Here is a 130,561-nt window from a genome sequence, read left to right on the forward strand (position 1 = left end):
CTCAGCCTGTAGTTAAACAACTCCTGACTACTGTCCAGGCTGCCTGTGTATGGCTTCATGAGCCATGGCATCAAGGGGTAGGCTGGGTCCCCCAGGATAACTACATGCATTTCAACATCCCCAACTGTTATTTTCTGGTCTGGGAAGTAATTCCCTTGCTGGAGCCGTTTAAACAGAGTAGTGTTCCTGAAGACAAGAGCGTCATGAACTCTTCCCGGCCATCCCACGTGGATGTTGGTGAAACGTCCCTTGTGATGCACCAGTGCTTGCAGCACCATTGAAAAGTACCCCTTGCGGTTTACATACTGGATGCCCTGGTGCTCCGGTGCCAAGATAGGGATATGGGTTCCATCTATCGCCCCACCACAGTTAAGGAATCCCATTGCAGCAAAGCCATCCACTATGACCTGCAAATTTCCCAGAGTCACAACCTTTCATAGCAGCAGCTGATTGATTGCTTTGGCTACTTGCATCACAGCAGCCCCCACAGTAGATTTTCCCACTCCAAATTGTTTCCTTACTGACTGGTAGCTGTCTGTCGTTGCAAGCTTCCAGAGGGCTATGGCCACTCACTTTTCAACTGTGAGGGCTGCTCTCATCTTGGTATTCTGGCGTTTCAGGGCAGGGGAAAGCAAGTCACAAAGTTCCATGAAAGTGCCCTTATGCATGCAAAAGTTTCGCAGCCACTGGGAATCGTTCCAAACCTACAAAACTATGTGGTCCCACCAGTCTGTGCTTGTTTCCTGGGTCCAAAATCAGCGTTCAATGGCTAGAACCTGCCCCATTACCATCAGGATCTCCAAAGCGCAGGGGCCCGCGGTTTGAGAGAATTCTGTGTCCATGCCCTCATCACTCTCATCGCCGTGCTGCCATAGCCGCCTGCTCCTCGCCTGGCTTTGCAGGTCCCAGTTCAGCATTGGCTGCACGAGAATGCGCGAGGTGTTTACAACGTCCACGATTGCAGTCTTGAGCTGAGCAGGGTCCATGCTTGCTGTGCTATGGCGTTTGCACAGTTACCCAGGAAAAAAGGCATGAAACTGTTGTCTGCTGCTTTCACAGAGGGAGGGGTGAGGCTGTACCCAGAACCACCCGCGACAATGTTTTTTGCCCCATCAGGCACTGGGATCTCAATCCAGAATTCCAATGGGTGGGGGAGACTGTGGGAACTATGGGATAGCTATGGGATAGCTACCCACAGTGCAACACTCAGGAAATCGACACTAGCCTCGGTACATGGACGCACACTGCCGAATTAATGTGGTTAGTGTGGCCACGTGCACTCGACTTTATACAATCTGTTTTACAAAACTGGTCTATGTAAAATCGGAATAATCCCATAGTGTAGACGTACCTTGGGTCTCGCTTGCTCCATGGATAAAATGAAGAAATGATATTTATCTATTTCCAAGGACTGTTGTAAGTCCTAGGTAAATGATATTTGTAAGTGTTCTGTCCACTAAATCATATTCTACCTTAGAGCTTTATACTGTCACCAGTCACTGTATTATCTGGGCATCTTGGAGGAATAGAGGGAAAAGATGAGGCAGAGGACAGAAACTTACTACTTTTTCTCAAACATCCAAATACTTTGGGCCCGATTTTGAGGTCCAGCTCATGAGTGCTGAGTGGTAGTCTTGTATGTGTGTGTATGAAGCAATAGTTTTAAGCAACTTCTGCAATTCCCCAGTCCTAAGGTTGCTTTGTGTCAGGTTGGGCATTTTAATTAGGAAACTGAATAGGTCCTGCATACCCTGTTGCTGAATTAGAATTCCTGGGAGGTTAGACTCATTTCTTTATTAACGCAATTATTACATACATTTGGGAGGAATTCAGAACCCGATTCCTCTACCATTCCTTTCATTGTATCATTTTGCCCAGGCTTGTTGGAGGCGTTTACGCAGTAGGCCTGTAAACTCAACTCAGTGTGCTTGCTGGGGCTGCATCATTTGATCTGAACAGCAGCGCCACTTGCTGGGTATCTGAGAAATCACAATGCAATTTCCTACACTGACATGTTTCTAAATAACAATGCTAAAAAGTGGGCTGAATTCAATGGTTTCACCAAATCAATATTTTTTTTCATTTTTCAAGGTTTTTAAACATTTTGTGGTTTTTAATACAGTTACACAGCCTGTATCTTGAGCTACATGCTTAATTACTTGCCACCACTTATCGATGAGTCTCTTTTGATTAGTTCATAAATAAAAAGTCAGATCCTCTCAAACCAGAAAGTCAATTAAGAGCTTTTTCAATGCTCAAGAGAGTATTTGAGTTCACAAATTAAGTATCGTTTTTCTTGCTATAAATAGTTAAAATTGAATTAACTTCCTTTCTGGGCCTTTAATTTGTAGATCTATTCCAACTCCCAGCAGACATACCACTGGCTCCAGAGGAATTTAAATGCCATTGTATCAGCATGCATCTGTGTAAGTACATCTGTCCACTAATAATTCCTCATTGCTAAAACATATGAGTAAGTCAAGGTCTGTCAACTGTGCATCTAATACAAACCCACTGGACTAATGTTATGTATTTTTTTATATAAAGATGAAGAAATAAACAGTCTGTATGCTAGGTAAAAGAGTTAGGGCTAGAGTCACAAAGACACTTAGGCACAGTGACGTTCAATATCCCCATGATGCCTAACTTTTGAGTGCCTGGACAATTATTGTGACTCACAGAGCCTGGGTTCAGTACCTAGGCTCCCTATACAATGAATAGGGAGAGATTGGTGCCTCACAATGGGATTCACAAAAGCCAGCACACTAGGCAGCTCCTAGGCTAAGATTGCCAATGGGATGTGTGCTAAGGCCACCTCTTCCTTGGAGGTAGGCACGTAGGTCCCTGGAGGCATCTTCCTGTGCTTGGGAGTCTCTGCAATCCTCCTCTTTTGTGGGGCAGGGAAAGAGGACCACCTCCCTTGTAACTCCTACTAGTGGTTAGGCTGCTCACATGGGGTGGGTTCAAGTGCCTGAGGGTAGAAGGACTTAAACAGGGAACTATCCTCTCTCAGGTGAGTGCTCTAATTGCTGGGCTATGGGATGTTCTGAGGGGAGGTGACCCTCAGTCTCTCCAGGTGAAGCTGTTCCATTGTGAATCAATAAGGGAAAAAAAATCATTGAACCATAGAGAAAGCAGCCATGGGAATGTCTGTGTGACTTGGTGGTTAGAGCACTCACCTGGGAGACTGAGCAGCCAGCCCCCTTGCACCAATGTCTTTTTAAAATTATATATCCACAGTGGAACAGCTTTAACAGGAGAGACTGAGGGAACACCATCGCAGAATATCCCAGCACCCAGGGATTACTGCATTCACCCAGATCCCACTTCAAATCCCTTTCCCCCTCAGGCAGAGGAGAATCTGAATGGGAGGGAGGGCCACTCCTATCCCCGGTGAGCACCATCACCACTGGGCTAAAAGTTATGAAGAAGGTCCACTGCCTCCCTTCCCCCTTGGCCGTTTTGGGTAAAATTGCCTATAGCAGCCCAATCTGACAGGTTAGCTTTGAGCACACTTACTAGGCTCGGCCCTGCAGGCAAATTAGGCAGAGGAATATGCATCTTCCCCAGGTTTGTGCATCGCTCTGGGGCTTAGGCATCTGGTGTGGGGCTGTAGTTCATATACTCAGAGGCAGAAACTCAGCTTCGTAGGGAACATTTACTGACAACTTTTTAGGGTTTGGTGGCAGCTGAGTGGGGGTTTTGTTCATCCCTGTGGGGCCTGATTTGGAATTTAAGCACCTAAAGTAGCCGGTAGGTGCCTAAGTCCATTTATGAATCTAGCCCACAATGTCTTGCTTGCTGGTAGAAAAAAATAGTTTATAAGGTAAAAGGCCTTAGCCATTGATCTGATTAATCTCTTGTTGAAAGTCCTTATTCATTGTTATGTTGCAGTTTAAGCTTCTTACATTAAGTTGTTCTAAGAAATTCATAAAGCCTAGATATTACTTTAATGTTAGAACTCTGCACTCCCCCTAGAAATCTTTCCAGCGTGTTAGGTACTGAGCCAAAGTCAGAGGAAAGACTCCCATTAACTTCAGCAGGCCTCCGGTACATAGTATGCTGCATGAATTCCAGCATTTACCAGGCATGTGTTTTATTTGTGTGTACCTAATCATTTCCCCCTACTATTTTACATCACTTCCCCCTAGACATGGGACTTCCACTGACTTCAACAGAGCCAGGATTACACCCTCTAGCTCTTTCATAAAACAAACAAATAAAAATTAAGATGCAGTTTTCAAACCTCCTCTGGATTGAATTGAAGATGGATTTTGATTCAACCTGAGAAGGAAAGACCAATATCCGCACACAATGTGGAGCTAAACAAAACGCTCTTCCTTTTGGTTAGTATCAGAGGGGTAGCTGTGTTAGTCTGTATTGGTTAGTGTTCCCCATACACAGGCCCAAATATTCCGAGCATTCTGAAGCAAAGAATGTGCTTTTGATGAGTCAAAGGCTATAGAACTTTGGGTTGTATCAAAATTACTCTATGTATTTTGCATTTAGCAAATAATTAGATTCATAGAATAGATTTTTGAGCCATCCTATAGAATTCTATAATGAGGTATAATTCACTATTACATTTTATGGGTGAAATCTTTCCAGCAAGTTAAAGACGTATGAGCTGGAAGAATGGACTATAAGGTGAATAGAAAGCTGGCTAGATCATCGGGCTCAATGGGTAGTGATCAACAGCTCCATGTCTAGTTGGCAGCCGATTTCAAGCGGAGTGCCCCCAGGGCCGGTTTTGTTCAATATCTTCATTAATGATCTGGGGTATAGTGTGGACTGCACCCTCAGGAAGTTTGCAGATGACACTAAACTGGGAGGAGTGGAGTGTAGGGATAGGATTCAGAGAGACCTAGAAAAATTAGAGGATTGAATCAAAAGAAATAAGATAAGGTTCAACAAGGACAAGTGCAGAGTCCTGCCCTTAGGATGGAAGAATCCCATGCACTGCTACAGACTAGGGACTGAGTGGCTAGGCAACAATTCTGCAGAAAAGGACCTAGGGATTACAGTGGATGAGAAGCTGGGTATGAGTCAACAGTGTGCTCTTGTTGCCAAGAAGGCTAACTGCATTTTGGGCTGTATAAATAGGAGCATTGCCATCAGATCGAGGGAGGTGATCATTCCCCTCTATTCTGCATTGGTGAGGCCTCATCTGGAGTACTGTGTCCAGTTTTGGGCCCCACACTACAAGGAGGATGTGGAAAAATTGGAAAGAGTCCAGCAGAGGGCAACAAAAATGATTAGGGGACTGGAGCACATGACTTATGAGGAGAGGCTGAGGGAACTGGGATTATTTAGTCTGCCGAAGAGAAGAATGAGGGGGGGATTTGATAGCTGCTTTCAACTACCTGAAAGGGGGTTCCAGAGAGGATGGATCTAGACTGTTCTCAGTGGTAGCAGATGACAGAACAAGGAGTAATAGTCTCAAGTTGCAGTCGGGGAGGTTTAGGTTGGATCTTAGGAAAAACTTTTTCACTAGGAGGGTGGTGAAGCACTGGAATGGGTTACCTAGAGAGGTGGTGGAATCGCCTTCCTTAGAGGTTTTAAAAGTCAGACTTGACTAAGCCCTGGCTGGGATGATTTAGTTGGGGATTGGTCCTGCTTTGAGCAGGGGGCTGAACTAGATGACCTCCTGAGGTCCCTTCCAACCCTGATATTCTGTTATTTTAAATCCTGCCTCCATTGAAGTCAGTAGCAACACTCCCATTGACTGAAGTGGAGCATGAATTTCACACTGTATGGTGGTGTAAAAAGTTATGCAAGTGTTTTAACATTCGGTTAAATTTCATGGGACTTTTTCACAAGAGACTACATGGGGAAAACCATTGATCTTTATACAGCACAAATCAGATCTCAATGAGCTCTACACAGTCCTGCACAGAGAAATGTTGGCACACCAGAGGCACGGCCAGTGGATCTGTGTTCCGCGGAGCTCCAATATTTCACACGTCCAAACTTTTCCCCATATATTCCGATGACGTTTCTGTGTATTTTCATTCTTTTCCAGAATTTGGCCCTTGTTTCTTAATCATTTTAGATCAGGAGACAGAAGTAGTTGGAGAGGCATTCATAAAACTCTGTTTGTAGTCCCATAACCCAGATTCCATATCCCAATTCAGCAAAGCACTTGAGCACATGCTTGGTTTTAAACATATGTATAATCCCACTGATTTTAATGGCACTTTGTATGAGCTTAAAGTAAATTACATAGCGAAAATGCTCTGCTTAATCAGCAAATACTAACCCCATATCAAGGGGTCAGTACTCCACCCGTAATGTGAGCTCATTGGTAACAAAATAAGAGCTAATTTATTTGACATTGGCTTTTCATAGTTCAGATTGCATTTGCAGATTGATTTGAGTTACTGGTCTGTAATTTTACAGTTTACAGATAATGTTTCACCTAGAGGTAAAATTCATGCAGTTTCATCTGCTGGTATTTTACATATATTCCTGTCTGCATGCACCTGGAAACTTGAATTTAATTCCAGATGTCAAGCAGGATTGACTCAGGATTTCTCAGAACTGGAGCAATTACTGAATTTCAATATCATGTAAGCACGATACATCATCTGCTCTGTGATCAACTCAGAGTTTTATATCTAATTACAAAAATTAATCCAATTGATATGCTTTTATTTAGGAAATTTGTCCATCCTGCGGGTTCTTGCATTCAATTGCTTGCTGTGGATCAGTGTCAGCAAGACTGCTTAATTGTCCATGTTCTTTGGTACCACAACATGTATTTGCAGGGGACCCCCTACCACAAACACTTGAACATGCTGCTGGGATTGAAAAGGAGCATTCCTTGCCCTTCATGAAGAATTTGATGTTGGGAATACAGCTATGTCAACATAGGTTTAAAGCAAGTAGGGAGGGACTGCCCGAAACTGCCCTCGGCCAGGATGCTGCAGCTGGGGAGCAGTTCTAGAGTTAAGTTCCCAACATATTGGAAGTGGAAGAACTTTTACACCAGGAGACAAAAAAGTAATTGGAGAGGTATCCATAAAACACTATTTGTAGTCCTGTAACCCAGATTCCATACTTGTGTTCTGAAGTAGAAGATAGGTGAGAGACTGGTTGGACTTCTCAGCCTCCTTGCTCTACTCCCTTCCACCACTGCCAACTCTAAGTCCAGCTCAGCCCTCAATCCTCCTCCCACGCTACTCCCTGCAACCCCAGTGCCAGCACGCAGATAGACTTTCATTCTAACTCCCCTGCAGCTTCAGCACCCTTTGTTTGTTCTCCTTTTCCACCTCCTGCACCAGCACTAAAACCCGGATGCATTCTCAGTTCTCCTTTGTCATGTCCATTAACCTCCCTTTCCCTTCTCTCTCCATTTTCTTCTGCCATCACCAATGTGTGGCCACATTTTGACTCTCCTTTCCTCCCAGCTTCTCCCTACCTTCCCTCCACTGCCCCAACCTTCAGAATGCTCCTGTTGCCCTCCTCCTCCCAGCACCAGAGGATGGGAGCAGGATCCAGAAGGGTTGTCACCTTCTGTACACAGGTTAGTCTTGTAACTAGCATGCCCATGGAGATGCATGCCAAGAAAGCTCCACGTCCTCAGTAATGTTCAGAGTTGCGCTCTGTGACGAACTGGGAATGTTCTTAATGTTTTCTCTGAATACTGTGTTGGTGCCTCAGTGTCCCCATGGCAGTTCTTAAGTATCTGGCAGAGCAAGGGCCAGTGCACCTAAATGCCTGACACTCTGTCTCCTAGCAACTGATGGCCTGGGCCCCTCCTCTGCAAAGGTGCCAGCTGAAGGTGTTGGAGACAAAGAGATCAGGTGACCTCCTGGCCCGGGAAAGGGGCTGAGCAGAGAGGAGGGGCTGGAAGGGGTTGTTAGTCTGGAGCTGGCTGAGGGCAGATGTGGGGGTCTGGCTCACTGACCCCCAGAATGGACCCGGCTGAGGGGTCCGGTTCGTGGTACCTACAAGCTCTGTTTTAGACCCTGTTCCTGTCACTGAATAAATCTCTGTTTTACTGGCTGGCTGAGAGTCACGTCTGACTGCAAAGTGGGGGTGCAGGACCCGGTGGCTTCCCCAGGACCCCGCCTGGGTGGGCTTGCTGTGGGAAGTGCACGGAGGGGCAGAGGATGGTGAATGCTCCAAGGAGACCCAGGAGATGAAGACGTGTGAGCTTCTTGCCCTGACCATGTCTGCTCCAAGGGAGAGGAGGCTCCCCAAAGTCCTGACTGACTTGGTGGGGAGCAGTTCCAGAGCATCGCCCGGTGACTCCGTGACAACTGTTGGCAGCGGCGGGATGTACTGCACCCCGTGAATGGCGCTTCCTGCAGTAAGTGACTGGGGAGCAGTAAAACAAAGGAGGGATAATGAGGACCAGGCGTGCTGAAGGCTCAGAGATGGACGGTTTCAGGGGGCAGTTAACCTCTGGGAGTGTGTGACCAGCGAGAAGGACTGTTGGAGTAACGGGGTCCCCCTGAGGACTGCAGCGAGCAGTCTCAGGGGCGGAGGAGCTTGCCGCTCAACCCTGGGAGAGAGAAGGATTTTTGCAGTAGCAGGGTTCCCCTGGGGATTGCAGGAGCAGTCCCGGGGCGGAGGAGTCTGCAGCTCGACCCTGGCAAAGAGGTGGTGATCACGAGAAGGGCTGGCACACCAGGGGTTCTTCCTGGAAACCATGGGGGAGCCAAGAGCACACAGGCCTGTGAGTCCAGAGCCACTTGGAAATGGTGAAGTGATGGCCTATCACCATCTCCTTAAGAAGGACATTGTAATCCTGTGGACAAAGAGAGGGTTATGCATGGGGACGTTCACCAAGGCACAGTTAATCGTGCAGTTGGAGGAGAAGGACTGCTTTGAGGAGCAGATTCCTGACCCAGATGGGGCTACAAGAGGATCTGGGAGCAGCTGGAGCATCAGCCAGGCATCCCCAGGAGTCTGGTCCCCAGTCAGACTAGGGTCTTCACGACTGGGTTCCCCATCAGGGGATCGGAGATGGATGGGATTGGAGCAGAGCCTGAGAGGACCGTGAGAGAGAGCAAGAGCCCGAGGAAAAGCTGCAGGAGAAGCAGCAGCAGCATGGACTGGCGATGGTGGAGCGGAGAGACATAGGGGTCTGCCCAGGGGTCAGTGGGGAAACACACCTGCGGGGGCGAGACCCTGGGACAGAGAGAACTGTGGTGGTGCAGCCCCAGATGCTGAGGGACTGTGGAACCTGGGTGAAGTTCCCTGGGGTGAAGCCCCTCGCCCTGCCTATGGCCCAGATCCCTGTGCAGACCCAGGAGGGGTCGGGCTGGCTGGTAGTTGGGGTTCTCCAGGATATCGGCTCGGAGGCCCTGTTGGGGGGTGACTGTCTCCCCATGGGATAGGATCCAGGCCCCGCTCCTGTAACGGCCGAGGGTTTGAATTCAAATCCATGGAACCAATTGGCTAGGATGGAAATGGTCAGTGAAAATGCAAATGACCTGGCTGGCAGGGGGGAGGTGCTGCTGGGCTCAGGATACCTGCCAACCTGTAACCAGCTCCCTGGGGCTGAGTGGGAGGGAGAGATGCTCCCTGCCCCCCTGCACACCGGAGAGGGGGCTCACGCTGGCTCTGATGCTGTGACCAGAGCAGAGAGCTCGCTGCCTGTCCCCACTGGGACAGCAAGGGCAGCACTGAGCACGGGGGGAGCTGAGACCCCAGCTGAGTGCAGGGACACCCAGGCGGGCAGGTCAGCTGCCATCCAGGTTTGCCTGGTCCAGACGTGCTGCTGGGAAGTGATTACACCGCAGGGAGGGAGCTACCAGGGACAAGGCTCAGGGGGGCTATGACCCCAGGCCCAGCCAGTGAGAGGGAGCAGGTTCCACTCCCTGCTCCAGCAGCTGAATCCCAGACCGAGCTGCAGAGGGATCCCTCCTTGGAGAAGCTGAGGGAACTTGCTGGCCACAGCGCTGCAAACCCCCTTGGGGAAGGCTGCAGGGACAGAGTCCTGCAGGAGAAGGGATTCCTGTACCGGGAATGGGCTCCCCAAGAGGAAGTAGAACTGGGGGGAACCAGGAGGCAGCTGGTGGTGCCCCAGGAATCCACAGGGTTCTTCCCATTTGAGCTGCTGGATGGGAGGAGAGTGAGGGCATCCCTGGACCTGAAGGGGGAGAATTAGTTGGAGAAGGGGGAAGACCCCCGAGGGGATCTCTTCCCTGAGGTGGGAGCCAATCTCCCCATCAGGTGTTCCCTGTTCAGAGTCACTGGGAAAGCAACCCAGATCCTGGAGAGAGGTCAGGAACATGCTGGCTTTAGATGGGATCCAGCCATTTTACAGCCCATGGGCCTCACCCATGGGGCTGATCCCCAAGGGAGACAGGATGATCTGGTTTTATGGGGGCTACCAGAAGCTTAAAGCCATCACAGTGTCCGATGCCAACCCCATGCCTAGGCCTGGGGAGATTCTAGACAAGCAGAGGGTAATGGAGAACTTGGCCCTGGCAGAAACTGATAACATGTGCATCTTTAGCCAGACCTGGGAGGAACAGGTGTCCCAGGTGAAGAGGGGGCTGGGCTGCCTCAAGGAGGTGAGACTGACGGTAAAAGCTGGAAAGTGTAAGGTGGGGACGGCAGAGGTGTTGTGTCTGGGCCACAAAGTGGGAAGCGGCTGCCCAAGCCCAGAGCTGGCAAAGGCCAAGATGGGGGCTCTTAACCAAGAGAGCCCAAATCACAGACCAGAGGGCTGGGAAAAGACCCAATCCCAGCTTGAACCCCAGGGGTATTGGGGTGGCAAAGGGTGTGGGCTGCATAAACCTTACCACATGTGGCCTGCAAGTGCCATCAAGCACACCCGACCTAAGGGAGGGCGTGAGACTCGACTGTCCTGGTGTAACTCACACCAAGGAATGGGAGAGATGCTGGGGAATCCATGGGAAAGTTGGTGGGTTCGTACTTCCCCAGGTCACTGGCTGGAGTGACCTCGCTCAGTTCGGTCTCGAAGGGGGGATAGATGTGACAAACTGGGAATGTTCTTAATGTTTTCTCTGAATACTGTGTTGGTGCCTCAGTGTCCCTATGGCAGTTCTTAAGTATCTGGCAGAGCAAGGGCCAGTGCACCTAAATGCCTGACACTCTGTCTCCTAGCAACTGATGGCCTGGGCCCCTCCTCTGCAAAGGTGCCAGCTGAAGGTGTTGGAGACAAAGAGATCAGGTGACCTCCTGGCCCGGGAAAGGGGCTGAGCAGATAGGAGGGGCTGGAAGGGGTTGTTAGTCTGGAGCTGGCTGAGGGCAGACATGGGGGTCTGGCTCACTGACCCCCAGAATGGACCCGGCTGAGGGGTCCGGTTCGTGGTACCTACAAGCTCTGTTTTAGACCCTGTTCCTGTCACTGAATAAACCTCTGTTTTACTGGCTGGCTGAGAGTCTCGTCTGACTGCAAAGTGGGAGTGCAGGACCCTGTGGCTTCCCCAGGACCCCGCCTGGGTGGGCTCGTTGTGGGAAGCGCACGGAGGGGCAGAGGATGGTGAATGCTCGAAGGAGAGACCCAGGAGGTGAAGACGTGTGAGCTTCTTGCCCTGAACAAGTCTGCTCCAAGGGAGAGGAGGCTCCCCAAAGTCCTGACTGGCTTGGTGGGGAGCAGTTCCAGAGCATTGCCCGGTGACTCCGTGACACGCTCCCCGGGTCTTTTTATCTTCCAGTACTGGCAATAGGAGATTGCAGCCCTATGTGATTGCTAAGCTTTTAAATGCTAATGATTGAATTCTAAACAGGGGTGGGTCAGTCAGGGTCAATGGTATGTATATGTGTGTGCACCTCTGAATACAGGACTGTCCTTGGTTTGGTTTAGCATAGAGACGTCTGTACTCCCCATGCATTTAGTGGACATGCTGGACATCTGAGAATGGTAATAGAGCATTAGAGAAAGATGATTAGCTTATGTTGCAATAATATTCCACCTAGGATCTCTTTTTGAAAGTGGCATTTTGAAGAGGGATGCTTCAAAATGCTGGCCTCCTGCTGCAAAATCAGCACAAGTACAGGGTATGAATCTGATCTCATTGGTGTGACAGCAAGTCAGAAATGACTCCACTGACTTACACTGGTATAAAAACATTGTGAGATCAGAATCAAGTGCTTCTTTTTCTTAAGTGGTTCGTCTATCTGAGTCAGCCATGCTGCATATATTAAAACTCTTTGTTTAGAAAACCCTTTGTTTCTGCTCACAGCAGTTAGAATCCAAATAATGTTTCATTTAATATAACTAATAGTAAATACTCAAGCCATGTGACTATTTAGTCTGTTGTTTTTAATATTAATTAGGGAAGTCAAATAGGATTATTTTTAACATAGAAATAAGTAATGCCATCTATGCAAAAGAATACAACACATTTTCTGTACATTTATTACAAAATATTACATACGTCCCATTCTGAAGTGATATTTCATACACTGTACCTGCAGTGACTAGCTGCTTTCCTTGTTATGTGCAGTAGTGGCAATTAATTTAAAGGTCATTTGGACTGTAGTCAAATTAATTTATAGAATTTGTAGATGCAAATATTTGTGTAATAAATTTAAGCATCCATTCTCTCCTTAATGCTCAAACATCACTCCAACAATGCTAATGGACATAATGCAATGAATTATAGAAGAACATAGACCCACCACTGTGCTAGCTTTATCTTCACCGAAAAATACAAGATTTGATTTTATTTCCAAACACTTCTAACAAATATTTAGCTTCTCTCTTTTTGTACTAATTCAGTTCTAGGATCATAAATCAGCTTCTCACTTAGATTTATCCTTTTCATATTTAAGCATCATTTTTTCATTTCATTTCACATTGGGTGAACACCAGCTGAAATAGTGAAATCCTACAATATTGTCATACCCTTATTGTTCACAGAATATTTCTCAGTAGGAACAGCTGACCTTCATACTGTCTATAGCAGGGGTGGCCAACCTGTGGTTCCAGAGCCACATGCGGCTCTTCAGAAGTTAATATGCGGCTCATTATATAGGCACCGACTCTGGGGCTGGAGCTACAGGCGCCAAATTTCCAATGTGCTGGGGAGGTGCTCACTGCTCAACTCCTGGCTCTGCCACAGGCCCTACCCCCCTCCACCCCTTCTCACCCTCTCCCCGAGCCTGCCGTGCTCTCACTTCTCCTCCCTCCCTCCCAGAGCCTTCTGCATGCCACAAAACAGCTGATCGGGAGGGGGGGGGTGCTGATCAGCGGGACTATTGGTAGGTGGGAGGAGCCAGGAGCGGGGCAGGGGGAGTTTATGGGGGGGCTGCTGATATATTACTGTGGCCCTTTGGCAATGTACTTTGGTAAATTCTGGCTCCTCCTCAGGCTCAGGTTGGTCACCCCTGGTCTATATGGTAAATAAATTAAAAGATTTTCCCTCCCCTCCCCTCCACAAGTCATATATAGTTGGATTTTAATGTATATTTTAATACCCATCCTGGCAGTCATTGTCATCATAATCACCAATGGGTTTGTTGTGATAAACATCAAGCACTAGCTTTCTGCTTTCAATTTCCAAGCTCCTTGATATACTGTCATCTTCCTGGCTGGCTGATTGGCTTGCACTGCGCTCTCTGGATTCACTGTCTCTTTCTCTGGATTCACTATCTTCCTCTTCTTTAGATTCACTATCATTAGTTTCTGCAGACTTGCTGTCTTGGCCTCGCAGCTCTTCAGAACCGATGTCCTCTTCATTCAAATCACTGGCATTGCCCTCTTCACTGCTACTGCTTTCTTTTGAAGCACTTCTGCTCTCAACTGATTTACTGTGAGATGGTCCGTCCTTATCTTCTTCTGATTCCAAGCTGTCCTCTGTGGATGTACTGTTCTCCTCTGATTTACTATCATCTCTTGCATCTTCTGTGGATTCACTGTCACTTACTGATGTCTTGCTGTCATCCTCAGGGGAGTCTCTGTCTTCCTGCCCTTCTTTAGATTTGCTACCGCTGTGTTCATTGGATTTGCTATCCATGTCTTTGGAGTTTTCCTCACTGTCTTCTTGGGATTCCCTACTCTCTTCACTTGATTGACTGGAGACATCTTCCCTGGAGCGGCTGGTGACATTTTCCTTTGACTGACTGGTAACATCCTCTCTGGAGCGGCTGTCGAGATGTTCTTCAGAGCGACTGTTGTCTTCTGGGGACTTGCTGTCCTCTTTGGATTTGCTGTCATTGTGCTCCGCGCTATCATCCTCTTCTGAAGTATCGTCACCACTTTGGAACATGTGGCTCTGGGAATGTTTCAGTGATTTACTGCTGCTTTTCTGCTTGCTGTAGCGGTGCTCCCTTCTGGTTTCTTGGCTGCTCTCTTTGGAATGAACAGCACCATGAACCATGTTGGAATTGCCACCCTCACTCTCAAAGATGGATGGGTCATCACCTTGCGTTCCTTCATCATCAAAATCACCTCTCTCCTCTTGGCTACTACTGGCACTGTCACTGTCACCTCGATTTCCTTTCCTGTGGACATGCCTGTAGCGACTGGCAACCTCCCCATTACCAAAGCCTCTGCTCTCGCTGCTGCTGCTGCTGCTGCTGCTGCTGCTAATGCTGCTACTATCTTTTTTCCCAATAGCGGTATCTCTATGCTCACCATCTCGATCTCCATCAACAACTGCATTATGCTCATCTGTTTCAGTGGGACGAACAGTGTATCTAGGGTCTGCCCCCCTAACTTCTTCCTCATTATTTTCACTAAAGGTATCATCTCCGCTGTCATCTTCCTCATCTGTCAGAGAATATCTTTCCTCGTCCCCTTTGCTAGAGTCAAAGCCGTTGGATTGATAAAGAAATCCATCATTTTCAAAGTCATCCTTGTCTTCTGATTCTCTGCTGCCCCTGGCATGGTGATCTCCATTGTCACTGCTGTCAATAGCAGGAATCTCATTTGCATCCTCCTAGACATGTGGCGAAGAGAAATTATTGTAAATACTTCCTTGCTGTATTTTACAAAGGTGATTTTTTTACTAAATTCTGTAGGCCAAATACTACTATCATTTATATGTGTGCCCCTGCATCAAAAGTCATAATGTTACATGGGTGTAGCTAAGAGCAGAATTTGGCCCAGTATGCCTTAATGTATATCTAACAAATTAGATTTCAAACCACCAAATAAAACAATGTTACTTCAGTTAACATTTTAGGAGTCTTAAAAATATGTCCCCCTAGAAATTGCTGCTCTACTAGGATTCAATGTAGATGCTGTAAACAAGTAATCCACTAGTTTAAAACATGTGTCATCATTGGATTTATGGCAGGAGAGAGGTGAATTTTGCTTTATGGCATTACTTGGTTTGGGATGGGATGGGTCTGTCACAGTCACTATAAATAGAACATGATGTGATATAATATGGCTCAAGCCACAAAATTCTGATCCAGCTTTTGAAATTCTGGGTGTTTGGATATAGGGATTTGGTTTGTTCCATTTCTACATGTAATTGTATATGCCTTAATGTTACTACTATAATATGACATGCATCCGACGAAGTGGGTGTTCACCCACGAAAGCTCATGCTCCAATACGTCTGTTAGTCTATAAGGTGCCACAAGACTCTTTGTTGCTTTTTATAGACCCAGACTAACATGGTTAGCCCTCTGACACTTGACACTATAATATCTACAGTGATGGTCCACAGCACTACATGCAGTGATCCAGCCCATTGCACCATTCTAAAAAAAGTCAGAACTTCTCCATGGACTCCATGGTAGCTGTTGGGTGCTGCACTCTTTGGAAAATCTTGACCAGTGTTTTCAAATTTATAGTAACTGATTTCAGGCCTATTTGTACAATAAAAAATGGGAGCTGATGAACTCGAGCTCTTTTGAAAATCTGACCCGTGGATGAATATTGAGCTTTTATGCTTTTGACAGTGAAGATATAATAAAATAAAGCTTTCTATATATCCCCAAGTCCCTTAGGTATCTGGACAACATTTTTCACGTGAAGGACTATAATCTAGTGGTGAAAAAAAATGGGATAGGGTTTCATTTCAGATATAATTTTACACAATTGTATATTTTTGGTTATGTTTTCCCATGTAGTCAAATTTTGTCCTATAAGTAATTTGCATCTGTGTGAATTTCAAATACATCCAATTTGTTTGTCTTTAATTGACAGACTGATCCCATTACAAAGCCAGAGAAGTGATACTCTTTTTTTATTTCCCATACACTTACCCAAATCCAAATTTGTTCTCCAAAATTCAGCTCATTTAGCACAATCCTCTGTCTTTTGAAAACAGAGCCTGATCTGATTAAAGTGCTGATTTATGGCAAATTATCTGGGATGTGTTATGTTTAGCCCTGTGTTTACAGCAGATTGAATTAAGACTGCTAACCACTTTTTCTGCTCAGACAACTGGCAGAAGAAGAATGTTATCTGCTAGGAAACTGAACCATATACAGGAGAGCTATGTACACTTACCAGAGAGTTTTTCTCTGTTGATTGATCACCATGGCTGTTTTCATCTACTTCTTCCACTTCATCAAAGTCACCAGAATCCTCGTGATCAGCCCAATTCTTACGCCGAGCCTGCTTAATTCGGAAACTATCCTCCTCTTCATAGTCCTGAGTGCTCCTTGCATCGATATCATCTGGATGACTTTCAGAGCTCCTGCTAGAAACCACAGCTGGGTCGTGGTTTTCTTCATCAATGCCATCGTGCTCATCAGCATTGGAGTCCTCTCCTCCAGTTTCTGCACTGCTTGTAGGACTGCTGTAAGTATCATCAGCAGAATCTGCCTCCTCATTCAGACTTTCTTCGCTTATTGTGTCCTGCACAAAAAGGCAAAATTAAGGGACTTTGATTAAGCAAATGTTGTTGCAGTCTTACTGATTACATTGTAAAGGCCACATTGTGTCCACTGGTGTAAAATAAACTGCTTATTAGTGTTTGGCTTTGGGTCAGGCGAGCAGTGTGAAGACTCTTAATTACCAGTTCCTCTGCACTGCTTTTATTTGCTTCTAATGAACTACATCTTGCCTTATGCAAGAAACCCCAAACATTTGGTTATGCTTCATCTTGCGGTTTTTAGTGGGTAAAAGAGATGGGTATATGGTGGCTCTGTTTTAGTAACAGCTCATGCACCTTGAAGTGCTCTGAGACTTTTTATTCTCAAGTCATTTCAGTTTGAGTAAAATAAAGGAGGAGTGTTTTTATTAGAGCTGCTATAGATGCAGCTGGCGTTTCAAATGAACTAATCTTTTTCTTTTAAAGGGATCATTAAAAATTATATTCAGAAATTATTTGGTGTTGTACCTTAAATTTCATTGATAGAGATTTGTGAAACCACGGGAGGCTTTTGGGCTCAGGAAAACCAAAACCACAAGAGGTTTGGAGTATACCAGTTCCATTTTTTTAGAACCAACAAAAGTATAAGCTTTCAGAGTCAAGAACAAATGATTTGTCCCCCACTGGGAAGATGGGACTTTCTTCTTTCCAGTGGTACAACGTTCCCATTTCTAGCATTGTGGGTTTGGAAGATACCAAACTTGAAAGCTGTGATATTATTACGTCTAAAAGAGTAGTTATTAGTCCATGGCTGAACCATGCCACTCCCGTGCCTCACGTTGTGGGAAGGCCAGGAAGAAATTCCATATTTGGTGGTGAATGAGGAAACATTGCTCTGGCAGCATTCCTATTTCAAATGGCAGCTCTCTGAAGCTGTTCAGATCTTTGCATTCTTACAGTAAGTCCTGTGGGGATGGATTAGTGGGCAGCACGTAGTTGAGGTGGCTGAAAGCATGTAATGCAATTTATCACCTAGTTATCTCCACATATGGAGGGTGTGGGGCAGGGAGGGTGTATGTAGAAATGGCTGAAACAATTATGTAGAAATGGCTGAAACAATTATGAATTAAAATAACTTTGAAAAAATGAATGTAACTCAAAGCCTAGAGATGAATAGCTATTTTAATCAAGTATTGTTTTGAGCACTATTAACCAGAGTCCAATTCCACTTTACAATACTGTTTCACAAGCTATTTGCTGAAATAGAGTCTTCTGAAAAGCTCTTGATAATCAACTTACCCCCCGTTCCTCGGAGCTTCCAGAATGGGCATTTTGATGGCTGGGCACCTAAACACATTGAAAAGACAACTTATGAATGAACAGAAGTGGTACAGAGTGTCTTGGGCATGCTTAAAATGCTGAGGCTAGGGGTTTTAATGATTTTCTAATAAGTACTTACAGGATGAGCACAGGATAAAGCCCAGAGAGAGATTAACAGGAGTACTGTCTTCATATTGATTATGGTGTCTGTAGCTGCAATGAAGTAGGGGTGTTAAAAAAGAGTATTTTCACATGCTCTTAATTGCAATTCAGCAGGATTGATTATAACAGTATATAAGATTTTCAAAAGCACCTAGTGATTTTGGATGCCTCAGTTTTTGGTGCCCAACCTGAGACACCTGAAAAGATTCTGATTTGGAAAGAGTGCTGAGCACATGGTCTTGTCTGGCACCCAACATCTCTAGTGGCTTTTGAAGCTGAGCCATGAAGGTTAAGTTAAATTTCATATTTTGGTGTGGAATAGGAAATACCTGGAGAAGTGCAGATTTTTCTTGATTAAACTTTAATGACAGACTGCAAAACAGTTTATGATTCGCTAGTTCCATAATGACTGTGTCACCTAGGGCTGCTAATCAGCCTGTTAAAAAGGTTAGTACCACAGATCACGGTCACAGTACCAATATTGGCCATTGCTATTGGCCCTTTGTCTTTACATCTACATTTTCATCCTAAATTAATAGTGGAGAAAATCACATGGAGCCTTGCACACAATCATCTGTGCATCCCAAACAAAATTCTGGAATAGGATAACCATGTACCGAGGGGCATCAGTCTAATGCTTCACAAAGAACAGAGTTTAAGAATGGATTTAAATAATCATTTTCTTTCTGAATTAAACCCCTCTGTGTATCATCAACCATAAACATTGCAATGGGTAAGTCAACACATTTTCACTCTTTTAGACTAACAGGAGGCCTGATTCTGCCACCCCGACTCACAGTAAGTAGCATCCAACGACACAATAATTGTGGAGCAAGGTGCGCTGCAACAAGGGTAAAAGGTGGCAGAATCTGTTCCACCGTGTCTTTGAGCAAAAGGATATATCTGAAACTGAGTCTATTGCATGAGATAATCTAACATCATAGCTGGCTGTCACAAATTACCTGGAATTTTTTTCCCTCAAGGCAAAAAAATCAGAGTTATAAGGCCTCGCATATAAACACCTTTTCTCACAGATCTATACACTGGGTAAATCAGCTAAACACGTGACATAGAAACAAACAGATAAATATGCTCTAGGAAAGAAACACTACATTATTTTACTCTCTTAAATAAGCACACACAGATCTGAAAATAAGAGATGAGCTTTTGCTTTTTCCGTAGAAAACAATCTGCCCCCTGCCCCTCTGCTCTCTCTTTTCCCCAGATGTTCTTTTGTGCTTTTCTATAAATCACAGCTCAATAACTGTTAACATGTACATGCTCTTTCATTTTTCAGAATAAACCAAAGAAATTAAAATAGTTACTTCTGTATGCACGTCACACAGGCTTTCTTCAGGACCTCTGAGCTTTTGTACTTCAGATGTCACAAAGGCATAGGACTAGTTAAATACCTGTATCGCCCTGTTGCTTTAGTAGCTGGAGCCTCCTCCACTAGTGCATGAATTTAAACTCTGCTCCAGATATGGTAGCCAATCTGCACTCTCACAGGGTGAATGATGTCATAAGGTGTCACTGGGAATCCAGCACCCCCGCACTTCCTTTAGCCCCCAGAGACATATTTTCCCTAAAAAAAGCTTTTTGCGGTTTCAGAATGACTAGCCTAGTTTTCACATAATGAAAGATCTTGCTGAGGCTTTATTTTGATTTCTAAATTTATGCCATTCACATACATACAGGGTTATGAGCACAAACAATTAGAGTCACCCACACACATGGCCAGATCCCGGTCATACTCAGGCAGAGGTTGCTTCCTGTTAATGTATATTTTCAGGTCATACACGCAGACAGTTTGTACACTTATGCTCCAGGAATTGTATGTCTTTAAACACCTTGTGAGAACACGCCGAAAAGGATCAGGATGAAATCTCCTTGTTTCACAGGTGCTATCTTCACACAGTAAAGCTGGAAACTGAGGGCCTAGTCCAACTTTTCTCAAACTCAGTGGGCATTTTCCCCATCAGCTTCTGTTGATTGGGCCCTAGATCTATTTATGTGAAGAAAAAGTGAAATAGGACTTGAGCCAAATAGATGCATGTGCTAGAGGAAGCCATACAGCAATTTGGGTGGTGGGGTTTTTCTTGCCTTCTTTTATCATCCTCGAGAGCAGAGGTGGGCGAACTACAGCCTGCGGGACTGGCCTGCCCAGCCCTCGATCTCCTGGCCCAGGAGGCTAGCCCCCATCCCATCCCCTGCTGTTCCCCCTCCCCTACAGCCTCAGCTCGCTTCCTCCGCTGCTGGTGCAATGCGCTGGTGGGCGAGGGTGCGAGCTCTTGGGGCTGCGCAGCTGCAAAGCCCGGCCTGACTCAGTGCTCTGAACTGCGTGGTGGCAGCAGTAGCAGTGCCTGGCTCCACATGTTATTAGTACTGTTATTTTATTAGTCTCTCATATATATGTAAATAATAGATATAGCTAGAAAGAATTTTAGGCAATGTTAGTAAATACCAAACGTGCATTCCCTTTGGTTTGGTTCGTTCTTTACCCAGGTTTATTCCAAGGAAGTGGATTTTAAGGTCTAATGGGAAAAGTAGTGATGCGTTGTGAAGGAGTCTCTTAAAATTCTGCCACCAAACTGCAAGGAAGGTTAGGATAGTTTCCCTGTCCTCATTTGGATATTGCTATGTCATCCCTGCTGGAGATGACTTAGTTCTTCAGCTCATAAAAATATGCCTGAAGTGCAAATATTTTGCCTTTGAAATGGACCCACTTTCACTAAATTGCAGGGTGGGGGGGTTAAAGTGATGTCCTAGTGAAGGGTAACTCCAGACTTCCCAAAAGAGTTCTTTCCCTTCTCCTCAACTTCACACTACACAATGTTGTGTTATGCTCTCACTATACTCAATAGGCTGAATTCATCTCTCAGGTTTAACATCAATAGTCCAAAGTAGCTCTGCTGACTTCAGCAGCTTCACTCTGGAGTTACACTGATGTAACGGAGAATGGAATTTGGCTAGGTTTCTTTTTCAGGAAAAAGTATAAACAATTCCAGCGAAGTGCACTTTACGAGTTTTCTTTGCCAAGTGGTGTCACTTCCCTCCCGGTTAAGAGAAGGCATTTTTGTTTAACTGGGTAAAGGAATGAGTAGATTTCCCCCATCCCTCAGTCCCTCTCTCTGTAACGCATTTACGCAGGAGATGTAGTGTTTAGTACAGGCCATGTGGAAAGAAATTGTGGGAGTCCTATGTTAAGAGACTGGCTGCATGTCACTGAAGGAAAGCACTTGAAATAACTTTTCCACTCATTTAGCTGCATGTCTCTCAGAAGCTGTATATCGTGAGGTAAGACCACAAAAAGTGTGGCAAATAAAAACAAACTGCAGTTAGCACAATATCCTGCTCCTGTGGAAGTCAGTGGGAACAGGGTCAGAACCAAAGTACATTTTGAGATCTGTTTTCCTTGGTTTTCTGTAGTGTGTGGGCACACAAAACTCCACAGTTCAGTCATCTGCAATGAGTTTTCCAGTCCTTAATGGAAATTACTCTTTACAAAATATTACTATAGGGTGGAATTGTTCTTTCCAGGGCATCTACAACCCTCTTTGAACTGCCCTTCCATTTGTGCAATAATCTGCTATTGGGAGGAACAGAGAATTGAGCCTTTAGTTTCCACATTTACAAAATTATAGTACAACAATAACACTACTGAAACAAGGAGAGTGCAGAGTTCATGCCATTTTGTTTTAAGTGTACTCCTAATGCAGTAAAAGACATACAGTTTTTGAAGCAGAAATATAGGGAAAAATCAGTAATTTGCCAAAAACGTAATGTAAGTGTAAATTGCATTGACGTTTGTGCAGCTTCCCCCCAGTGCTATGGAAACCCTGCTTTGGGTGCAGGAGTCCATCTAAGCAAGCAGCCATACCACAGCTTTGGTGGTAGGCGATTTCTTCCAGTCTTGTACTATTAGTTGACCTAGGGCTGGAAGTCAGAAATTCCTTATTTCTGGATTTTACTCCCACTTCTGGTACCAACATCCTTTGTCAAATGGATGAGTCATTAAGGGTAACATTTTCAAATTGGGCTTTCAGTGCGGCTTGAGCTCCTAAATGCATAAGGCCCAGAGCCTCAAAGACCCAGATTTCAGAGGCAATTAGGAGCCTAAATATCTTTGAGCATCTGGGCCACAGTTACTTTGAAAAATGAGACTTAGGCGATTTTGAAAATTTTACCCTAAATCATCTCTGCTTCCATTTCCCCATCGCTAAAAGGAGGATATTTAACTACATCATGAAGTTTTCATGAGGATTAATAAGTTAATGAATGTCAAATGCTTGGAGCATAAGTGCTGAATAAGTATTAATTATGTGACTAGTCATATTTATTATTCTGTTCAGTCTCTAATTATTGACATACAAACATAAATACTTGTGAATTTTTGAAACAGTGTTGTAAAACAAATCTTGTTTTCCCCTACAGCTTGGATCAAGATGCCTTCCCTCATGGTCTCGCACTGCAAAAATACTCTTCTTTCTTCTCAGTATGGATACTGGGTCTTTCAACTAAGCAAAAAGTTAAAGTGGCACAAAATGAATTAGATACCTCTCTCTACTGGGGTAAATTTACTGTTGTGGTGTTTATACTGCAGTAGCACCTAAAGTCCTCACTCAAGATTGGGACTCAGGTATGGTAGGCAGTGTACAAACACATAGCAAGAAACCGTACCTGTCCCCAAAAGCTTGCAATCTCATAAGACAAGACAGACAAAGACTAGGAGAAACAGAGTCCCAAGCTGACACAGCTGGTCCGTGGCAGCACCAGGAATAAACCCTAGGTCTCTAAGCCTGTCCCCTAGACCTGTTTCTCTGGCTTCCTTTTCTCAAGTGTTCATTTTTGCCCCCGTCACTTTTCAGTTTTTATAACTCTCTCCATTGAATCTGCCCACAGCAACCGTTGAGCTTTCTGGTCTCTTCTATTTCCTTGTGCTTCCTTTGATTCTGGTCTCTATTCTTACATTGTGCAATTAGTTTAATTCTCATTGTACATTCCTTTTATACCCTTTCATATCCACCCTCTTCCCTTCATTTCTATTTCACTGCTTCACTACCTTTTGCAGCTGTATCTCATCTTTCCTAATTGTTGTTTTTCTCTTTCCCTTTATTTCTCTCCTTTTTCAATTGAACGTTTGGCTTTCCTTTCTGTTAGCTCCATCTGGGTCTGATCCAAAGCCCAGTCAAGTCAGTGGAAAGATGGTGTTGACTTCCTGAGACACTGGGTCAAATCTTTTGTGTTTTCACTCGCTTTTTCCATAAATGGCTTTCTTCCTTTCTCGTTGACTTTTTTGTTTGTTTGTGGTTTCGTTGGCTGTCAAGCTAGGTAACCTGGGATGTGCTTTCCTCTGAACTTCAAACTAAATTACACTCTTAGGTTTCACGTCACAAACCATTTTTGGTGCCATAAACAATTATGGTGGGGGGGGGTTAGGTTGAACCTGCATTTAACTCAAGATCCAAAAACCTGACGTTGTCTTCTGTCAAAATGTTGCTGTCTGAATAAGCGATAAACATGAGCATTGCACATCCTGAACATACTCCTTGCAGCTTCCTTTTCATTCCAACAAGCCCTGGATATCTTCATATCATGCTTAGCTGTAGGCATTATGGGCTCATATCAGTTTGACCTTGTGACTCACTGAGCACTGAGATCAGCAAGATTGAGCGTGGTTAGCACCTCACAGAATGGCCTGTAACTTTCATGTGAACAGGCTGCAGAGTAAATCGTACATTGAAGATCCTCTTCTGGTCTCATTTAAATCAATGGCTACATTTTAATAGGAGCAGGAACAAACCCTAAATGCAGGGCTAGTCAGACGATGAGATGATCTTTCAAACAAATTTGGTTTGGATATTTCAATCCCTTCTAGAGCTGCATGAGGGTGAGGCAAATGCTTTTGGCGAAAGCAGCCAAAATCCTGCCCACTCTATTCTCTGAATTAGTGTGGGACATAATAGCATTGAACTTAAGGGGACTGCTTATGTTAAGGGCAGGGATTGTCTCTTTTGTGTTTGTACAGTGTCCAACAGAATGGGGCATAGGCCTTTGGACTCTATAAATACATACATCTTTACAGGATCAGCATCTTAAGCTGGGACTGTGTGTTCTTAACTGCATTCTGAGGTGCCCACTGCACTTTCAGGTGTTGTAAAATGCTTAATATTAATGAAACAACAAGAATGTTAGATTTTACCACAAACTTTCTTTGCCATTCTTTTAACCATAGCCAGTAAGACCAAGACCCCTTCCCGATAAGAAGGAAAATAGACTACATTTTAAAAAATCTTTATTTTACAGATTACTTATTTCATCTTCTAAAAATACAATGTTTGAAATGATTAGACTAAAAGAGAGGAAGTTACATACAATGGTCATTAAATGGAGAATGTGGTTTTACCAGCAGCATACAGGAATATCACATTGAAAGGGGTGTGTGTGTGTGTGTGTGTGTGTGTGTGTGTGTGTGTGTGTGTGTGTGTGTGTGTGTGTGTGTGTGTGTGTGTGTGTGAGAGAGAGAGAGAGAGAGAGAGACAGAGAGAGTGTGAGAGAGAGAGAGAGAGAGAGAGATCCATACATTAGCAATATACACATTTAAGAATAATGTTACCAGCAATGTGTGGTTTGTCCTAGATAGAGGGACAAGTTATAAATCTTCAAGTATTATAAAACTTACTGATATATTCTGATGCTGGTGCATGTCAAACACCTTACTCCATGAGGGGTCCCAGTGATTTCAGTGGGGCTACTCATGGGACTACTCGTTCACTGAAGTATCACAATCATGCCCTTAACTATTATAGCTCATACTTTGACAAATCCTCATGCAGTTTCAAACACTTATTAGTTTTCATTTGAACATGATGTACAATTTAATAAAATTACAGCAACCAAAAATATTACTTTAACATATGCATACAGTATTTATTTTCATTTATGTACTGGGATTGGATGGCATTGAGAGAATGCATTTTTCTTCTAGCCTTTTTCCCCATGTTGCTTAATATCTTTGATTACAGTTCAGATAGTCTGGGTAATAGTGGTGTTTTTGTTTAAGTCCTTTTTCCCTTCCCACCTACACAAATTCCATTTGCTGTAAATTAGTGTCAATGTCACTACGGATCTTCATTTCCCCAGTTCCAATCATCACTCGTTGAGTCATTGCTATCGCTGCCTTCACGTTGTGATTCACTTGTGCTTTTACCATCTTCGTCTTCTGACTTTGTGCTACCATCACTGTCATTCACCTCAGATTCACTGTCACTTGGGAGTTCAGTATGGTGTGAATTGCCACTGTTGTCACCGCTTCTTTCATTACTATTACGTGCACTCTCATTACTATCTGACTTGTTGTCACCTTCACTGCCATCTGATTTGCTGTCACTACTGCTGTCAGTGCAGTCTGATTTGCTGTCACTGTCACTACTGCTGTCATCTGATTTGTTGTCACTACAGTTATCACTGTCACTATCACTCATTACTGTCTGATTTGGTGTCACTGTTGCTATCGTTGTGATGAGATGAAATTTATAGATGAAATTAGGGGGACTGACTATACCAGTCGTGGGTATTTTCAATAGTTAATTGTTCATCTTTTATCTGACAGGTGGCTCAGATCCACACTCAGGGCAGAGATGCTATTGATCTACATGCGTATTTGCATTCTCCAGAAAAACTAGAAGTGACACAACCAGTGTGTTTTTGAAAAAATGGGTCTTTGGTTTGGATTAATCTCTAATTGCAATGTGCAGGCAAATGAGTAAATATATGCCACATTTCTGCTACTGCACACAGGAATACAGACTGTGATCCACAATTGGATGTGGAAAGTTTGAAGGTGCCATTTGAATATGTAGGTTTGAAAATATGATGCTTAAAAAGGAAATGGAAAAGCTGACCTGGAGGAAATTCACTTTATGAAGAGGCAGCAGCAGCTTGCTAGACTTTGACTTGTTCATAAAGCTTGTGATCCTTGACTTAGCCCTGGTCTACACTGTGGGGAGGGGATTGATCTAAGTTACGCAACTTCAGCTATGTGAATAACGTAGCTGAAGTTGATGTACTTGGATCGACTTACCATGGTGTCTTCTCAGAGGTGAGTCGATTGCTGCCGCTCCCCCATCGACTCTGCTTGTGCCTCTCACTGCACTGGAGTACAGGAATTGATGGGAGAGCTCTCGGGGGTCGATTTATCGCATCTAGACTAGATTGATCGCTGGATCAATCGCTGCCTGCCAATTCGGCGGGCAGTGAAGATTAGAAGATAGACCTAGTTTTCATTTTCTTGTTCACTGTATTTAAGCTTTTACCTTGAAGAGTGCATTTCTTTGACAGGTGTTTATAAATAATAGATTCCATGAAATTATCTATCATTTCCAATCATATAGGAGCCAGATAACGAAAGCACCAATGACAACAACAGGAATGAAGTTACCGTGAATGGTGGCAACACTGGTGATGGGATATGTAGTAAAGGTGATGACAATGGAAGTGGAAATGGCAGCACTAAAGGTGGAATTAATAATGTGACTGGCAATCCAAATGCAAATAGCCAGAAGAGTGAACCCAGAGGTACCAGTGAGAAATCTGGCACCATCAGCAGTGAAGACGGTGATGAAATGCAAGATTCTGATGAACTCATGCAAGGGGATGGCCCCACTGACAGTAATGAATCTGATGGCTCTGTCAGACTGAGAAAGGATGATGATTCAAACCCTGATAGTGAGAACAAGTGCTGTAGCCAGCAAGATGATACGCGTTAATAGTGAATTTAGCAGCGTTAAACCGAATTAACCCTGCACCCGTCCACACAATGAAGCCCTTTATATTGATATAAAGGGTTTTTAAAAGCAATTTCTGTACTCCTCCCTGATGAGGAGAGTAGTGCTGAAATCGGTATTGCCATGTTGGATTAGGGTTAGTCCCCCTAATTTCATCTATAAAACAAGCATTAGCAAATCATACTTCAGGAATTAAGGGCCAGATCATCCCCATGTAGGCTTTTTCTACAGAGTGATGCAGGAAACAATGTGGGGATCTTGTATAATTTCCTTGGTCCACATTGCTCACCTACAGTGCCACTTTTTAAAGTTGTATTTAGAGATGGGGGTGAATCAAAACATCGGATGCAGTCACCCAACCCATGGAAATTCAGAGAAGCATGGATGAGAGACCAAATACAAACCCAAAGGCTCGGCTCATGTCCTAGCTACTCTCATCACAATCTAGTTATTTTTGTGAGAGCACAAGGACTGCAAGTATGTCTGGCCCACGCACAGCCTGCAGTAGTGGTGGGGCTGGCTTTGGTACACTCCCCACTAACTGTGCACTCACGGAACAGCCAAGCAGAATCTATCTGTGATTGCAGGACTGAGTCCTGAACCATATTTGGCTGTGGTGACCTGTCTAAAATAGTACAGGGGCTTTGTTTATTTCTTTGGCTTTCATCCGGTAGATCACGTTATAAAAATGGTGGGAAGACAAAGACTTGGTGGCATTTTCAAAGCGGGGAACGAGGTAGATAGGAGAATTGAAGCTTAAGGGGAAGGCAGGGGAAATCGCATAGCTCGTTTGACGTTCTCCAGCAATGCTGTCATTCTCCTTTTCACTTCGATGTATCTTTTTAAAAAAAGACAAAAGGTTCTTAGGTGAATCAAAGGGAGTAAAAATAAAAGTGATCAATAAGAATTAAAGAGAATGTTTGTTTGATTTTCCAACTTTTGGGGCTAGATATGGAACCCTTCCCCACAATGGCGAGCAGTTACTTACTCAGATAGTCCCTTGTGGCTTCAGTAGGACTATTCATGGGAGTAATTGCTCACCAGTACGGGTAAGGGATTGATTACGTAGCGTCCACTAAAGGAAGATTTTTAAGAGACTTGCTTGGAGTAGCTCAGGCTATTGTCAGACTGCAAAGAAGTATAATGATATTCTTCATCTTCTTTGGTGTTCTCAGTCTGGAACAATACAACCGGACTTCCTTGCTTTTCTCTTGTTACTGTTTCATTTCTTCCAGACTAATAGTTTTGCATCAGCAGCCTTTTTACTAACATGATTGGAACATTACTATCGACACTGGGGGACACTTATGACATTAGCCTTGCATTATTTCAATGCTAATTTGTAAATAGTCCTGTGCTGGCTCAAAACTGGGCCCAGATTTCGCCATGGACGTACATGAAGATTAGTTATTATTTTGATTAACCTAGTCTGAGTTTCAAGTTTGAAATAAAGCCAAGTGAGTTTTTCCTGGGTTTAAGATTTCTCGTGAAGATTTCACAGCACTCTGGTTTGTAAATATCAGAAAAGTAAAGTGAGACAGAAGCAAAGTCCAACTATTTAAACTGTAAAAGGACAGTAAGAAATGGAAAAGACATGGGCAAAATTAAGTGAGATGAATGCCTATGACAGTTTAGAGTTGCTAGTAAAGATAGAAATTTGGTTGTCTAATGGAGGAGAAGGGAAGTCTATATGGGACACAAATATTCTGTCAAACAGAAATCTATATCCTTTTTGGTTTGTATATTATTATAATTAAGTTTCCATTTTGTTTGAATGTATGACTGTTCTGTGTAACTGGGCAGGAAGCAATACCACAACCTTGAAAGCTTGAATAAAAGACCCACAAGATTATAGGATCTTAGAAAAATGTTTGGTAAAAGCAGGGCTTAAATTCTCAGAGTATTTCATGGAGCCCCAGGCCTCTGCCCCGCTGGTTTGAAAATATTATCTGGAGCTCCATTCCAGACAGCTCCTGCTGAATTTAAGCCTGGGCTGCAAATTTTCATTTAGGATGAAGTCATATATTAGATGTGTAGTTCAACTTTTCTTTCAGCTGAGGAAAGCTGTAATTCTTTTCGAAAAATATTTTAAATATAAAGGGGAGGAAGGAGAAAAGCTTGGGGTTGGTTAACAAAATTACCTTTCTGACATCTCTTTCCCACCAGGGTCAAAGAGAGAGTCTAGTCTAAAGGATAATGCAAAACTGATCATTATTTGTCTGGGAAAACAGTTTTCTTGTGAGATGAGTTTACATGTGAATCTAGGGTGTATTAAACAGGAGAGAACTTTGTTCTGCAGGTCATTTGGGATTTTAGACATAACAGCTCAACCACAATGAAACCAAAAAATTTTGAGAATTTTTAATTCTTACTTTAATCCTTTTTCTTTTTAAGAATTTGCTTATATAGAATGTCTGGTGTAGTTTTTCCTCCCAGCTGCATTTGGTGATCCCAGTCCTGAAAAGAGATATGTGTATGCTTAACTTTATGCACTGTGAGTAGTCCTGTTGACTTTAATGAAACTACTCATCTTGCCTGGCACAAAGATCTTTGCAGGGTGAGGTCTATATCGTTGTAATATAGTTATTGCATCCTCTCACTATAATGTTGTATAATCCTACCACACACCTGGGAGTCTGTTATAAATTTAATCTATTCAAAAAATGGGCCAAAAAATAATTCTATTCCACTCTTTTGTTATCAAATGCTTGCCCAATTAATAAATGTGCCCAAACTCAGACTGGGTAGTTGATATTCTACCCGATGGATTTTTGTTTTATGCTACATCTTGCTTTGTCACATTGTCACCTTGCATGATAACCGCAGATTGCAATGTCATCCTGCATAAAATAATAGAGTGGAACAAATCTTGCCTGCCGTTTTAATATGAGCAGCCTATCTGTGAGTTTGAGGGATAATTGCTGTGAATAAAGTGAGCAGGATGAGATACAGAATATCAGAGAACTACTCAAAGCCTAGTTTTATATTTAATATTTTTATTTATGGTGTGATTTATAGAATTTAATACGAGTGTGTGTTTATGTATGTTTTAAACATCGCCTTAAGGTATTTCAACAATAGATAGACTCCCATTGATTTCACTGGGCTTTAGATCAGCGGAATGTGGCTATGTTTTCATTCAGAGCTAGGGGGATGATTCCCAACTCGCATAGACATACTGGCACTAGCTCTCATCAAGCTAGAGCACTAAAAATATTCGTACACAGCAGCGGCGAGCAGCAGCACAGGCTAGCTGTCCCAGGTACAAACCCTCCTGGAACATCTATGAGTGGTACACCGCTGCTTTGAGTGCATTAGTGCAAACAAAGCAAGTGTGAATAGATCTGCTCACGCTGGGAATCACACCCCTCGCTCCAAGTGTAGACGTAGCCTCAGAGGCAGTTTGTAAGTTTCCCACTTCCTAAGGACCTGTATATTTTTCTCACTTAGCCATTAACCATATCTGCCAATTATTACCCACAATATTCTAGCCAGTTGTGAAGCCTTTAACCTAAACAAAGTTGGGGAGTTTGATACTAGGAGACTTTTCTGTCGTTCCTTTACTCTTGCTCAGGAGTAGAGCTAGTTAAAGTATTAATTAAGAATAAGATGCATTATAGACCCATCCCACAAACACTTCCATTTGTTTCCACAAGGAGACCCACTGAACAAAATGGGACTCCTCACCGACATAAAGTTAAGCACCTGTATAAATGTTTGCAGAATCAGTCACAAACTGCTAACTTCGATTACACTGCTCTACAGCCAAAATGCTTCTGAAATAAATGTAGTCCAACTTTACTAATTCTGGGTCACTGAGAACGAAAATGATGCTTAAAACTGTTGATTGGCTCTAGTTTTCAAGATATGCTATTGGGTCAGTCTATACGACCCTTGACTTGGGAATGGCAGAGGATAAGTGAGTTATAAAGAGAAGGGATCTCAATTTAAACCAGAAATGACTAAAATACATCTTTGACTGGATCTATGAATAAATCTATGACTGAGTTCGGACAGTACTTGCTTTTTAGGCAAAACAATGAATGATGCAATCTGAAGCTGGTATTGCATCATACATTATATGAATTGCATCATGTTATTCCTAGAAGTCATGGATGATGCAATCATAACGAAGCTTACATCACTCTGCTGAACAAATTGCCATAGATCAGCTCTAGAAATCATACAGTGTCCTGCTCTCTTATTTGTCAGTGTTTGATTTTGCAAAGGGACATATTTCTGTTTAGCCAAAGTGAGCAGAGATGCCTCATACTTGTGTGAACAGTGCAGATAACTTCTGCTATGTTTGTGGTGAAGTGACTTTTGCATCCCAAAAGCACAGTATAACCACTATGGTTAAGAAAGCCTATCACCTTTATTTTGGCTGCAAAATTGGAGATCAGGACAAGAGGTGGGCCCCACACATATGCTGCAACACTTGTGCAACAAATCTTCGCCAGTGGTTGAACAGGAAAAGGAAATCTATGCCTTTTGCAGTGCCAATAATTTGGAGAGAGCTAACAGATCATACCAGCAATTGTTACTTCTGCATGGTGCCTCCAGTTGGGAAAGGTGTGTCAAAGAAGAAAAAGTGGACTGTGCATTATCCAAACATTCCATCAGCTATAGGCCCAGTACCCCACGGAGAAGGACTGCCGATTCCTGATGCACCAGAATCATTCTCACTTGAGTCAGACGAGGAAGAGGAAGAGGATGAAACTTCTGGTCCTGAACCATCAATGTCACAGAACCCACATTTTCTCCCATCCTCCTCCTCTGAACCACACCTCATAACACAAGGTGAACTGAATGACCTTGTCAGGGATTTGGAACTACCCAAGAGTAAGGCAGAGCTATTGGGCTCCAGACTACAGCAGTGGAATCTCCTGGCAGGCTATCAGGGCAAATGGAGCCCATCAATGCTTGCAGACTATTGCTGGACAGTGACAAGAGATGCTCCATTTAATGAATCCAAGAGACAAGCCAAGAAGCGCCGAGTAGACACTGAATAGGACTAAACTATGTACATAATAGTTTTTTGCCTTTTGTTTCATAATAAATTTTATTTATATAACCCTTTTGCTGATTTTTAAAGTGTTACATAAACAGGACAGGTGAAATATTATCATGTAAAGCAACCATAAACCCATGAAAAGACCTAGGTTTACAATTTATGATTAAAACTCTACTATTTACACAATATACATAGACATAAAATGTAAAAACTTAAATATCTTAGAAACAGTAGCCAATCAGTTGTTTTAATTGTCATATTTGAATTCAGCACATCAAAATACATAATAAATATCACATTTTATCTCTGAAGCAGACGACTTCTCAAAAATTGTAGACCAGTGTTATTTGCTAATTACTTTTCATAGGTATGATGGAACATCACCAACTATTATTCTGCATAGCTGAACAAAAGAGATAAATATTGAGTGAACAACAACTAATCTTATTAATGCACTAGTTCCCTCTTCTTACATAGGAGTAGCCATTTGCCAAGAAATTGTGCATTTGTAAATAGCATGCAACATGAAGCACCAACATGAAGAGCTATTCTGTATTCAAATGATTGTTTGTGACCACAGTTTTGCAGTTTTCCTCCAGCTCTTTTAAACTGTAATTCCCTTTTGAGGGTATCAGCCTTGTAGAAAAATCCCTTCTGCTTTTACAATAACTTGGGAACCCAAACCATTTTAGGAAACTTTTCTAAGGGTCTCCACCATATGCACCTTTCAAACATTTCTAGGCCACTCAAAATACATTTTTTGGAGCCTTCCTCCTCCACATAGCAAATACTTCGCACCTTTTCAAGCCAGGCACGTTTATACTAAAGTCTGGGAACTACTGGAGCTGTCTTTGCTGTTCCTGCTAGTAATTATACAGTATGCTTTGTGGTCATCTTTAAGGAAAATTGTGCAAACACCACTTTCTTCTGCAAGACATCACTCAAGAGACAACAACGGGAAATTCCATATAAGGACTTCCTTCTCTAGCCTGAATTTCCCTGAAAAAGACCCCCAAAAATCAGAAAGCCAAAAAACTTTGGAAGCTCTTAATAATATTTACCACTCTAAGATTTGCCTTTGCCCTAGCTACTTTGAACATGTGTCAAAGATTCCAGCACCTCTGTCAGGTTCCGTTTCTGGGAAGAAGGTGCAAGGCCTAATAGTTAGAGTATAAGGACTGTGAATTGGGACTCCTGAGATCTATACTTGGCTCTGCTCTCTCACAGTGTGATCTTCATCATTCTGTCCCTCAGTTTTCTCCCTCTGTCAGACAGGATTAATAGCAATACCTGTCTCACAAGGGTGTTTAAGGCACAGTTAACATTTGTAAAATGCTTTGAGATCCTGAGATGAAAGCTGCTACACGAAAGGTAAATTATTATTATTACACTTGTATCTGACATTGTCAATGTTGATATCAAGATAACACACAGGGATGGAGGGAAGAAACTGTGTACAGAGAATTGTCAGATACACTTTGCATAACTGAATCTCTTGGAAACCTCCACGTATAGCCTCCAGGTTTTGTTCTTTGAAAGCAAATGTGAAAAACTACGTTTCCTGGGATCCTGGAAATACATGTGGTGCTTTTAGAACTGGTTGTATAAATAGAGTCACAGGGGTCCAGGCCTGGTTGCAAAATTAGGGCTGGGAGAGGAGTGCACAGTGTATCTATGCTACTTGGCCATAAGGAGTTCTATGAGATCATACATGGTGTTATAAAGTCTATGCTATGGGTTAGACTGGAATGGACGCAGCCAGCAACTAAAACTGTGTGAAACTCGGTGGTTGGATTCACAGGAATTCATTTACTTCATTTTCATGGTTATGAACCTCCTGAGATTGGTCAGATTAGGTTTAGCCAAGGGTTTGGAAGTGGGGCTCTGAGACCAAGTCTCATCTAAAATATAAGATTAGGTTTGGGTTAACTGGTGCTGGAATCTCACAAGCTGTTTTTAACAAGTTAGAGCCAAAACACGGAATCGCATTGGGGTTCCTGAGATTCCCACATTCATGAATGTTGGAAATCTTGTGAAATGAGTTTTTCCTCAAGGAGATTTCCACCAGGTTGAATAATGGACATCTCGGGAGAGCAGCCATTCTCTCCATATTTCAGTTACATCAAACTCATTACCTGAAAATAGGCCTCTTCCAGTTTTGGACTCAACCCACAATCAAAGCTATCATATCTATATATGTGTTCCAATCCTGGGATTTAAATTCAGACCCTATCAAGCTGCCCAACCCCTCACCATATACACATAAAACTGAATAATTTGGGATTTCGGCCTGTCTGTATTTTCAGATTAGAATGAAGCCAAGAACTCAAAGTAAAACTCAGCTGAATCTGTTGAGTTTCACCTCTTAACACATTCATACCACAGAACCCTCATTGTGCATGATTTTAATCCAAATAATTAATTAGCCCAGGTGTCCTCAAAATATTTGTAAGCATTCATGGAGTTTTCAACAAACTTCATCTCTAAATTTAGATCTGTTAGCAAAACCAAACAACAAGTAGGTGAGTTTCGTATGGCTTCTTATTTGGTTTCAATTTTTTCACGGATTTACTGCTAACATGAAGGATTCAGCGAGATCCTGACTGTAAATGCATGTTTTGATGATAGGCTGGCTTTTCTAGGCACCCTAAATATCTAATTTCCAGGAAAAGGAAGGTAGCAGTCATTCATTCCGACAATGTGATGTCCTTATACTTAATTCTTTTTTGGCTCTTACTTCCTTCTAAAGTACACAGAAGCATAAAACTTTGCTTGCACAGGGAAAAGCTGTGTTTCCATCATATGGTTCTTTTTCCCACCACCACATTCCATAGTAAAACTATAATTTGACCCAAGTTCTTTCCTCTCCCTACAGCTATTTTAGGGTTTTCAGCACTGAAAGAAAATCTGAAGTTTCTACAAGTCATTTGGTACAGGACTAGTAGGTTGTTTTTTTTAAAAACAAATATTACAACTTTGATAACAACTTAGTAAAAGCCATAAGGTTTGTTTGAAGCAGATAGGCCAAAGCAGTGGACTGAATTTCAGATAGTGCAAAAGATGACAGTGTTTTGAGGCCAAGTCCAGGGTACTCAATGATCCCAGGGATTTTGCCTACCCAACAATTTCCAAATTGGTGGGCGCTTCTATGGTGGTTGGTTGTTCTTGTTAGTTTCGGATGTATCCATCCAAGATATAATTTAATTTCCAAAATTATAAGACACATGAACATTCTATGGTTAACATGTTTTAGGATGAAAATGGATTGGTGGCAGGGTGCAGGGGATGAAGGAATACAGACATCCAAATTTTTCCCTATTAAGTGGAAATGGCTCTCTTATTTTTAATTTAATAGGACTGTTTACCGATAATCTTCAAAATGTGGTGGGGTCTGTATAAAAGGAATAGGTTTCAAAACACGTTTTTCTCCATCTTTAAAATATAGTTTACATCACAAGTAGAATTCTCAGCATTAGATCTGATGATCATGGGAAACAGAAAATCTCCAGGAAAACAGTTGAAAGGCATAACAGCAATTAGTCTGCATAGATGAAATAAGGATGAAGGAAAAGAAGAATGGAATAATGGAAAATACTCCAGAATTTATCAAAATGCTCCTGTAATGAAGCTAAAATAGTGAAATGATCTGAATACAGGGGGAAAAAAAACACCTTAATGCCTGCAAATCTTGTGCCCAAAAGATATAAAACAAAACTTCAAATTTAGAGCTCTTATATATGTGCATACTAAGTACATGAGAAGGTTACTCACCTTGTGCAATAACTGAGGTTCTTTGAGACGGTTGTCCCTGAGGTTCTCTATGTTAGGTGCCTTGGTGCCCTGCTCTTCTAATTGGAGATTTGTAGTAGCAGTGCCCTCGGTTGGCCGGGCACTAACTGGGAAAGAACTGAGATAACAGAAATATCTAATGCTATGAGGGCACTGCTGGCATTCCAACCGAAGCCAAAGACAGTAGAGAAGGAACTGGGGGATGGTTGGCTGCGCATGTGGGGTAACCTTGTGGAGTGGTGCGAGATGGCTGCCGCGCATGCACAGCCAATCGGGGCACTGCTACTACAAAATCTCTGATTAGATGCTCTGGGCACCAAGACACCTGAAGTGGAGCACCCTCAGGGACACTCCTCAAAGATCAAAAAGCTACAGTCTGAAGAAGTCTTTACATTCTGCTGTCAGTAATATCCTACCTATTGTACAAAAAAAGAGCTAAGAATAATTTAATTAAAGCTTCCTCCACTAAGTCATGACTTTACTCATGTCTACACATCCACGATACTACATAATTGAAACATGATAGATGAACACACAGAGTATAGTCAATTTGTGGAACTCCTTGCCTGAGGAGGTTGTGAAGGCTAGGACTATAACAGGGTTTAAAAGAGAACTAGATAAATTCATGGAGGTTAAGTCCATTCATGGCTATTAGCCAGGATGGGTAAGGAATGGTGTCCCTAGCCTCTGTTTGTCAGAGGGTGGAGATGGATGGCAGGAGAGAGATCATTTATGTTCTTATGAGTGCAACTCCATGATAGTATTCTCAGCCATTATACATGTGTTAAAGGAGGTATTTTCATGTGTCATTTTAATACTATGTGAAATAGTTTTCTAAAATACATCTCTGTATGTTAGAGCATGACAACTCAAAAAGTGAAATTCACCCCCGTGCACTGGGGTATAATGCTCTGTGAACAACTTAAGCCTCTAACATGAAGTGTGATTCTGCTTTGAAAAGTGGCTCTGCAAAGATGGCATCATGTTGCTCCATATTCATTCTCTCCCTCATATTCAAATGTGCTCACTACATGTTTTTTAAACTGACAGCCCTTCATACTCAGCCTGCAATTTGAAAGTCACGCTGGATTCCTTCCTTCTCCTTCCCGCTCCATTAATAAAGATTCTACAAGCCAAATTAGGCCTTCAGCAAAGCCTCTAAAGTGCAGCCCTCCATGATCATGTTCTTCTGATCTGATCATTGCCTTAGTCATTTCTTTCTCCTTCCACCTTTCGTGTCTCTCTCACTCTATCTGCTGTGTTCAGTTCTTTTCTCTTTCTCTCCCCTCTGAAATCTATGTTCAGTTGCTAATCCAGACCCATCACTTTCCATCCCTTCCTGTTAACTGTGTCTGATGCGCTCATATGACCGTTCCAATAAAGCATCTTCGGCACACACTGCTGAGATACTGCCACACTCTCCATCCCCTGACCCCAGTCTCTTTACATCTTCACCATGCTCCATCCTTCCCCTAAGAACAGGTTAGCCATTAAAGTGGAGGGAGGGACGAATGGTCAGACTTGGGCTCACACTTGCTGTCAAATCTTAAATCTAATTAGGAGATCTTGACTGATTCCTAGACAAGAGAAATATTGTGACAGTCTAAAGGCAAGCGTAGGGCAGTCCGGACAGAGGAGGGCTTAGCTAGAATTGAACAAATCCAACTGTAAACAACCCAAATCTTTGCCTATATCTTAGTCTGGACCCAATCAGGCACAGTCTGAGGTTTAAAAAAATGCATCATCTCTTCTCCCACTTTGGCATGCTTCTGCATTTCTGGAGGAGTTGGAAGGCGTAAGAGGCTTGGGAGAAGGGCTCGAGCCACCCCTAACCTTTCTGTGAGCAAGATCTTGTGACAGGGAGAGTGAGAAAACCACTGAGACTGGACTTTCTGGTGAAAAAGAAAGAAAGAAAGAAACGTTTTGATATAATTCCACTTGGTAAACATGTTCACAAGGTTTGGTTTTGTTCCCTTGTGAAACAAAAACAAAATTTCAAAAACTTCAAAAGTTATTGCAAAGCGGAATCACCAGTCTCCAGCCAGCTGTAACCAGAAGCATGGGACTGGAAATCTGAGGGAAAAAAAGGCCGTACTAGTGAGTTTTCAGACTTAATTTGGTAGAACAAAGTAGTTTGGAAGATCTCTGGATAAGCAGCAATTGTTTTCTGTGCATTTCTGAATCACATTTATGAACCTTTCAAAGTCCATCCATCAGTAACCCTAACTGGCTTGCAAGGAACCAACAGAGCTGTCATGCAAGGCATCAGCGAGGATAACACAGATGAAATTCAGACCTCACTGGACATAGCATGATGTTTGTCATGTCTCAGTATGCTCCAACCACTTCCTGTTTGTGTTTACTTGATTGTGTTTTTAAATAGAAATTTCAAATTATTTTTGTTCTCTTTAGGAAACAAATACTTTGGGCATAAAATGCCTTCTAAAACTGTTCTCATTAGGTATTTCATAAGTCATATTTTTAAACCCACAGATTCACGAATGACAAGTATCATACTTCCCACACAAGTGCTCGCTTTTTGTCATGAGAGAGAAGGTCATAAAAAAAATTACATGAAATATGCTTCACAGAGGCAAAAAAATTAACAAGAGCTTGACTTTCAGGAGGCCATTTTCTGCAACAACCCAAACAAACAAGTTCCACATGCAGTATTCACTTATCTGTGAAAAAGAAACAACTATCCAAAGCTCCAAGTACATGTGGCAGAGAAAAGAATGAGATGAAGAAAGAACATTAATGCGTGTCCTGTAGAAGATATCTGCAGCCGTCTAGGCCCTGCAAACCCCAAAGAACGGTTGACTGCTGCAGAAAAGCAAAAAAGTTCCAAATGCTTCAGCCCCATTCCAGGGAGTTGTGGAGCTACTTGTGGGAGACAAGAACTCATATAAGTGCTTCTTCTGAGTCAGCATTGAAGTGATAAAGCAGCAGAAAGTTAAGGAGCACTGTATTGCTTGAACTACTTTAGGATGAGATGCATAACCCAGGCTTTGACCACTTGTGATCACTGTGCTGTATGCAGTGATGTAATTGTAATGACCGGTTCCTGTGTATGGCACCTTCCAGATTCTAAGGAGTCTGCCTACTTGTGGCTATGAGACACCCTGATCTAAAGTGTAGTTTAAGTTCAAGATGCAACATGTGATAGAAGAGACGCATTTGCACAGTGCTCTCTCTCATGGAGACATCAGTTCTCTCTTTTTCTTTTGTCTCTCAATCTCAAATAAAAATCAATGAGACTGAAAATACAGGGTTACTGCTCTCTGGGCCTGAAAAAAAACAATCATTAAAGCTTCATGAAAGGCCTTTTCATATGAATAGGGATATTATAACAAGAGGCCAGGGTAAAACTTTCAAAAGCTTGTAAATGGGACTTGTGCTCCTAAGTCCCAATGACTTTACCCCTGATAAATTCAAACACAGTTCATTACGTTCTACACCCTGAGTATCCTCTGCACTTTCAGCTGGATGTGAGGTGATGAAAGCAGAATGCCAGGGCATATTGTGAAGCCCAAAAGTATAACTAGGTTCCAAAAAGAATTAGACACATTCACAGAGGATAGGTCCATTGGTGGTTATTAGCCAAAATGGTCAGGATGCAATCCCATGCTCTGGGTGTCCCTAAACCTGTGACTGCTAGAAACTGGGCCTAGATCACAGGGGATGGATCACTTAATAATTGCCCTGTTCTGTCCATTCCCTCTGAAGCATCTGGTACTGGCCACTGTCAGAAGACAGGATACTGGGCTAGATGGACCACTGATCTAACTCAGTATGGTTGTTCTTAATTTGGGCTTTAGTTCATACATCAATTTGTTACACTTATGAAGCATTTTGGGATCATTCAGGCCAAAAGGCCCTGGATAAAATGTTTGTCATTTTTGTATTAAAATGTAAAGCGTTAGTAGAGGATTTTGCTTTCCCATAGCAGCTTCCAACTAAATCCTTTTGTTTGGAAACTTGAGCAATGCGCTTTCGTGAGCTGACACAGCCCTAGGAAGGCTGGCACAGGTGTCTGTGGAGATGGAGGCATGTTATGTCTCATGAGTCATCTTGTATCCTGTGCCTATTAAAGCTAAAGTTGTTTTGTCTAGTGGCAGACATGAGAGGTATTTAAAGCTTTATTCAGAGAGGTCTTGGTTAGTTTGTGTTTGTACGAGATTAAAAAAACCCAGCATCCTGTATGTTTGCAGCAAAAGAAGAAAAGGAATTGATCCAACTGTTGAAAGATACTATAGTTAGAGTGTACAAAGCCTCCTTTTTATGCCATCCTTGTGTATAGTCCTATAGTAATTAGTAATTACCAAATATTCCAAAGCTGTCAGTGGAACGTCTCCAAAACTGTCATACTGAGATCTGTGAAACCATGTACACATTTTAGTACTGAGCGTTTGACATGTTATGGATCAACACTGTCTCTAGTTTCTCTAGTTTCCAGGATCCAAACCGGACTGTCTCTATGCAAAAGAATAAATGGACACAAATCTGACATCAGGAATCGTAACATTTGAAAACCAGTAGGAGAACACTTCAATCTCTCTGGTCACTCAATAACAGACCTAAAAGTGGCAATTCTTAAAAAAAAAAAAACTTCAAAAACAGACTCCATTGTATAAAGACTGTTATCCATTGTATTGATCAAGTAGAGATTTACTGGGGAAGATGTTTTCCAGTTACAATCACCTGTTTGTAATGTAATTTATAAAAATACTATGCCCTATATAACATGACATACAGGGATGTCAGATCACTTTATGAACATTGAATTCAGCCTCACAATACCCTCTAAGGTATGTAAAGATTATCATCCCCAATTTACTGATGGAGAAACAAAGGTACAGAGAGAAATTAAGTGACTTGACAAAAGTTACTTGAAGGATGTCTGTTGCAGAGCTCGGAAATAAACCTATTTTAACTCCCAGTCCTGTGCTTTAATTTCCATGCCATCCACCCCCTCAAAATATACCTTTTGCATATTGGATTGCATATGATCAATCAACAATAAATAGAGCAGAGCCCTTTCTCTGTCTGGGGCTGGCCTGCTGAAACTGAAACAGAAACTGAGTAGGGGAGAGAGAGGTAAAAAGTCACTAAGGCTGCTGTGAGTGTGAGATACTTTCTCTCAGGCCCCAGGGGACTGGCCTGACTCGGCCCACAGAATTTATTAGATTTTAAGGGTTTGTCTACATGAGGAAGTTAGTAAGCAGCAAGCTAGGGTGTGAATTTACCACACATAAGCTATTCCACACCAATTCCCAGCATGGACACACTTCCTGTGCACTTCAGCTTAGTAAACTTTCAAGCATATTAAGCTAAACCACCTGAGGGCATGCTTAGTGTGCAGTAGTGTGTCCATACAGGGAGTTAGTGTGGAGTAGCTAGTGAGCTGAAAATTCACACCCTAGCTTGCTGCTCCCTAACTTCCTCATGTAGACATGCCCTTAGTTGGGGAGCTCTAAACCAGCATCAACTACTCTTTCACTGAGACTTTATTAAAGGGGATGTACTTATGTTAGTTTGGTTTTGACTTCCCTTTATGTGAATTATTTACTTTGTACTTTCTGAAAACTGCATTTGGAAGGGGCAGGTCAGAGGATGGTTTAATTCCAAAAACTAGAATCTGCTTGGAATCAGTCAGGATGACTTGAAGACTTCCTACTTCAGCAAAACTCCTCCATAAACCCCTAAAAGACAGTATGCAGACCTTAATTTTTCCTACTATGTTTGGCCCACCACTGTTACATAGAGAATAAAGTGAATAAGTCAGAGCTGATAAACAGTACAAAAACTTGTAATAAAACCTACTCTGGATCCAGCTGTTTAACACCCACTGACATCAATGGGAAATGCGCAAGCAAATCTAGGGCAGCAAATTGCTCTTACACTATGGTAGGGGTTTTCAAAAGCCCTCGGGATTGGCTTAACTCTGTTCCTGTTGAAGTATAAGGTAAAACTCCCACAGACTGCAGTGGGAGCAGAGCTAGGCCAGCACTGAGTGCCTAGCTGCCATTTGTACCTTTCAAAGTCAAAGTGGGAGTGGTCGCATTTACGACAATAGATGGGCCTAAATAAATTCAGGTAGTTCATCATTTATGTGGAACTATAGTTCTTTTCCTCAGAGGAGAGACTCATGACTGCAGAAGATGATGAAGATGGACTACAAGGATTATCTTACATACATGTTGGTAATAGAATAAATTCAGCCCTAGTATTTGACTCTGTGATCCTTACTCTATGAAAGAGCGCATAGATTTAATGGGACTACATAAGAAATAACTAGTTGGTAAAATATCATGTACTATTCAGATTATTAAGGGTGACAGAATCTGGCTCTTATTTTAGTCACTAGACAATAAAGATATTTATTCTAGGTTATTAGTATGTATTATTTGTGTCACAGTAGCAGGGCCGGTGCTAGGGCACTAGAATTTGGGAAGGCGGCAGGCTGCTCCGGGGGACCTCCTGCAGGCGTGCCTGCAGAGGGTCCGCTGGTCCCGCAGCTCTGGTGGAGCATCCACAGGGAAGCCTGTGGCAGGTCCACCAGAGCCGTGGGACCGGCGAGTGGCAGAGCGCCCCCCACGGTGTGCCGCCGTGCTTGGGGCGGCGAAATGGCTAGAGCTGGCCCTGTACCTAGGGAGCCACAAACCCTGGTGCCGCTCCTGCACAGCAGTACTTAGAGGCCCCAACTGAGACTCGGAGCCCTTTATTCTATATAGTCTATGCTCTGAAGAACTAGCAGTCTAAATACATAAGTCAAGCAAAGGGCTTGTCTACCCACAGATTTGAACTGATTTAACTAATACTGATCTTGTTAAATCAGTACAATTCCCTCCTGTTGAGTGCACTCATGTTGATTTTAAATTGTTTATATCAGTTCAGTTTAAACTGATGTGTGAGTCCAGGGTGGAAAGTTCCACCAATTTAACTGACCTGTTTTTAGAATCGGTTTAGCTAAGTCAGTGCTAAAAACTGTGTGGAGATCAGCTCAAGGCCAAGAAGGGAAACAGAGTCCCAGAGAAATGAAGTGACTTGCCTGAAGCAGGGGCGGCGCTAGACATTTCGCTGCCCCAAGCATAGTGGCATGCCGGGGGGAGCGCTCTGCCAGTCCCGCGGCTCTGGTGGACCCCCCGCAGGCTTCGGTGGAGCCATGGGAGCAGCGGACCCTCTGCAGGCATACCTGCGGGAGGTCCAACGGAGCCCTGCCTGCAGCCCTCCCGGCGACTGGCAGAGCGCCCCCCGCGGCATGCCGCCCCAAGCACGCGCTTGGCGTGCTGGGGCCTGGAGCCGCCCCTGGCCTGAGGTCACAGAGCAGGTCAGCGACAAATCCAGAAAGCAAATTCAGTTCTCTTGACTCCCAGTCCAGAGCCCTGTGCTGCCTCCACAATGAATGAAAAATGAATAGATTAAGCTAAAGTGAAATATTTTTATTTATTTATGCCTGATTTTGCAATTAGACAAGCAGTGAGACTGACTGCTTGTGCTCATTAAAGATCCCAGGACACTTTTCATAAAAGTTGAGATATTAACCACAGTGTCTTGGCCAAATTCCCATTTGAATATTGACACTCTTTTTACAGAAATCACCACTGCAGTTTCAATTAGATCTAGTATTTTTCTTTACTTCCTGTCTTATACTTTGTGAGTATCACTATTCATTGCTAACCTGGTTGCATTTCACCCTGCACGAAGCTGAATTTCAATGTTGGATGAAATGACTCTCATATGTAAATTGCCAAGTCCCCTTATGGCCCGTCAGGATGAAAAACACTGCATATATTAAGCCTTACATTCACAAATATTGAAATGGAGCATCCATATACAGTATACTTTAGACCCAATACTTTTAAACGTCTGCCACCACACGCATGGGGACTGTTGCTGGATAACTTTCTGCTATGTATCTTTTTTTCATTTGCCTGTCAGCAAATTGCTGACCTCCTCTCAGATGGGTGTGTTTGATAATTCTAAAACCAGTGGTCCAAACTGAGAGATGGTGTACATAATGTAACTCCACTAGTGTTAATGACGTTGCTCTCGCTGCTTATCTGAATTTGCCCCACTATTTGCTCCTGTTCATTAAAACAGATCAGCAGATTACTATATGCATATTTTCAAGTTTGCTAGGGGTGCATACTGGGGAATTTTTACAAAATGAACCCAAACTAAAACCTGCACAGTCCAGTACTTTGGAAAAATTTCAGATCTGGATCAGAGTTTGCAGCTGTCTACCATGTCTATAATAATGTGACAAAGCACTTTATTTTGGCACCTCTGAACCTTGGAAAGATTCAGATACAGATAAGAACTTTGCCACACTGATCTATCTCGATTCCCTCTCTTTTTGCTTTCTAAAGATCTGGTCAACAAAACAATAACTACAGTCCATTAGTTAAGTCTGTCTGTCTGAAGTGCAAAAATAGCCATTCCTGAGTCTGAACTTAAAAATAGTTTCTCCCTAACAAGAGCAAAATGTTTCCAAGCTGTAAACTATGTTTATTTCTCTCTTTCGTTTTATAATGTTTAATTTTGGCTTGAGTAGGCGGCGTGGTCAAACGCAGCCCAGCCAAGTGAAGGAGCTCAGCTCATAAAGCTGTACTTGGAAAGGTTACAAGTGCTTATGGAAGTTGTAGTTACATCCTGTATATCCATTAACTGTGCGATACCTCATTCTAATCGGCAGGAATATACAAGTAGATTAATAAGACTTTTACCACTTTGTCAGTCCTTTTTTTCTAGTGGCCTAGCAGTGCGTTGGTGCAAGTCTATCTAGTTTTATTAGAAATGAGCCAGAGTCTGAACTCCAAAACTTTATTTCTAGTCATGTCTGAAAACTGGACATGAAAAAAACCCCATGTATTCAAGTATTTAATAAAGCATGATTAGTAAACGTTTAAAAAAGGGTAACAGTTAATGCCAGTCAACATGGGATTATGGAAAATAAATCTTGTCAAACTAACAATGTCTTTTTTGATGCAGTTACAGATCTGGTGGATAAAGGTAAAGGTGTTGATGTATAGACTTCCATAAAGCATTTTAGCTGATGCTGCATGACATTCTGATTAAGTAACTAAAATAATACAAAGTCAACATGGCCCAGATTAAGTAGATGAAAAACTGGCTCACTGATAGGTCTGAAAATGTGGTTATAAAAAGGGAATCATCACCGAGTGGGTGTGTTTCTAGTGAGGTCTTGGCCCGATGCTATTTAACATTTTTATCGATTACCTGAGTTATAGGGTGGCTTGCCCAATAGGCTACAGAGTATTGGAGCTAAGCCAACCTTGGTTACAAAATAAGCCCCACCAGAGAGCAATCAGGTGATTCCAGTACAAAAGAAGCAGGAAGTTGCAGTGAAGGGGGTTAGATTAGGAAACTGCAGTTATGCCCGTAGACAGTAGTACGAAGGCTCCTGCAGGGTCGCAAGTCAACAAGGGAAAGGCAGCTGCTGAGAAAAGCATGAGGAGGGCAAACTCCAAGCAGGAATGCTGAGAAACAGGAAGATGGTCCCTCAGGGAGGAAGGACTGTGCCCAGCTCAAACTGGGATGAGGACTGTGAGAGACTGTGTTTTATATGAGAGACTTATTTTGGACTATCAGGAGAGAGACTGAAATAGGCTTGGGATCTAGAGGGCTAGTATGTACCAGAGGACTCAATAAATTGACCCCCAGGAGCGGATTGGTTGAACTACCTTTGAACTAAATGAGTGCCTGAAAAGTGACTGCTGGCCATGAGGAGATGCTCAGTAAATGGCCACCCTGTTACAACCTGGAAGAAAACAAATTCATTGCTAATAAAGACGGCAGATGACTCAAAGACTAGGGGAGTGATCAGTAATGAAGAGAATATGTCAGTGGATCTGGATTGCTTAGTAAACTGGGCACAAGCAAATAACATGCATTCTAATATGGTCCTAAATGTATACATCTAGGAACAAAGAATGCAGGCCACACGTACAGCATTGGTGACTATCGTGGGAAGCAGTGACTCTGAAAAAGATTGAGGATCATGGCAGATACTCACCTGAACATGAGCTCCCAGTGTGATGCTGTAGCCGAAAGGGTGGATGTAAAAACATGAGACTATCAAATAGGAGTAGAAAGGCAATATTACGTCGATTTGACACTGGTGCAACCACTACTGGGAAAAGTGTGTCAATTGCTGAAGTTAGAGGGGATCCAGATGAGAGCCATCAGAATGACTAAAGGATTGGAAAATGTCTTATAGTGAAGAGCTCAAGGAGCTCAGTTATTTAGTTTAATAAAGAAAAGGTTAAGGGGTGACATATCTACATGGGACACAGAAACCTGATAGAGGGCTCTTCAATCTAGGAGACAAAGGTACAACAAGATTGTCTGGATGCTGAAACTAGACAAATTTAGACTAGACATTTTTATTAGGAGAGTTAACTGTTGGAACCACCTAATAAGGGCTGCAGTGGATTCTGCATCATTGGCAGTTTTTAAATCAAGATTGGATGTTTTTCCTGAATGATGCTCTAGTACAAATAGGAATTAATCCAGGGGGTGCTATGGCCTGGGAGATACAGGAGATCAGACTACATGATTGCAATGGTCCCGTCTGGCCCTATAATCTATGTATTTATGAAAATGAATTTCAGAACCATGAAAAGGTTTAGCTCCAAGTCACAGTAAAGATGGGCCTGAACTAAACCCTCACATCTGAACACCCAAATCATACTAAAATTTGCATGTGATTAGTCTATATTTTGCTGTAATTTATCTCAGATGCCAGGTTCTAAACAGCTGAATGAATAATTTGTAGTGAACAGTTTATATGATAAGTTCTCTTTCTCGGTTTGTGAATTTTTTTTTAAGGAAATACCACATTTTTCATTATTTGAAATTATTCACAGATTAACTTCTACAAGTAACTCGACTGGTCAATTATTCACACTGAGTTCATTGTTAGTATCTTAAATTCAGATTCAAGTGCTCTTTAATTTTAATTGGACACAGATCACATTGTACATTTCCGTTCCCTAATTTGATAAGCATAATTCTTAGAAACGGGATCCTTGTGTGAATACTCATATTTATAAATTCAAATTCATTTCTATTTATTTTCCCCAACACTTACTTAAAAGTCCACTGCTTCTGTGAAAGATCACAGGATCAAACCACACGTTTTCCAGCTATAATATTTACTTCCTAATCTGCCTAAACAAAACTTAGTGTTTGGTGTGTTTTCTCTCTTTTTGATTTGTGTTCTGTTGAAATTCATTTTGAGCAAGCTGTGTGACTCACCAGCTAGAGGCAAGGAGCTTTCCAGGAGCAGTAGCTGGTGGTGTAGCTTATTCTTATGTTGCCAATAAAGGTAACCAGTTCATTTACTTGTGTGTGTGTGTACGATGTGACTCAGACATAACAATTACCAGAGTGATCTGGGAGCAGGCTGTATTAACTTCCTATACTATTTATGGGGGTTTCTCTTCCCACAGACTGTGCAGCTGCTATTTATTAAAACACAGTTCCCTCTAAATGGGTAAGTTTGTCTAAAAGAATTAAGGCACAGTTGCTGAGTGAAGCACCATGGCAATCAAATACATTCTAGCTAGGTTTCAAAGCACTTTTCCCAACAAGTTTTTCCTCTAACACAAGCCCAATTGTTTAAATACTTCTTTATTCCTTCAACATAATTAGTGCCGAGTGGTGGGAGTCAGCCGTTGTGTATAATAAACCCAAATCAATGTCAGCTAAGAGTCCAGGGGAAGGTTTCTAAATGCATAAATAGGAGTTAGGGACCTAAATTTTATTGACTTTCAGTGGGAGTTGGACTCTTAATGCTTTGACTATGAAAGTCTCCCCCTTCAGCATTTTCTCCACCATACAGTGTGTCTGTGAGTAGTATTTGTATTGGTAGTATTTTAAAAAGCTCCTAAATCACTTTGGTGCTTTTGAAAACCCAACGCATCTCTATTAGATTATCCATACATGTGCACAGTATTATGGAGGTGCCCATTCCAATCAATGGTTAAGACTGGAGTGAGTGTTTGCAATTAAAACATCTCTCTTGTACTTTAATGGTTAATGCCTATTTACCACACTAACTCTTCAGAGGACAATGGAGTTTTTCATTTGTTTATTTTTGGTAAAATCTTTACTCATGTTTCCAAGGGAAGCTTTTGGAGAACTTCCTCTTGAAAGTCTCTCATTAATTGAGGTCCAAATGGCTAAAGAACCACAAACTTCAAACTGCACACAAGACATTCTCATAACTCCTCAGGGATAAGGTACATAAAGTACACAGCCACACTTATCCCTTTCATTCCTCGTGATGTAACTGAACTTTCCAAAGAGAAACTGACGCAACTGGCCAGATGCACCAACTACTTCTGTTCTCCAGTGCTACCTCCCTGCCCACAATACATAGCCCATCACCTTATACTGCATCCTTCACTGATCCTCCCTCATCCTGGCCTACTCAAGCTAGAAAGTTGTTTCTAAATAGGGAAGAGAGGGCAGGATTCTCCATTGCTGTCAGTAGGAGCTGCTGAATGCTCAGCTTTTTTTGAAAATCATGCCCCAACTGTGGGTGCTGAGCAGTTGAAAATTTGGCCTCACACTCACCTTCCACTCCTCAAGCTCTCAGTAAGTGGGAGAGGTAATGAAGCCCATACAGCTCACATTTACCTATACCTGTATATATACACACACTTCTACAGAAGCCTGATGAGCAAAGTCTCAGATAACACCCACATACTCTTCCAGAATAACAATGACAGAGGGAATGAAAGAGCATGAACGCTGACATCGCCATTAATAAACTAAGATTCATAAAGCCCCTGTGCTGTGAGGCAGATAAGTACTATTATCCGGATAGGGAAATAAGATACAGGAAGTTTTTGGCGACACCTATGAAAAATTCCTATATAGGATTAATAGAAAATGATTAACTTTCCATAAGGTTTTGAAGCTTCATTTAGAAATATATTTTACTCTGTAGTATGAATTCAGAATTTATTTAATTCATTTATTGCAATTCAATCTGAATTAAGTTTTTTTTTTTAAATTGTAAACTAATTGTGTCAGACTATTTGAGTCATAATCAAATGTGAGTAGGAGTAGGGTTACAACAAACATTTCATGTTTCATTCATAAAATGAAGAGAATTTCTGGGGTGTGGCTGTCTGAGTGAACTGGCTCATTACCAGTTGCTTATGTGTGCATGATCTGAATGAATATAGCAGTATTATAAGTGCAAATGTACAGCTAACTCAACTGTGAAATGAAATGGTTTTCTTCAGTCTAAATTCTTCACCCCCTTCACAAACAAACATCCCCTCACACTGTTCTGCCACAGAACACAATGAAATGAAAACAATCAATTTAATCAACATTTCTGTTCTTTTTCTCATTTTTCCTCTATTTTCAGTGCCTATATACTTTTGTGAGATGTGTTTTAGCAATGCTTATGAACAGATTGGATTTTTCATTTCTCTGTTCCCTTTTCTTTCTTTCCTACATCTCCTATTTTGATTTGCTCCTATAATTCCATACTGTTTCCTTTATTTTCTCTGTCTAGTTTCTTTGCTTCCCTCCATCTGCCCCCATTTCTCTTTTCCCACTGCAGCGTAAGTGTCAGGAGTCAGCTAAGCCCGGAGTATGGTATTTATCAGCCAGCGCTGATCTCCTCCACCCATTTTCCAAGGCATGGCCAACTCTAAAGTCCAGTACCTTCAGACTTCTGTCTTGGTGGACAGTTGCTGAGACAGTATCTTCATGCAACTTCCTGCTACCACACTTAACATGATGTCATACTGCTCTGGATCACTGCCATGCCCTGGGATTAGGGGATTGTTTAATTGTTAATATATTAAAGGAAAACAATACTTTTGATTGACATAGGATTAAGGACCTTGGGTGAATTTCACCCCGTGCACAGGGTTGGCACAAGGCACATGTGCCATGTAAGTCCCATTTCAGCCCCATTTTGAAGACTCATGCAAGGCCCAAGCACCATATAAATCCTTGAAATAGAGCTGAAAAGGGATTTATTTGGTGTACGTGCTCTGTGCACAGGGATGAATTTCACCCTTTGTGATTAATGTAGAACCTCAAAGTAATTCCAAGGTAAATTCTGACACAGTTAAATTGGACACTAGTGCAAACAAAGGCACTTTCCTTGTCCTGAGTTGATTAAAGACAGTTCACTCTAAACTGTTTAAAAGGCTACTGTTTTGTCACAAATATGTGTATGTCCACTCTATCCTCACTGGTCTCCACTAACACCCTTTTCCCCAAAGAACCCAATTCATGATTTACCTCTTTGTATTCAAATCCCCGTATAACATCACCCCTCTCTTTCAACATGTGAGCTCTGTTCCTTTGACAGGCACAAATGCCAGTGCACTAATCAGTTGGGAGGAGCTGTTGTTACTCCTTTCATTCTCCACTTTTCCTCTACATATATGTCAAATGAATCATGTTCATACTGGCATATACATTATATATATGCCAACATGGTTCATTAACATAATGTTTTGTTTTAAATCTTTTTCTTTCCGCATCTGTAAAGACGGAGAACCTTCTTCTCCTTCACAACAGCCCCTGAGAATGCATCAGTCTATCTTACCATTCCTAGCACAAATCTGCTGAGTCGGACCACTCGCTGTTTCTTTTAAAATAGCTACGTGGTGTGCCCTGGAGACTGACAGCCCATAGCCAAATAACTTTTGTCCTTTTTTCAAAGGACCATTTTCGGCCAACTGTGTCAGGGTTACCTCACCATGGAAACAAACTTCCCTCCCAGCAACAAGAGATACACAGAAAGCATAACTTCCAATCCATACAAATGCATTTCAGAAGTATGGAGCAGTAAACTAAGCTGTGCTCAAACTGCTGCTGCTGCATGATTCACAGGCAAGTTGTGGATATGCCAAAGACTTTGGCCAGAGTTTGTCACACTCTGAATTGTCCTAAATGACAATAGAGAGGATCCTAGGATGGATATCAGTAAGTGCAGGAGGAGTGAGGAATTTAAGGCTGAATGAATAATACAATGATCCTGGTAAATGGGGGAGAATCTCTTTAATGAGTTACTCTTCAGAATGACTGTAGGCATTGAAAATCTTCACTGGGATAAGGGAAAAGATCTTGCCTCACCCTGCAAAGACTGCCCTAGCTGTCAGGCCAAGACGAAAGGGCTTTGTATATTAAGAGGAAAGAATGTGCATGTGAGATGAGGGAAGTTGCATTTGAAGCTTGTGAGTAGAAGGAGTTGCACATCATGTCGATTGGAGAGGACTCTGAACTTGCTATACTGAAGGCAGGGGGTGGTCTTTTCTTAGCTTGCTTTTGCTACCATGCTGAAAAGGGAATATTTTTCAACAGGGCTAGTCAAATACTTTGGTAAATATTCATTAGAATTTTTAAATGAACTTGTTTTGACCATGTTCACACCCCTTTCGTGTTTGCTTTCCCCAAATATTCTATCAGTGAGTTTACTAGCAGAACATTCACAGCAACAGTGGATTTTAAGAAAATGTCAGAAACAAGACATAACCACAGGTATTTGCACTGAAAACCTGATTCTCAGAGTTATGCAGATACAATCAAGGAACACAAATGCATCCTACGTTCTTGAATTTCAATTGATTCAGTCACCAAACCTATGGACAATATTGGAAATGAAGAACTAGTGCTTGATCCAAAACCCACTGAAGTCAGTGGAAAGACTTCTATGATATTCGATGGGCTTTGGCTCAGAATCCTAAAGACGAAAGGCTGCATACACCATTACTAATACTTTGCCCAATCCAATCAACCTAAATAAATCTGTTTAGGACACGTTCATGCAACAATGCATATAAAATCGCTAAGTCTTATTTTCCTACATTCTGATAACATATCTCTACAATTTTAAACATTCAAATGTTTATAAAATAAAGAAATAAAAGTCCTTTTTATGAAAATTTGAACCTTGGCTGCAGCACTATTACTGAATAGTGCCACTGCTACAACTGAGGGTCAAATCTGGCCTTTTGTTAGTCAAGTGTCAATCCAGGGTTACAGTTAAAATCCAAACACCTCAACAAAGTCTGACTGAAAATATGACTTTTGTTTGTTTATTTGTTTTTTACTTGTGAGGTAATTAAGCATTTGAACAATTTGCCAAGGGTTGTGGTGGATTCTCCATCACTGGCAGTTTTAAAATCAAGACTGGATGTTTTACTAAAAGATATTCTCTAGTTAAACAGACAAATGTTTCAGGGAAGTCCTATGGCCTGTGTTATGCAGCTGGTCAGGCTAGATGATCACAGTGGTCCCTTCTGGCCTTGGAATCCATGAACCTGAAAATTAGAGTTAGTTGGCCAGATTCTTAGCTGGTGTAGATTGGCATAGCTGTGTTAACTTCAGTGGAACTACACCAATTCAACTGGAGATCTGGTCCAATACTGGAAAACTTGACATGACCATACACATAGGAGTACATATGAGGGAAGTCTTGTCTTGTTCTATTGAAACTAATTGCACAGGAGGATGTCTCCCTCTTCCCCCTGAGTACTGCAAAAATTTGTAACAAAAACTATTATGGTTCATTGCTGGGAAAAAAAAAATCATGTAACACGCTGAATTCTCATCTCACACTTCAGACACTGACTGGTTGACAGAGCAGCAGAATTTCAACTCCAATAGGCTTGATTTAGTTTCCAGGCAAAGAGGCAGAGATAAAAGGGGAAGGGATTTATAGAGTTTCTCTGGGTTTTTGTCAAAGTTTTTTCTCCTGGCTGGTCCAGAGAGAAAGGGCTCAGCTGCAATTTCAGCCTTGGGTATTTTCTAACTTGTTACTGAATAAATTGTGGACTTGGCTACATACGTCAAGGTAAATTTTACTACATTTACTACTTGTATCTTCTCTGATTGCGTGTATTGATCTGTAACCTTTGGGTATACTCAGGGCAAATGCTAGTGGGATAGCTGCTTTGTCAAAAACGACGCTAAATAAATTTCTGTTCAGAGTTTGCACAGGGGAACACACTGGTAATGCAACTTATTTTTTTTTCATTTTTATCGTTCTTCCAGTTCTGTCAGCACAATGTCCAAAATGCCCTGTCTAGTAAGAAGATTATTTTGGAAGAAGGTTAAATATACCAGGCCTGATTCTGATCCCATTTACTTTGGATTTACACTGATATGATTTCACTGGAATTGCTCCTGATTTACATTGCTGCATGTGAGATCAGAATCAAGCTCAATAATTAGTTATGTTCTGAACTGAGAACTTTTGGGGGAGGCTTGAAATATATGATGTGTTTTATGGAACAGAAATAAACAGGGATTAACAAATTACAGCTGAATCATTACAGGAACCAACAGTTACAGAGGATGATCCATGTAAATCTTGTCTGTAAAGTTTTCCATGCATTAACAGCTTGTTCTGTTCTGTTCTACAATCCTATCACAGAGACAATGCAACCATGTCAATGACTTAGAAACTAGTGAACATTCTTTGCTCCTCTAGATTTATGAGACACTCCAGTTGATTTTTTCATCTTTTTTATGTAGATCCAAACTCTCTCTCTTCTTCCCTTTCCTACGTATTCGTAGACACACATACCCTATTCCCACTGTACTCACAGAACACCAAGAAAGTTAGGTAGGGAAGAGAGAGAGGTCAAGGTTTAATGTTTGTTGCACTCTATGCAACTATCAAACCTGGTTTGATGTGCTGGCATCTAGAATATTCCACATTTTATTTTTTCTAAGGACAAAGACCAACCTGCACTGAGATATCACAGTGATAATTTCTTAGGACAGGTTTTCTGCAGTCAGTTAGCAAGGGGTGTTGCAGAATACATTGCATCCTTGCTACTTCTCACAAAGAGGCTAAATATGTCAGTGCTGCATCATGGCTTTGTTCCACTGGCCCAAAGCCCACAAACTCTAAATAGTCATATTGATTCAATGCAACTCAGCAGAATTAAACTAATTCTTTCCCCCCTCCTATGGGTCTCTATTTAGAGATATTTCCTTTAGTTGTGCTTAGATAATTAGGGCTTGATTCCACTCCCATGGAAGTTAATGGCAAAACACCTAGTCATGCAGAGTTGAGCCATATCATATATTATGATAAACCACAAAAATGGAAGCATCTTTCTGTGTGTATCAGAAGTTTCCAGTTCATCAGTGGTTAACCCAGCAGGAGGATCTATTCCACTGCTGGTAGAGTTACTTTGCTTAATTTACAGATTTCTTGATATCTCTTGCATCTGATCCTTTGAACATTTCATTACATATCTTGGGAAATGCTTGGAATCTTTATGGATGGTTCAGAAGGATAGATTAAAATGTTCCAGAATCTCAGCATTTGTGGCTGATACTGATATTTATAACTGTGTTCCACTGAATAAAGAGCACTGGATCTTATACTTTGAGGTGATCCTCCAGTTTACTATTAGAGCCCTAAGATTCCCACTTATGAGCCTCTTACCTTGAGGCCCCCTGTCATTTCTACTATGTATCAAGCAAATCTCATGCCTCCTACAAATACTATGGGACTCCTGAGACACAGCATTGCAGGAGATTTCACCTCTCACATCTTCCTCTGACAGCCTACATCCAGCTGGTCTCTTCCCCAGACTCCCTTGTAGCTCAGCTCTCAAGCCAACTCATACAACAGTTCAGTCCCTTTGTGGGCTTCAGCTGTAAGCTAAAACACAGTCCTTCACCCCACCTGGGGCTTGACTCTAAACAAAATGGTCCTTCACCCCACTGAGATCAACTGCAATTCCTCTCCCTTATCAGGGTGCTGATTCCCACAAGCCTTTTCCTGTTAGTTGTCCAAGTATTACTTAAGCTGGCCTGACATACACATCTTATTTTTTTTGATCATCACAGACCCTAGCTCATGTATCCTTTCCACTCCAGGCCCCCCAGCTTTAACCTTGCTCCTATAACTCTACTTTCTGACCACAGCCAACTCCAAACTACTTTCTCTAAGTTTTTCCCAGGGAGCAGAAATTCTGCCTCTTCCTCTATTTAAGCAGTGCTCACCTTCCTCTATTTAAGCAGTGCTCCACCACCACAGCTGGGGTCAGTCTAATTAAGCTCCATTACACTCAGCTGGGGTCACTAATTAGCCTCACGATACCAGCTCACCAGCTAGGCTGAGACAGCTGCCAAGTCATGGGCAAGGCTGTACCCAGGTTGTTTCAAAAAGCCATCCAGCCAGTGACAGTGCCCTACAGCAGGGGGCAGATGGAATGAAGTTACTACGTAATTCTCCTTCCCTTGCTTCTGTAAACTATGCTGAATAGCAACAGCATTCCAGGAGCCCCACTGAAGATTCAGTTTTGACCATAGATTAGAGGACTGTGTAATGATATTTCATCCTGATCTCCCAAGCTGCACTACATCCCTCAAGGTAGGACCCATAAGCGGAGGAATAGTTTGTTTTCCTTTACTGATTTTGGAGGACACTAACCTGAAGAATCTACTATGTTTGCCAGACTCAAACTTCAGACACTTTTTCAGCTGGGGGAAAAAGGCAGGTTTTTTGGGTTCTGCCACAGCAAGGAGTTTGAGGTTTGAAACACCATCAGAAATGTCAAGTACAAACTGCATGATGCTGTACCAGAATATGATGCACCTTATTATTAATTTTTTTATTATTATTGCCATGTTTATTTGCTGGAGTGTTCTGGGCACTTTACAAAGATATTAAATGACAAGAGAATTCAGGGCTTTGGCCAATCTTGAGTATCTATCAACTTCTTGAGGACAGACTGTATCGTTTATGCCACCACCCTCAGTAGGGGATGTTCTGGCTTTATATCATCAAGGAACAAAGAAACACGTAGATTGGGCCTCAAGCAGGCAGATGGTGCCCCAAGCATATAGAAAGTATAGGGACAGATTCTGTGCTGTGTGACCACCCCCAGGGTAATGTACTCTAACCTATGGCAGTCTTGTCTGGGCTACCTAATGGCTGCTCTGCATCTCAGAATCCCATGTAATGCAAAGTGGTGCATATATGCCCCATCTTGCCCTGATCTCTCCCCTCCAACCCTGCCTAAGCACACCTTCCACACTGAAGACTGCAAGAAGAAATAACTGAGTTGCTTATTTCAGCAGTACCTAACCTGTTCCATGCCAGGGTAGTTTTCTCACAGCTCTTAGCAGCCCCTATACACTATGGGAATGATCCAAAGGAGCCAGCTCCACAGTATCTGCTATTTTGGGGAACTCTTGCACAGCTGTGCAAGAGTGGAGAGGAGTCTTCTTGTCTGCCTCTACTCTGTGAGGCCAAGAAAAGCCATTCATGATCTGGTCCCTGGATGGCAAACCAGTTAGCTAATACTCATTACAGCAGGGGTGAGCAAACTTTTTGGCTCGAGGGTCACATCATGGTGGGGAAATTGCATGCAGGGCCATGAATGTAGTAAGGGCTGGGGCAAGGGTTTGGGGTGAGGGAGGGAATTCGGGGTTTGGGACGGGGTGCAGTGTTCAGGAAGGGGCTCTGGGCAAGGGGTTGGGGGGAAGAGGGGTGCAGGATGTACAAAGGGGCTCAGGTGAGGGGAAGGGGGTGCAGAGTGCAGGAGGGATGCGGGGTGCAGGAAGGGACTCAGGGCAAGGTGTTGGGGGGAGAAGGAGTGCAGGAAGGGGTGCGATGTGCAGGAAGGGGCTCAGGGCAAGTGGTTGGGAGGAGGAGGAGTGTGGGATGTATGAGGGGGCTCAGGACAGGGGAGAGGTTGCAGGAAGGGGCTCAGGGCAAGGGGTTGGGGGGAGAAGGGGTGTGTCATGTACGAGGGGGCTCAGGGAAGGGGGTGGGCGTGTGGAGTGCAGGAGGGGGCTCAGGGTGGGGTTGGGGACTCAGGCAGAGGTTTGGGGTGCAGGAGGGGTGCGGGGTGCAGGAAGGGGTGCAGTGTGCAGGAGGGGGCTCAGGACAGGGGGCTCAGGCAGGGGTTTGGGGTGCAGGAGGGATGTGAGGTGCAGCAGGGGGCTCAGGGCTGGATGCAGGGTGCAGGAGGAGTTCAGGATGCTGGCTTCAGCCCAGCGCCGCTTACCTGGAGTGGCTCCAGGGTGGCAGTGGCATGCAGCAGGGCTAAGACAGGCTCTCTGCCCCAGCACCGCTCCCAGAAGCAGCAGGCACCACGTTCCTGCAGCCTCTGAGGGAAGAGGGGGCAGATGGCTCCATGTGCTGCCCTCACTTGCGGGCACCTCCCCGAAGCTCCCATTGGCTGTGGTTCCCAGTGGGGAGCCCTCTTCTCCCACCCCCCTACCGCGGGGCCGCAGGGACACGGTGCCGGACGCTTCTGGGAGCAGCGCTGGGCTGCAGCACCACGAGGGTGGCAATCCTGCAGGCCGGATCCAAAGCCCTGATGGGCCAGATTCGGCTCGCAGGCCATAGTTTACCCTCCCCTGCATTACAGGATAGAAAATGTTATTGCTTGCACATTGGATAACCAAAGTGGGCTGTAAACACTCAACCAATGAGTGGTTTAAAAACTATTGATCAGTCAGTGATTTCACACATTCTTTCACCCACTTTCTCCACATAAGGACGAATGGCCGATCACAAGCCAAGGCGGACACTAACTTGGGGTTCAGTATCACGTGCTCTCTCACCTTATGCGGCATCCCTCGTTCACACCGGCCATCTTTATTCATGCAAGCAGTCCCACTGACCTCACTGTGAGTATTCATGTGAGTCAGGACTACTCAGCCATGGAAGGGTTGCAGGATCCAGCTTCAGAATAGTTTCATGTTGCCCAGTGTACTTGGTTCTGACTGGATTAAGTGCACAAAAGTATCTTTGGCTTCATCTCAGCTCTTTAACTCCTCTATGTGGAGGACTTCACTGAGAAATGGCCATTATGGATTGATTAATTAATTAGCAGCACCATAATAGCAATGTCAAAAGAAGTCAAAAAGGATTTTTCCATTTTAAACGGAGCTGTATGAATACCACAAGAGCCCAGTGTTATATAATCCAGTCAAGCAGTGCCTGCTTTAGATTTAAGGAGGAAAGTCCAAAATGTCTTCTCTTTTCAGAAACAAGGAAAGGATTTTTTATTGGTGTTTCTTTCTCTACCCCACAAGCGGAGGTATTGTTACTATTTTATGTTGCTAGTCCAAAAATGTTAGCTGTTTACTCTGCTGTGCGTGGCAGGGGCTCACTGTAGTCATAGCAATGAAAGAGTAGAGAGAGAGAGTCCCATGACAGCTTAGGAAAGTAACTCATATTAAAACTTGCTTTAGCAGATAAACCCTACAGTGTTGTTCTTGCCCATTTTTCTACCATTGTGCAAGTCCCTGTGCACACAGTACCAAAAGGCATGAGACAACTAATTCTTAAGGGAGAAAAGTTGATACAAATATACTTACCTGATTATCATTTCCAGTAAAATCTCAGCAGCATTTAAAAGATCATTTATCACGTTGTTATAATTCGTGGGAACATGAACGTATGTTACACATCTCATATAAAATAAATAATTACAGCAAGCAGAAGAAAGTATAACTTGTTTCTTTATGCAGTAAAGTCAACGCAATAAATTATCTGTTGGTAAAATCCAGTCCTATTGGCCTGTTTCTATTTACTGTCTCGCCTCTTTTCATGCCCAGGTCAGATTTTCATTAACGCGTTTTTCCTTCCCACAAATAGGAATTCAGTAGTGTGCATACCATTCAGTAGAATCCCATAGGTTGGAATTCAGTAGTGTGCATACCTCTCCTACAATTTCTGTATGTTCTAAAAAGGCCTGATGTCAGTGCTGCATTACCAGGGCCGGCTCCAGGCACCTGCGCAGCAAGCAGGTGCCTGGGGCGGCCAATGGAAAGGGGCGGCATGTCTGGCTCTTCGGCAGCAATTCGGCAGCGAGACCCCAGTCCCTCTCAGAGGGAAGGGCTTGTGGCCAAATTGCCGCCAAAGAATGAAGCGGCTGTGGTAGAGATGCCGCTGAAGTGCTGCTGACTGCGGCTTTTTTTTTTTTTTGTCACTTGGGGCGGCAAAAACATTGGAGACAGCCCTGTGCACTGCAATGAAAATAGCTGTCAAAATTACAGCTGCTCCACAGAAATAATCCCAATATGCCAATGGAAAAATAGAGCCTATCACATTCTATTCAGCTACAAAGGTAACATTGTAGTTATTACTGTGGAACCCATTCTGTTAATTCCACATAAAGGCCAGTCCTTTCAGCTGGCGTAACTCAGTGTTGCTTCATTGTTGTCCACAGAGCCATACTGATTTGTACCAGGGTGCTAGAGATCCAGAAAGCCTGGGGCAAAAATTCAGAAGCACTAAGAAGCCTATTTTCCCAATTTCAAAAGTAGATCAAGGAACTTAGGCTCCTAACACCCATTGACTTTCTATGATACTTAAGATCTGGTCTACACTACAAACTTTTTCTGGTATACCTAGGTCAGTCAGGGGGGTGATGAGGCGTGAACCATCCGGCAGAGACATATTTATACCAGCAAAACTGCACTTTTGCTGGTATAGTTTATTTCACTTGTAGGAAACCGGAATAACCTATGCCAGCAAAAGCCCGGTTTTGCAGATATAAGTTGCGTCCACATTAGGAATGCTTTACTGGCTCAGCATACCCGTTTAGCTCTGGGCCGTCCAGAGTGGGGAGAAGGAGGGGCAATTTTCCCAGGCCCCAGGCCCTGCAGGGGCTCTCACAAGAGTTTTTCAGGACCCCTGGAGCGGGGTCCTTCACTCGCTTCGAGGGCCCCAGAAAACTGTTGCGGGGCCTGGGCCCCCAGAGCTTCTTCCGCTCTGGGTCTCCATCATCTGCAATTCGGCGGCGGGGGGTCCTTCCGCTCCGGGACCCACCATCGAAGTGCCTGGAAGACCTGCAGCGGGGGGTCCTTCTGGCACTTCGGCGGTGGGTCCCAGGGCAGGTCTTCAGTGGCAATTCTGCAGCAGGAGGTCCTTCCACCCCAGGACCCGCCGCCAATGTGCCAGGTCTTTGGCGGAAGACCCCAGGCCCCCTGAATCTTCTGGGTGGCCCTGGTTTAGCTATACAGCCAAAGCGCTTTTAGTGTACACCTGGCCTTATTCTCCTAAGTGCCTGAGCCACTTCTGAAAAGTTTACTGTTGATGCAGAAACTAAGAGGTAAGGCTCCCATTTATTTCAATGCACTTGGAATTGGGCGCTAAATAAGAAATGCTTCCAAAAGGTAAAGCTATAAATGATGGGACCCAAGGCATATGAGTGCCCAGTGAGCAGGGAGGTTCAAAATGCATGGGTGGGGTTCTAATTCAGCCCAGGCCATCTTTCTCTGTAACAATAGGGGAAACACAACTTGATTAACTGGAGATTTGTATTGTTAATAAATTTGCAAAGGCAAATAATAATAATTGCACTTCTACAATATCTTTATTTTGGAAGGGATATTAAACTTCATGCTTCAGGGTTTAAGCCAATCTCCAACTATTAGAGATCAGGGTGAGACCTGACATCGGGCGGGGGAGTCAGATTATCCCACATCTACCTACTGCAGGGTTCTTACATTTCTTCTGAAGCATCTGGCACTGGCCTCTGTCACAGACAGGCTTCTGGACTGGATGAATCTCAGGTCTGATTAAACTTGGCAATTCCCATGTTCTATCAAAGGCTCTCAAAATGCCTCAAATGATAAAGATTTAAGCCTCACAAAGGCCTCCGTGAAGTTGGTAAGTGATATTATCCTCATTTTACAGATAATGAGTCACAATTTCCCTGTGTCCCATTCATTCCAGTAACAACGGCTTAATTTGAGTAAAGGTGACAGAATCAAACCCCAGAAAAGTCAAAGTTGATGGTGGAGCTAGACATAATAATACATCTCTTATCTAGTGCTGTTCCTCTGTAGATCTCAGAATGCTTGACAGAAGAAGATCCATGTCATTAATTTGATTTAGAAATGGGAAAACTTAGACACAAAGCCACACTGCAGGTCAGATGGGAGTAGAACGCAAACTACTTGAAGCCCAGTCCTGTGCTCTAACTGCTAGATAACACTTCCTTCCTTGATTCTTGTACCAAGAAATACTGAAATGCAAACAAATACTAGGGCTCTGTCATGTAAAAAAAAAAAGTATGGAAATTCACATGTAAATTAGTTTCTGCTCTTGTGTTTCTGGCATGCTGCCAAAGTGACTCTCCGTACAAAAGAATTTTTACAGCACTGATCTAAATCACTTGCTTCCAGGCAGATATGTGTTAGGAATCTTTCACACTTTCCCTTGTGCTGTCTGTTGTATTCTATTTATCTCTGCTGAGTGCACCTGAAAAAGCTAAACCCTGCAAACTAGACAGACAATTGAAGCTCTTTATTACGCTGCACTACAAGTGGAGGCTAACTGTGCGGTGCAAGAAGGGAGGTTTGCATCATTAGTGGCACATATTCAGGAAGTGTTTTGTTCTGTATGAACTATGAGGAAAATGTTGATATTAAGGAACTAACAACATTAACACAAAAGCAACTTCCAACAGATATTCCTTCAGTCGGGAGTGGGGGCGGGGTGGTTAGGATGCTTTTGCAGGCTCTCCTACCAAATACAATAATCAATGCAAGCCATTGTTTCCTCGGTGTATGAACTTGCTCCCAGAACAGAGACTTGCCTGGAACTCTTCCTTATGGTCTTTGATGTTTTTTTCCAAGCACTGGCAAACAACTGCCTGGATAAATAACATTCTTATACATGTACTGAGTCTCAGAAGCTTATTGTAGTTGACATTCCCAACCTTACTGGCTGAGGGTACAGCCAGATTGTTCATGTGCCAGTGAGCTCAACCAGCAAATTGAGACGCTGTTTCGTTTAATTAAAAATAGGGCAATACATGCTCCGTTTATACAGACAATGGGAAAAGGTGTAGGGGGAATCAAAGAAGTGAGGTGTGGAGAAAGATGGATGGGGGAGAAAAACAGGGCAGAGAAATGTGAAGTGAAAGGAGAGATGTGAAGAAAAGCAGCAGAGGAAAGAAAAAAGGTGAGAAAGTGGAGAGAAAGCCTAAGAAGAGCATATAAAAAAAAAGAACCAGAATAAGAGAAGGGAAATAAATATAAGACAAAAGAAAAGAAATAGAATATACTAAGTCCCCAGGGGTTGTGGGGTTTTTTGCATCGATATAGCTACACACACAGAAACTGCCACTACCGATGCACTACACAGGTATAAGATTTAAGTTTTAGTTGTGCAGGTTACCTCAGCAAGCAAAATAAATGAGCTGTCTCTGTTTCGCTTACATGTTGACATTAGCATAAATAAAGCAAGGAAAGCTTCCCATGCTGTCAGCACTAAAGCTGGGCAGGAAATGGTTCTCCCATCCCATAGAACTTTTTGAGATTATATATATATATATATTCTGCACTGGGACAAAATCAAGATCTTTCACAGTTTTTCATGAATAATGAGAGCGAGAGAGAGACCCCCAACCCAGAACAGCAAGAGAGCGAGAGAGACCTCAATCCAGATAGCCAGTCACATGGTGTTCCAGGCACTCACTTGGGATGTGGGAGACAAATGTTCAAGTCCCAGGTCTGAAAGATCTGAATTAAGCAGAGCAGGGACTGAGCTGGGGCCTTCTAGCTTCAGAAGCTAATCTGTGGAATGGAGGAAGCAGTGGCTGTAAAAGAATCTATAGTCAGTTAGTGTGTCAGACACAGAACAGGGTCCAGGAACTGGACAGAGGGGCCACTTGGCAAATATCTGGGCACTCAGAAGAGCTGGTCTAACAATACAGCACGTGAGCCCCCCAGGACCCTATTCTGTATTCCTTCACACACCATATTGTAAAAGAACTGGGCCAAAGTGACTACCGGCATAAGCAGGCACAACTCCACTGAAATCACACACTACTGGACTCTGTGGGGGAACTTTGTGACTTTTGATTTGTGTTTCCCCGCCCCCAATTCACCCACCCAAATGTCCACTAAATGGTTTGCATCAGACAGCTTCAAATAGTTATAACCAAACCTTGACACACTTCTTCTGAAAGAAAACCTCCAAATTACACCATTCTAGAGTTTATTATTGTCCTTTTAGAGATCTGGAAAACATGAAGCCTGTGACTTTCTTCATTTGCCTCATGGGATCAGCTTTTGCTATTCCGGTAAATTCTTTTCAATCTATTACTTACCATGCGTTTGAATTTTCATGTATTGAGATCATTGTGCTCTAGTGTCTCCCAGTGATCTGTTAAAGATTTTGTTTATATGCAGGTTTTAATCCCATTTTCTATTCTAGACCTATCCCTTTATGTACAAACTTGGAATCCGTGGGCAGAAAATTTCAGAAAAGGTATTTGTTTCTTCAAGTACCAGGCCACAATATAATACTGAGTTCCAATACATGAAACACATTTCTGTATATGTATTTGTTCACAGGTTCATTTAGGTAAAGTAGTTCCCCCGTGAATTACTATGAAACTCCTCACCCTTCACATGTTAGCTAGCCAATGGCAGAGAAGCATGCTCAAAGATCCTGATAAGATCTCTTATGCATCCTAAGAGCTGTCTTCATAGCATTTGGAGAAATTCTCACAACCCGTTAATAAATTTAAACATGATATCTGTGTATTTATTGCAGGAAATAGCGGATCAAACCAAGGGTCAAATCCTGGTTGCCTTACCCACACACACCTGGTAAAGCTAGCAGGATTTGGGCCCTACTGAGAAACTATTATATGAACAATCATAGAGTGGAAACTCTCAAAGGTATCATAACAGTTACTGTACATGAAAATGTCATTTTGATCTAATGTAGCTTTTACGGCTCGTTGTTCATATTTGAAAGAAGTGAGTCTATTCGAAGATGGGCAGAATGCTGCTGTTGAGCTAGACCCTTCTCTGGTGTTAATTTACGCCAACAAAAGCTCTGTTTCATGTTTTTATATTTAGAGATGGGCCCAAACCAGACCTCTGTCTCTTACTCCCCCACCATCTGAACTTTGGTGGTTCAGATAAAATGGAGTCTGGTGCCAAACTAACTGTGATGTTTTGTAAAAACAAAACTCAACCAAATTTTTGTGGAACCAAATGCAAAATCCAGCCTCCCTCCACCTACCTTTTGTTATCATGAGTTACGTCTTGCTCCTAACATGTTTCCAGGTAAGTTACCTACCATTACACATGGTGTTCTGGATTGTCTTACAGGTTATAAGGAGGGGGGGATGACTTTTAGTATTTCATAATGTATCCATCAGAACAATTTACAGTATAATTAATTTTTTTCAGATAAATTTCAGGTTCATGCCAGACAATTCCCAGGCTGCAACTGTCTCCGAGAAACAACATACAGAGAAGACATCTGCAGCAGGACAAAATATTGCAGTACCAATACTGGGTGATTCACTAGTTGCAAGCAAATATGCAACATTTATAGCAGACCAGTTGCCCTCTAATGGTAATCAATTGCAGGTACATTTCCTAAATCAGCTATTTGTTTTCACATAACCAAAAAAGTTCCCATATGGTTCCTTTAAAAATCGCCAAGCTCGAAACATACAGAGAGTGTGTTGTAACTAATGTTGTACAAAAAAGTGAAAAGACGTTAATTACATTCATGAAACATTGCACTAATTTTGTCTTGCAAGATTTCTGTGTTGCAAAATGGTCTTTTTATTCAACTGTTGCAAGATAACCAGTTTACAGTCAAAAAATGCAAAAATGCATATGCAAATTTTTGTAGTTTACTACCAAAACATTTTGACTCAAAAATAGTATGTTTGAGGAAAGATGTACTTATTCCCCAGCTAAAAAACAGAATTGTGAATTTCATTTTGAATATTTCATACAGTCCCAACTGTATCAGAAGGTGCATTGGATTAGAGGGAAATGCTAATGAAATACTTTTGATACCAGCTTGGCTTTACAAAATAGGATGCAGCTGATTCACACACAGTCCTATAGCATTAAGTGTCCATTATAAAATGGTCCCAGTCCAGTACCCACAGAAGTCAGTGGGAGTGTTTTGCCAGTATCTTAGGCATTTGTAAATACAGTAATCCCACACACGAGTAATCCATTGAGGGCAATGAAGTCTGGGCTTTAAATAGGATCAGGGTCAAGCTCTATGATTTTGCTTAGTGATAAGCCAGACAAAGGACTGTGGCGACGGTCTAGCATCCTCCGAAATGCCGCCGAAATTTGTTGGGGACCAATGGAGACCCCTGTGATAAGCAAACCTCTGAAGGTCTGGAGACTTGGTTCACAAAAACATAAAGAGTTCTACATGTTAACGTGAATGGTCTGCAACCTCCTTTACTTGTAATTCTTTAGCAGCCACTGACTCTGCACCCTGCCAACAGAAGAGAGTTCCCTATTGTAAAGCTGTAGGGAAGATAATTGGGAGTGACCAACATCTTAAACTTCCGTCATGGCCTTCTCTCAGCTCCTTCCTTTCTCTGATTGGTAGGTAGATGAAAGGAGATGGATGGGATCCTTAAACGATATTTTTTCATCTTAAAAAGGTCCAGTGTTGGTTCATTTCAATGTAGAGTAAAAAGCTTTAGGTCAGTTCTGATATTCAATCATTCCTCCCCCCCCCCACTTCACAGCCTTGGGTCCCACACTTACATTGGGCTTGGTCCTCCAGTTTTGCCACTGTCTTCATTGGTTGTAGGATCATCCCCTCAATGCACACATTGATGCTCACAGCTGGTTTTGGGAAGGTGTTGCTGGTGCCATCAAATTAAACAGGACTCCTGCTTAACTCAGCAAGGAAGCAGAGCTGCATCACCATCATACAGGATAGATCTGGTGATCCTGAAATGATAAGGCACAGTTCACTACCCAGGAAGATACCTAGTCAAGTACTTTAATCTCGTCTCTTCCCTGCCTGCCTGTTGAGCATTTCTTCCAAAGCTATTGCTAGCACAGTATTTATCCTCTAGGATAACTGATAATTACTGCTGACAATGTTTGCAAATACAAGTACCTAATGTTAGTCAATATTTAGGCACCTAAGCTGAGATTTCCAAGGGAGCCTAAATGAGTCAGAGATCCAACTCCCATCAAGTCTCAGTAGGATTTAGGTGTCTAACTCCATTGGAAATCACAACCCCAAATAAAAATGGGTTGATTGTCAAACTTGCAGAGCACTCACAAATCCACTGATGTCACAGGGAGTCCCACTAATCTATGCACTGATACGTTTCATCCTATGTATTAACGAGTGAAAATAGCATATTAAATATTGACTTGGAAATAGAGTTATAAAATGAAGTCTTTATTATACTGTTCAATAAACATGCATTTTTCTTTGGAAGGTTAGAGATACTTCTTCTGAATCTTCAAAGAAGAAAAACACAGAGTCTGAGCAGTATATGAACAGCAATAATGATTTACTCTCAATTCAGGGCAGCAGTGACAGGGAGGAGCAGACATTGATGATGGATGATGAAGACAAGGATGAGCATAGGAACGCTAACAGACAGGAAAGAAACAGTAGTGAGCATCAAGTGAAAAGAAGTTTAGGGCTTATTAACTTCCTTGCTCAGAACATGGGTGTAAAGCTGGCTTCTGACAATCAGGAGAGTGTCTTTGAGAGAAGCAGCAGCCATCAATCTAATCGTGAGCATCAGTTCAAGAACGATGTTAAGAAAAGCAATATGGCTAGCGATGATCAGGAAAACCCAGAGCAGGGTCTCACTGTTGGTCAGGAACAGGACACATGGATGTACAATAAAAATCCTGTTGGATTATTTGAAAACAACAGTGAAGGTGATGAGGAAGAGGAGCAGGAGGAGACAGAGGAATGGGATGAAACTGGCTACAGAGACAGGAGGCAAAAAGCCCACATGAAAATTCAAGAAGATCTCTGCAGGAGTGAGCAGAATGAAGATAGCAGCCAATCTGATGAAATGCTGAGAGATGCTAGTCAGCCTCTCCAGATAACTAAAAGGCAGAATGAGGAATTTGAAGAGGCTGACCAAAAAGATGAGGAGAATAATACCCCAGCACAGTCACATAAAGGAGAAGAGGCGACAAGCTCACCAAAAAGTACTGAACAAGATCAGAATGCTGAGTGGCCAAGCCAGGAGGATGAAAATAGGTTCCAAGACAATACCCAGAGCATTAGTGACCACGAGGAAGTGGTGAAAAGACAGAATCTAAAAAAAGCTGCTGCATATATGGAGGCCAGCAATGTTGAGGACAACAGTCATGAAAACGATGATGATGATTCTAATAATGATGCTGAGAGCGATGAAGATTTCAACAAAAGCCAAAAGGAAGCAGCCTACCACGAGGGTGAACAAATTCGAAGTAATGATCACAGAAGCATTAGTTCTGAGGAGCAGGGGGAAAGAAAGGATGAAGATGAAAGTGTGGTGACTAATGAGACAGAGGATGACCAAAATGTCAACATTAAACACCTCATTCACTTTGAACAAGATTATTATAGTCATGAGCCAGCCATTTCTGACAATGAGGAACGTGAGAAAATAATCAGCCTTGTGCAAAGGAGTGTGAACACCATGGAACCTGAAGATAATGTAAGTGTCTTTAAAAAATATGGGTGCATAAAGATGCAGCCAAACTTAAGTCCAAGAGAGTTCATAAATTACATAAACAGAGTTCTTTATCCAAATCTTCCTTTTCACATCAATGGGATATATTTCATCCTAATTTATTCGTCACACAAAGCAATCTTCAATTTGACTATTTACTTCAATGATCTGATTGGACTAGTAGTACCAGAACACAATAAATGTGTGTATTTCCAGTGTTTTTTGAGAGTCAGGTCTTCATTGTGAACACAGATTGGTATCCTGGTTGAAATTCACTATCTAACACCCTCTGCTCTCTGTGTGAGGATTAAACCAATGTCCTAAAAAATAAACCACTGTTGTTTACTATATGTAAATGTGGCTCAGAGAGATAATGATTCTAAAAGGCATCCGCTGTCCTTCTCTAATTCCTCTGTGAATACTTTGCAGTTTTTGTCGTTTACAATGTATTTTAAGATTAGACTATCCTCATATTATAGGTAACAATCCTTCATTTTCCCTGATGACTGCAGTATAAAAGCATAGCTGATCCACTTCAAGTTTTTATTATTGGTAAATTCTTGATACATTTGTATTAATCTATAAAGGAAGATATAGTCTAAGCACAAGCAAATATTATACAATAGTTGCGGAGGTTTACTTTTCATTTTTAAGTATTATACTTGTATGTAAATTAGATATAGCCCCTCAGCTCCTGACAAGTTGCAGGCACCTCTGGTATAGACTCTTAGAGGTAGATTTTTCACTGACTTATAGCTAGTGGAGTACCATTGACTTTCTGTGTTTATGCCAGGTGTAAATCAGAACAGAATTTGGCTTCAGTAATGTGCATGCATAGGGACTTAGGTCCCAATTCAGCTATCCATCTCTACTAAGCAAAGCAGTTAAGTATGTATATAAGTGTTTTGTTGATAGGTTGAACTTAAGCACATGCCTAAACACTTTGCTGAACTGGAGCTTTAGTGTTTTTATAACGTATCTTTTTCTGAAAACAGTGCTACCTCATGCTATGGGGGTATTGTCCTTTCATTTATTTAGGAAAGAGGAAATATTGACTGTATTTTTTTCACCACCGGACCAGATTGTGCCCTTACATCAAGTCTATGAAGTTGCACATTTGTAACTGGGGGCAAATGTCAGTTGAATGTGTCTTCTCTACAAGAGATCTATTATAACTTCTACTTTTGCTTTTGTGACTGTAAAGGTTATGACGACAGGCAGTTCATACAATGAGGATGAAAGTTCCAGTGATAGCAGTATGAAGGTTCTTCTCTGTGAGTAATCTATCGGCAAAGCAATTAGAATACTACTAACACAGGGGTTCTCAAACTGGGGGTCAGTTATTACATGGGGGGTCGCGAGCAGCCAGCCTCCACCCCAAACCCTGCTTTGCCTCCAACATTTATAATGGTGTTAAATATATAAAAAGTGTTTTTAATTTATAAGTGGGGGGTCACACTCAGAGACTTGCTATGTGAAAGCGGTCACCAGTACAAAAAATTTGAAAACCACTGTGCTAACGCTATCAAGCTGTGGAATTTGCTGTTGTGGATTTTATTTTCTGCTTTATTCATGATGTGATTTCACATGACTGAATTTTGCTTGCACTTGATTCTGTATATTACAGAGTTGTGCACAAGGAAGAATCTGTTCTGCATGCCCTTGTATTTATTTATTTAAGTGTTGAAAGAAATGTAAAAACAGTAACAAAAAAAAGTTGCAGAAAGAACCCTTGCTTTTTGTGACATCTGTATAAAAGTTGGAGTTATTTTCCACTGAAACATATCACCTTGGGGGAGGATGTGATCTTAGTTTGATTTAAATCATGAAATGGCAAAATGATTTGGATTCAACAAGAACAGATATGAAATTTCACCATAAACAAATACTGAAACTGAATCTAAACTTTTTTTCTTTCTTTTTCACGTTTTTCCACTGCTTGACTTGGGCTGGGCTGGGAAGTAGAAATATCAAACTACTGAGAAAGAGGGTTTGGGTTTTTTTGCGGGGGGGATGACAGGAGGAGATACTTCCAGTTCAGCTGCAACCAGTAAGTACTAAAAATCTTGTTCTAATGAGATTTCTTGATTAAAGAAATTCAACTGTGTTTTGATAAACTTTCAATAAGCACTCAAGCAATTTGTTCCAATAGGCTGGTCTGATATTTTTCTAGATCCTTGTAGGAACTTCCACTGTAAAAGAGGTAAGGTCTGCCAAGCAGATGAACAAGAAAAACTTAGTTGTGTTTGCCAAGATCCGGCTGCTTGCCCTCCAACTAAAGATCATGAGCATGTAAGTATTCCATGGAGTACACAGGCACAGAAAGAACTCACTGCAGCACTTGCCTGATACCCCATTCCTCTGATATTAATTGGTGCAATTCTAGGGAGCTTGTGAATGGTTTCCAATTATTTTAATAATCATATACCCAAAGGGCAGAGTTCACACAAAATATTCTTGATTGCTGTTTGATGCGATTATAGAACTATTAGTACACTACTTGAATAAAAAATAAATTACAATTGCTCAGCAATAATTCTTTAGCTACTCCAAGAATAAAATTAAAAGTTACATTTGCCTCTGTGAGGTTTTAGCATGTGCAAACACATACACAGAGTTATGTATTTTGGACATTACTTAGTAATGTTTCCAACAGAGTTGTTATGGGGTTCCTACATCATTACTGCAAAATTATATCCAAAACGCTTAGAATTGGGTGCCTAAAGTTAATCACCCAAATCCATATTTAGATGCCTAAATAAAAGGGATGGTTTTCAGAAGTTCTGAGCACCCTTTTCCTTTGAGCACTCATACATCAATGGCCATGTGTTATATTTGCTGGTCATGAATGTTATACATTAATGTTCATATGATCTGACAGTGTTATTGACTAGATTTTTTTTTTTTTGCTATCTAGGTTTGTGGCACTGATAATAAAACCTACGATGGCACATGTCAGCTCTTTGGTACTAAGTGTAAACTTGAAGGGACAAAAATGGGACACCAGCTGCACTTGGACTATATGGGATCCTGCAAATGTAAGGCTTTATTTATTTATTTATAAATATATAATTTACCTATATATACAGGGCCCATCATCTTAGTATCTAGACACTGAACATAAGCTCTTGTTCCACACCCTTCTTTTGTATCAGTGACCAGTTAGAAATAAGCTCAGAACCCTAGACAGGTCCATTTTCTATAATAAGCTGCACAAAAGTCCTGGCTAACTTTGTGGTTCAAGCACTTTTCTACCTGCAATATGCCTTGGGCCTGCCTCCATCCCAGTTACCATCTCTGGCTCTCTTTCTGTCTATCTAGGTGCTTACATGGCCTTCATTACTATAATATCTGAGCACTTCAGAGTCATTAATGTATTTATCCTCACAACTACCCCGTGTGGTAGAGAAGAATTATCATTCTCATTTTACAGATGGGAACCTAAGAGACTAAGGGCTAGATTCACAAAGGAACGCAGGCAAGGGCAGGCTGAACATTACCCCACCAATCTTCTAAGTGCCTAGAAAAGCACGGGATTCACAAAGCCTAAATCAGGCACCTAAGCTCCCTATACAATGAATGGAGAGAGATTGGTGCCTTAGAATGGGATTCATAAAAGCCAGAACACTAGTCAACTCCATGCCTAAGCTAGCCAATGGGAGGTGCCAAGTCAAAGGAAGTTTGCTAAGCTCTGCCCCTCTCTCAGAGATAGGTGTCCAAATTTGGGCTTCAGGGAGGTGCCTCCATCTGGCTGGGATTCTCAGCTGCAAACTGTCTCTTGGTGTGAGGCATCTATGCTGCTTTAGTGAGGGGGAGGCCCTCCCTCTTAGCTGGTAGCCCTGGGTTAGGATATTCACTAAGTGGTGGGCGACCACTGATGTAGCTCCTCATCCATCAGAGAGGGAGAGGAATTTTATCTGGGATCTGCCAACACTCAGGTGAGTGCCCCAGCCACTGGGCTCTGGGATACTCTGAGGGGGGGCACCCTCCATCTTTCCTGTGGAAGCTGTTCCAGTTTGGAGCAGGGGGACTGGATCCTGGATCTCCCACGTGAGGGCTCTACCCACCAGGATATACAGTCATTCCTATTGCTATTTTTAGCCATTGATAATTTAGCTAGATTAAAGCTAGTGCCGGTATGCCTACCCAAGCTGCAATCACACCTTCAGCTGCAGTGTAGACATACCCTATGATCCCGATCATGTGAACACTATGTATATGCTCAATTTTAGACATAGGAGTAGCCCTCTGAATAGGTCCTATGAAGTCAATGGGACTTCTCATATGCTTAAAATTAAGCATATGTTTAAGCATTTGCAGAATTAGGGCCAAAGACAGTAAGGGGCAAACTGTTGCAAGCAAAACTACTCGTTGGTGCAATTCTGTGCTCATAATTATTTCTGATGGCAGTTTAATTCACACAGACAACTAAGCAACTGCCTCATACAGAATCAGAGAATTGAGCATCCAAGTAATCTAAAGTGTGATTGTAAATAGCTGCAGCAAATTGCAATGGCATTCCCAATTTTACATCGCAAAAATAGATGCCAGTTTAAGGTTGAGCTGAAAATTTGGTTCATAAGATTCAGATTTTGCTTGGAGATGCTTGAAACTGGGGACTTAATGCACCTCTTGATAATGCGACTAGAATCCTTCGTGGTTTGAAACAGACATTCCTCCTTGCACTGACTATGAAGTGGATCAGTTCCCTCTCCGGATGAGACACTGGCTCAAGAACGTCCTCATGCAGCTCTATGAGCGTGATCTGGACAGGTCTGGATTTCTATCTGACAAACAGAGGAGTAAAGTGAGTAATTAGTACCAAATAAAACACAGCTGCAGCTGTGTCACTTGAGCGGGGCAAATCATGTGACAAACAATTTACTTAATAAACATTGCCTCTTTTTAATGTTAGTGAAATGTCTGCGAACAGTTTGGGATTTTTTGTGAATAATTCTTAATCTGTGGATTGGTTGTGCGAAGTTCTTTGTGACTATTCAGTATATGAAATTTAGAATGTGAGCTGTATGTTTTCATCAGATACCCAGGTTACATGATACATTTCTCTTCCCCATCTAAATAACTGTAACTCTTCGAAGCTGATTTTTGGTGCAAATTCTCACTTTTACAAGTTCAGAATCTGCTTTCCACGAATAATCCCCAATATTTGCATCAATTTAGTCTTTCCAAAGAAATTCCTGCCATAATACTCAGAGAAAGTGAACACAAAAGAATGGGCAAACACAATCAATCCAAAAGTTAATTTAAAATTGGATTGAATAATCATGGGAAATTGTTTGCAGAACTCATCCAGATCTATACACTAATAACCTACAATTAAACAAAACCATTACTCATTAACAATATGTTTGACAGCTATGAAACTGCATGGTGGTGTTGTTGACATTCATTGTTCATTAGAAACATTGTTCATGTTTCAACTATCCTGTATAATTGCATCACTATTATTCTGGCATTGTCATATCACTGGAGGTTACAGAGGATTAGTATGGGGTAAGGATGTTGTCTCAGTGGGTCTATTCCAGTTCTATTAATAATATCATTGCACTATCTTCTGGCAGGTCAGTGATTTCTGCGACAAGAATTGGTGGCCAGAGTCTAGTTCCTCATGGATAGGGGTCATCATCATTAGAAGTGCCACCATAATTGGCAATCTTGCTGGCAGGCTCAACAGAGACGCCAAGGACTGCACTGGCGAGAACACTGAGCTACTTTCTAAGTGTTTGCTCCTGCAAGATGCTGAACATCTCTTGCCAAGGTGCTGCTGAGCACCTGCAATTCTGAGTGAAAATGGGAGTTACTCCACATCTTGTAGGATTCAGCTCTAAAACCATGGTGACTGTGGCCAAATTCTCAAACGTGCTATTGCCACTTGGAGTTGCTCAGAAGGTGCAAAGTGGACAGACTCTGGCCTCAGCTAGTCAATGGATGATTCCGGTTGCACAGGGGATACAACTTAATTGGCATACAACTGACAAGACTGGCAGAACCCTCTCCTGTGCCAGCTGCTCCTTTCCCCAGTATAGCAGATGTGTCATGAGAGGAAAGTGAATAGCCGGGGTTTAGCATTGCAGAGCTCTGCTATGCCTATTCACTACTGAGTTACAGATCTTATACAAGTGAGAGAAAAGTTAGATCAAGCCCCCAGTTGAGACAGACTAGTGCAGGATTGAGGAGGCACAACTGCGTCCTCTCTCTCCCTTCCCCCTCCACCCACCTGGCACATACAGACTGAAAAGCTGCCATAAATGAGTGGTCAAAGATGCTCTGGTACAGGGGAATCATATGCCGGAGGCTGAACCAACACCCAGCAGTCTCAGCATCAGAGTGACAGTAATGTGACATACAGCCACTTTACTTCCCACCATCCCCTGTATCTTGCACTGAGTACACATAGCTAGACCTGAAGATCAGGTCCTAGGATTTCAGGTTCAGCTCAGATAAATATCCAAAGCTTATCTGAAATACCCATACTGCTTAGGTCTGAAGAAATGTGCTGGTAAACATATAAGGACAGACCGTTTAGTGCAATTTCCAGCAGCTCAACTTCCAGCCACAAATACTGCAAAAACAACTCTCTCGTGATATTTCAATGAAGATACATGTGTGTGTGTGAATGACAACATGTGAATGTTATTCCGATTAGTCCTTCTGTCACTGAACAATCCACTCCTTTATTGGTGTAGGTCAAGAAAATCTATCAGAATGAAAAACATCTGATGGCTGGAGATAATCCAGTTGAGCTTCTGTTACATGACTTTGAGAAAAACTATCATATGTATGTGTACCCAGTGCACTGGCAGTTTAGCCAGCTTGATCGGCACCCTGCCAACAGGTAGAAACTGTTTCTATGCTCAGTTCTGATTCATTTTTTAAGATCATGATTTTTCTACTTTACAACGTCTTTCAAAAAGTGCAACTATTCTCAATGGCATACATACTGGGCCAGATCCTCTGCTAGTGTAAATTGGCCTCTCTATATTAACTTCTGTGGAGCTTGTAAATGGGATCCTTCACCTCATGGACTTCCTCTGTAAGATACTCCTCTGGTTTTACAAGGACAAGGGATTTAGTTGCAAATACCTGCTACCCACACAGATTTCATAATAAATATATATATAGCACCTTTAATTATAGGATTTCACAGAAAATATTAAGGGCCTGGGGAAAAAGCACCAAACTCACCTGGGCTGGGTGATAGTGAGACTGTGAGAACAAGGGAGTAATCCATAGTGGTTAGTCACCAGAGATGTATTATTGGCTTATTTGTAGTTTCAAAGATTATATGAACAGAATTATCACAATATTAAAGATATACAAAATCCTTAAGATAGTTAATATTGGACATGTTTCTTATTATCCCCTTGTAACCTGGACATTCTTCACTGACCCTGATTTCTTACCCCCAGAAACAGAGATCATATGCTACCTTTATTTCATTTCAGATTATTGTCGCACTCAGAGCTTGCTCCTTTGCGAGCTTCTCTAGTTCCCATGGAACACTGCATAACTCGTTTTTTCCAGGAGTGTGATGCTGACGGAAATAAGCATGTCTCTTTGAAGGAGTGGTGCCACTGTTTTGGAATTAAAGAAGGTAAAGCCATAAGGTTGAGAGGCAGGTGGGTAGGGAGAATTGCTCCCTTCCAGAGTAGGCAGAGAGTATCTCAGTTCATACACAGAAGCTAAGACACTTTGGCATGAACATCAAGTTAGCAGTGTTCTGAGGTGAATGAAATGGCGTGCAGGGATGACAGAATCTCAGAAGGTACAGCATTCTGGGTTGGTTCCAAAATCATGCTTAAGTTTTACATTAGGAGTAATTTCCAACTTATTTTGCAGTAGGTGAAATATCTAATCACATACACAGCAACCTAGCTTGGGCCATGCATACAAGATCAGAACAGGAGCCCTATAGATCTATATATAGACTATAGGTCAAAATCTTATTGATTTCCAGTTTGTACCTATATAAACAAGAGAATTTGGCCTTTAATGGTGCTGTTCAACCCCGTGCCCCACTCCTTAGATTCCAGTCCGATGGCAGAGGCCTGCGGAGGAACTCTTGCTTTGGCATCTGTATTTTGGGTATCTGCAGTTGGTCGCAGTCAGCCTAAATAGTGGATGCCCATGACCTGAGTCTCCAATCGTAATTCCTCTCCTGTTTTACAGCGGTCCATTAACCTCCGGATTCATACTGATTTAAGTGAGAGGAAAACCAGCCCTAGAATCAGAATCTGGTGCTCCATAACACACACATTTACAGCATAGCTCACTTTGCATATAATGTCTTGTTGGCATCTTCTTCATCCCCATATAACTCTCTAGGAAATCTATCAAACCCTGTTCCGTCAAAAAAACCTCCCTATTTTGGACCCTGCCTATTTCCTCCTGCAATGGTACTGTACCCCATCCTTTTGAAACCATTGACAGTATGATTACTGTTTGGTCTCACTCATCTTTTTTACAGAAGAGTTTTCCAAAACACTGTGGTGTTGTTTCTGTCTAAATAAGAATAAGGGGTTCATCTGACCTATGAATAAATGGGTTTTCCATTTAGAAGTGTTCAGAAACTGAGCCACCTGAGCTTCAGTGTTAAAATACAGACAGTAGATGAAACTAAAAAATCTTTTTGGCCAGGTTCCACATTAGACAGAGATAGGCAGCAGGATGCAAAGATAAGAAATAAAAAGAAACTGGAAACTTTGTCACCTCCTGCCTCCCCCTCAAGATATGGAGGGTCATTTTTTAAAAAAAATACTAAAAGAAGCAGCGAGATGCAGATGTAAAAAAACCCCAAACCTCTTTTCAGCAATAGAACTTGATTTTGCATAGGAGAATCATAGTAATCTTTTAAAACTTGTCACAAACAGGTCCCCAAACTCTTTGGGCCAGGTTCTTAGTTCCTGTTCAATGTACTTTGTGCTGCTCCAGAAAGCTGGAGGTTCCTCTGACATAGGGAACTCGCCATGTGAAATAAAGCCACTGTAGATGGTTCTATACGATCCCTCTTTCCATGCAAGGGACATTTCAGTCCATGCTCTGGAATGGTGAGGGGAACAACTGGGTTGCCTTGTACTCTGACAATCCTCAAGTGGTGGAATGGTCTCAGTCCTGCAGGTGTAATTTATAGTAGCCCTGAGACTGCTGTAAGTTATACAGGGGCCATTTCAGTCCCACATCAGCCCTAGGACTGAGGGAGAAGGGTGGGGATGAAGGTATTATTACTAAAAGGAGTAACAGTCAATGGTATGTGCTGTTACTAATGGTTCTGTTTGTCCTTTGTGGGTTAGGGTGTCCTTAGTGATTTTGAAAAGGCAGGAGATGATTACTGAACAACAAACACATTGGGAATTTATTGCATAATGAGAAAGCAGCTTGAACAGAGAAGATATAGGATGGGTGGCACCTCAATTTGATATGAACATCTGTGTTTGTATAGAGATGTGAATAAAATAGGCCAGCATCTGAGCCCTCTGAAACTTTAGAGAGAAAGTGCTGACTAGCTCATGACCCATTCACGGGTCTTTCATATTAAAGGTTCATTCATGATAGTAACATTTTTTTCCTTCTTCTCTATTTCACAGAAGACACGGATGAAAACCTCCTGTTCTAAACCTAGCAGGATAGAGTTCCAGCACCCTGTTCACATACCAGTCAAATCTGTAAAGCCATTGTATTTCCAAGATACTGATAGAGTAACAGGTTTGAACAGAGAGCTTACATAAAGATTTTTGTAGATTGACAGGGTTACTCCCAAAGAAAACAAAAAAATAAAAATTCTAAATCAATTAACAGTAGCAGAATCTAAGCACTTCTCGGATGACATATCTAAACGTTTGTTTCCTGCCTGGAGTTTTACAATCCATAATATCTCTCTGTACACAATAGAAAATAATTGTGCATGATAGAATTGTTCAGAATACTGTTCTTCACATCAACACATATAGTGTGGATTGTGTTTGTATACTGCAGAAAACTAGAAATAGGACAATTTTATTTTATTGTCAATGTACTGTATTGCTAGTTTCTTAACATTCTAATAAAGAAAGCATGAAACAAGTGTGTTTGGATTTATTTTTTTAAAACTTGTTTAAAAGAATAGGCATAAGCACAAATGTATAATGTACATATTATTTTAAACTAATCAGGAGGTGAGAAGACAAAATATAGCATGCATGATGTTTCAAGTGACCTCTTTAAAAGCGTCGTCACCATCACTTTAACTTCCATCCTTAGAAGTTCCGCACCCCCATAGGTCTGTACTGTACATTAATTCATGATATATATTTCTTTGACCAAGATTAATAGAGTAGCAACCCTTACTGGTTTTTTTACCCTCTCTCATAAATTTAATAACCACAAAAACCATTAAAACATGGCCTGCCTATAAAACAAAAACACAACAAAGTATGGGAGGTAAGTCCTCTGTTTTGCCTGCAACCAGCAAAAATATTTATAAAAATAAATTAAGAAATAATCTGCCACCCCAAAAGGGATAAAAAAAAAATTTCTTTTTGTCTTTCAAAACTTCAAAAAAAGCTGGTACCAGCTAAAAAGCAACCCAAAATACCATAAATCTACATCTCAACAAAAACTGTGTTTTATCTTGTGTTTGTCTTATTGCTAGCATTGTTATATATTATATTACAAAAATAACCCCTACTGCATTAAGCAAAAAAAAATTAATAAGCATTTTAACTATATTTACAAAAAACAATATTGCAAAAAGGCATCAAATGAAAAAACGCCAATCTGTTAACAAAAAAAATCCTCATGTAGCAAACACCATATTAAAAAAAATTGGTTTTCAAGCAAAAATTATAAATATTATAAACCTAAAGGTAATTAAAAATAAATTAAGTTCCTTGTCACAAATGCAAAATAGTCTCATGCACAGGCAGGCAAATACTACTATAAACTTAATACAAATAAACCTAAAAAACCTAAAAGCAACATCAAATATGTGGCAGTGGCTAAACACCACCTCCTAGCTGCTATATAAACAAAAAATAAAACTGCCTTAGCCATAAAATGTACTAAAATGCACATTCTTAATTTAGCATCACTTAAACACAAAATGTTTTGGGTAATATCTAAAAATGTTCCGGTATTAACGCATCTTTTAAAACCATTACAAGAATCCTTATTTAACACATACGAATATACATAAATACAGTATGTTTCCAGTATAATTAAGCCTAATTTATTATTAGGTAAAATTATTAAAAATTACTCACCAACATGCTATAAAAGGAAAAATATAAAAAGTAAGCCCTCTCCCAAAATTAACTATAAAATCCTTTTCGCTACCCATAGTTATAAATCAATAAACTAAAAAAAAATAATACCCAAGAATGTACAAAATAAAGCCCTCAAAAATGGGTGTGCTTGTCCCTGTCACCACAAAACCATGTAGTAAAATACCTCATTAAAAACACGTCAAACTAAAAACTGTAACACATGTTTTAAACAAACAATGTATGTGTGTTACATCCTAAACAACAGTATTTAAAAAAACATACAAATATCAGTCAACCCTCAATAAATGTAAATGTAATGTCCATGTATTATATACTTGTAATCACACGTACTATTTACCAAAAATTTTAAAAAGCGCAAAGCACTATAACCACCGCCCCAGTTAATTTCTGTTACCCTTAGCCTAAATTAGCACAAACTAATCTCGTTATCAAAAACAAAAATAACTCAATTTTTACCAAAAAAAACCAACAAAAAAATTAAAAAGCGTGTCATTCAAATAGTACATGCAAATAAAAATATGCTAAAAATTGCTAAATCTAAAATAAATAAATAAATAAAACCCTAACAGCCTATCACTGGTACGTTTTTACAGGCTGGTCCCCAACCGTTAAAAGCATATTGTCTATTTAGTTTCACCCATTAATAATTGTGTTAATATTGTCCTGTGTTTGCTTGCTAAAAATGTGTTGTATGTGCTATTAAACAAAAAAAAAAAGTTTGTTAAATTACAACCACAAGTTCAAATGTCCTCTCAATACATTGCTATAAAATAATTGTATAAAGTATGACCCACTCAAAAATTGTTATTGAGGGTCAAAAGAGGGACATATAGTAATAAAATTATGTTTGTATTTTATAGAATTTAAAATAAAAATAAAAAATAATAAAATGTAGCCTGTATTAAATGTATTGGTGTATAATTTAATCATATCCTGCCAGCCACCCTTTTTAAATAGCAAAAGGAATGGCCTAACAGGCCATTTGGTAAAAATGTATCAGCCGGAATCTGTGTCTGGGCTGATTTCAAGGCAGTAACAAACATTTTAAAGTCACTATTTTATTGTAGGTTTAGCATTTTAAAATAAATAAAAAGATGCCATAATTGTTTTCTTGTGCAATGCAACAATGTTTCTGTTTAAAATGTTGTGTAAATTAATTCTGTTTTATATATACAAAAAAAATTTATGCATAAAAAGAAGTATAAAAGCCATCACTAAGCCAAATATACAAAAAAAAATGCATGGGCGCCAGAAGGCTACAAAACGCCCCTATCAAAATGTCAAAAAAGGCAAATTAACAACTCAAAAAATAAAACAAGCACTTATCAATAAAAAATATCTGTAATAAAAAATAAAACAATTTAAGAAAAAACGAGCACACGTCAAACAACAATTAATTACAGCATAATGGTGCAAAACTCATTGGTCCCAATTAAAAAAATAAATCTCTATATATAAACAGGGTGCCTTGCTATAAAACTTTGGGTTTGTCCTGCCAAGACTTCCTCGAAGCATCGTGTTGCAACTGACAGAACCCACCTCCTCCCTACCCGTGATCAACCTAGCTGGCCACCAGAATGATCTGGACTCTAAACTGGTAACTATAACATCAACTGTCAGAACAGTGTGTGTGCAATTAAATTCATATACTAATTGTTGTATCTACAATAAATGTGGCATATTGCCTTTTCCCCTAAAATAAAATCCTGTGTGATTCTTATAAGCATATTACTTTTACACAGCACATTGACTATGTTATTCCCATGAAGGAGGACCCCTTCCATGAGACTCTTAGCTTGAAATCTCTTATAGAGGATATAATTTTCTGTCTGTATTTTTATTTTTGTCTGACCACAGTACACCATTACTTGTCTGCTCTTTCCACTGCTATGAGTCACCTAACCAGCTTCAATGAATTAGAGGCATAGTTTGTTGACACTTATGATATAATTATACATAAAGGATCTATCCTGCTCTCTATAGCAGCTAAATCCTCCTACCACCACCACTCCATCCCACACCAATCGCTATAACCCACACCTGGTGGAAGGGGGAGTTTTATAGAGGTTATGAGGAAGGAATCCTCCTGTAACCTTCCAGGTCACAGAGAGGTAGTAGAAATAGCTTCATGGCCACTCTATAGCCCCAAAGGTGCAGAACACCTGAACAGAAAGAGGGCATTGTGACATAAAATTTGGGGGAGTGGTAAATAATAAAGAGGATAGATCACTGATACAGAGTGAGCTGGATCACTTGGTAAGCTGGGCACAAGCAAACAATGTGTGTTTTAATATGACTAAATGTATACATCTAGGGACACAGAATGTAGGTGATACTTACAGGAGGGAGGAGTCTATCACAGGAAACTGAAAAAAGATTTGGGGGTTGTGGTGGATAATCAGCCGAACATGAGCTTCCAGTGTGACGCTATAGCCAAAAGGGCTAATGCAATCCTTGGATGCATAAAAAGAGGAATCTCGAGTAGGAATAGAAATGTTATTTTACTTCTGTATTTGGCACTGGTGCAACCACTGCTGGAGCACTGTGTCCAGTTCTAGTATCCACAACTCAAGAAGAAAGTTGAAAAATTGGAAAGGGTTCAGAGAAGAGCCACAAGAATGATTAAAGGGTTATAGTGATAGCCTCATGTAGCTCAATCTATTTAGCTTAACAAAAAGAAGATTAAGGGGTGACTTGATTACCATCTATAAGTAGCTACATGGGAAACAAATTAGACAATGAGCTCAGAGAAAGGTATAACGCGCACCAATGGCTGGAAGTTGAAGCTAGACAAATTCAGACTGGAAATAAGGTGTACGTTTTTAACAGTGAAGGTAATTAACTTGTAAAAACTTGCAGGACCGGAACCTGGGAGGTTCTGTGCTGCTGATGGTGCTGCTTTGCAGCTGCAGGCTTAGGTTGGGCTCCCATGGGAGGACCCTGTGAGGCTAGGCTTGGCAGGAAGTACAGCCCAGCAGGACCTGAGTGGCACCCTCTTGCAGCCCACTGATTGGCTGGTATCAGTAATTAAATCAGGAAGCCACGATAGGAAGCTGTGATTGCCTGCCTGTCTCCGCTCCACACCCTCTATTTCAGCTTCTGACCCTAGTTTGTCCTCAGCTTTGCTATTCGATTGCTATCTGTAACCTTGCGCCTGACTCTGATCTCCTGGTAACCTAACCCTACCTGATGCCTGACTCTCACTTTGCCCTCTGGCCTGACTTAGGTACCAGGAGGTCAGAGTCTGACTCCTAACTCCTGCTCCAACCACTAGGTCTGAACACACTTGCCCCGGTCATGACATAATCAACTCTGCTGGATTGCCCAAACATTTAGTACAAATCCCTTTGGGGGTTACAGAAACCGGTGTATGATAGAATAGCCTCAGGGCTGTTCTAAGTTCTCAGTGGGACCAGCCCAGCACCTGATTATGCCATCTTTGCAGTTTCCATTGACTCATCCCCTGACCAAACTCCACTGGGAGCAGATGGACCAGTCTTGAGAGGATCTGGTCCCATGACTCCAAAATGAGTGGGATGAGATTGTGCTACAACACTTGACACCCTTTTTAACCCAAAACACCCAATCAACCGATAATATTAAAAACAAAACAAACTGAAATAAATCAGCCTAAAGGGGAATTAAGTAAATTAATGAAATCTAAAAAAAAATCAAAAACAAACTCCTACCCTATGCAGAGATTTTAGCCCACAGGGAAGAGGAGCCAGAGACCCCATGAAGTCTACGAGGGACTACACTACTGCTATCTACTTTACATGGAAGACGCTCAGATATTTTGGTAATAGGCAGCAGTTTAAAACTCAAAGATAGACAGACAGACAGATTAAAGAGGCTTATCCACAGCACACTTGACTTTCAGATTGTTTATAATCATTTTAACATTAATTTTTAACAAGCAAAGTGACGTCAAAAATCCAACATTTTGATCTGTACTGAGCCTACCAAGTCATCTTTAATAAAACCTTTCTAAATTGGCTATGTATAATTACCACGTTCCCCACTCTCAGGTGTCTTCTTAATTACAAGCTTCAAAATCACTTGCATTCCATTAAGCTCTGTGTCCTTCACAGACATGTCTTGTCATTATAAATACAACTAGAAGTACATTTTTAAATAGATGGGATCTGATTCTGTTTCCACTTCACTTTTACGCCAATGCAACCCTTCTGACTTCAATATGGTAACTCCCGAGAGTTAGAATCAGGCCTCGATCTTTACATTATGCCTAATATCACAATAATAATTAATCTTCATTTTAATATATTCTACTTCCTGTCCTATCAGAGTTAGGTATAAATTCTATTCCAGTTAATCAAAAACTGGAAAGAGAGAGGGGTTTTCAGATCATTCAGTATGGGCCAAACTCTGTTCCTATTGATGTAAATCGCCTCATTCCACTCCAATTGAAGTCAACATGTGTTGGCCAGTGCTTAATTTGTGCCAGGGCTTGCCAGGGCTGAGCTCTGGAAACTCTGGGCTTGGCAGTTCATTGCCCCAGCACCTCTGGCCTTGCTGCAACAGTTATGAAAATAAAAAATTGCTTGAGCCCCAGCACCTCTCATTACAATTAAGCATTCGGGGAAGCAAAGTTACACTAATGCTGAATGCTTTTGAAAATCCCACCCCTATGAGAGTGCCCCCCCTCAGAATAGTTTTTGGTTGGTTCATTTATTAACTAGTGAATGCATCCAATACACAATTTCTCTTCATCTATCAAGAAAGGATACAAGTCCAAGCAAATGCTAAGGTTATGCGGTTTTGTTTTGTGTTAATAAATGTACATTCATATGTAACCCTTCTGCCAGATGAAGCCAGCAGCAACAAGGGCTGGGTTCAGTATCTAGGGATTCCTTTTCAACAATATAACACAAAACCGGCTCAAGCCCCCACTCAGTGACCTGGGACAATTAGAGGCTCCCCGGGGGTGGTGTATAAGAGGCAATATTTCCCCTCTCGCAAGCACAGTCTGAGTGTAGCAAAAACTTTGAATAGAAGGAGGGAATTAACTCAGCATTAATTTGGGAAAAACACCACAACTAGGGTTCATAAACACAAACCATGAGCAAAGGACCCACCGCCAAGTAAGTTGGGCAGTGTCCTTTTCCCCTCAAGGTCTTAAGTCCAGCAACCCAAAATCCATTTAACATGCCCCTCCCTTCTCTGCACCCCATTCATAGTTGCTGCCCTTGGCCAATGCAGCCAGAGTTCAGAGCTTGATCAACAGCAGGAGTAGGTAACCTATGGCACGCGTGCTGAAGGCGGCACACGAGCTGATTTTCAGTGGCACTCACATTGCCAGAGTCCTGGCCACTGGTCTGAGGGGCTCTGCATTTTAATTTAATTTTAAATGAAGCTTCGTAAACATTTTAAAAACCTTATTTGCTTTACATACAATAATAGTTTAGTTATATATTATAGACTTATAGAAAGAGACCTTCTAAAAACATTAAAATTTCTTACTGGCATGCAAAACCTTAAATTAGAGTGAATAAATGAAGACTCGGCACACCACTTCTGAAAGGTTGCTGACCCCTGATCTACAGAGACACTGTCCCAAAGTAGGTCCAATACTTAGACCTAGTATCAGTGATTTCAGGTCTGCAGTATGTAACAAGACTCTCAATTGATTCTAAATTAGCTTTTTTATTATACTATGGAGAGAGGAAGAGTCAAATGGCACCTAGGACCCTTAAACAGGGCCTACACCACCAGGTACAAGTACCTGTCCCCACCCTCTCTCAACTCATTAGGCTTTGGAACCCATCTGCCCTGCAAGAGAGTGCTGTCTAGTTGAGGGTGAGTCCCTCCATTGGGGTATGCCAGGTACAGTTCTGCTGCCCTTGGTTCACACATGGATAGCAACGCTTTATTACTCCTGCTCCAATAACAAGGAGACTGCGGATCCAACACCAGCCACAAGTGATCATTTGGACAAGCAGTCACTTCATGCTTAGCACCTAGGCAGGGTGGGTTTGTCCATGCAAATGAGATCATCTTCTGAAGTCTTTTTCCACAGGTTAGAACAGCACCAGTACTGAGAACAACATAAAACATGCTGTGTAAGTAATAACCTCTGCATTCATTCCCTTTGCCAACCCTTTAACATGCTCCAGTGCGAGTCTCTGCGATTTCTGTAATCTTAGCAGTTGACAAGAAATTAAACTAATTCTCCAACAGGTATTAACAGGTGTGTTGTAAACAAGACACGAGAAGTCATTCTTCCGCTTTACTCTGCGCTGGTTAGGCCTCAACTGGAGTATTGTGTCCAGTTCTTGGCACCGCATTTCAAGAAAGATGTGGAGAAATTGGAGAGGGTCCAGAGAAGAGCAACAAGAATGATTAAAGGTCTTGAGAACATGTCCTATGAAGGAAGGCTGAAACAATTGTGTTTGTTTAGTTTGGAAAAGAGAAGACTGAGAGGGGACATGATAGCAGTTTTCAGGTATCTAAAAGAGTGTCATCAGGAGGAGGGAGAAAACTTGTTCACCTTAGCCTCCAATGATAGAACAAAAAACAATGGGCTTAAACTGCAGCAACGGAGATTTAGGTTGGACATTAGGAAAAAGTTCCTAACTGTCAGGATAGTTAAACACTGGAATAGATTGCCTAGGGAAGTTATGGAATCTCCATCTCTGGAGATATTTAAGAGTAGGTTAGATAAATGTCTATTAGGGATGGTCTAGACAGTATTTGGTCCTACCATGAGAGCAGGGGACTGGACTCGATCTCTCGAGGTCCCTTCCAGTTCTAGAGAGTCTATCTGAGTCTATTAAGAATTTGTGATTCATGGTGAACTGTGGTTTTCTGATTAAAGCCAAGGCATTAGAAACAGCATTTAAATAATTTGGGATGAGTTTAAATAATCATTAGACATTAATGATATATATAGGATCTCAATGGGCATTAGATGGGAGGCGGGAAGGATGGTAATGTTAGAAAAAGCTTCAGAAGTAAAGAGAAGGAACAGAAATAATGAGAAACAAATTGCAGAAAATCTCAGTGAAAATTAAGCATTTTTTTCCAAAATATAGACGATGCAAAAGAGAAAGAACAACCGGCTTCTGGTGAACGAGGTGACGAGGTTCAGAACCTCTGGATGAGGCCTTAGCACGTTTACAGTACCATAAGGGAGACTGCCATCCCACAAATTAAATACGAGTATCCTGTAGTGAAGCTGACATGTCAGCAAACTTACGATCAGGAGCTTTTACCTCATTAACTCAGCCAATGTTTTCAAAAGTGACTAGCGATTTTGAGTACATTAATTTATGTGTTGAGATGCCTTAAAGGGGCTTGATTTTCAAAAAGTGCTAAGAATTCACCCTCTAAAAATCAGAACTTAAGGGGTCTCAAGCTGGGCATCCAAAATCACTAGTCACTTATGAAAACTTTGGCTCCTGTTTCTTACTAGTTTCCAAGTGTTCAGGGCAGTAATAAAACTGCCATACACATCACATCTCTGTCACGTTACATGTAGTGAAAGATCCATGTAACATTAAATCTTTGAGTATAAAGGAAGTAAGCAAGAAAATCAGCCAGTCCTCTTAGATTTGAGAGATATTCCAAAATGTTGGGATCTGGCAATTACCTATAACTCCAATATTCTGGATCAGAACCAATATCAATTAAACTCTCTGACCTATGATTCCTTAACTAGATTCAGGGCCATTTGTGGAGAAAAGTTAGAGAACACCTGCAACAACGCAGTTTGATTAACTTACACACTGGAGTTCTTTGAAGGTATTATGTCCACAATATCTGAGGGAAATTCAGGGGATGTGTATGTGTGAATTTTCAGAAAGCACTGGACCAGATCTTAAATTAGTGATGATGATGAAGAATATCTAAAAAGTCTAAATTTAGGGCGTGGTCCTGTGAGATGCTTTGTGCCAGACACAAGGGGCTCTGTGAGCTCAAGTTTCAATTGAGGCCATGTTGATAGCATTCAGTGAAGCACCACCACATTACTCACTCTTATAAACTGTGCTAAGGAATTTAACGCTGTAAGTAGTAACCTGGATAGGGTTTAAGTTCACTCTACTCACAAAAATTTAAAATAATGCTTCACCCTTATATAATAGCTCTTTGCATATTTAAATGGCAAAGCATTTGTCATCATATGTTAGCCCCACTTTACAGATGGGGAAACCAAGGGACAGAGATTAAGTGACTTGCCCAAGGTCACACAGCAAGACGCAGGCAAAATATGATAGAACTCACATTGTCTGATTCCATACTCTGGTGCCCTACTCACAGGATAGCATCCTCTTCTCCTTTCTCCAAAACTTCTGAGTCACATTTATTTCTAATCTCCATTTTCATAGGTTTCTCCGCCAGAATGAGATTTCCATTTCTCTCCTGTGTTCCGAGCAGGGCCGTTGCTGTACCAGTCCCTGTAAGGATTGAACAAGCAGCTATTGAAGCATTGGACTATTAGAAATGGAAACTATGTTGCTTCTCATTATTGGAAGAACTTCCTTAAAATATATATTTTCTAAACTGATAGATGGTAAAGAAATAGTTTCTTATGTTATTCCTATTCTACCTCAAAGCTTTACGGACAACAAGCAAATAGATCACAAGCACCTGCAAGGAATCTCCCCCGCCCCCCCCCCCCCCGCCCCCGCAAGTCATCAGCACTGCATAGTTCACCTTTCAGGAATCAGGTTTCCTGCTGTACCAGGGTGAATTCCACCGAAGTTCCAATGAGTTCCTCTTTTAAAATGTCAACTCTTTGCTGTTCGACATGTGGAACGTTAATTACAGCTAGAAGGGTGTACTTTGTAATTATTTTATAGGTAGTTGGATCAAAGGTGCTCTACGTAAATGTATGATTTAATGATATCTTCTTTTGTTTTCCAAAGCTGGATGAGAGTGATAGAAGCACCAGTGGAGAGGTAAACCTCCTGCTTATATTAACATTCTGTATTTCATTTCTTAGCTTTAAAATGGACGCAAAACTATTTATAATCTTGAATCTGAATTTACTGGTATTGACAATGCTTTGTATTTTCCACTGTGGCGTAGGAATCACCCAAGGTTTCCATCGCAGTTTCCTCCACAAGCACCTTCATTTCCTCCACAACCATTTCCCCCATTTCAACTGCCTCCTCAGGTAATGTAATCATTAGAGGTGGATGAAGGGGAAAAGACTTGCTTACTTCAGAGGAAAAAAATCTCTAATTACAGAATATCAGAGCACTCTTTGATTGACAGGTTACCATCAAGGTATTTTTTCAACATATTTATTCTTATTTTTCAAGCTTTTGGAAGTTTGTGGAGAAATCTAACTCTACAACAACTCAAGCCCAAACCTAATCTGGATCCCAGTACCTTCTCTCTGTCCCATCTCTGTCTTAAATAGCAGGCAAAAAAATTACCATTACAGTTATACGCTACTATGACATTATCTCAGGATCACCATAAAATGGAGCTCACACAGCAGTGGTGAAAATTACTTTTTGAGTTGGAACAAGGGTGCATCCTGTTTATTATCCACAGTTATTACTAAACAACAGAGGCCTTTAAAATAATTTCCACTGGCATGTCAGTTTCTTTTTGCAGTGCCCAAGATAATTCTAGGAGGTCCTTTTGTTAGTCCCATACGTGGTAACAGAAAACAACCTCACATTGTTATACTGAAATTTTAAATCACATATTTACATTTTAAATGAAAGAAAACACTACCAACATGAGCTGTGAAACTCTTGAAAGGTAAGGTACTGGGGGAGAGTCTGATCTCATATTTATCTGTATAAATCCAGCATTACTTGGATTTAGCCTGGTGAAACTGAGGCCATGCCCACATTACGCAGCTTTTAGCAGCACGGCTGTGCCGCTACAGCCGTGCTGCTAAAAGCCAGGTAGTGTAGCTGGTATTTGTGGGCAGGAGAGAGCTCTCCTGCCAACAGAAAATATCCAACCCCAACGAGGTAAGTTAGCATTTTCGGCAGGAGGATGTTCCTGCCAACAAAACACTGTTCATACTGGAGCTTGTCATTGACAAAACTTGTGTCTTTCTGGGGTGGGGGGAAAGAGGGGTTTACATCTCTGAATGACAAAAGTTGTGTCTTTCACGTGCCAGTGTAGACAAAGCCTGAGAGATATACACCACAGTAGTTCTGATTTTGAAAAGCTTATGCCCAAATAAATGTGTTAGTCTCTAAGGTGCCACAAAGACTCCTCCTTGCTTTTGCTGATACAGACTAACACAGCTACCTCTCTGAAACCTGCAATAATTATAACACTCATACCACTAGATGGCACTGCAGCTTCAAACAAGTCAACACTTTGTCAAGCTCTCGGGAACTTACAGGTGGGTTAAATCCCCCTTTTCTCCATCATCCCATTGCCTGGTCCAAGCACAGGTCCTCTGGACTACTAGAGAATCTAGCTGATAGACACACATGCACACGTAACTCAAATGAGAAACAAGGACTCCACTTCTGTGGACACACAAGCACATGCCTAATTTTAACCATGTAAGAACTCCATTGACTTCATTAGGACTACACCTAGGAATAAAGCTGGGTACATGTTCAAGTGATTGCAGGATTGGACTCTGACTATGGCCATGTCTATATTAGGAAAAATGTGTGATGATAACACATTAAAATTCTAGCATACACAAGGCAGTTGTAGTTCTAAATGTGTGTTAGCAGCTCAAGGTAATTCCTAGGGAGAGAATCTCAAATTTACCTCAACTACCTAACAGGTGTTAAAACCACAACATGTTAATTTACATTTGTTAACTAACATGTTAACAATACCCATGTTTTTCCCAGTGAGGCCAAGGTCCAAATGGGATAAAATAATGAACAGATTAGACTGTTCAAACACAGTATCTGGGAGCTGGGCTCTAGTTCGAGTTTGAACATCTACACCTCAATTTCACAGCCCCTTAGCCTGAGCCCTGTGAACCCGAGTCAGCTGGCATGGGCTAGCCGGAGGTTTTTAATTGCAGCATAGGCATCTATAAAGCATTGTAGAAAGCATTAAGTAATGAATCCTTGGTACCCAGATAAGAGACTAATATTATTCACTGCTTACATATAGGGAAAAATTAGGCAATAAAGTTAAGTGACTTGCCCAAGGCCATAGGGCAAGTCAGTATCAGAACTCAGATTAGCAATCAGGAGGTCCTGGCATGCAGTCCTGCACTTAATCAAATGTCTACATGATGGTGTATTTTTAAGTCCTCTTTATTCCAAAGAGACTTTATTTTAGATTGAATCTGACAATTTCCCTTTAAACCAAATAAGTTACTGTTACCTGATATTCAATGGGGGTAAGTCCATATTTTTGTATTTATAAAACTTATTGCTGTACAATTAAACAGCAAACATAGGTTGCACTTTGACTAGTTTTGTGGAGGATCATTTCTAGTGTTATTAAAATTAAAGAAAGAAATATTCACAAAAGTTCTCACACTTCTGTTGCAAAGAAAGCTTACGGAGATTTTAAATGTTTCAGCCCATTGTTGCCCTGTGGCGAAATCGACCCCATTAGGGTGTGGAAACTTCATGGTGCTATTCTTCCATTGCCCTGCACTGGGCCATCATTTACACCAGTGTAAAGTGGCTGTTAAATCCTGCGATTCTGATCTGGCAGCATTTTATACCCACTTTGCTTTGGTGTTCGGGATTGCACCAGGTGCAGAACAGAAAACTGGGGCCTCATGAATTTCAACTTACACAGTTTCTTAGATCAGATGGGATGGTGAGGTCAAAAACAGACAGACACACAAAGTACATGAGGGGTTCCACCTCCCAAACCTGCATATTTTGGCTGATTTGCCAGAGGACATTTTCCATGGGAGCTGGGGAGCAGGAAGTAGCATTAGTAGGGCAAGGAGCCCCACAAGCACTTTTGCAACACTATAATCTCTTGTGGGGGTCCCTTCAGTTTAGTGGAGGCATTTTAGTTATGTTGGATCCATTCCCCAGTCTTAATCCACCACTGCATGGAAGTAGTGCTCCCCCCTTCCAGGGGACCTGCAGTCCACTGTCCAGCCACTTCCTCAGTGGTGAGTCGGGGGGTCCCAGCCCAGGGACCCTGTAGATGGCTGCTGCTTGAGGCTCTCCCTCCGACTCCTCTGTAGATCTCCCTGGGCCACTTCCCTGCAGCCCCAGCACCCTCTTTAACCTTTGCCTCAGGGCCTCAGCCTATGGAGCCCTGCAGCCCACCAGGAGCTGCCTTTAGCTCCCCAGGTTTCTGCCTGCAACACTGCTCTGTCCCAGGTGCTTGCAGCCTTCAGCCTGCAAGGGAGCCAGTCCTCCTCAAGCTCCACTGAAGCTGCTCTGCTCCCCAGCCCTTTTCATATGGGCAAGCCCAGCTCTAATTGGCTGCCTCCTGCACAGCCTCCCTAGGGCTCTATTAACCCATTATGGGCCAGTGTGTGGCAGCTGCCCCATCACACACCCCCAAACTGCAAGCCTCATGCAGGTACAGAGCAATGCTGGAAGGGGCTGTGCTTTGCAATGGAGGAGCTGATCACGGTGCTGCAGGTGCCAGACGGTGGCTGGTGGGAAGAGTAGAAGGAAGACAGGCTGTGCGGCTAGTTCCCAGCGAGCTACAGGCAGCTACTGGAAGTAGGAGACTGGTTGGACCAGATGACTAGAGGGTGCAAGGTGCCGTGTGGGGAGGGGCACAGGTGACTAGGGCCACAAGGGAATGCAGAGTTAGGAGAGAAGGAACATAAGCATCCACTTGAGCTTTGGCCCCCTCACTTCTAAAAATACGCGCTATTTAATGTATTTAATGATAAAGAACAGTAGAAGCAGCTGTTAATTCTCATTTGAGATTCTAATTCAGTTCTCTCATTCTGCAGATGACTGGGAATTTAACGATGGCCTCCATGGAACTTATCTACTTCTAATCAGTCAGCACGGTTATTTTTATTTGTTTGAATTTATATTATTCTCTCACAGATCTTCGTTACTGGTGCACTGAAAATTTCGGAGAAAAACAACAGTAGATCTATACATGCCTCTAACATTCATCTGTATTCATTGTCTAACCCCTTATTGGTAGATGGTTCTACTCATCCAAACCGTATGTTCCATGCCATTTTATGCTTTAATAAAGACTGAGCATTGACTGAACACTTTTTTTTCTTACCATTTTTTTTTCTGACTTCAAGTTTGCATAAAGGACCTGCTCTTAAAGATGAGCCAAACTTCCATCTACTCAATAAGAAACGTACACCTAGGTCTATTTATAAGCAATTTTTATTTGAAGGCTTAAATGACAGCCACAATTTGTGCCTTCCTCATTTTTGTTTTTTAAATCAAAACATTTTCACTTCCTTATTGTCCTTGATTTTCTATTAACATAAATGTGGCATGACTACTTTCCAGAGGAAATGAAATTAAATAAGGACACTGTATTCAGTACTGTGCACCAAACAATCAGAGAGGTGGCAATAGGACACAATCCACAGAAGCTGGAAATGGAAAAGGCCTTTTACGACATCCAAACCATTTCCCTACACATACAGAATTGTACTGTACTTGTAGTAAAGTTCCGATGATAATAAAGAGCTAGATTATGATGAAATACTCAAAGAGCTAATTATAGGGAGTGTGGAGATAAACAATGGAACAAAGAATGTGAAGTGACACAGGATACCAATCTTTGAAGGATGTACATACCAAGGAGGGAGAAGATTGTACAAGGAAATAACATCATAAGATGTACCACATGCTTAATTAATGCTGTCAATCTCAGATAATTCTAGTGGGATAAAGCAGATAATAGCCACTCTTTCAGTCACGTATGCTGGCTCCTCCTAACCCGTAGAGTCCAAAAACCATGTGGTAACCACAGAAAAACTTCAGTAGAAAGAGTACTTCCTTCTTATTCCCCAGATCTCCTCCCTGTATGCAAATGGCCCAATCAGATTTTAACCTGAACACAAAAAAAAGTATTTGAATGTTATAGTACAGGATTTGCAACATCCTGAAAACAGAGGTTTCTAATGAAATTGCAGGCTTACTTAACTATAGGGACACAACTTCTACAGTTAGAACAACATTATGCAAGTGAATTGGAGGGTGGGAGAGCAAGTGGGAGGAGACACTTTAAAATAAATCTCTAACTACAGGCAACTACTCTCAAATACAGAAAAATGAAAGACTACTAGCTTTTTGCCTATATATTGAAACAAATTAGTAGTTCTGTTTTTGTAATGACATTTAAATGATACATGAGGAGACTATCCATAAGAACAAACCAGAAAATTGTTTGTACACAAAACTCCTAGTATTAGTCTTTCCTCTGTCCCTTCCCCCTCCTGGAAATTTAAATCTTTCATACACAACACAGAATGAAAAAGCCACATAAAATGTTCCTATATTTAATCTGATTTTAACTCAGTGATGCTTGATTAAACATAAATTCAATGACAATGTGACTATGAAATTTTAATAAAAAACAGCTTTCACGGACCAGAAGAATTAATATTTCTTCAATATACAGATCTAAACTTTTACAATATTCAGTAACAAATGTTTCTTTTGAGTCTTAACAGTCAGAGAACTATGCACAGTTGCATAACAATTTCTGATTGCAGTTTATCCAACAAGCACATAGATGGCATGTAAGTTGGGTTTTCAGTTTTAAGTCCTTCCTTTTATAACAGCCACAAGACGACACAATTTGGCTAAAGTAGTTTTACACTTTCCCATAAGCTACTTTCCATAAGTGCCTTTTTCTCATTTCCTGCTCTTGCAACAAATGTATCACTATTTCCTCTTCATTACCAATAATAATTATTTAAAAAAAGAGAGAGAGAGAGTCCACATTTTCTATCTTGGGACTGGTAAAAAGATACAGTGTAAAGTACTGTATAGTCTTTCAAATCAGTTGATCAACATGAAGGTCCATTCTTAGTTGTGATGGTATCAAAATTAATGGGACCCTATTCCAAAATATTAATCCTCTGTAATGGCAGAAGCAACTAAGGTTATAAAAAACAAACAAAAACAGACCAGTGCTTAAAAATCTGTCAACAATACAGTTTGTAAGGGATATACATTATTTCTTCTCATATTTTAGACTGCAACTATTAAATTAGTCATTTTGCAGACTGGAGTGAAGAGGTGGGCAAACTTCACAAACCTCCACAAGAGTCACAAACTAACCACATTCCTAAATCCTCATGTGCTTTCCTGTGGCTCCCAGTCCCTTACAACCAATGACAACTGAGGGATGAGAGTAACTCCTAATGAACATTGAATTATACTATCAGCTCCTTAAGCTTTTTACAACATATAACTACCCATCCCTTCCATATGTTTTTGTAGCACAGTGAAGACTGGATAACCACACTTCGCAATTGGCAGGATTTTGTTTTAAGAAAGAGTGAACATTAAGCAAATGGCTTTCAAAACACCAGTCATATTAGGAGACATTGGGAATCTTAAGAAATAGCAGCTTAAACTGTTTGTATGAAGTTAAAGGTGAAGAGTTTTTGGGAGACACACATAGCAGGTGATGGTAAAAGCTTGTAGGTGTTCCAGTCAATTATGGATTTGGAGAAACTCAATTGCCTTTAATAACACGTACCCATTTTCCTGGGAAGGAGCCAACAATATCATAGTAAGACTGGGTCCAGGGCAACAAGGTAGGAGCAAGGCTAGGAATAAGCAGACACAGGAGCTATTGCAGCCAAGGGCAAATGCTTTGACCAGACTCTTCCCACTAAGGAGGCAGTGTAGCCAATCAGGCAGCCTACGACAGGCTGTGATCATTAGGTTGTCCAGAGACTGGCTCTGCTCCAGGCCCTGACTCCTGACAGGAGAGCACTGAAAAAATGAGCTTTAAATCATTGTCTGACTTGCCTCCATTGACCTCTTGAGGTGAACATGTTTGCCGTATCACTCTCAGATATTATCAGTGAAGTTGAGATAGTAATGAATTGCACGAGAATATAGTAGGCAATGGAATTTTCTATTCATATTGACAATATCCTCCTGCCCATACAATTTGTTGGGGGTGGGGGGAGAAGGAGGGGAGGCAAGAAATCCACACAAGAGCCTCAACCACCAAACACAGTCAACAACTCTAATAATACACATTGTGCTGGCATGGACAGCAGCTACACTTTGACACAGTTTGAAGTTTCAGCATTGTTTGATTTTGAAGAGCTTATTTGCAGTTACGTAGCACAGTCACAGAAAAGACAAGTGCTATATTAAAGAGGTGCACCTCCTGTAAAACAAGCAAAAAAAAAAAAGTTATTCTAACTATTCAACACAACAGCCATAAAATGCTGAATTCACTTTTGGGTGTCACATTATTTTAGAATTTGAAGACAGTGTAAAGCAAGGTCTGTAAGAAAAGGTAAAGAGCTCGACTTATCAAATATAAAGAGGTAGAATGGCAGGAGACCTACCAACTCTTCATGTGTTGCAGACTATTACTAGAGTAAGTGGACAGAAATAAGGTACACTTAAGCTAAAGCAAGGACAACTCAAGCTAAACACTGGAAGAACATCATACATAAGAACAGCTAAACATCGGAACACACTACTACAGCGGGGGAGAAGGATGCAAGTATTCTTCTTATCAAAAGTGGAGTTTGCCAAGTGAATTTATGGCGGCAGCACTAGCAACAAAGTTCAGTCCGCTCAAACTACCATTAGGTCTAGTTAGAGGGCAGTCGTCAGTGATATGTGACATTGTCTGTCTTTGGCCACAGCTGCACATGGGATCCTTTGGTTGGCCCCTGACGTGAAGGCGGGCTGCATATTTACCCTGGCCCATTTGAAATTGGTTCAGAAGGACACATGAGCAAGTGTGGCAAATTGAGGCTGGGTACACACATGTTCGGGTCAGTTATAAGAGAATGATTACTGACATCAGCTGCAGACCATTCTTCAAACCACATAGACATCACAGAGAAATATGGACAGAACAAGTGGGCTCACAACAGATGCCTTGACAACAAACATACTGTTGGGTCGTCAAAGAGGTCTGTGTATATTGATAGGTTCAGTTTTGCCCTGATCTTCTCAACCATTCAGGCTATAGCATCCTCACAATGGATGTGTGGAGGAGTGATGTTGCGTAACACAGGGAACCATGGTACTGGGCTGGTCAAAATGTCTCAGTTATGATGTTCATGGTTGAATGTAGTCGTGTGTCCTATCAGCAGACCACATTCAAAGTCCTTTCTAGAGCTGAATCTCAGTTACTTGCAAGCAGACATTCTTGATATAATTCCACTCCCCAATGTTGGCGCCATCAGGCTGTCCCTGAGAGTAATGCAACTCAACATTGAGAGAGTGTCAGAAACCAAATGCAGCATTATCAGGGTTGGCATTATTAGAGATATTCAATTAGTCAGACACGATACCCAATCAATCGATCAGGGATAGTCTATGGAGTATCTAAAAAAGAAAACAAAGATCAGCTCTACCACAGTGCAAGGGGAAAGATGAGATGACTCATAGAAAAAGTTGCCTGAAGAGTAACCCAAGAGTAAAATTCAGCCCACTAAGTCCTAAAATATAGCCCAGACAGTCATTTTCATGCAAGAACGGCAGGAAGATACAAGCAGATCAGCTGGAGGTTCTTAAGTTGCTGGCAAATTCAATCAAACATTTGTCTCTCTTATCAAGAAAGGAACAAGTATAAGCAAATATTCTGGTTATGTGCACTTATAAATGTCTCTTAGAATAAAATACATGCATACTGGATCCTACCCTTGGCTTCATGGCAAATTAGCAGTTTGACCCTTTGTGTCATAATATTTGGGAAACCTTGTATTAGAGGTTCCACCCAACTCAAATTCATTCTTGGATTTGTTCATGAGTGAATAACATAACAATTCAGTCTAGCAAAATACTCATGATACTCAACATCCGGAGTACTCATTTCTCAGACAAGACTTTTTTATTTGGCCAGTGGTTTCCTAAAGTGAAAGTGAATTCATTTAGTTTCTGGTTTATTATATAACTTTCAAATCACAATTAATAAATCATCACTTCGCTCATCAGACTAAACCTCATGCCTATCTGAAAGCTCTCTCTTCCTGATAGATATCAGCAAATGCACACAAAGCTAAATTCCAAGCCTACAAATTAGTATAAAAAAATCAAGACAATTTGCATAGAATTAGATTTCCATAGAATCTGAATGGAAATCACTAAGGAGAAGGCAATGGAGAACAATAGCAACTTTTGTTTTTAGTCTGAGTTCATCACAGTTTGGATACTAGAATTATGTGAAGAGGAAGTCGTATAGATGCTTTGGTTTAGGCCATGCCTAACTGCAGTCATAAAATATTCTAACTATTTAACTGGAGCATTTCTATAAGTTGTCTGCCCCTCATGTCTGATGTATTTACCATTATGTTCCACATATAGCATGGATTTCTTACCAAAAGGCAATTAGTGTACCAATTTATTCTTAGTACTAAAGACTAACAAAACTGAAGATACAAAAGATGGCCTCTCTCTCAATAAAGTAACATGTTCTTTTGCTTTTTATACTTACATCAGTTTTCAGTTTATATTTGGATTCCAGAAGCATCATTTATGGCAGCCAGGAACAGGGTCTTCATTCCAGTGTGCTCCCCATTTCTCAGCTACCAGTTTGATGAAGTCACCATGATTCGCATACAGCTTCAGTTTCTCACTGATGTCAACCCATTTCACTTTCCCAGCATCATCTCCTGCTTCCAGAAGCAAGTTATCCATTGTCTCACCTGATTGCCAAACAAAAGATTGAAGACAGTATTTTATCTTTTCTGCCCTCTCACTATCCTATATGCTCCATTACGCTCTGCTGCAGGAGGTCTGTTCATGCCAGTTTCACTCCAACTACTGCCACAAAAATACCAGTCAGGTTTTTAAACAGCAGCTAGGACATTAAGCACATTCTTCCTCTGTGTTACAATTACCTCTCACACTTACATGCATAACTGACATTATACTATCTAGCTGGAAACAGAATAGATAGCCTAAATCCTTGTGGCACCATTATTGTAGTTTCCCAAGTGCCATGCCCAGCTAGTAAAATTAATGCGATTACATGCCCTGTCTCCCTGCTAAAATAAGTTTTAGGTTCAATCGATCTCTGCTCTCCTCTGACCCTTCTGCTCCAGTTTTTCACACCCTTTATATAGCTGATGCTTGGAAACTTTCCATCACACATGTCATTCACCAGAAGGTAAACCAGATTCTGATACTATTATTTCAGTAGGGTACCTGAAAATACCCATGCTATAATGAAGAGTGAAGACAACAATAATTGGGTGTCTTTAGAGGGCTTCACCAAAAAACAATGCCTCTAAACAAGCAACAAGTCTTTTGCATTCTCTAGTTACTGGAACAGTTCTGAAAAATTGAAATCCCTCTTCCCAAGTTTCATGATGGGACAGAAGATTAAACCAAATTTAAAGAGATACTGTAGCAAGAACAAGGCTTAGCTAAAATGTCTGGTCTCTATCCAATAAGTCATACTAAATATATATATTTTAAAAATTAAGTTAAATATTCATTACTTTTCCAATATGTTTGGATTGAAATAGATATCCTCCCAAAGCACCTATTTTTCTTAATATAATTTAGCCAACTAACCTTTGTGAATATTTATTGGAAGAGGCTGAGCTGGAGAAGAACGATTACTGTGTGCCATGGATGAACCCCTCTAGGAGGAAAAAAAAAACCTCACCCACTGACTTTTGTTCCATAGATTAACATCTAATTTTCACACTTGACAATAGTTGAGTAACCTGTAGCACCTTTCTGTCATCTTCCCTCTAGTTTGTAATAGCATATTCAAGGGAGCAACTGCTAAAAGGTAAAAATGTGGATACTCACCAGGTTCGTCATGGTAGTTCACAGCTTCTGTCTCTATCCAGGCATTGTCTGTATTACGAGGATCATCAACATATCCCTTATACACCTAAGCAGAAGACAGACAGCCGAAGCTGAGGACCACAACATTATATGAGATGAGGCAGACTCTTAAAAGGCCTCACCGTTGGTTAAGGAACGACTGTAAATTGTACTAGTTTACAATGCTCTGGAGGAGTACATGATCTGCTCCCCCAAATGAGTCAGCACATTCAAAAGCTCTTCCTGTTAAATTTGCAAACAACTATCTTTGTGCTTTTTCCCATGCTGCCCCTCAGACATGGGAGGAGCTCCTTATAACATTTAAAGCCACTTCATTGTTTTACTTCAAAACCCTCCTTAAAACACTCCTTTCCCATAATGCTGACAAAAAAATCTTGACAGTTACACAGCTGGTGTGCCAAGACCAGATAAGCAGGGCTCTATCCAGTTCTCTCTCATGCTATGATTCTACACCCAAACGTGCACCTGACTGTTACCAAAGCAAAGTTCCCTGCTAGGAAACCACATATTAAAGTTCAGAAATCCTCAGTTGTAAGGATATTTCCAAGACAGGAAGGACACAAGTAGAATCCACTCCCACAGTACAGCACAGTGGCGCCATGGATGAAACCATTCTGCTACTGTTTTTCTTCAGTCCCCTATAAATTCTATTGATGTTTGAGTATGTTTTTTAATAGCATACAGGATCATCATAGAAGGAAAAAGGTTTACCACAAAATGTTCCTGGTTGAAGAGTCTGTTCATTTGCTTCTCAATCTCTTCCTTCTCTGCTCTGGATTTCTGTAAGGAGTTTAAGGCCTCCTCCATAAACTCTCGTTTCAGTGTGGCACTAATCTTCTCTCCTGGATCTACCATACCCTAAACAAAAACAGAAAACACAAAAACACCCAATACTGATATCCTTCTTAGACCCTGTCTGCTCTCATTATTCCATCTGCTCTCTATTCCGTATGTTCTACTGCTCTGTGTTAGCCTGTAACACATTCAAGGAGCTATAATGCACTTATAAAGAGTTGTGGACACCAACAGTAAATCAACAATAATAAAAGAAGTGTGACATCTGTAAATAACTGAAACCAAAAAGAATAGTCCTAGTTAGATGCAAATACTATCTTGTACCATGGCAATAAAAAGAAAAACATAAGTTTAATGGCTTCTTGGTAAAACAATATTTCAGGTTTTCCTTGATGCTTTCTAAAGTGCCCTCACTTGCCTCACAAGAGGAAGTCATTCAGAGGATTTGCACACTAGCTGTCAAATCAATATCAATTACATTTTCATAGTCTTACTAGACAGTAATTGTAACGTCTGCTTCATGCTTTGGTTCTTACCCCTGGGATGGCCCATTCCCCACAGTCTTTCCTCTTGATTGCCACAAACTGTAAAATGTTCTTGCCAGAGATTGGGTGAGCTATTTTATTGCCACTGCTATCTCTCTTCCACCTGCAGGGAATGACAAACAAGGAAAATTATTTTCCATTCTTTGGAATTAATCAAGGTCATCAAGTGAATGAGACTGTTTCTGCCCCTGCATTATTTGCTCTTGAGGCTGGTAGGTGTGGTGTAGTGAATGAGGCCGAGGACTGTAAAACAGAACAGATCGTCTTGTAATAAGGCAGCTGAAAGCTGCACTAGAGAATTGGATTAAATCCATGCATTTTCCAGAGTTCCTAGGAGATGCTGGGCAAGTCACTTAAAAAACTTTTCACACAAATTGTGCATTCTTTATTTTCTAGGTGCCCATTTTTAGTTACCTGAGGCAAGAGTGCTTAGTGATCACAACTGCAGCTGAAGTCAGCGGGAACTGTGGTTGCTCAGACACTCTGGAATTAAGAAAGCATGGTCTGGAGCAATGAGTAAAAGCTTGGGAGCTAGCTACTGCTCACCGGGGAGTTCTAATCCTGGCTCTTCCACTGATTCACTGTGTTTTCTGAAAAGTTTCCATGTCCTTATTTTAGTTTCCTCATCTGTGAAATGGGGATAAAAATGCTCCCTTATCTCCATGTGCAGGTCAATGTTTCTGAAGTATTCAGATATTAGGGTTATACTATGGTGATGAGCAGCATAAAAAGCCCGTGAAGAAAGTAATAATTTTGTACTTAGAGCCGGGTTTAGATGGTATGAAATAAATAAGCTGCAGGGCCACATACTGTATCATGACCATAAAAAGAAATATTGATCTGTTGCCTCATTTCCTGAGCACTACTCATCCTGTAAATTGGATGGGGCAATGGTGCGATGGAAAAAAAAATGGTATATGATCATTTTCTTAAAGACTATCACAATGTATATGCCCAACGAGGACAAATTAAGGTTGCACAGACAACCATAATTTTGACATCTAACTTTTGAGTGCTTGACTTTGCCACCTAGCAATCTTCAATGTGTTTTTATATGCAATATTATATATATAAAATTTGAATGCAATAGTATCATAAAATTGCTATGTATTTTGACCTGAATAGGAGAGAGGACCTCCTCAGATAAGGCATTAAAATCAGACAGCATCTCAAACAGTACAGTGACAATGATACACTTCTCACGATGAATTTCAGTTATTACCAGTTGTGAATTTCAAACCTACAATCTTTAAAAAAGGATAACTAGTAATTTTACACAGGGCACTGGAAAGGCCCGTTGGCATATGATGATGATGATAATCATGCAAGGTATCCTGCAACACCATTACGCTTTCAGATGTTTTTACAATATGTCAACTTGTTAATACTTTCCTACAATGGTTTACCAGTTGCATTATTCCTCTTTTTTTTTTTTAAACCAGCTTCCCCAGTTTAAGTGATCGTCTATTCTGACTGATGACTTCCCATTCACCTCTCCAAAGATGAAAATAAAGCATTTGCCTAATATTTCATTAAACTAATTGCACAGAGGTAACATCCATGTAATAGATAAATGTATCAAAATTTTTCATATACAGGTACCTGACGATGTACACACGAATGCAAGTTCTACATTTTTCCATTCCTCTGGCATATCATCCTCTGATCCTGTCTACCTTACCTAGTTATTATAGGATCTGCAGCATGGTTTGGTCCCCAGCGCCCTAATAATCCTCGACCCACCAACCCTGTCCTGCCAGATGGATTTCTGAAAGAGAAGGTGGTACATATGAAATCCCCCATACGTACAAATATTCTGGGAAGTCAGCTTCAGTCAAATAATAAGGAACTACAGAAGAAGGAAAGAGGAATAACAATGTATATTTGGTCAACTTCTTAGTGTTGACGTGTACCTCATTCCCTCTATCTCAAGGTATGGACAGAAAATATTAAACATTTCAGTGAGATCAAGCTCCATTACATTTCCTAAATTTGACAATATGATACAAAAGTAAAAACACAAAACTTTGCTTTGTAAACTCCTATAATACTGTATTTTAAAATATGGCAAGAGATCCTGGAACTTTGGAGGGACATTCTTTGGTTTGTTCTTTTACCTTGGGATCTAAATAACCAAATGCACGAAAAAATGAAATGGTGTCAAAGAATTAAAGTAGTCTCATCTCCAGATCATGACTACAACTCTCCTGAGGGTTCTAAATTGTTCCTACTCCAAGATAAAAAGTGAGGAGGACAGAGCACATAGCTGCACCATCCCAGGAGCAGTCTAGGGAAGGAAGTGGTTTGCAAGAGCAGTTCTACATGCCAGGGTATGGGGGTCAAGGTCTCAACCCCATTCTGCTTGGGGAGTGGGCGGGGGGGGGGAGGAAGGGGAAGAGTAGCAGCCCTTCACAGTCTTCTCTAGCCTCACACATGGGCTGGGAATGTGGATAGTCCATATAGAAGAGTAAGGAGACACTGTATACTAGCAGGTGGGGGAAGGTCACAATCTTGCCCTCAGCTTGCTAGTCAGCTTTCCAATTTCATTTCTGATGTGTGAAACACAAGAATGGAGATCTGTTATAAATACTAATCTACAGAGAATGAACAGTTTAAATAGAGTGTGCTAGTTTCATCTCTGCTGCAGAGAGGTACAAACTGTACCTTCCTGTGTCAATGAGAACTGCTGCATCCAGACAGAGAGGTGGCGTTTCCTTAGAAGTTGTGCCAGCAGAAGCTAAAGCAGATGCAACATATCCTACAGCACATTCTCCCACACCCAACACATCCCAACTTGGGAGCTGTGTTAGCTACAGGCCCACCACTACATTGCTCCTTTACAGTCCTCTTCTAAGCAAACCTTCTGGTGTGGGACTTTGCACCAGTGAAGTCAGCATAGACAATGTGCTGTTCTGGTCTAGTATGTAACACATGCTAAATCAGATATAAAACATATTAAAAACACACCTTCTCAAATGACATTTGTGAGGAGTTCCCCCCCCCGGGTGCCACCTGGAACTGGGGTACCACTGAGCCCTCTGACCCACCAGCTTGGGCTCCCTCACACACTGTGATGTTGTGACAAGCTGCAGACACGCTCCCGGTCCCACACTTCCACCAGCACACACCCTAGAGACTCACCCAGCTGGTTACATGCAGGCTCTCTGCCTAGCCACTGCATGAAACAACAACAATAGAAAGGCTACAGCCAAGGTAACTCTCAGCAACCCAAGCACGTACCCCCTCTGGAGTATAAACCCAAAATTATATTGCCTTGAGCTGCACAGGGAACTGTGCAGAGTAAGCTCATAGAATTTGCCCCACCTCCCCTCAATGTGGAGAGGAATATGCAAAAGCCTTTGCCCCTTGGGCTACAATTTCCCATGCGCTTCACTCCAACTCACTGGTTTAGATAAAGCAAAAACAAGTTCATTAACTGAAGACAGATTTTAAGTGATTATAAGTCATAGCAAACAGATTAAAGCAAAATTACCTAGTAAATAAACAAAAACACGAACTAAGTCTAAGATACTAGAAAATTAGGACATGAATTGGAAAATTCTCACCCTGGCTGATGACACAAGCAAGCTGCACATTCTTAAGGGACAAGCTGCACTTGCCTTACAGCTTGGAATCCCCAGGTCTTTCACATACAGGCTAGAAATTCCTTTAGCCTGGGTCCAGCACTTCCCTCAGTCTAGTCTTTGTTCCTCAAGTGTTTCCGGGAGTCATCTTGTGTGGGAAGTGAAGAACCCCAGATGATGTCACTCCCTGCCTTATATAGCTTTAGCTATGGCAGGAACCCTTTGTTTCAAAACTTGGTTCCCAGATTGGTTTGTGGAAAAATATCGACATCTCAAGATGGAATCCAGAATTATGTGGCTTGGGTCACATGTTCTTGTAAAGTCATAGCAGCTGTTACTTACAGGCTGTCTGGAGTGTTCTCAAGAAGGCTCACCAGGTGGGAGATAAGCTTCTCCTAAGGCCTATTGTTTTCTCTAACAGCTCATAGCTGGTTGGGAAGGGCCTATTCAGGGCAATCTAGATTGAAAGCATCTTGTCTAGTGGGTATTACACAGGTGTAACTACATTTGAAATACTGATCAGCCAATATTCATAACTTCAGCTACAACAAAAATACATGCATACAAATAGGTTAATCATATTCAGCAAATCAGAACTTTTTCAATGACATCTCACGACTTATCTTGTACAAAATGTACCATAATTATGTCACAATCATATTAGTATTACTATGACAAATTGGGGTGCACTGTCACAACATTGTCATAGAAGATTAAGAAACAAGAATACCTACCTGGGTCTCCCATTTTTAATCTCATACAAGCCACTCAGACTCCTCCTCTCCACTTGTCCATCCTTCTCATTGAATTTGGGAGAAAAGTTTTTGGCACTGTTTTAGGGAAGAGTAGTATAGAGTAAGTTACTAAATAACCAACAGCTGTTAATTATAAGGGCTATAATGCCATCCAAAGGATCTGCAACACCAAAGGTCTCAGGGATAGCACTTGGTTCACCAAAATGTCTAAAACTGAATTGCAGCCTTGTTTTTCTAAGCTTTTCTCCTGCCCCCACTAAAATGTCAGTATTTGCAAATCGCAGAATCTCTCGATACTTCTAAAAGGTGATATACGGATTCGACATTTTAAGTTTCTAAAATATGTGCTTTTTGGGATGATACTTTCCATTACTGATTCTGGCCCAAAAGTGCGTGTTTGTTTTAAAGTTTGAACAAAATCCCTTTGTCCACTTTTGAATTTGGCAAACATTTATTCTCCCTCATTTTATACATTTTTAACCAATTTTTTTTTTGAGCCAGGTCTATAGGACAAAAAGAGCCAAATTTTGAAACTTGACACAGATACAATCCCTGAGGAGACATTTGATTGGTTGTGATTTATCAACGTTATGAGCATATGAAAAATACATACTAAACACTTTTCCAATTAAATTATTGACCTTCGGTAGGAGTTTGCATTTAATTCCTATGAGTGCCTTTGAAAAATCACCCCAGGAGTCTATCGAGGGACATGCACAGACAGACATCTAGAATGTGCATATTTCAAAAGGTTTTTTCAATCAAATATTCATAACCTTATAACCACTGACCCAATTTTCTTCAAATCTGGCTTGCTTCGAAGATTGCACTGACACCTAACATCTGGATCAGCACTTTTAAGAATTATGAACATTTAGAGGGAGAATATACCCCAGTGCTATGGCTACTTCGCGCTAGCACGATATAGTCATTTCTACCTTAAGTCTTTCAAGGGCCCTTGATATTAGATGCTATGCAAATAGTAATATAATAAGTAATAAATATGATCAAATATTAATGCAAAGTCAGGAAACATGAAAATTAAGATTGAAACACTAACTTTATTTTGCTCCTTTTGTGCACGTGTTTGCATACAGTTTAAATACAGGATTAGAAGGTATCTTAGACACATACATATCTAGTGTTTTAAAATATGTAGATTGCATTCTTTAAGAAATGGTATCTGATTACATTGGACTGGATTGGTATACACACGTACAAGCAAGCAGAGTTAAAGCTGGGCACTCAACCTTAACTTCTGCATTTCTTGAATCCAAGTGGTCAGTTCTAGAATTCTAACATTGTATTATTACTGTGTGTTTGCATTTCATATACCAACACAAACAAATGGAAATGTACATATTATTAAACACTTTCTCTACCTCCATATAGCTGCTAGAGCAGCATTCTAGCCATGATGTCAATAATGTCTGAAAGGACAGTGTAGCAAGACTGAGATTGTCCTCATCTTTATCACATGCAAAAGTGAAACTCTCTCATCATGTTACTAACCCCTTTCATTGGCATAGAAATGGGCATGTGTTACAGAACTAGCTTCATTTGAATACCCGTCTGTGCCTGGTATACCCATTCATCCTAGAAGAAAATTACTACCTATTCCATAGTCACAGGTGCAGAGCAGTAGAAGATGCATAGCCGGCTTTATTAAGTCCTTCACTTTCACAAGTACCAGGTGCACATGTAATTTTTGGAAAGATATTTAATGCAGAAGTAGATTAAACTTCTCTCTGTCAGATGTATTCAAAACAAATTCCTTCCTTTCTCTACACTGGGTAGCAGAACCACATTCATCTAGAAGAACCCCCAATTTATTTTGGCCAGACACTGCTTACCTGATCTGTGGATCTGCCCACGTGGGTCCAGCCAAGACAGAGGCTGCAGTGTATTCCACAGGCTTGTAATCCTCCCACTCAACTCGCCAGCTCACTTTATCAGTAGGTACTTTGCTGCGCTCAACCTTTGACCCTGGATATGGAGACGTGTGGGCTTTGTTGTGGACATTTTCATTTGGATTGTAACAGCTCAGCATGCTTACAGGGTAAAAATTAAACCAATGAACTGGAACTGAGCTACTGAGGGGGGGAAAAAGAGCAAGTGTTACACTCCTGAAAAAATATTAATGAAGTTATTTAATTCCAAGTTTTACTACTCCAGATTGCAAAGAGAGAAAAAAAAAGACATAGTATTAAATTTTTTAAATAAGTAGTAACATATTAAGCCTAAAAATATACACCCAGTCCCATCTGCCAAGTGATTTATCTGTAGCTAAGTAAACCACAGAAATTTCTTCCTCTGATCTATCTACTCACGGGCTCTGAATACTGGATACCTTTTCAGCCCTAGCCAAGCAAGGCACTTTTACTAAAACCAAAGAACCTCAAAAAATCAGATGGTATGAGCAAAACTGCAGCATAATTCTTCAGTAGATTATAACAACTCATCATATGCCCAAAAATACTTTTTGAATAAGGAAGTGGTGACATTCCAAAATTACAGCATAGTTCAGCTCATCAGAATTACATTGTAGTAGTATTACATAAGTATTATGAATACACACATCAGGAATTGTCACATTGGATTTTTACATGTTTATAAATAAAATAAAAAGAATCAAATGAATAAATAGGCAATAATATTGCCCCATTCCTCAACTAGACTCACAACCTTTCCATCTGAGATCTCTTTCCCTAGCCATATTTCCCATTATTTGGTAAAATTAATTCCTCTCTACAAGAATGAAAAAATTAATACATAAGACTGTCATGACTTTCAGTAAAATTATATAAGCCCAAAACTGTAAACATATGCAAGTGAGAAACTAGTCTCCAATGTTAACTATTTGTGACAAACTTACATATTTGCATACATGTTTGCAGGATTAAAATCATCTGCTGCTTTTTGGAATTTTACCAAAACTATGTACCATACTAAGGGCCAAACTCACTCACTGGATATGCATGTGCAACTCACATATTTGCAACTCTGAGTTCAACAGATCTGATAGCGGAATTTTGATTTTAATATCTGAAATACACTTTTGATGGAATGGCAGTATAACAGGGGTAAATAAGTAAATAACAGGGGTAAATAAGCCCTGATGATGCCAAAACATAAATAACTTTACATGAATAGTCCCATAAGAAACTTCAATGGGACTACTCATATATGCAAAGTTAAGCACTCTCATACGTATTTGCAGGATCAAGGCCTTAGACCTCTACCTTGCTTTATCGTTTATGAGAAGTAGCAGGGTTATGTCACTGCTGTGTTATAATTTAAATACCTGTAGGCCAGCTCTCTGAATGGATGGAGGAGGGGGTGGGGGAGTCGGCAGCTAGGGTACCTGACAGCAACAGCAGACAGAGTTGCAGTGAGAGACACCACAGTAACAGTCCGAGCCAGACACCACCTTGCCATCACATGCAGGATGCTCACAGGAAACTATGCCTTCTCAAAACACAGTGCCCAACAGCCATTCAGTGACCTGGACTGTCAGAAGATGAAGTAGGAAACATTTGATTGCAGGATGTGTCGTCTTGTCTGCTTCACTCCCTATAAGAAATAGCCATATTAATTTATTCTGTAACTTAAATTGAATTCCTTGGGGGGGGGGGATTAATCCTAAATGCAGAAACAGTAAACCAGATTGTACCCTTAGATATTCCAGTTTCGCAGAAGTGCAACTCTACTGATTTCAGTGAAGTCACACTAGATTTAGACAAATGGCCCAACTATTTTAAAACTACATTTTGAATCTTCTATTTAAACAAACAGAATTGTGCTAACAAACTATCAGGTGGCTGCTCATTATTTAATGATCAAGTGCCTTATTTTACTCCTTTCCACAGCTAAATCTCCTTGAAAACACATGCAGAATGTTTAATTGAAGACTAAGCTTTAATTATTGTTTTATCTAATTGGAATGAGTTGCATGTCCTAATGCTGCAATGATTGACACATGTGCTTAAATTTAACCATGCATTACTTACATGAAAAAAGTACATGCATGAAGTATTTGCAAGATCAGGGCGATAGCGCTGTGTGCCCTGTCATTGCTGGCTAAAGCTTGGAAAGAACTGCCTTGGACCTTGGGTAATCATTTATTTCTGTGCAAAGTGGGTATAAAATATGACTATTCTGATCTGGTAATATTTTACACATACTATGTATGTGTATACACGACTATGCAAGGTCCAAGACAGTGGAGAATCAGGTCCAAGGGTCTGTCTGTACTTCACCAATGTGACTGAGGTTTTATTTAGCTCAAGGGGCACATATTTTTACAGGTGAAGGACCACAATTCTAGTCCCTGCTGTGCAGGTCTGTTAGGATTATCTAGTATTTATTTTTATAGTAGTGCCTTAATTGCAAAGTGGCTCCTGACTGGTGTTTCCACTACACTGCAAAACCATAATATTAATAGACGGGACACTAGAAAGAAAACCTGTTGTTTTTGAGTTGCAGATCATTAAGAATTAACATGAACAGGGCCACTATGCACAAGCTTTATAGTTAAGGTTAAAACTAGGGTTCCATTTTGAACACTAAGTTAACCCCCATTATAAGTATCCAACGGAAAAGTGGTGGGGATGTTTTGGTTTTGTTTGTTTTTTTTTAAGATTACTTCAGGGTATAAGCTAGAAGTTTTTGGTAAGTTTCAAAACACCTCAACCTGCCGTTAAGGATGTCACTAAAGAAAGAAGGCAGAGTTTAAGTTGTTTTTTTGGCACACATAAACTATCACATTGTGTATGTTTATCTGAGAGCCCGTATGACCTGCAAGTGTTTCCTTTAAATCGTTTATTTTGAAAGTCTTAACAACTTCACAGTCACCCAGGAACCTGGCAGCTGTCACTATTTGGTAACCTCCTGTGGCCGCTTGGAATCCAGACGCAGCGGGGACACAACTCGCATGCTCTTGCTCTAAAACAGCAGGACCCCATCCCTAGAGCCAGACTCCCTGCCACCAATTCAGAAGCCATCCAAAGGGCAGTGGCGCCAGCCAATTCCTTACAAGCCACTGGGGGCAAGGAGGGGAGCGTTACAGAACCCCACAGGCTGACACACGCAAGAGCCTCGAGAGGCCAGGACTCGCTCGGGTTTACACCTAGCCTGTGCCATTATCGAGTCTGCCCCCACGGGACTGCCCCGCAGTAACGCCTAGGGCGGAGCGCCCGGTAACACACCCGCCCCTGACCGCCAGTGACTGGGAGCCCACCGCGGCCCCGCTACATTCCTCGCGCGGCCACGGCCCAGCCTGCTCGACACGGACCCGGGAACGTGTGGGGCGGCGGCTACTGCTAGTCCCCAGGGCCGCCCGCACCAGGTGCCCAGCGCGCGCTGCCGCCTCCCGCAGGGGATGGGCGCAGGCCAGGAAGCGAAGGCGGGAATCACCTCGCTCCCCTGCTCGCCCGCCCCCAAGCGGCCTCTGTCCGGGCCGGGAAGGCCTCTTACCAGCCAGGCTGGCTGGCTGCCTCCTTCCGTCCCGCCCCCAGGTTCAGCGGTGGGAGGGCTACTAGCCTGGACCATCCCCTCGCGCTGAAATTCCACTAGCGATAGGGCAATGCCCGCGTCAATCAGGCCTCATTCTGGCAGCTGATTGGGCCACGCCAGCTGCCATGGCCACGAGAAAGGCGTCGCTCACCAGCTTCGCTCTGGCCGGAGAATAGCCCCACATCCGGAAGCGGGCGGGTAAAAGTCAACTGCTTTGCTCCTGACCTTCGCGCTTCCCGTAGCGCTTCTTCCCGGCGCTCACGTCTGCACCTATCGCGCGAGTCGCTGTGACGTGCTGATGGCACTTGACTCCTCCCAGTCCCACCGCCAGAGTAGGGAACGCCCCTTCCTATTGGCTGAGCTCTGCGCAGCGGTAGGACGCTGCGCACGCATTCACGGCTTCTCAGGCCTGGGCTGCTGGAGCAGAGGTCCTTCCGCGAACTCTCTGACTCCATTCTAGGCTCGAGGTGTGCTGCCGAGATTGAGAGAAAAATAGTCCCCGTTGTGTGTGCTCCACCCTGTGCCGGAAGTGCTGTGCACCAGGGCCAGCGCGCTCCCATCTCTGCCATGGGGCACGTGTGGGGTCCCGGCCGGGGCAGCTCAGCAATAGGATTGCCAACCTTTTAATCACAGAAAATTGAACACTCCCCGACCCCCCCTTCGCTGAGGTCCTGCCCCCACTCCACCCCCCACCCTCGGAGGGGGTGAGGGCTCTGGCTGGGGGTGCAGGCTCCAGGTGGGGCTGGAGATGAGGGGTTTCAGGTGCGGGCAAGGGCTCCGGGCTGCGGTGGGGGGTGGAGGAGTGACTCTGCCTGGGAATGCAGACTCGGGGGTGGGGCAAAGGAGGGGGTTCAGGTGAGAGAGCCAGGTGGGGGTGAGGTCTCTGGGGTGTGGCTGGGGATGAGGGGCTTGGGGTGAAGGAGGGAGTTCGGTGCAGGGGGTTCAGGTGAGGGATCCAGGTGGGGGTGTGGGCTCTGGGGTGGGGCCCGGGATGAGGGGTTTAGGGTGAAGGAGGGGGCTCAGGGCTGGTGTAGTGTGTTGGGAGGGGTGCAAGGTACAGGAGGGATTTTGGGTGCTGGAGGGGACTCCAGACTGGTACTGGGGGTTGTGATGCAGGAAGAAGTGCGGGGTCCCAGCAGCTCTTCCCATGACTCCAAGGAAGCAGCTGCCAAGTCCCTACAGTGCAGCCTGTAGGCGTATGGGTGGCCAGGGAGGCTCCACACGATGCCCTTGCGGTTCTGGCCCAATGGGAGCTGCGGAGGCAGCACTAGGAGAGAGAGCAGTACGTGGAGCCTCCCTGGCTGCCCATGTACCTAGGGGCCATGAGGAGCTGGCAGCTGGCTCTGGGAGCCGTGCGGAGTTAGGGCATGCAGGGAGCCCACTTTAGCCCCAGGCCCCTGCTGCACTGCTGACTCGACTTTTAACAGCCAGGTCAAAAAACAGATGTCCAGGGGTGGGTGCGTCCGCATGGGTACCAGGGCTAGCAGGGTGCGAAGGCATGGCAGGTTCAGCATCCCTACTCCTGCCCTGTGGTCTTGTGCTGGACAGTGAGCCCACGCAGAGCCTGCCACGCCTTTGCTGTCCTCGGTACCTGTGCAGGCTGGATTAAAGCAAGTGTGAGCACGTGACACAGTTGCACCCCAAATTGCAGCATGGAGCATAGAAATATAGGGCTGGAAGGGACCTCAAGCAGCCATCCAGTCCATCCAGCTGTTCTGAAACAGAACCATGTAAACCTAGATCATCCCTGACACGTGTGTGTCTAAACTGTTCTTAAAAACCTTCCCCGACAGGGATCCACGATCTCCTTTGGAAGCCTACATATCCCATGAGAGAGTGGTCAGAGGATTCTCAACATTTTTCATAAAGTGCTGCCAACTCTCCTGATTAGATCACAATTTCACAGCATTTGGTTTATTGGATTTACATATTTGGTATTTTCTCTTAAAAGCGACATTTTCTGAAATCAAGGGGTTGCCTGAGAATCCAAGCTTGAATTTGGATATAGCCTAGCACAATGGAGTCTTGGTCCATGACTAGTCTTTGTAGGTGTTATGGTAAAACAAAAAGTAAATACTGTAATTTATGAAAGAGTAATTTTCTGGCTCTCATGGTTGCAGAGTAAAGTTTAGGAGTACTTGTGGCACCTTAGAGACTAACATTTATTTGAGCATAAGCTTTCGTGGGCTACAGCCCACTTCATCGGATGCATGCAGTGGAAAATACAGTAGATAGATAGATATACACACACACACAGAGAACATGAAACAATGGGTGTTACCATACGCCAACAAGAGTGATCAGTTAAGGTGAGCTGTTACCAGCAGGAGAGAAAAAAACTTTTTGTAGTAATCAAAATGATCCATTTGCAGCAGTTGACAGGAAGTTGTGAGGAACAGTGTGGAAGGGGGGAATAAACCTGGGGAAATAGTTTTACTTGAAAACATAACTGAGTTGCAGCCTAAAAGCTCAAAAGGCAAAGAAAAAGGAACCTCAGGTGTATTATTTACAATTTCATAATTTTTAAGACAATCTCATGATTTTGAAGGGTCTGACTCATGATTTTTGAACACTTAAGATTGGTAATACATGGATATATTTGGGACTCCCATAACTCAACAGCCTACACAGGCTTCTACTTCCCCCTTTAAGATTCCCTTATATTTGTATTTAGCCTGAAAACCAAAAAAAAATCCCATTGCAAATTTTTTTGCTTTCATGTTGAGACACTGAATGATCACATTAGGATGCAATGTAATATTGCCATATACCCTGAAAATAAATAATTGAAAATTCCTAAATTATCTGAGGAGTTAAAGGCCTATCAGCCAGTCACTGATCTCCAGCAAAATAATGGAACAGCCAATACAGGACTCAGTTCTGATTCCACAGTTCAAGAAGGATGTTGATAATGAGGTTTCAGAGAACAGCCACAAGAATGATCACAGGGTTAGAAAACATGTCTTACAGAGAGAGACTCAAGAAGGGCACGCTATTTCGCTTAAAAGGTTATGGGTGACAATCAAAGTCTGTAAGTAGCTAGATAGGGAACAGAAATTTGATAATAGATGGATCTTCAGTCCAGCAGATAAAGTTATAACAAGATTCAATGGCTGAAAGCTGAAGCTAGACAAATTCAAACTCAACATCATATTTAACAGTGAGGGAATTAATCACTGGAAAATTTACAAAGGGCTGTACTGGATTCACCATCATTGGAAATTTTAAAATCAAGATTGGATGGTTTTCTAAAAGATATGCTCTGGTGTAAACAGTTAATTCTGAGATAGTTTTATGCCCTGTATTATACAGGAGGGCAGACTAGATGATCACTGTGGTCCTTTCAGGCTTTATAAATCTGCATCCCACAAGGTCATATATTAGCAGACACATTAAAATAAAGACAATCTTATTTGTTAGATTCCAGGCAGGTTTCAGCCCTGTCCTCATTATCTGTCTCTTGTTGAACAGGTTGAACGTCATTGATTTGGCAGTGAGGTAGTTAATTTCACAGGTACAGAAAACTTTTCTCAGTGTCACATGCACATCAACAGCAATTTTTCCAGCCACTGACGGAGCTCTTCCTGGTCTCTGAAAAATAAATAACGTACAGTGTTTTAAATAGTGACTGAGTGTGAATCAAAGTACTGAAAGTCTGTAGAAAAATGAATCTCTTTATGGAGCTTTTGTTGTTTTTACCTATAATAATTTACGCCTACATAGAGGCTTTTGTGAAGCTTTTCATTTCTGTGAAGAGGAAGTCTGTCAGTGGAGAGCTTGTTCTCATTACCGGTGCTGGTCATGGAATTGGGAGAGCTACAGCCTATGAATTTGCCAATCGACAAAGCAGATTGGTTTTATGGGACATCAATAAGGTAACACAGTAAACTTTATCTCCAGTACCACCCCACCCTGAAATTATTGTCTTTTATCAGAAAAAGGAGGTTAGAGTAAAACCTGTCTATATACTATACATGTAACTCTTCTGCCTGGTAATGCTGGCAGCAATAAAGGATGGCCTCAGTGTGTAGGGGGCTCTCTTAACAAGGCTTAGCCATCAGTCATCCCCCATCAGCCTCCCCATTATTTTTACTAAAAATCACAGGTCACAGGCTTCCATGAATTTTTGTTTATTGCCCGCAACCTGTCAGTTATTTTTAGTAAAAATAACTGTGACAAAATCTTAACCATGAGCAGACCCCTGCCACACAGTACATTGGGCAGCGTCCGTTGCCTCAGTTTCCCACCTTGCAGTGTGAACATCTCACAAATGAGTGCTCCTTTAACACACTTTAGTCCTTCCCCCCCCCCCCCGCATTCGTTGTCCGAGGTCAGTAACATTCCTCAGAATCCAGGTTTGCATTTGGGTTGGTTTATCTCGCACACCAGAAAAAGGATGAGCAATGCCTCTGCGGCTGCCAGCGGCTACTGCCATTGCTGGCCACTTGCTGCTGCTTCTTCCACTGCTTGCTACTGCTGCTATATCTGCCACCACTTGCTGCTTGCTACGGCTGCCGTTGTTCTGTCATTCTTGGCACCTCTGGGATGCCATGTTCTAAGATTCTGCCACTTGACTACTAAAGGGAATTTTAACCCAAAAAAGCCAAAATTGATCAATTTGGCAAAGCAGTTCTGTCTGCTGAACACCTAGGCAGAATAGGTGAGACGCACCTGAAGTCTTTACCCTCAGTTCATGGCTAGATGGCAGGGGGAGAGTTCATTCAGACCCTGGCTTACATCCACATTCTCACAAGTGCTCACCATTCACATTTGCCTCTAATGGTAGTCAGAGCACTGATTGGTATGCTGTGTGTAAGTAGAATGAGGATTTTGGGCCCCTTTTAAAAGACTTTATGCTGTGGTTCACATAAATGTTCACTTAAATGGAATTGTAGTCAACATGCCTGTCTGTTCTGTTTTCTTTTAAAGGGACACCATGATCTTGAAATCTAGTCAATTTGGTGGAGGGGGGGAATTAAAGTATTTTCAGGTTCTACACCTGCCCCTGAGTCCCTTAGATGATTTTGATGGTTCTACAACCATATTTCCTGTTCTTAACATGTTTTCCATTGCTGTATGGCATCAATGGAGAGAAAAAACTATTTAACAACAACAAAAAAATACGCCCCAGTCATGCAAACTTTTAGGTCTGATCTGTACTTAAAACTTAGGTCTACATAGCTACAATGCTTAGAGGTATGAAAAATTAGTGGACCGACTGGTGCCCTAATAATAGGATCCAGTCCAGGCACCTCTGAGAAACTGTGATTTTCCCCTTTTTCATTTATAGCATGGTGTTGAGGAAACAGCTGCAGAGTGCAGAAGGCTGGGGGCCACAGCTCATGCTTTTGTGGTGGATTGCAGTAAAAAGGAGGAAATCTACAGTGCTGCAGAGAAGGTAAGACTGCAGTGTGCATGTCCCAGAGATTACCCAAGCATGCTACAGCTTCATTGAAGATTGGGGAACAGAAGCATGGGATACCTGTGATGTTTTGGTGATCCCCCAGACCAGTAAGGGGTTCCATCACCACCTTCCTTATAACTTTGTGAGCCTCTGTGCTGTGCAGCTGTGGTTCAGATTCCTGACAACAATAACCAGTGCACAAGCATAATGTCTCACGCTGGCTTCTGCCAGCTTAATTACTCTCACAGGGCGACACCAGAGCCCTTTCAGTCCCAAGTATCCCGAGGTCCATCCTCCCCAATTTCTTCACTACCAGACACTCAAACTGTTCCCTTCTGCCTCCAGAGGCATGAAACCAGATACCAGTTTACTTTGGCACACTCCACAGTTTACACACCAGGGACCTGCTTGGGGTGAAAATAAACAAAATGTTTATTTAACAGAATAAACACAGATTCAAAGATGAAATAGTAAGAGAGAACAAATGTATACAAGTTACATGGAAACTAAACATACAGAGACAGCCTTTACACTTCCATAGTAGATAAAATCCCTTTCCTAACACGAGTTCTCTATTGTCTCTGAATGGTTTCCCAGTGTACCTCCTAGTCTGGATATGTATGTCATAATGACCATCAAGTTCGGAGCATCACCTGCTTTCATAATATGCTTTTATAATACAATAATACAGTGTGCATTCTACTGATCATTTGGGAGGTTTAAACCTTCCATTCTCCCTTTGGGGTATGTGGCCCCTGTTTATCACAGTACCACAGTCACCTCATTCATATAATTAATAAAATCTCACTTTTCCTACCAACTTCTGCAGGAGGAGTTAACCAATAATTAAAAGGGAAAATGTCCATTCTAATACTCTTCTTTATGTTTCCTCTTCAACATCATGCCTTTTCTGAATTTGCCCCTTGGATTGTGCGCTCTTTGGAGTAGGGACCATCATTTTTTTAATATCTAGTCCAGTACTAACAACACTGTGGGCACTTAAACATAGAATTTTATATTAAAAGTACTATAATTCTATAGATGAGTTAAACTAATTTGGGTAACTTTCAGCATCTTTTGAATCTAGTTTTTCAGAGCTCTGTAATTAATACTGGAGATTGATTCATATTGAAGCCCCAAATCTGCAACAAGCTCCCTGGGGTGGACTTAGAATTTGCATAATTTCCTCTGATGAATCCTGATTCTTTTGGTGATTTTTCTTCTCTGCAAAAAGCAAGGTTCTACAATAGGCTGAGGTTCAAAAGTTAAAACCAACTAAACTAGTTGGTATAACACTGTCAACTCTACAATTCCTAGCTCTGCATGTAACTACGTATTTAAATTCTTTAATTTTTAAAAGGTGAAAAAAGACATTGGAGATGTTACCATCTTGGTGAATAATGCAGGAGTGATTATAGCTGCCGATCTGCTGTCAACTCAGGACCATCAGATACAAAAAATGTTCGAGGTCAACATTCTCGCTCATTACTGGGTAAATGTCACTAGAGTGTCAATGTGTTAAGTTTAATAAAATATATTTTAACTATTTAAAGACAATAAATACTTTAGTTTTAAAATGTACTAAACAGTGACCTACATAGAAAATACATTTCTCTCTTGATTGCTCTGTTGCTGTCTGTCACACACACTTTTTCTTTCTTTTTAACTATTTTCAAGACTGCAAAAGCATTTCTGCCAGCCATGATGAACAACAACCATGGCCATATTGTCACTGTTGCTTCAGCAGCTGGTCACTTGGCAACTTCTTTCATGGTGACTTACAGGTATGTGATTTTAAATTTCAATCTCCTTCACCATTTTTAAATACTGACTAACAAGTGCTGTCCTTACAATCGACACCAAAGATACTATTCCAATTCTAAGAGATTCTTGGAGAAGTAAGTGCTCATGTACAGTATTACCCTAAGAGCATCCCTGTACCAGAAGGTAAGGGGCTCCCTGGTATCTAGCAGTGAATTTCAGCTGGCTTTTGACCAGCTCAGTGTACCCCAACTCCCTATTGTTATAATCTGTATTTAAAAAGGTCTCATGTGATAATAATAATTCACTGATCATTAATCCTCTTGCCTAATGAATGTGCAGTCAACCCACAAAGGATTATGCAGATGTGCTGAAATTAGAACTAAAATGTGTTTAAACCAGCCACATCAAGGGGAGTTGATAAACAGGTTTTCTCCAGCCAATGGGAAATTGAGGTACAGAGAGTTGAAATGACTTGCTCAAGGTCACCTAGCAGGCCAGTGGCAGCTCTGCTGCCCAGTCCAGTGCTCTAGCCACTAGGCTACACTGCCTCTTGGGAATAAAATATTGAGAAGGAAAACTTGGTAAGATGACATTACTGAGCCAGCTGATCCTACTTGAAAGCCTACTGATGGATTGTATAGACAGTGGAGCTGCATGACAGATAATTTTCTGCCTATGTCAAAAGTAACTGGGATTGGGAACTGTTTTTCAGCTGGATCATTTGTAATTCCCTTTCAGTTCAAGCAAGTTTGCTGCTGTTGGATTTCATAAAGCCCTAACACAAGAACTTTCTGCATTGGGAAAGGATGGAATAAAAACATCATGCCTTTGTCCTGCTTTTGTAAATACTGGCTTCGTCAAAAATCCAAGTATGAGGTAAGATTTGAAAAGCATTGAGCAGTGGGAATCTCAAATACCTGCCCTTATCAGTGTCTTTTCTGAATATTACACTTTACTCATTTCCAGGTCTGGTGCTCTGTTCAATTATGTAAAAATGAAGATAATCAATACATAGTATCTCAGCTCCATAATGTCAGTTAACCCACCTAGTTGTTATATTTGTACTATCTTGATTCATCAGTATTTAAAGCATCCTAGTTTAAATTTATTGACCCTAATGATTCCATGATATTCAGTACTACTTTTAACATGTGCCTTTCATTTCAGCTTAATGAAAGTTTTGGAGCCAGAGAAGGTTGCAAATAAACTGCTAGAGGGGATATTGACCAACCAGAAAATGATTTTTGTTCCATCATTTCTGAAGATACATCTAATATTGGAAAAGTAAGCATAGGAAATATTAGAAAACTAGATTTTTTTTTTATCTTGAAGTTTTGTTTCAGAAAAACACTCATTTTACTACAGTGGAACCAAATCAATAAAAGAAAGTATAGCAGAGTGGCAAGCCACTTGAATGACAAGTGATCAATAGAAAATGAAACCACCCCATCTTTACTGATACGTATGTTGATGTCAGATAGTTATTATCCTCCTGTGACAGCAAATATCTGCACCAGAAAATGTTTTAGAAAAAATATATACTAAGATAGTCGTCTTCAGATATGCTAAGGGCTGTCTTAAAGAGGTGGGTGATCAGTTGTTCTCCATGTGCACTGAGGGTAGGGAAATAAATAGTCAACTTAATCTCCAGCAAGGGAGACTTAGGTTAGATATTATGGAAAGCTTTCAAACTATGAGGTTAGTCAAATAGTAGAACAGGTTACAAAAGGAGGTTGTGAAATCCCCATCATTGGAACAGGTTAGGCAGACATCTGTCATGAATGGTCTAGGTGTACACGGTCCTACCTCAGCATGGGGAGATGGAAAAATGACCACTTAAGACTTTCTCCAGCACTACATTGCTGCTATTCACTGTTTTTAAATATAACAATAGCACTGTCACAAAATAGTTTGTCAGGACAGTGTCTCTCTCTGTGATGGTACTAATAGCTCTTGCACACAAAAAAGGTTAGTTGAGTCCCCTTTTCATTGGCTCTGAGGGGTCCCTTTTGCAGTGGAACCAACGTGGTTATAAGTGCACAGAGGGACAGATTTGTGGTTAGAGGTTAGGGGATATGCAGAGGAAGATGCACTTTCTGTAGAGCATGGTGTCCCCACTCTGCCTCAGTGAGCAGAGTTGAGGCATGGGCATCTTGGGGGAGGTCAGAAGTGGGGCCAAAGATCCTGCTGCGTCACAATCTTCCTGACCAACATTTCAACCTTCCAGGCCATCAGTCTCATAAAGGCTAAAGTAGCTTCTTTGGAACGGCTCCAAAACTGCTCTACAGCCTGGGAAGCAAGATTTCTCCCCTATACCTCCCCTTGCACTTCTGCCCAACACCCAACCTAGTTACAAGATTTGCCCCAGAGTGCAGATCCAGCACCAGGAACTGCATGTCAAATTAGCTAATTCAGAATAACATTTCCAATTAACTATTTCACTGTTTGATGAAACACCACTGAGTAGAGCACAGGATACTTAAACTGATGTCACACTCCACAGAAAAAGTCTTTGGCTACGTCTACTTTTAAAATGCCACAGTAGCACAGCTGCCATTATGCTGCTGCTGCTGTAGCATTTCAGTGTAGACACTTATTACAGTGAGGGGAGAGGTTCTCCCATCGGCATAGATAATCCACCTCCCCAAGAGGTGATAGCTAAATTGATGGAAGAATTCTTCCATCACCCTAGTGCTGTCTACCCTGACAGTTAGGTCAGCTTAACTGTGTCTCTCGAATGCAGATTTTTCACACTCCCGAGAGACTTAGCTACACTGATGTTATTTTTGGCTACATGTGTCCACAAACATTTGATTTGATAAATCCTAAGTTTTTGTTAGGGTTTGTCCACAGAAACAAAGTTGGAGACAAACTGGGGTGCGACACAACCCTGCTGCAGACTATCTATGTGGACCCTGCTGACGTGCATTAACAGTTCATTAAAGTGCCATGATTAGTCCCATTTCAGAAAGGACCAGGTTGTTGGCTCATTTTTACAATTTTAGATTTATGAGCTAAAAGCCCTCATTATACTGAGTAATAAGAGAGCTAACATGGCTAAAATGTGCATGCAGCGGTGAGGACAGACAGAGTTACAAACTTTTGTCAGCTGTACAGAAGAGGTTATTATTAGATAAGTTTCAAAGGTGGCTTATAAAATGACCTACATAATCTCAAAGTTTCTGAAGCCTCGAGAATTCAGGGTTTAGGGTCCCGCCAAAGCCACTAACAGTCATTGATATAACCTAAATCGAGAATTTTTTCAAAATGAAATTACTGACATTATTTTCTTGGGACCCAATAGTAACCGGAAATACAAAAACCCATGGGAGGAACGCTAGAGGGAGGAAACTTCACCTGACACTCTTCACGTAGCTGCCACCAAATCACAACCACAGAGTGTGAGGGCTGCTTCCCTGTGAGAGAAAGAGGGAATCCAGTATACACATCCTTCCGCAGAAGCACAAGAGCATTCCTGCGCCTCCAGCAGGGGAGCCATGTCGCCACAGAATGCTGCACAGGCATTAGCCCTTGGAATCCCCACGAAGGGAGGCAGATTGTGGTGGAATGGGGCTGCACTCTAGGAATAACATATTTTAGGGCTGTTTAATTCTTTGGCCATATTCTCCACAAGGGGGAAGTTATTTGCATACATCCAGCTCCCCCTGGCGCTCCCACTCTGGCCCCAGGCCAGCATCTCCTCTTTCCCATTATCCCCCTTTCCTATTGCAGGAGGGAATCCAGCAAACAGAAGTTCCATGGATCCTGGGGAGATGATCGCACACAGTTTTAAAGTTTCTAATCATTATTTCAATTAAATGTTTCAATCTCTCTTCCAGGATTCTTCCAGAGCATGCCTTGGCAGCATTGTACAAGCTGCAGAATATTCAATTTGATGCAGTTGTTGGATACAGAAACAGGGTCATAAGTGATTAGGTCATCACCCTCCCCCTCAAACCGCACAGGCTGCAGATGATTCATGTTTTGAGTTCAGATCAATTATTCAATATTTTGATTCATTCAGAGAAAAAATGGAAGACTCATCACTTGCCTTCCCACAGCAGTGACACTTGATAAACACTGCTCTGAGCATCAATGAATTTCTGCAGGTAGCTGGCTGGCTGAGTTCCTATTACAATGATTATTTTAATGCTTCTGGGATTTGCTAGTATTGTATAATTAACTGAATATGTTATGGTGCCAAGAGCTTTAGGTGGAAATCTTTTTATCATTCTAAATCTAAATAAATAAATTAGACATGCACACATGGATTTGTGTATGTGACAACAGACTATGCAGGGGCGGTGGAAAATGCAGTCCTTCAGACTGAATGATGCTTAATTTTTTTGGCACCCAGATGTCATGGTGATCCTAGCTATTCTGTAAAGGTTCTTATGCCACACTCATCACCATAGTATCTGAGCACCTAAGTCGTGCATTGACTAACGTGACTGCCACATGGGGGAGAAGCACATGTACTGGAGTGTCTTGTTTGGGGAGAGGGTTGTGGGTTTTCTAGCTAGAAGAAGGGGGGATATTTTTTAAAACTATGCACATTGCTATATATTTATGTTGGGGAAAGTAAGGTCAAAGAAATGTGCCTTGGTCTTGGAGCAAACAGCGGTGAGGTTTGCAGTGGTTCTTACTTCCAGGGGGAGTTCACTGCACAGTCTCAGACCAGCCCCAAAGAAAGTTCTGTCTCCTGCATGGACAAGCTTTACCCTTTATTGTAGAGGGGTCCATTGTGCAGAGGAATCTAGTTGTCTACATATCCTGGGATCAAGCCGTGAAGCACCTTGAAAATAAGAACTGAGACCGTGGACTTAATTTGACATTATATGGGAAGTCAGTGTAGAGAGCAAATGACAGGTTTGATGTGCTCACAGTAGCCTATGTTGCTGAGAAGATGTAATGAAGTTTTTTGTGTTAGTTGGAGTTCCCTAAGCACGGAAGGCTTCATGCCCAGGTTGGTTTATCACGTTGCTGTAGTCCAGCGGAGAAGTGACAAAATTATGAATAACTGAGGCCATGCTGTACATGAACCCTTGCCACTCCTTATCACCATCTACTCCTTTTCTTCTCTGCTTCCATCCTCTCCCATCAAAAGAAGGAAGTATTGTCTCGGCAGTATTCCATGTCTCCTTGAGAACTGCAGAGAAACTCAAAGGAGCTGCTGGGGAAAAGGATGCTACAGTGAGTCCAGAATTCCTCTCTGCATCAGATGGAGAGGATTGTTACATATCAGATTTCAGTAAAAATCAATTGTCTGAGCACAAACTAGGAAGTCACCTGCAAATAGCCATTTAGTCCATGAATGATTTCGGCCACACACCTGTGTAGAGGGGAAAAATGAGAAATCTGGTACTGTACTGCTTCAGATCACACACATTTTGATGTTTCACTGTTAGTTTTTGTAGATAGAGACTCTTATCTTTGTTTCTTGCTTGGAGCCGAACACTTGGCTAAAACAAAAAATCATAATTCAGGTGTAACTCACACGGTCAAAGCATGACTCTTTGTCTCAGTCTAGTGGATGGAGCAAAGAACTTTATGGACCTAATCCTTAAGCTTCAGAGGTTGAAGTTCATGGTTTTAGACTGAGATATCAGAAGTTCAGTCCACACAGTTGATTGTTGCCCAAAGTCACCCAGGGAGCCAGTGGCAGACCAGGGAATCGAATCTGGGTCTTCTGAATCTCAGGGCTTTTGCCTGGGATCTGACTGCTAAGATCCAAGCCTCACAACATAAAATTAAAACATATTTGTAAGCTCTGGTATTTGTAAGTTGTAGTGTTAAAAATATTTCTCTCTCTCTCTTTAAAACAAACAAACAATTTTCAGACTACAAAGGCATTTCTGCGAGCAATGATGAGAAACAGTTAGAGGTAGATTGGCTTCAGTAGTTGGCTATGATATAATCAGGTATCTATAGCTATATTTTAGTGTTGATTTTTTCCATGTACGTAGGGGAGTGTCATAACAACCTCTTTCCTTTCTCTCAGCTGGCTATGGCCAAAAGATTAAAATAACTAGTTCTCTGTTGGATGAAGGGTAGAAGCAGAAATGCACCTTCTTCTTCTTATGCTGCATATTTCATTAACATACCTAACCCCAGCCAAGTCTGATCCTCTTATTTCCTCCCTTTCCTTCTCTCTTTTATTATCAAAACTAGTAAAAGGTGCATTTACAGAGTCATAAAATGGAACCTGCATTTTTTGAAATACCATTAGCTTGTGGCTAGAGCAAAATACACTGAAATGAATGGGAGTCCATGACAGGGCCAGCTAGAGAGAAAATTTTTGATAGGAAGCCCATGTCAATTGCAAAAAAAAACCTTTGGGGTTTCAGGGTTTATTTTTCAAAGGGTTTTGTGCAATCACAACACCCTTCCCACAAAACAAACAAATCTTTCTAGTTACGTTCCCTGCCCATGGCTTAAACATCGCCATTTATCAACACAAAACTGTATAAGCAGCACAGCAGAACTTCCTGTCCAGGCTTCTAGAGACCAATGAATGGTGGAGACTTACAAGGGCAGTAGCTAAGCTTGACAGGAGCATGGGTGACTGGAAGCACCATGGAGGGAACTCATGAATAGGAGAGAATTTGGGGAGTTACCAGAAAGGTTGCTGAGTGTTGGACTGACCACCTGGAGGTAAGAGGTTGTTTAGGGTGGATTAGGGAACCAGGGAGAGTTGTTTAGGGTGAGTAAGGTTGCTGGGCTATTACATCCCTGCTCCCCATTAGCCTCCTTCAGCTCAGCTAATTATGTGCTTGTGCTCAAACAATTCAACCACATCCCAGTCCCGTCCCACCATACAACCCTTGTCCCCTCTGTTAGTTTCTGTTCTCATTCCATTCCCCACATTGGGCCCTCACTGCCCCAGCTCCCCTGGTAGAGCAAAACAAGGATGTGGTTACAGAGACCACAGGCCATTCCCCCTCTAGAAGCGGGGGAGCTCAGGCCAGCAGACAGAACAGGGAATGGCAAAATACTTCAGACAGAGGGCTCTGGCTACAGCATTATACCATGCGTAATTAAAATAGTGCAGTTGTTAAGGCCAAGCGCTCCCTGCCTGGACAGGAAAAACGCAGCCATCTGCTCCACTGTTGCATCCTCCGAGCTGCCTGCAAACTGGCATTGGGAACAGACAGCAGTCTGAGCAGGGTAGAGCAGCTGCCTTCAAGTTTGGCACCAGAGCAGCGCTGATGCCTGGGAGGACTTTCTGCAGAGGAAACCCTGATCAATGACCCCTGGACACCTGAGACGCCGGCAAGGCCTCAGGAATGCATGTGGGTGAAGTTGGCCGCAGATATGAGTGTTATGCCCAATGCATGACACTTGCATGGCTAGAAGCTCCACATAGTGGTTTGAAATTCAGAGGTTAGCATCTAAGCATTTGTTGTTTTGTTGTGAACACTTTCTGTAGAAAACAGATGAAGTCTGATTAGTTTAAGGTTTTGTTACAAGGTTGAAACCTCAGATAGGGTTCACCTAAAGATTTGCTAAGGGACAATTTATAGTTCAAGTGAGCCAGGACTAGCATTTTGCATTAAAAGACCAGAGAAACCATCAGTGCCCCTTTCTAGGTACCAAGCATTGTCCCAGTATATCTGAAGATTGACTCAGTGGAGTTTACACTACTGTGAGCAGGAAGAAAATCATGTCCCTCATCCTTTTTGTATGTTGAACAGTTAAATATTGAACTATATGGTGCCATTAACATAGTTTTCTGTTTAGAGTACAAGCAATTTTGTAACCTATAAGAAACCAACAGGAAAGCAGGATTTCAATTTCCATAATAGGTGTGTAATGTTCCCTCGCTCTCCAGTGGAGAGGGAGGCCACTCTGCCTCATTGAATTGGGTGGTAGTCCTTGGGCTCCAGTCGCACTGGCCGGGCTGAGCTGAGCCTATGGTTCTGGGCCTGTCTAACAGAGGCAAACAAATAATCTGGGTTTTTGTCCCCCCTTTGGGTGAGGCAGCGCCCTGCATAGTCTCTAGCTCCCAGCCCCTCAGCTGGGGCTGACAGCAATTAACAGTCTGGGGCCCTAGCCCTCAGGGCAGGGCCGAGCTGATAGCAGGCTGTGGCCTAAGCCTCCGGGCCATGCAGCCAGCAAACACACAGTCTCGGTGGATACAGATGAGCACCCACACAGTCTAGGGGCTCGAGAAGGGTTAAGCAAGGGTTCCAATGCCTAGTTCCAGCATGGTCTGGACTTCCTGCTCAACTATTTCGCATGTGTGGCATGGCAATGGCCTTGTGGTCTCTCGCATGACTTCGTCAATATGCTATGCTAGACGAGTGTGGTCTGTCCTGGCTGTGCCAGGAAGATAGTAGGGAATGCCTTCAACAGACTCCAGGCTTGCCTCAGTTGCTCCTCACTCAGGGTGTCCCCCAGTTGTGGTCCTTCCGAGCCAAGTGGGTCTGGGAACTTGGGTCTGAGGTCTGGCTCCGGATGGTATAGGGCAATTAACAGTCCCTCATGCTCCCACCATGCCTTTAACAAGTTGACAAGCTACACCGGTCGTTTTTTCTTCTGGTTGGGTTGGGTTAGGACACTTCAAAGCTGACCAGCCCAACCTGGTGAATAATTTCATAAGGCCCCTGCCAGCATGCTAGTAGCTACAACTCAGAGGGTAGTAGGAGCAACACCCTTTCGCTGGGATCAAAGGTCCTTCCATGGACACCCTTGTTATATGTCCACTCTTGGGCTTTCTGAGCACTCTGCCAGTTCACTCTCTCCAGGTTCCCCACCATGGTTAATTGATCTTGAAGCTGCTGGACATACTGGAGAAGGCACTGTAATGGAGATGGTGCCCATTCCCAATTTTCCCGCATAAGGTCTAGCAGCCCCCTCAGCTACTGACCATGTAACAACTCAAAGGGGGACCTTCCCTGGTGGCCAGTAACAGGGGTGGGATAAGTTGGTCCTACTGGCCAAAATATTTTGGAGGCAACTTGTGCATCATTTCCTTCAGTGTCCAGTTAAAACACTCCACAAGCCCATCCACCACGGGGGTGATACATGGAGGTATTTTTATTCCCAGGAGGCTACAGATTTGGCAAAGGAGCTTCAATGTTAAGTTAGTCCCTTGATCTGTCAGAACCTCCCGGGGAAGGCCCACTAGGGCAAAGATTTTCAAGCACTCCATAGCAGTAATTCAGACTGTGATGTTTCAGAGGGGGAACACTACCAGAAATCATGTGGCATAATCTAGGATCACCAGGATGTATTAGAATTCCATGACACTCTTCAGGAGGGACCACACAAGGTCCATAGCAATCCTCTTGAATGGAGTGCCAACTGCTGGCAATGGAATGAGGGGCACCCTCGGTACTCCTCTTGGGACTGCTCATTGGCACTCAGGACAGGAGTCACAAAAGTCTTTCACCTTCCTGTGCACTCTGGGCCAGAAGAATTGGACCAGAACTTGTGCTAGGGTTTTCTCAAGGCCCAGTTGTCCAGCCGCTGGGTTGTCAGGGGCAAGCCGCAATACTGCACGTCGGTGGCACCGAAGTATCACAAACTGGGCTCAGGCTTCATGTGTCCGAGGCTCACAGGTGGTCTGGTAAAGGCATTCACCAGTGAATTCTGATGATGATGGTGGGTGATCACTCATTACCGAATATGATCATCTTCCAGTTATGGGTCCTCAGGTGGCTAATAAGTGCTATTACAATGAGGGCAGATGTTTTCAGGCTGGTTTCCTTCCTTCTGCGCCTCTTGTCCTCTTCAGCTTGTTGGCGAGCAAGTTCAAAATGCAGGGGACCATCATGTAGGACTTCACTCCATTTTAGTGATCCTGGGTAAGTGTCTCCCAAGTGTCAATATTACACCTTTTTAGGTTGTCCTTCAGCAAGTCCTTATAACACTTCCATTGTCCACCCATGTTACAATGCCCTTCTTTCATCTGAGAGAACAGGACCTAATGTCTTTCAATACTATGCAATTGCTACCTCTGGTGCCATCAACAGTCTTTGAACCTAAATATTGCTTTAAGCTCATAGGTTGGATTCACAGCAGTGAACTAGAGGCTCCATACTCCAGTCCCACTCACCTGGTCCATTCAGTCATCCCCCATCTCCTCTAAATTAGCGTGACTTTTTGTCCAGAGTGGAGAGGCTGGGATTTATAATTAAATTCCAATCCAAAGTTAATTGAACCAGCACTGGTGAGCCCAGCGTACCTCAAGGTGCTTTAAAATCAATACACAAAATACAAAGTGCAAGAAGGACTCAGTAGCATGAGATTTACATGGAACCTTATCTTTTCATCCAGGTTATGTTACATTTAAGACTATTAACTCAGCATCAATAAATCTGGTGGGCAAAGATTGCCAGATTCAGAAAGTTCAAAAAACAAAGGAATATGATTTTTAAGGTGTTTATCCCAATTCTTGAAACATCCAGTAAACTGACATCAGATGATCTCAAGTAAAACTGAACCTTTCTGTGATAATGGCTCAGATGAATTCACCAAAGTCCTTGTGTGTACATCCTACAAGTCTTCAAAGCAGTTTTACTGTTTAAAAAAAAAAATCAGTAAAGCATTTCACTGAAAACCAGCCCCAGAAATGCATGTGGCTATAAAAGTTAATAAATAATTACTTCCTCATGACAACAGCACTATGGAGAGTTTGTGACTTCCAGTTCTAATTCCACCAGCAGCATTTCACACACACTGGAATGGAGAATATGGCTTAGTTTCCAGGAATGCAGGAGAACAATTGAAATAATCCAACCTGCTGTAAATTACATGGGGTCTAGGAAAGCATGTGTGGGTCAGACTGTTGTACTGAAGAAAACAGCAAGAATTTCCTGAGACTGAAGAGTCCTGCTGTCAGATGCAGTGGGTGATACTTTGTAGAAAAGGAATACACCTCCTTTACAGAAGTTGTGCAACTTAAGGCTCCAAGGGAAAGAGTCCAAGTTATAAGGTAGACGTCCCTGATCCAGTTTTAAGAAATAATTATCAATCAACAGCAAAAAAATAAAAAGCAATGAAGACTTAGGGTAAAATATTCTAAAGCACTTAAGTGCCTGAGTTACTTTTTAAAATAGGGTTTGAGCTTCTAAGTCACTTAAATGCTTTTAAAATGTTTACCCTCAGTGTAATAATGTAAATAATTAACTTATGTGTGGCCATGCCTTGGCTTCAAACAGGTTTATCTACAGAGAAGATACCATCCCTTGCGCAAGATATCTACTACAGTGAACATATAGTAGAACCTCAGAGTTCCGAACACCTCGGGAATGCAGGTTGTTCGTAACTCTGAGATGTTCGTACCTCTGAACAAAACGTTATGGTTGTTCTTTCAAAAGTTTACAACTGAACATTGACTTAATACAACTTTGAAACTTTACTATGCAGAAGAAGAATGCTGCTTTCCCTTTATTTTTTTAGTAGCTTACATTTAACATAGTGCTGTACTGTATTTGCTTTCTTAATTTTTTTTTTTTTGTCTGTGCTGCTGCCTGATTGCGTACTACCAGTTCCAAATGTGTGGTTGACAGGTCAGTTCATAACTCTGGTGTCCATAACTCTGAGGTTCTACTGTATCATTTACCAGAATCAGGGCCAAATGCTGCAGTCTTTATGCTAGAAAAATTCCTTTTTCATTATTTTAGCCCCCCCATTATTCACATAACCTTTGATTGTCACTGTACTATAATTTTAATGCAGATTTTTTAACTGCTTTTGTTCCCAGTGGTAATTCCTAATTGTATTTCTAAAACAACTATACCTGAGAAGCAGGCCTTGACGTAAACATTCTAGAATAAATTTCCAGTTGGATTTAAACAAAAACATAAAAACCCTTTGAGTAAGAATACGTCTTTACTTCAAAGATCCAGGACCTGAAAACTGGGGATTTCAGAGCTCTTTGTGCATTCTGTGATGAGTAATGTATGTTGAATGCACTAACCATTACAGTAGCATTAACTGTAATAAGTAATTTCTGTGTAACATTCCCTAACATGCTTTAACATACTACTGTTTCAAATAAAAGTGTGTTAAATCTTATGAGGGAAGCTTTAGTGCACCCCAGCAGGGTCTAGATGGATCAATACATACACAACACCAGTGCGGTTTAGAAATCATACCCCCTTAGTCCACATTGCTGCTCCATGGGGACAAGCTGGGGTGCAAGCCACCATTTCCAGTGTTTATGGAATAACAACCAATTTCATTTTTTATTTTGTTCATATCCAGGATGATTTATAAGTTAAAACCTTAAATCTGAAGATCTATGAATTTCTTTTCGCTGATTAGTCAGGGCAACTGATGTTAGTGATTCAGTAGGTGGCACCCACAGTCTGTGCTGGAATCACATTGCACACTATGCTGTTGTATTTTAGATGTCACAGAAACAGAGCAAGCAGCCATGGGGCCCCTACAGTCCCTTGTAAACTCTGTAGCTCATAGGTGGGCCCTATATTCTTGCTGATACTGAAGGAGGATACATTTCTCTAGCTATGTGAGCAGAAAGGCCAGGATGGGGGGCGGCTTCATTTTGGGCCCCAGTCGTTATTTCTGGTCCTCAGAACATGAAATCCTGCCTCATTTCTTCTCTGCCTAAAGCTAGACATGCTCTTCTCCTTCAGTCTCTCTTAATAAACCCACTTTTTCCACAAGGCCTATAAACCCTAATCTTTTCCTCTTGGAAGCTGTGCTCCTACCCATAAATGTGGGAAGGTGAATAGAGGAAAAAAAACTGGGTAACCCTCACGGATGCATCAGCAACTACATTGTTTCATGCCTCTAGCCTCCATCTTTCCAGCCCCCTTTTCCTAAGATGGTGTTTGTCTTCTTCCCCCAAGTGTCTCAACATTATATTTTAATCATCTCAGGGCCGCAACACTGCTATCTTTAATTTGTCACACATGTGTTGAGCAACAGAAATAGCTGTTGATAATGGCATAGGCGCAGCTAAAGGAGCATTAGTTTTGATGCAGGGCCTATCCTCCTCACTGCTATTTTAGGAAGCTAACAGGTTTATTTACTTGAGCTGCAAATCACACCCCTGCTTGCAGTGTTGACATACCAGCCTGGGCGGGGGAGGAAATCAATCTAAGTTACACAACTTCAGCCACATGAATAATGTAGCTGAAGTCAGTGTACTTAGATCTACTCACCATGGTGTCCTCACTGCAGTGAGTTGACAGCTGCCGCTCCCCCATTGACTCTGCCTGCACCTCTCGTGGCAGTGGAGTACAGGAGTGGAGGGGAGAATGCTCAGGGATCAATTTATCGCATCTAGACTAGTAGTATAAACATACCCTTAAGAGTCCTAACCCTCCCAAGTGGACAATGTCCAAAGACAAAGGAACAAAAACTCTTCCACCCTGCCTGGACTTAGTTTCCTGCAGACTCATTACCGTACTGTCAGGCTCCACAGAGTTCAGGCTCCTTATCTTACTGAGCACTGCAGCTGTCTCCTCAAAGGCCCAGCTTTTCCTGAGCTTCTGACCAACAGGGCTTCTTTCTTCCCTACCTACTTTAGGAGTCCTTTTTTTTTTTTTTTTTTTTTTTTTTTTTTTTTGCTAGCTACCCTGATTCATCAGGGACAGTCCCACACTACAAACCTCACTACAGTTCCTTTCCCAGAAAGGAAACACTACCCCTTTTCTTCTTCTGCATCTCCTTCCCTCTATTGCCCTGCAATCCTTTCCTTATAGGAAGCCTGGCCTGGCTCTTCCCAGCTGAGTCTAATCCTTAATTGCCTCTCCACTCCAGGTGCCACAGAATGTGCTAACTGAGCTTTCTGGCTCCC

The 130,561-nt window shown here is 41.9% G+C and overlaps 4 protein-coding genes across 32 annotated transcripts; 2 read left to right on the forward strand and 2 right to left on the reverse strand.

Moving 5' to 3' along the window:
* Nucleotides 1–13,397: 13,397 nt before the first annotated feature.
* On the reverse strand, nt 13,398–18,213 carry DMP1 (dentin matrix acidic phosphoprotein 1). The gene is made up of 4 exons (XM_030565089.1): nt 18,160–18,213; nt 18,000–18,047; nt 16,394–16,744; nt 13,398–14,867 (listed from the first exon to the last, which is right to left on the reverse strand). The coding sequence occupies exons 1-4, from the start codon at nt 18,211–18,213 to the stop codon at nt 13,398–13,400; spliced, it is 1,923 nt and encodes a 640-aa protein (XP_030420949.1).
* A 34,325-nt stretch (nt 18,214–52,538) lies between these two features.
* SPARCL1 (SPARC like 1) lies at nt 52,539–77,047 on the forward strand. 5 transcript variants are annotated; one of them, XM_030564892.1, is made up of 13 exons: nt 52,539–52,632; nt 62,791–62,857; nt 62,992–63,045; nt 63,981–64,163; nt 66,014–67,240; nt 68,460–68,529; nt 69,264–69,305; nt 69,429–69,547; nt 70,173–70,293; nt 71,926–72,062; nt 73,963–74,111; nt 74,722–74,870; nt 76,861–77,047. In XM_030564892.1, the coding sequence occupies exons 2-13, from the start codon at nt 62,804–62,806 to the stop codon at nt 76,887–76,889; spliced, it is 2,334 nt and encodes a 777-aa protein (XP_030420752.1). In that variant the 5' UTR covers nt 52,539–52,632; nt 62,791–62,803; the 3' UTR covers nt 76,890–77,047. The 5 variants fall into 5 exon arrangements, with proteins under 5 accessions (XP_030420752.1, XP_030420754.1, XP_030420755.1 ...); XM_030564894.1 differs by lacking the exon at nt 69,264–69,305; XM_030564895.1 differs by lacking the exon at nt 62,992–63,045.
* NUDT9 (nudix hydrolase 9) lies at nt 64,208–109,930 on the reverse strand. 25 transcript variants are annotated; one of them, XR_004000697.1, is made up of 12 exons: nt 109,771–109,930; nt 107,410–107,678; nt 105,959–106,198; nt 104,085–104,180; nt 102,734–102,895; nt 101,448–101,534; nt 99,758–99,869; nt 99,138–99,284; nt 98,388–98,472; nt 97,060–97,270; nt 86,779–86,951; nt 64,208–65,510 (listed from the first exon to the last, which is right to left on the reverse strand). XR_004000697.1 is itself a non-coding variant. In XM_030564903.1 (11 exons), the coding sequence occupies exons 2-10, from the start codon at nt 107,541–107,543 to the stop codon at nt 97,095–97,097; spliced, it is 1,239 nt and encodes a 412-aa protein (XP_030420763.1). In that variant the 5' UTR covers nt 107,544–107,678; nt 109,771–109,930; the 3' UTR covers nt 91,770–92,466; nt 97,060–97,094. The 25 variants fall into 25 exon arrangements, 22 of the variants coding, with proteins under 22 accessions (XP_030420763.1, XP_030420765.1, XP_030420761.1 ...); XR_004000698.1 differs by lacking the exon at nt 64,208–65,510 and adding an exon at nt 84,147–84,592; XR_004000696.1 differs by lacking the exons at nt 64,208–65,510; nt 86,779–86,951 and adding exons at nt 91,770–94,770; nt 95,918–95,951.
* On the forward strand, nt 109,436–121,079 carry LOC115652614 (estradiol 17-beta-dehydrogenase 11-like). The gene is made up of 8 exons (XM_030564921.1): nt 109,436–109,452; nt 113,091–113,494; nt 114,910–115,017; nt 116,384–116,515; nt 116,701–116,807; nt 117,526–117,663; nt 117,955–118,071; nt 120,627–121,079. Exons 2-8 carry the CDS (start codon nt 113,285–113,287, stop codon nt 120,721–120,723), a joined length of 909 nt encoding a protein of 302 aa, XP_030420781.1. The 5' UTR covers nt 109,436–109,452; nt 113,091–113,284; the 3' UTR covers nt 120,724–121,079.
* The last annotated feature ends 9,482 nt before the right edge of the window (nt 121,080–130,561 follow it).

The sequence above is a fragment of the Gopherus evgoodei genome, chromosome 5, assembly GCF_007399415.2.
Source record: "Gopherus evgoodei ecotype Sinaloan lineage chromosome 5, rGopEvg1_v1.p, whole genome shotgun sequence".
Classification (NCBI taxonomy): Eukaryota; Metazoa; Chordata; order Testudines; family Testudinidae; genus Gopherus; species Gopherus evgoodei.

Excerpts from the sequence above, each read along its gene's own strand:
- DMP1 (XM_030565089.1), bottom strand. The coding sequence starts at position 18,213 with ATGAAGACAGTACTCCTGTTAATCTCTCTCTGGGCTTTATCCTGTGCT. Across the intron at positions 18,048-18,159 it reads CTTTATCCTGTGCTCATCCT|GTGCCCAGCCATCAAAATGC; the intron begins GTAAGTACTTAT and ends CAATGTGTTTAG. Across the intron at positions 14,868-16,393 it reads CAACAGAGAAAAACTCTCTG|GAGGATGCAAATGAGATTCC; the intron begins GTAAGTGTACAT and ends CCACATGTCTAG.
- SPARCL1 (XM_030564892.1), top strand. The coding sequence starts at position 62,804 with ATGAAGCCTGTGACTTTCTTCATTTGCCTCATGGGATCAGCTTTTGCT. Across the intron at positions 70,294-71,925 it reads CTATATGGGATCCTGCAAAT|ACATTCCTCCTTGCACTGAC; the intron begins GTAAGGCTTTAT and ends GGTTTGAAACAG. Across the intron at positions 72,063-73,962 it reads CTGACAAACAGAGGAGTAAA|GTCAAGAAAATCTATCAGAA; the intron begins GTGAGTAATTAG and ends TTATTGGTGTAG.
- NUDT9 (XM_030564903.1), bottom strand. The coding sequence starts at position 107,543 with ATGGCAAGGTGGTGTCTGGCTCGGACTGTTACTGTGGTGTCTCTCACT. Across the intron at positions 106,199-107,409 it reads TTCAGAGAGCTGGCCTACAG|TAGCTCAGTTCCAGTTCATT; the intron begins GTATTTAAATTA and ends TCCCCCCCTCAG. Across the intron at positions 102,896-104,084 it reads ATTAAAAATGGGAGACCCAG|GGTGTGTGCTGGTGGAAGTG; the intron begins GTAGGTATTCTT and ends GTGAGTCTCTAG.
- LOC115652614 (XM_030564921.1), top strand. The coding sequence starts at position 113,285 with ATGAATCTCTTTATGGAGCTTTTGTTGTTTTTACCTATAATAATTTAC. Across the intron at positions 117,664-117,954 it reads GTCAAAAATCCAAGTATGAG|CTTAATGAAAGTTTTGGAGC; the intron begins GTAAGATTTGAA and ends CTTTCATTTCAG. Across the intron at positions 118,072-120,626 it reads ATACATCTAATATTGGAAAA|GATTCTTCCAGAGCATGCCT; the intron begins GTAAGCATAGGA and ends TCTCTCTTCCAG.